Here is a 138,663-nt window from a genome sequence, read left to right on the forward strand (position 1 = left end):
TGAACCATACTCGTCCGTCGAACCGTGTAAACAATCCGTGAAACTCATGTACGAGGAAGGGTATTGATCAGCCGGTGAAACCCTGAACATGTCGGTTGCTTCGACATGGTAATAAAAGTCTCTGAATTCAGGATCCGACATGGAGAGAGAGATCAAACAAAAGGGTTCAAGTTCTTGTAGTTTCAGGGTTTCATGGTATCCCTTATCATGTTGTTTGCGAGGTATATATAAATGATGATGAAGACATGGAAAGAGCTTTGAATGGGACATTGGGTTTCGGTTGCCACTTTATAAAGAAGGGTTGACAAAAACATCAAGTGGCTTCTACCATGGAAACTTTTACAATCCAATTTCATTAATATTTTTTTTCATTTTGTCTCTATATAAATTTCTAATATGATTTAGTCATGGTACAGTGATGTACGGATAGAATTTGACACTATATAGAGAATTTATTATAAAGGGATGTGTATGGGATTGAGTGATTCTTTGATCATCTTAATTTTATTTGAAAATTAAAGTTTTTATTCTGTTATTTGTTTTGGGGTTTGGTGTTGTTTCATTTGCTTTGAATCCATCTAGATTTTTAGATAAAATTATATCTCTAATTGAACTTAAATAAAAAAATATTTTTTATTGGGATGATTTTTAAAAAATATATAAAAAGTGGGGTAATTTTTTTTTATTTTTGAGTTTCTTTTAAAAAGAATAGTTCTGGTTGATACGATAGAAGCAATATAAAATCGGACAAAATTATGAATCTCTTAAAAAAAATCTCCCTAAATCTATTTGAAAGAGCATGCTCGTAAAAAAAATACATCCATAACACAAAACACAAACATAAACAAACATGTGTATCAAACAACCAACACGACAAAGGATCAATAACCTGGACGTCCCTGAACAATCCAAATCTAGCAACTAATAACACCATTACACTAAAGAACCGAATCCACTAACCCATTAGGAAATGGCTCAGACACTACCCAAAGAAAACCATTGAAGTCAACAACAAGCATTTTACCATACTTAACAACAAGCCATCAGACAACATTTGAAAAGAAACAAGCAACCCACAACCAGCAACCGAGCAACGCTCGACACGAACGAGAGCAGGAACATTAATGATACGACACCCTCCCAAACACCATCACTCGAGCACTGCCTTGATAGACCTACATCAGCAACCGAGCAACGCTCACCACGAACGAGAGCAGGAACATTAATGATACGACACCCTCCCAAACACCATCACTCAAGCACTGCCTTGATAGACCTACATCAGCAACCAGACAAACCAAAAACGCTGGATCGAGCCAATAGGACGCCCCTGCTCAGGATCCTGAAGCATCAACTGTGAAGATTATAGAGACCTCCACGACAAAGACGTCACTCTTAAACCAGAGCGATTGAAGAAGAAGTAGCGCTGACCAACAGACTCATAGACCACACAAGGATACAAGAGCAAAACACCCACATGAAGTGAAACACCCCCACATAGCAACCGTGGAACCCATAAGTACACAAACAAATGTTAGAAAGTTAACATCGAGCCCAACCTCTGCCGCCTTTAAGATAAAAACCAACAAGGAACTAGAATACTTAAAAATAAACATCACGTTACAAAATAGTATTAATATAGGACAAGTATCATGAATACTTTCAATTTTTTTTTAAAATCATATGTAAAGTTTAATTTTTATTTTATTTTAGTACCTCGTTTAAAATTTAACGTTAAGTTTTAAAAAAAATTAAAAATTTAGGTACTAAAATCGACCAAAACTAATAGTTTAGATACTAATCAATTTAAGTTTTTAACGGTGGAGTACTAAAATGAAACAAAAATAAACATTAGGTATGCTTTTGAAAAAATTGAAAGTTTAGGTACTAAAACGGAATAAAATTGATAATTTAAGTACTAAATGTATATTTTACCTTTTAAAAATAATAATCCTATAAAATTAATTCAAAAATTTATTAAATACAAATATTTTAATTATTCCTATATATATGATAAAGAAAATAACAATAGTTATTAAAAACCCTACAATAATTATAGAACTAGTGGCAGATATGTCTGTTCAAAAAATCAAATGTTTGAATATTTTCAAACAAAAAATTAATTATAATAAAAAATTTAACATCAGCATCAAGTATAATATTTTTAAACATTTATTTTTAATTATAAGATTGTCTTCCATCCCTCGAGAAGAGTCGAAGAATTTCTTTATAAAGATGATTTACATAATTATATTAAAAGTTATAAATGATTCATATAAACGTATTAAGAATCAACAAATATTCAAAATAAAATATGCATAAAAAATAAAAGATTTTATGTTTAACAAGAAAACAAATCATTACCTATAGCATATGAATAATAAATGCGGAGGTGATACACTTAAGCTCTGCGGCATAAATTTTTGAGTTTTGTCTGATTATATTTATATTTTTGGCTACATGTATTATTATGATATTTATGTAAAATTGTTTAGAAAAAAATAAGGTGAGGGATAAACGCGCTACAAGGGAGCGTGTGGGAGATGAAGAAGCAAATTGGAGCGGCCGAGAGATGAGACCAAACAAAAAAAGGCAGTCAAACATTCAAACTTGAGGAAATATTAATGATGATCGGAATAATAGGCGTACACGCGCCGTTGTTGGTACCGGCATTTGACCGTCGCCGACAACTCCGCTTGGCACGTGGGAGAGGATCCTTTCGCTGCTTCTGCTGATTCCTGACTTGCATCACCTATTCCTTTTCCCTTTTTGCCCCCTCTTCGAACACATTTTCTAGGGGGGAAAATGTAAAAAGATATATGAGATCCTTGTACTTTACAAAGAAAAATTAATGTGACCCTTATATTATTTTTCTCTTAATGTAATCCTCTAACTAAAAAAATAAACTCAATGTGATCATTTGACCAACTTTTTTATCGCTGACTGTTACGATACTGACGTAACATTTCACAGTGTTAACGTGATAGTTCACAGTGGTTGATAACATTGTAGATAACATAGAAGAAGGGTTAAATTGGTAACTAAAAAATAGTATATTGAGTTTGTTTTCTAAGTTTGAGGACCACATTGAGATAATATAATACGAGGGTCATATTAATTTTTTTCCAAAAGTACATGGACTTTTGATGCTTTTGTCCGAAAATATTATCACCTCTTCGGTAATTCTTTGGAATAATTTTGATTTGTCCCTATATAATACTGAAATTTGAATTTAATTTGGATCCTCCAATCAAATTTAAATGTAATTTAATCACTGAGATATGTAATAAAATATGTTGGGAACATTATAGCATGATTGGGCATGACATGTCGTAATGTGTGGTTATTTGTCTTCTAATTTACTAATGAGTTGTTTTGGTTTTAATTGAACTGAAATTGAGTCTGATTTTTATAAGGATCAATTATAGAGACAATAATCCAACTTTGGTCTACAAGGATTAGGTATGTTTTCAACAACATTGGCCCCGAAAACCAATATATTCAGCATTTAACTACCTAACCCAAACCAATCACCTCCTTTTGTCTTTGTTTTCAAGACCTTTCTGGAAAATATACCAATAAAATGTAGTTCGTCATAGACTTGATCGAAACCCTAGAATGATCAATACCCTCAACAATAGTTATTAAAACTGATCATTGAGATTATCGAGAGTCGAGACTTCAACAGACTGTCAACAAATCATACAAGACTTCTGCAAGAATAGTTGGAAGATCCATCAACAAGATATACATATGTGCGAGGAAGGAAACAAAAATCCAAGACATGAAGCACCACTTGGCAAACCTCTCGACCTCGATAATATTTCAACTTGCAAAGCATTTTCACATCACTCATTAAAACTCTAAGCCAGCTACCACCATCTTTAGTTCTCATGATAGCATAATACAACATTGCAAAGTAAATACAGTCTCAAAATATATATAAGAAAGCCCATTAAATTGGGGTTTATGCATCCATGAATATGAAAGCATACCCCACAAATGAGGCAGAGGTTCGCACTTGATGTTCAAACTAATCATCGTCGTCAAGAACACTCCGACGCCTCTGGATCTGTAGAACCAGACAAACAATGGAACCAAATCAATATCGTTGTAACACTGGACTGTGTATATTAAACAGTCGGCAATGTGCAACATAACTTACCGTGACTTTAGTTTGCTTAGTTGTTTGAGTGTTTATCTGTTCCAGTATTGATATAAGCCTCTCCTCAGAAACCTTCACATGGATTCAAACGTAAGTGTTTCAGTTCTTCATCAAAGCTTATTTAGAAATGCAGTATTGAATAATTGCAAAACCTTAATATTAGGCATACAACAATAACTAGTTGAGCCACAAAAATTTTCAGCATACCTTCTCAACTATCTGACCAGTCTGAGCAGCTCTGAGTAGAACATCCTCCACACCCCTAGCCTTCTCAGGTTTCACCAAGGCAATTCGAGCAACTGGACATGATATATATAAGGAAAGGACATAAATATGAAAAGAATAATATGTAGGTAAAAAGACAGTGCAAATCCTTAACCCATCATTTATGCCTGTCATCCAGTTGTACACTTTTTGCCTCCATGATGTTGCATCTTCTTCTCGGTTTTAATTCATAATGACATTACAAATATAGCACCGAAGTTTTTATGTATTTTTTAATGTGTGAGAGTTTTCCATAAACTGAAAGCTGCATCACACTATGATTCATGCTTTCCATTTTATAACTCAGTTAAGCCTTATACCCAAACCATCCATATTAGGCCCCTAAATGGCTAAACCCTTATCCAATTCGGATTTCAGCGCCTTTATATTCACAAGTTTCAAACTACATAATTCAAATCTAAGCTTAGTCTTCCAATTATGTGTCCCCCCACAAATTTTTTAACTCCGTAGTTAAATTAGGTCTTCCTAATATAAACAAATACTTATATAAACACACTTCTCCATGCTTATCGAAGCACAAGTTCACTATTCCAAACCATGATGACAAACACATACATTTTCAGACCATGCAAGTAAATTAAATTCAAAGATTTATGGTAACAGTCCATTGATATATCATGAATATAGAACGCAAAATAAAAACTAAATAGTCAGATAAAACAATTTAGAGTCAGTCCATTGAAATATCCTGAATACAGAAAGCAAGATTAAAATTGAATAGTCAAATAAAACAACTTAAAATGGTGAATTGAATGCACATTCTAACAATTAAAAGTAGGTTTCCTGAACCAACTAAAATGGTGAATTGAGGTACAAGCTTACGTCTTTCACGAGCTTCACTGGACAAAATCTGACTGAGCATCATTTGCCTCTGTTCATCTGCCTCCCTAAATTAATAGCTTTCATTCGTCAAATTGATTAACTAATTTGATCCCAAAATAAATATTAAAACATGAATGATTAAAAAAAACACGCATATACAAAAGTAAACTGACCTCTTGGCCTCTTCCTGAGCTTTCTGCTGGTCAGGGTTCTGCTGACTCCCCTGTTTATCAATAAATTACAATTAGCAACATTATATTAAAAGCTTAAACAAGCCAATTCAGAATTCTTCAACAAGAAGAATTGGAAGAAATTAAAATTAAAAGACGTAGATTACTCTCCCTTGTCGAGCCATCAGCTCTTGCATCCTCCTTTGTCTAATTGCTTCTAGTTCAGGATCAGCCTGCAAAATTATAAAAAAATTATAATCCATTGGATTCCAAAGGCATCAATGTAAAAGGACTTTACAATCCCATGGAATCTAAATTTGTCCCTCTTCTTTATTATTAAACTAAAAATCATCGACTACTATAACCAAAAACAGTCAGAAAATGCTGAAAACTTCAATAATCATATTAAAACAAAGAAAATAAAACGGGAATCATAGGAATGAAACCCTAAAGAGATGTTTGGTTGCCGAGAAATTTAGTACGTATCCAAAGAAAAGTTGAAAAGAATACCATTGGTTGAAGACCTATTAGATCTCCCTCCACCTACACCACCGCCAAAGAGAGCAGGTTAAAAGGCTTCTTCACCGGAGAGAGATTCCTCCAGCCTTTTTAACTTCAGCAGTACGCGATTTATGTCCTATTCCCCCCCCCCCTTCAAATGAATTCCTTCTTCCATTTAAATTATCAACCAAAAAGGAAGTTTCCTGGGCTTGGGCTTGAATGGGCTCAACTTGAACCTTACGAGTTCATTTCTAAGACAAATAATGATCCAATTAAGGGTGAGGTTGATTCAGTTTGAGCTTTTAAGATTATTTTAATTTAGTTTAATATAATTCTCAATTTTTGTATTAATTTTAAATTTGATATATTTCCAAATCTTCGTACGATAAATTTGACGAGAACCTATTCTGACCATCATCCGATCCTAACCAACACAAACATAGACTACTCCTTGGAGGAAGCGAAAGGAAGTTTTAGACTCCAAGCTTTCTAACTTACCCATCATTATTTTTCGACAGTCTAGTGTAGGAAAAAGGATTCTCTTGTGGATGCGGAGGCTGAAACGAGTAAAGAGTCAAACCGACGATTTGCGGGGAGGAGAGATTCGACCTTATAAGGCCGGTAACTATTGAAAAAATCTTGTCCATGAAAGGACTGAAAGCTCTCGGACCAGACAGTATATAACCGGTTTTTTTATAAAAAAAATAAATTATTAAAGAAAACTCAAATTTATGGATGAACATAAAAAAATTCAAGGTAAACATTATAAATAAAATAAATAATTAATTAAAAAAAATTTAGGTGAATACATGTCTACCTTCATCAATATGTAACTTGATCACTGATACACTATTTGTTATGTCAACTCAACTCTTATGTCTGAATCCGTTGATATAAAGATGATGAAAGTCTACATAGTGCCCATCTCAAAAGTTAACGCAACAAACAAAATTACTTTGTTTCGCCTTAATACCCTCTTTAATACATCTTACAATATCCTATCAAAGACTTTGGTTCATCGAATGAGACTCGTACTACAAAGATTGGTAGGTCCTTCTCAGAATAGCTTCTTGGTTGACAGAAACGCAACAGATAACATTTTAGTAGTGCAAGAAGTTATACATATGCTAACAAACCTACAAGGAAGAAAGTGATCGACTATAATGAAAATCGACATTAAAAAATCTTATGATAAGACGAGTAAGGGAGTGCCTAAAAATGTTTGGGGAAACATCAAACATTATAAGCAATCACATCATAATGTTTTATTTAGTTTTGCATGCTAAACAAGTTGAATACAAATCAGATTAGATTTATAAATAATATGACTCGAGAAGTAACTGTTGTTGTTTGAGATGATTAGAAGAGAAATCGAAGAATAGATAAGAGAAATAGAGAGAAATTTAGAGAGAATTCAGAGAAGAAAATACTTGTCATTCATAACATAGAAAGCAGAGTGATTCTACAGCAGTATTATTTAGTTACAGGGCTACAAACGTCATTATAAAATAGGCCAGCTGTCTGTACTAATAACAACCTATAACATATTATATCTTCTCTCCTTGCAGGTTTGTTGGGCCACCTAACTGGACTGCTTCACTTCTCCCGTCTGAAGACTTGGGCTGGTCCAATATGCCTGAACCAATATCAGATAACTCCTTTCCCTCAGGTAAACGCCTCATATCCCTCTCTCTTCCTTCAATCCCTAAATTCCCTTCTTCAATTCCCTCTCGAGCCTCAATCCCTAACCCTAACTCTCAGTTTTCCCCAATTGTTTCCCCAATTTCTTCTTCTCTTCCCCGCTCATCTCCTCGCACATCTCCTCCGACTGTAACAATACCCGCCGCTGGAAAGGATCCTTGTCCCCAAGGATCAAAATCAGGGAATTGGCCTCGAAGAACAGTAAAATCTTCCCATGTATCGCTGGTTTCATCGAGGTTCTTCCAACGCACAAGCAACTGAGTTACAGGTTTGTTCTGTCTGTTTATGATTCTTCGACCCATAATCCTGTATGGCTCGATTCTAATCTGTCCATCATCATCCATGGCAAGAGGGTCTCTTGAAGAGACACTTGAATCCCCGATGTGCTTCTTCAGAAGGCTCACGTGAAAAACAGGATGTAATCTAGAAGAATTTGGTAAGTCTAACTTATACGCGACTTCACCAATCTTTTCAATAACTGTATAGGGGCCGTAGTACTTTGCTGCTAACTTCAAATTCTTGCGCAGGGCCAACGAAGTCTGACGGTAGGGTTGCAATTTCAGGTAAACAGTATCTCCAACTGCAAATACTCTTTCTTTCGTTCTTGTCTGTGTTTTGTTTCATTCTGTTACTTGCATGCTCCAATTGTAGCTTCACTAACTGTCTAATATCCTCCCTACTCCTCATTAAGGCACTAACAGACTGCACAATAGTCTCTGTCTGCCAAACCATAGTAGGAGGCTTGTAGCCATACAATGCCTCAAATGGTGTAAGTTTAAGGGATGTGTGATAGGTAGTATTATACCACCACTCTGCATGTGGCAGCCATTTAGCCCACTGCTTTGGCTGAAAGAAACATAAGCCCCTCAAATATTGTTCCACACACTGATTCACCCTTTCTGTCTGACCATCAGTCTCTGGGTGGTATGCAGTACTAAATAGAGTTTTAGTACCTAGTTGCTTCATCAGTTCTCTCCAAAAGAGACTGGTGAATGTCTTGTCTCTGTCAGAAATGGCCATTTTAGGCTGGCCATGAAGTTTATAAACAGTATTCAAATATAATTTGGCTACATCCGCAGCTGTATAAGGATGTGATAGGGCTAGAAAATGGCTGTACTTAGTAAATTTGTCAACTACCACCAAAATGCAATTTTTCTTTTGAGATGTAGGTAAGCCTTCTATGAAGTCCATAGTAATAATCTCCCAAGCCTGTTGGGGAATATGTAATGGTTGTAGGAGTCCTGGTTTAGGAACATGTTCAACTTTAGTCTGTTGACAAACTTGACATCCTCTAACATAATTTGCCACCATAGCCTTCAACTTAGGCCAATAAAAATTTGCCCTAATCCTTTGATAAGTAGCTTGTATTCCAGAATGTCCCCCATAAGGTGAATCATGTAAGAGTTGAAGAATTTGTAATCTTAGAGGTCCAATACCCCCAATATAAACCCTGCCCTTGAATCTAAGGATACCCTTAGAATATGTCCACCTAGGGTCAGCATTAGGATTGACTGGTAATATAGATAACCACTCAGTTGCCATTTTATCCCCTTTATAGCTGTCTTCCACTTCCAGTACCCAACTAGGAATTATTAAAGTAGTACCCATAGCCATATACTGACCTTGATCTTCCCACTGTCTAGAAAGAGCATCAGCAACCACATTGGACTTTCCCTTCCTATACTGAATAGAATAGTCCAGCCCCAATAATTTAGTCAGTCCTTTCTTCTGAATGGAAGTAGTTAACTTCTGCTCCAACAAATATTTGAGAGGTTCATGGTCAGTCTTTATGATAAAAGGACTGCTTTCTAAATAATGTCTCCATTTAGATACTGCCATTAGAATAGCAAGGTATTCTCTCTCATATATAGATAGGGCAGCATGTCTAGGGCTAAGAGCCTTACTAAGGTACGTAATAGGTCTACCCTCCTGAGATAATACAGCCCCAATTCCTCCTGAACTAGCATCTGTTTCTAAGTAAAAACTCTTCCCAAAATCTGGTAGTGCTAACACAGGGGCAATACACATAGCATGCTTCAGATTGTCAAAAGCTGTTAGGGCCTCAGTACTCCACTTAAAACTGTCCTTCTTAAGCATCTGAGTCAAAGGTTTGCTGATGGTACCATAATTCTTTATAAACCTTCTGTAATATCCTGTCAATCCCAAAAAACCTCTCAAAGATTTTAAAGATTTTGACATAGGCCAATTCTTCATAGCTGCCACTTTAGTAGGATCTGTAGAAACCCCAGAAGCTGAAATAATATGCCCCAAGTACTCAACTTGAGTCTGCCCAAATAAGCATTTAGACATCTTGGCAAATAATTGATTAGTTCTTAAAACTTCCAGAACTAATTGTAAATGAATGATGTGATCAGCCATAGAAGTACTATAGACTAGGATATCATCAAAAAATACTAAGACAAATTTTCTCAAGAATGAACTAAATAATTCATTCATTAAGGCTTGAAATGTGGCAGGGGCATTAGTAAGCCCAAAGGGCATTACCTTGAACTCATAATGGCCCTGATGAGTTCTGAAAGTTGTCTTGTAGATATCCTCAGGCTTAATTCTGATCTGCCAATAACCAGACCTTAAGTCAATCTTAGAAAAATAGACTGCTCCATGTAATTCATCCAGTAGATCCTCTACAACAGGAATAGGAAATTTATCCTTCACTGTCATACTGTTTAGTTTCCTGTAATCCACACAAAACCTCCAAGTGCCATCTTTCTTCTTTATTAAAAGACATGGAGAAGCAAAAGGACTTTTGCTTGGTTGAATAACAGAGGAGGAAAGCATATTAGCAATCTGCTTCTCTATCTCAGCTTTTTGATTATAGGGAAATCTGTAGGGTCTTAAATTGATAGGGGTAGCTTCAGGTTTAAGAGGAATAGCATGGTCATGGTTCCTTGTAGGAGGCAGTCCTTTAGGTTCAACAAAAATAGAGTGATACTGATCCAAAAGAGGCTGAATAGCTGTAGGAGTAATCTTGGAATCTTCACACATATTGAAAAACACTACATGTCCCAAAATAGGATAATCAGAAGCTGTCATCTTCAATAAGGTAGCTCCTGAAATTTGCTGCAAAAAATTTGACTGCTGTTGACCTTGTATAGTAATTTGCTTCCCCTTATGCACAAAGCTCATTGTCATGTTATTAAAGTCCATCAAGATTGGACTAAACAATTTCATCCAATCCACCCCTAACACCATATCACTGCCCCCCAACTGAAGTAGTCTGAAATCATGTATAAAAGAGTGCCCTTGCATCTTCCACTCCACTTCATTACACCTTGCTGAGCTATAGAGTTGCTGCCCATTAGCTACTGTAATAGCCAGAGGATGAAGAGTGTTTATCTGTATACCAGCCTCAGCCCATTGAGGGGTTAAAAAACTGTGGGTACTCCCGCTGTCAATTAGTATATTCAGTGGTCTCCCTTGAATTGTTCATTGAATCCTCAGTGTATTATGACCAATGCATCCAGTAATGGCATTCATAGATATTTCTAGGCTCTCTTCCTCTTGTAAATTTTGCTGTTCTGGATCATTAGCTAAAATTTCTGAAGGTAGGACATTTTCATCCTCAATCATCATATTCAACTGTTTTGCTTTGCACTGATGGCCTGGAACAAACTTTTCACCACACTTAAAACATAAACTGTTCTGTCTCCTGTAGTCTATCAGGTTCTGTTTTTGTGTTGGAGTGGTTGTATTCTTCTGTGGTAATGTTATCTGGCTAGGCTTAGAACCAGATAGAGGAACTGAATAAGCTGGATTTCTAACAAAAGGTTTGAACCTCTTGCTCTCAAATTCCACAGATAGCTCATATAATTTAGCTTGCATGCTTGCCTCAGACAATGTTTTAGGGTCTAAAGCTTTAACTCTGTGTTTAATGTCATCCCTTAGTCCACTAATGAACAAAGAGACAAAAAATTCCTCACCTAAAGTAGGATTCTGCAAGAGCATGTGAGGCTGTAGTTCTTCAAATCTGTCATGATACTCCTCTACAGACCCTTTTTGCACTAGTTTTATAAACTCCTCCACTATATCAACAAAAGCTTTATCACAGAACCTATGACATAAATCTGCCTCAAACTCATGCCAAGTCACATGATGTTTTTGCATAATATACCCATCAAACCAAATCTCTGCTTTACCCGTCAAGTACATTGTAGCTACTTCCACTTTCTGTTCATCAGCAATACTACATAATGAAAAATATTTTAGACATTTCTGTAACCAACCTCTTGGATTACTTCCATCAAAAAAAGGTAGTTCAATTTTTGGTCTATGCAACATAATCCCTGACATGCTAGAGGATCCCCCTATACCTCTTTTATCCACTTCAACAGCCATTAACTGAGTTCTAGCAGCACTGTTCTCCCCCATTTGGTTATCATTTTTGAAACTAGCTATGTGAGCAGGCAAGACGTTTGGTTTAGACTTAAGAATACCAGGTTCATCCGGTTTATAAGTAAACCTATTCTTATCATTGATTACTGTCACCTTAACAGGTTGTTTGTTACTCATATTAGATGAATCAGGGGTCTGTACCTGGTCTTCAGACTGATTTTGGTCCTCCTTTCTACCAGTTAGAATCTTCAAGATTTCCTCCACATATCCATGATTTGTAGCCAATCTAGACTCCAGTGTAGAAATCCTCTCTTCCTGATTCTCCCACCATTTAGGTGGATTAGACTCATCTTGCCCTTGTTTCACCAGTGCTGTCAATTCCTCCATCTGTTTCTGCAACCCAGCTAAATCTTCTGCCATATTCTGATTTTTCTTGGGCATTCCACCAATCTTGCCAGAAACCGAGGCTCTCGATACCAATTTGTTGTGGTTTGAGATGATTAGAAGAGAAATCGAAGAATAGATAAGAGAAATAGAGAGAAATTTAGAGAGAATTCAGAGAAGAAAATACTTGTCATTCATAACATAGAAAGCAGAGTGATTCTACAGCAGTATTATTTAGTTACAGGGCTACAAACGTCATTATAAAATAGGCCAGTTGTCTGTACTAATAACAACCTATAACAGATTATATCTTCTCTCCTTGCAGGTTTGTTGGGCCACCTAACTGGACTGCTTCACTTCTCCCGTCTGAAGACTTGGGCTGGTCCAATATGCCTGAACCAATATCAGATAACTCCTTTCCCTCAGGTAAACGCCTCATATCCCTCTCTCTTCCTTCAATCCCTAAATTCCCTTCTTCAATTCCCTCTCGAGCCTCAATCCCTAACCCTAACTCTCTATTTTCCCCAATTGTTTCCCCAATTTCTTCTTCTCTTCCCCGCTCATCTCCTCGTACATCTCCTCCGACTGTAACAGTAACTTGTAAGGAATGCCAAAATGTCTCGGAATCGATAGAACATATCTTAAGAAATTACAGTAAAGGACAACAAACATGGGATAAGATAGAAGCAAAACATTAAGATGGCAAATTCGATCAAAGAGACGTCAAAAGATTGGATAGGGTTTTATCGGAAGAAAAAATGGCACTTGCGTTGAAATCTAGAGAATCGACCAGGGGCTCTTGTCAGCAAAGAATCTTAATGCTAGAAGCTTGATTGTCGAGCTACACGCGAAATGGGTCGTCGAGGTTCTGAATGGCGACTTTGTAGAAGATTACTCAAGCCACACGATCTTGAAATATTGTGAAGAGCTACGAAAACAAGGTTGGATTAAGGAAGTCAAACACATTTGATTCGAAAATAGTAGATGTGCAGATCGATTTACAAGCATGATGTTTGAACAGCAAATAAACTCAGACTTTATGCGGGAACTCCCAAAGAAAATTCGTCCATTAATTATCCTGGTACCAACATGGAAGGAAGGTTGAGAGTGTTGTAAACAGCTAGGAACAGTTCCCATTTGCACCAACAAAAAATATTTTTAAAAAAATATAAATATTTCTAAAATAATTTTAAATGAAATAAAACAATTAATAATTCTTATAGTCCATTAATAACCGGCTGCAATTTTTCGTTTAAGTTAAAAGATTAAGCTGTCTATAACCATCATAATCAAAAAACTATCATCATTAATCGAACTATCCATAATCGTTATAACTAAAATATTATTATCAATAAATTTGATTACCTTCTCAACTTTTTGTGATAGAGTAATATGGTAATATATGTGTTGCAACCGTCTTTCGGTTGGGCCCCGTAATTGGGCTTCGACTTGAATAATTGGGTTAGAGTCGCCACCGACCATTTTAAAACGAATTTAGGTGGGTCGGACAGCATCTTACCTGATATGTGTTGTACCAGAAACGTGTCGGGTTCGGGAGTCGGTTACGGTCAAGGAAGGATTAGCACCCTTGAACCGCCCTTTCGGTACCAATTAATTTATCGGTTGTCTTTAATTGCGAATATTAAAGATTTAAATTGAAATTTAAAAATCCGATTCTAGTTACTTACATTTGATTGATTGAATTACTACTGGAAAATAAAAAAATGTTAGATGGTAAATAAAAATATCGAGTAAAAATTAGTTAAATAATAATAATAAATAATAATAATAATAAAATAGAAAATATAAATTAAATGAAATGAAAAAAAATAAATAAAGAAGTGGGAAAATAAAACAAATAACAAAAAATGTTAGACTTTAAAGAAAATACAAATAAAGAGAAATAATGTAAAGGACCAAATTGAAATAAATCAAAATTGATGCTAAAAGTTAGTTGCAAGGAAAAAAAATAAAAGATTAGTAGGACTTAGTTGCATAAATATGAAAGCATGAACATGGATTAAATTGTATGTGGATCAATTTACCAAGATTTAACACTCGATTTCAAGCAAAAAGGACCAAAATCAACTACATCAAAACCTGGGTACTGAAGCATGAATTCCTCATTGAAAGGCAAGGCTCACATGGATATAAAAACAAAAAAAACAATGATTTTTAATTCATTTTTTAGTCCCCAACTACAAGAAGACATGGGGTCAAAGTAACCAATTGCTCCCTGTTTTGAACACTTCTCATGGTGGTAACCTATGATAAATATCTACATCCACTACCACCAAAGTTTCTAGATAGTAGTCATTTCCTCTTTTAACCTCCACATCACAGAACAACTTCAAAAATTCAAAATATTAAACCGGAAATCTATACAAATTGATGACAAAAAGCTATACCTCTGTGCAACTTCTTTTCGTACTGTATACCTAATTTTCTTGTCAAAACATATCTCTTTCCTTTTCTTACGAAACCTAACCAAGGATGCTATTCGTTTCTTCTCAAAAAGATTAGAGAGGCTCTTAGCCCTCTCTAACAAAACTGGTCACGGTGTACCCCACGTCGCCGATGTTGACGAAAGGCCGAAACGATTATGCTTTCTTGCCTTCGATCTTCCTTCTGGTCACCGGGGCAGCTGTTGATGGAAGCACGAAGGTAAATTTTTCTTTTTTCGATGTTCCTCTGTCTTGTATTTTCTTTTCGAATTTTTGCAGAAATAAGAAAGTTTCGAATGCTCTAAATATTCGTAAAAGAAAATGCTTGTATTTCATATGTATTTTCATCGTATTTTCGTGTACCATCCCCCAATACAATGGGAATTACATGGCTTTATAGCCTTAGATTTGGCTATTTTTTAGAGTCCGATTTGGACTCAACTACTTTTATTTTTAGCGTTTTATTCCTATTGAATTACTGCTTGCTAACGGGTTTGTTGTTCCATGCTTCCTCGTTTGTTGGTGACCGAGAATGGTGGGGTTTGTTGCGTGATAAACGGTCGTGCAAAGTGCGACGCTGGTGGAGAAACTGCTAAGGTTTCTGCTGGTTTGTTGCTGCTGGGTTGCACACGTGGGGTGTGGGCCTGTACAATTCAAATGATAGAATTAATAATATTATATATATATATATATATAATTATATAATATAATAATATTACTAATAAAAGGACGAAAATTAGGTGTCTACAGTTGTCCCTCTTTGTCCTTTTTCGTGTAACGAAAAATAGGGCAAAGATAAAATGACACAAATTTTCGTTCGGTGGAGTTGAAAAATTGACTCTGATAAATTAAGAATAACTCCCTGTCAAATTGTGTTGAAGATGGCTTCTTTGTCGCGAAGTCGAGTTCATCTTGAAATGACATGGAATTGAAGTCGTAGTTCAAAATTTGAATTGGAATGTGGCTTCTCGTTGCCAAATTGTAGTCAACTTCGGTCTTCTTCTTGATTTAAAGAACTTGATCAAAAATTCGACTGGAAAATAATTCTTTGGCTCCACCATATAGTTGATAGGCCCTCGAGCTAAATGAAATCGAACTCGAAAGGTCTACGTTGACAGATACTCCTTCTTTGAGTTGGATATCCTTCGTCATGAAGTTAAAACCACTGGTGGCCCCTTCGTTGTGAAGTTGAGATGGTAATTGGATATCCTTCGTCATGAAGTTAAAATCCAAGTAAGTAGCATTGTTCCGAGTCCAATATCCTCCGTCGTGAAGTTGAAATTGGCTCTGGAACCGGGAAATTATTTGTTGACAACCAGCCGTCCCTTCGTTGTGAAGTTGAACCTGTGTTGTCTCGAGTCCAGTATTCTTCGCTGTGAAGTTGAAATTGGCTCTGAAATTGGGAAATTGTTTGTTGACAACCAGTGGTCCCTTCGTCGTGAAGTTGAACTTGCGTTGTCTGGAGTCCAATATCCTTCGCTGTGAAGTTGAAATTGGGAAATTGTTTATTGACAACCAGCGGTCCCTTCGTCGTGAAGTTGAACTTGCGTTGTTTGGAGTTCAATATCTTTCGTTGTGAAGTTGAAATTGGTTCTGAAATTGGGAAATTGTTTATTGACAACCAGCAGTCCCTTCGTCGTGAAGTTGAACTTGCGTTGTCTGGAGTTCAATATCTTTCGTTGTGAAGTTGAAATTGGCTCTGAAATTGGGAAGTTGTTTATTGACAACCAGCGGTCCCTTCATCGTGAAGTTGAACTTGCGTTGTCTGGAGTCCAATATCCTTCGTTGTGAAGTTGAAATTGGCTCTGAAATTGAGAAGTTGTTTATTGACAACCAGCGGTCCCTTCGTCGTGAAGTTGAACATGCGTTGTCTGGAGTCCAATATCCTTCGCTGTGAAGTTGAAATTGGCTCTGAAATTGGGAAGTTGTTTATTAACAACCAGCGGTCCCTTCTTCGTGAAGTTGAACTTGCGTTGTCTGGAGTCTAATTTCCTTCGTTGTGAAGTTGAAATTGGCTCTGAAATTGAGAAGTTATTTATTGACAACCAGCGGTCCCTTCGACGTGAAGTTGAACTTGCGTTGTCTGGAGTCCAATATCCTTCGTTGTGAAGTTGAAATTGGCTCTGAAATTGAGAAGTTGTTTGTTGACAACCAGTGGTCCCTTCGTCGTGAAGTTGAACTTGTGTTGTCTGGAGTCCACTATCCTTCGCTGTGAAGTTGAAATTGACTCTAGAATTGGAAAATTGTTTATTGACAACCAGCGGTCCCTTCGTTGTGAAGTTGAAATTGCGTTGTCTGGAGTCCAATATCCTTCGTTGTGAAGTTGAAATTGGCTCTGAAATTGAGAAGTTGTTTGTTGACAACCAGCGGTCCCTTCGTCGTGAAGTTGAACATGCGTTGTCTGGAGTCCAATATCCTTCGCTGTGAAGTTGAAATTGGCTCTGAAATTGGGAAGTTGTTTATTGACAACCAGCGGTCCCTTCGTCGTGAAGTTGAACTTGCGTTGTCTGGAGTCCAATATCCTTCGTTGTGAAGTTGAAATTGGCTCTGAAATTGAGAAGTTGTTTATTGACAACCAGCGGTCCCTTCGTCGTGAAGTTGAACTTGTGTTGTCTGGAGTCCATTATCCTTCGTTGTGAAGTTGAAATTGACTCTAGAATTGGAAAATTGTTTATTGACAACCAGTAGTCCCTTCGTCGTGAAGTTGAACTTGCGTTGTCTGGAGTCCAATATCCTTCGTTGTGATGTTGAAATTGGGAAATTGTTTATTGACAACCAGCGGTCCCCTCGTCGTGAAGTTGAAATTGTGTTGTATGGAGTCCAATATCCTTCGCTGTGAAGTTGAAATTGGCTCTAGAATTGGGAAGCCCCTTCGTCATGAAGTTGAGCCTCAAATGGCACGATATCCTCCGTTGTAGAGTTGAAATCGTGGGTACGATATCCTCCGTCATGGAGTTGAAATCGTGGATGACCTATTCGTTGTGAAGTTGAGCCCCGACTTGAATATCCTTCCAAGTATTGCATGTTGCGGGTGAACACGATTCCCTTCGTCATAAAGTTGAAACCATGGATGACCCATTCGTTGTAAAGTTTGGCCTTGAGCTAGATATCCTTCGTCGTGAAGTTGAAATCTACTCTCGAGCTAATTGTGTCGTTTCGAGTCCAATTTTCTTCGTGCTCATAGTTGAGTTTGTGTCGAACTGGATTTGTTTTGAACTGGTTCTCGAACTTATCTGAAATTGGTTCTAAGATATCAAGTCGGTTAAGGTGTAGCTTCTTACTGCCGAGTTAATCAACCACCATCCTTTTTTGAAGGCGCTTGAGAATCGAGTATCCTTCATCCTGAAGTCAAAACTTGACTCTAAAAGCTGCAAAAACTGTATGCTAAAATGATGAATGTGATGCACCTAAGTATGTTTAAGATGCATGCAATATGAATGAATTATATTTTATCTTCTGGATGGAGTCTCGTGCTTTGTCTGTCAATCAGGTCCTTGGAATGGATCGTGCCCCATTTGCTTCTCGAGCTTTGGCTTTACAGACCTTTCATATCTGAGACTGTTCTGCTTGAAAACGTTTTTCTCATTTTTCTTGTTTTAGGAGAGAGAATTGATAAAAATATTGTAAAATATTGTTCGCAATTGAATCAAATTGTAAATGTGAGTTCAAAAAATATCAAAGGAATCAAGAGCTCTTTTAATGCTTTCAGAGTTACAAATCTTTGACAAATGTTCAAATGGATGAGTTGGCTTTAGGTTGGCCTCCTTTCTAAGGTTTTGGTAACCCAAAATGTCATTTTTTTTTAAATATCAAAATATGCTTTGGCATTTCATTTGGGTGTGAACAAAATGACGCAACTAGAATGACCAATTACTAGAGATTTTATTTCGGTCATCTGAAATCTTCCATTTGTTCAAGTTTTGTAGGCTCCTCCAACAAAGGCAGTGCGAAAAATATCGGTCTAAAAATGAAATTCTTGAGTGCTCGTGTGTAGTCGACTATAACAGATGTTCCTTAACTCCCTTAGTCCAACATTACCGAAAATTTCTTGCTCAGATAAATTTGATTTAATTTGTCGTTATCTGGCAAGCTGGATCCATAAAGCCGGGGCGTTTAACCAATTGCTTTAGAGGGACCACTTAACATTATAATCAGTTTTATCAAGTTCACTGAAGGGTTCATCTCATCACAGAGTCTTCAGCCTGACAAGAGTAGTGGAGCAAACACCGAATTGCCAAGTGTCCGAGCAATGTCATGGTTTGAACGTAATCTACTCATAAGACCAGGGCTTTCAAGTTTCCTCTATAACCAATTGCCTTAGTGGAATAGCTCAGCTTTACGGATTTAATTTCTTAAGATTGTCAAGAAGAACCTGTTATAGCCTAGGTGTTTGTTGAAAGTCAAAAATTTCATCTTTAGAGTTCAATTTTCAAGCAACTAACTTAAACTAGATTCACATACTTGACTCTTTCATTTGTAAAGATCATCATCGTCATTGAACATCTTAAATAAAAAACATAGTAATTATCATATGCAAATGATGCCTCATGTTATCCGTACCTTATGAAAGGAAAATGTTGTATTAGTTAATTGTAAGAGCAGGGTACGGTGTTTGAGGGTATATTCTGGGTAAGGTCAAGGTCCTTGTTTTAAAACATGTTACTTTGTCAAAGATCCGTAACTTTGAGCCATTCACAGAGTTTCTTAATTCAAATGATATTCAAAGAATTGCAAGTTTGCAAATGTGATCCATTGCTCGTCATCATTAAAATAACATAAATGTTCTTACAAAACTTGAAAAAGTGAGAAAAGAAAAAATAAAGTTCAAACAGAATGCCTCAAATGATGAAATGATCTTACTCACTTGGATGCCCCCAAGTTGTTGAAGTTGATCCAGTTATGGGTACACATATTCTGTACGACTCTCTTGAATGTGGAGTAGTTCTTGATAGTGCGCCCTGGGACACCGCTATGATATTCACAATGAACGTTCACATCATACTACCTGGGGTACAGGGGCTTCATGGATTTCTCTGGATATGGTGACATCACATGTGCGTCAAAAAATTGTTGGTAAAGCTCCTTATATGTTATAGGATCGAAATATTCTAATTTTTTATGAGACATGTGAATGTAATAAAAAAAAGAGAAAAATAATACGAAATATGCAGGAATGCATGATGCATGCAATGTTCGAGGTATTGATCCAAAAATGTGTATGTTATTAAAAATAATCCTTATTGGGGACAAAAGTGTTTTATCTTTTAAGAGACAAAAATATCCTGACAGCTTCTGACATGTTGACTAGTCTTCTGCCTTCGTCTATCATCGGTTGAATAACTTGTCAAACCGCTGTGGCTTCTCTGGATAAACCATGAAAATGTTGAGTTGCTTTTTGTACTGGCCCAAGAAGTCTCGAATGACTGCATCTCTGGCATTTATCTTTTGTTGAAACTGTTCCTAACGAATACATCATTAAAGCTCTCAATTGATATGAACTATATGAAGTTCATTTGTATATTTCTTGAATTTGTCAGCAATGGTCTCCAATTTCAGCTATCATTTTGCCATTGTTGTCTTTGAAGGGACTCCCAAGATCAATAACTTTCATCTTGCCCCTGCAACCTCTGTCAGTCAGTTCTTCAAAGATAGACTTTCATTGTGCTTGATGTAGACCCGGTTCATTATGAGTCCTTTATAATGAAGCAGAGTGATATACCCTTCAATTGTAGGCACCACATCTTCTGGATTGAATGTGACATATAATCGCCTTGTAGATCGTCCTCTGTATTTTCATCTCTTGTATTACAACCCCTTTGTCCATTAATGAAGATTATTCATGTTTAGCCAACACGTTTTTTGGTGGATCAACACCTCTTTGAAATGATGCAAGTGATGAAAATAAAATAAAATGAAAATGAAAAGAGTTAGCGAGGTGAAGATAAAAAATAATCATGAAAAATAAAAGTCCTACCCCACATGATGTTTACCCCACATGCTTTAATTCATACCCGGACATGATCTCTACCCCGCATGCTAATTTCAAACAAATCCTAACCGTATATTTGTCTAGTTCGCATGCTTTGAACAGAAAATAAAGTCGGAAACAAAGTAGCCTAGGGTTTGAAATGAGGTTTTGGGGTGGGCTCTAATTATCTACACTCTCCCGGTTTAGGTTCTAAAAAGGTACTCGAGTTCTCCTTGCCGGTGCCCCATTGGGCTTGCCAGACCCTTAGTCCTAAGCCCATTACAAGCTTGCGTGGACTAAGTTAAACTCGAGAGGACACATTCCCTTATGTCTGTGCGGTGAATAAATTCACACGAAGACGTAAGGTATATGAATCCCAAAGGCTACTTGCTAGGCATATGCGGTGAATAAATTCACACGAATGCGTCACTTTCACCCCCACTTAAAACGGGTTCGGAGCTCGGGTATAGAGCCAAAGATGAAAATTTTAAAATATCTGAAATCATTGAACAAACGTTAGTACAACTATTTACTTGAAAGATAATCAAAAGGTAAATATATGGAATTGAATAAATAAATTAAAATTAAAATTTACAATTTTCGCATAAAAAGATAACCGAAAATTAATTCTGGCCTGACTCACTTACCTGTCCCCAGCAGAGTCGCCAAGTTGTCGCAACCGTCTTTCGGTTGGGCCCCGTAATTGGGCTTCGACTTGAATAATTGGGTTAGAGTCGCCACCGACCATTTTAAAACGAATTTAGGTGGGTCGGACACCATCTTACTTGATCTGTGTTGTACCAGAAACATGTCGGGTTCGGGAGTCGGTTACGGTCAAGGAAGGATTAGCACCCTTGAACCGTCCTTTCGGTACCAATTAATTTATCGGTTGTCTTTAATTACGAATATTAAAAATTTAAATTGAAATTTAAAAATCCGATTCTAGTTACTTACATTTGATTGATTGAAATTACTACTGGAAAATAAAAAAATGTTAGATGGTAAATAAAAATATCGAGTAAAAATTAGTTAAATAATAATAATAATAAATAATAATAATAAAATAGAAAATAGAAATTAAATGAAATGAAATGAAAAAAATAAATAAAGAAGTGGGAAAATAAAACAAATAACAAAAAATGTTAGACTTTAAAGAAAATACAAATAAAGAGAAATAATGTAAAGGACCAAATTGAAATAAATCAAAATTGATGCTAAAAGTTAGTTGCAAGGAAAAAAATAAAAGATTAGTAGGACTTAGTTGCATAAATATGAAAGCATGAACATGGATTAAATTGTATGTGGATCAATTTACCAAGATTTAACACTCGATTTCAAGCAAAAAGGACCAAAATCAACTACATCAAAACCTGGGTACTGAAGCATGAATTCCTCATTGAAAGGCAATGGTCACATGGATATAAAAACAAAAAAAAAACAATGATTTTTAATTCATTTTTTAGTCCCCAACTACAAGAAGACATGGGGTCAAAGTAACCAATTGCTCCCTGTTTTGAACACTTCTCATAGTGGTAACTTATGATAAATATCTACATCCACTACCACCAAAGTTTCTAGATAGTAGTCATTTCCTCTTTTAACCTCCACATCACAGAACAACTTCAAAAATTCAAAATATTAAATCGGAAATCTATACAAATTGATGACAAAAAGCTATACCTCTGTGCAACTTCTTTTCGTATTGTATACCTAATTTTCTTGTCAAAACATATCTCTTTCCTTTTCTTACGAAACCTAACCAAGGATGCTATTCGTTTCTTCTCAAAAAGATTAGAGAGGCTCTTAGCCCTCTCTAACAAAACTGGTCACAGTGTGCCCCACGTCACCGATGTTGACGAAAGGCCGAAACGATTATGCTTTCTTGCCTTCGATCTTCCTTCTGGTCACCGGGGCAGCTGTTGATGGAAGCACGAAGGTAAATTTTTCTTTTTTCGATGTTCCTCTGTCTTGTATTTTCTTTTCGAATTTTTGCAGAAATAAGAAAGTTTCGAATGCTCTAAATATTCGTAAAAGAAAATGCTTGTATTTCATATGTATTTTCACCGTATTTTCGTGTACCATCCCCCAATACAATGGGAATTACATGGTTTTATAGCCTTAGATTTGGCTATTTTTTAGAGTCCGATTTGGACTCAACTACTTTTATTTTTAGCGTTTTATTCCTATTGAATTACTGCTTGCTAACGGGTTTGTTGTTCCATGCTTCCTCGTTTGTTGGTGACCGAGAATGGTGGGGTTTGTTGCGTGATAAACGGTCGTGCAAAGTGCGGCGCTGGTGGAGAAACTGCTAAGGTTTCTGCTGGTTTGTTGCTGCTGGGTTGCACACGTGGGGTGTGGGCCTGTACAATTCAAATGATAGAATTAATAATATTATATATATATATATAATTATATAATATAATAATATTACTAATAAAAGGACGAAAATTAGGTGTCTACAGTTATCCCTCTTTGTCCTTTTTCGTGTAACGAAAAATAGGGCAAAGATAAAATGACACAAATTTTCGTTCGGTGTAGTTGAAAAATTGACTCTGATAAATTAAGAATAACTCCCTGTCAAATTGTGTTGAAGATGGCTTCTTTGTCGCGAAGTCGAGTTCATCTTGAAATGACATGGAATTGAAGTCGTAGTTCAAAATTTGAATTGGAATGTGGCTTCTCGTTGCCAAATTGTAGTCAACTTCGGTCTTCTTCTTGATTTAAAGACCTTGATCGAAAATTCGACTGGAAAATAATTCTTTGGCTCCACCATATAGTTGATAGGCCCTCGAGCTAAATGAAATCGAACTCGAAAGGTCTACGTTGACAGATACTCCTTCTTTGAGTTGGATATCCTTCGTCATGAAGTTAAAACCGCTGGTGGCCCCTTCGTTGTGAAGTTGAGATGGTAATTGGATATCCTTCGTCATGAAGTTAAAATCCAAGTAAGTAGCATTGTTCCGAGTCCAATATCCTCCATCGTGAAGTTGAAATTGGCTCTGGAACCGGGAAATTGTTTGTTGACAACCAGCCGTCCCTTCATTGTGAAGTTGAACCTGTGTTGTCTCGAGTCCAATATTCTTCGCTGTGAAGTTGAAATTGGCTCTGAAATTGGGAAATTGTTTGTTGACAACAAGCGGTCCCTTCGTCGTGAAGTTGAACTTGCGTTGTCTGGAGTCCAATATCCTTCGCTGTGAAGTTGAAATTGGGAAATTGTTTATTGACAACCAGCGGTCCCTTCGTCGTGAAGTTGAACTTGCGTTGTTTGGAGTTCAATATCTTTCGTTGTGAAGTTGAAATTGGTTCTGAAATTGGGAAATTGTTTATTGACAACCAGCAGTCCCTTCGTCGTGAAGTTGAACTTGCGTTGTCTGGAGTTCAATATCTTTCGTTGTGAAGTTGAAATTGGCTCTGAAATTGGGAAGTTGTTTATTGACAACCAGCGGTCCCTTCATCGTGAAGTTGAACTTGCGTTGTCTGGAGTCCAATATCCTTCGTTGTGAAGTTGAAATTGGCTCTGAAATTGAGAAGTTGTTTATTGACAACAAGCGGTCCCTTCGTCGTGAAGTTGAACATGCGTTGTCTGGAGTCCAATATCCTTCGATGTGAAGTTGAAATTGGCTCTGAAATTGGGAAGTTGTTTATTGACAACCAGCGGTCCCTTCGTCGTGAAGTTGAACTTGCGTTGTCTGGAGTCCAATTTCCTTCGTTGTGAAGTTGAAATTGGCTCTGAAATTGAGAAGTTATTTATTGACAACCAGCGGTCCCTTCGTCGTGAAGTTGAACTTGCGTTGTCTGGAGTCCAATATCCTTCGTTGTGAAGTTGAAATTGGCTCTGAAATTGAGAAGTTGTTTGTTGACAACCAGTGGTCCCTTCGTCGTGAAGTTAAACTTGTGTTGTCTGGAGTCCACTATCATTCGCTGTGAAGTTGAAATTGACTCTAGAATTGGAAAATTGTTCATTGACAACCAGCGGTCCCTTCGTTGTGAAGTTGAACTTGCGTTGTCTGGAGTCCAATATCCTTCGTTGTGAAGTTGAAATTGGCTCTGAAATTGAGAAGTTGTTTGTTGACAACCAGCGGTCCCTTCGTCGTGAAGTTGAACATGCGTTGTCTGGAGTCCAATATCCTTCGCTGTGAAGTTGAAATTGGCTCTGAAATTGGGAAGTTGTTTATTGACAACCAGCGGTCCCTTCGTCGTGAAGTTGAACTTGCGTTGTCTGGAGTCCAATATCCTTCGTTGTGAAGTTGAAATTGGCTCTGAAATTGAGAAGTTGTTTATTGACAACCAGCGGTCCCTTCGTCGTGAAGTTGAACTTGTGTTGTCTGGAGTCCATTATCCTTCGTTGTGAAGTTGAAATTGACTCTAGAATTGGAAAATTGTTTATTGACAACCAGTAGTCCCTTCGTCGTGAAGTTGAACTTGCGTTGTCTGGAATCCAATATCCTTCGTTGTGATGTTGAAATTGGGAAATTGTTTATTGACAACCAGCGGTCCCCTCGTCGTGAAGTTGAACTTGTGTTGTATGGAGTCCAATATCCTTCGCTGTGAAGTTGAAATTGGCTCTAGAATTGGGAAGCCCCTTCGTCATGAAGTTGAGCCTCAAATGGCACGATATCCTCCGTTGTAGAGTTGAAATCGTGGGTACGATATCCTCCGTCATGGAGTTGAAATCGTGGATGACCTATTCGTTGTGAAGTTGAGCCCCGACTTGAATATCCTTCCAAGTATTGCATGTTGCGGGTGAACACGATTCCCTTCGTCATAAAGTTGAAACCATGGATGACCCATTCGTTGTAAAGTTTGGCCTTGAGCTAGATATCCTTCGTCGTGAAGTTGAAATCTACTCTCGAGCTAATTGTGTCGTTTCGAGTCCAATTTTCTTCGTGCTCATAGTTGAGTTTGTGTCGAACTGGGTTTGTTTTGAACTGGTTCTCGAACCTATCTGAAATTGGTTCTAAGATGTCAAGTCGGTTAAGGTGTAGCTTCTTACTGCCGAGTTAATCAACCACCATCCTTTTTTGAAGGCGCTTGAGAATCGAGTATCCTTCATCCTGAAGTCAAAACTTGACTCTAAAAGCTGCAAAAACGTGTATGCTAAAATGATGAATGTGATGCACCTAAGTATGTTTAAGATGCATGCAATATGAATGAATTATATGTTATCTTCTGGATGGAGTCTCGTGCTTTGTCTGTCAATCAGGTCCTTGGAATGGATCGTGCCCCATTTGCTTCTCGAGCTTTGGCTTTACAGACCTTTCATATCTGAGACTGTTCTGCTTGAAAACGTTTTTCTCCTTTTTCTTGTTTTAGGAGAGAGAATTGATAAAAATATTGTAAAATATTGTTCGCAATTGAATCAAATTGTAAATGTGAGTTCAAAAAATATCAAAGGAATCAATAGCTCTTTTAATGCTTTCAGAGTTACAAATCTTTGACAAATGTTCAAATTGATGAGTTGGCTTTAGGTTGGCCTCCTTTCTAAGGTTTTGGTAACCCAAAATGTCATTTTTTTTAAATATCAAAATATGCTTTGGCATTTCATTTGGGTGCGGACAAAATGACGCAACTAGAATGACCAATTACTAGAGATTTTATTTCGGTCCTCTGAAATCTTCCATTTGTTCAAGCTTTGTAGGCTCCTCCAACAAAGGCAGTGCGAAAAATATCGGTCTAAAAATGAAATTCTTGAGTGCTCGTGTGTAGTCGACTATAACAGATGTTCCTTAACTCCCTTAGTCCAACATTACCGAAAATTTCTTGCTCAGATAAATTTGATTTAATTTGTCGTTATCTGGCAAGTTAGATCCATAAAGCCGGGGCGTTTAACCAATTGCTTTAGAGGGACCACTTAACATTATAATCAGTTTTATCAAGTTCACTGAAGGGTTCATCTCATCACAAAGTCTTCAGCCTGACAAGAGTAGTGCAGCAAACACCGAATTGCCAAGTATCCGAGCAATGTCATGGTTTGAACGTAATCTACTCATAGGACCAAGGCTTTCAAGTTTCCTCTATAACCAATTTCCTTAGTGGAATAGCTCAGCTTTACGGATTTAATTTCTTAAGATTGTCAAGAAGAACCTGTTATAGCCTAGGTGTTTGTTGAAAGTCAAAAATTTCATCTTTAGAGTTCAATTTTCAAGCAACTAACTTAAACTAGATTCACCTACTTGACTCTTTCATTTGTAAAGATCATCATCGTCATTGAACATCTTAAATAAAAAACATAGTAATTATCATATGCAAATGATGCCTCATGTTATCCGTACCTTATGAAAGGAAAATGTTGTATTAGTTAATTGTAAGAGCAGGGTACGGTGTTTGAGGGTATATTCTGGGTAAGGTCAAGGTCCTTGTTTTAAAACATGTTACTTTGTCAAAGATCCGTAACTTTGAGCCATTCACAGAGTTTCTTAATTCAAATGATATTCAAAGAATTGCAAGTTTGCAAATGTGATCCATTGCTCGTCATCATTAAAATAACATAAATGTTCTTACAAAACTTGAAAAAGTGAGAAAAGAAAAAATAAAGTTCAAACAGAATGCCTCAAATGATGAAATGATCTTACTCACTTGGATGCCCCCAAGTTGTTGAAGTCGATCCAGTTATGGGTACACATATTCTGTACGACTCTCTTGAATGTGGAGTAGTTCTTGATAGTGCGCCCTGGGACACCGCTATGATATTCACAATGAACGTTCACATCATACTACCTGGGGTACAGGGGCTTCATGGATTTCTCTGGATATGGTGACATCACATGTGCGTCAAACAATTGTTGGTAAAGCTCCTTATATGTTATAGGATCGAAATATTCTCATTTTTTTATGAGACATGTGAATGTAATAAAAAAAAGAGAAAAATAAATACGAAATATGCAGGAATGCATGATGCATGCAATGTTCGAGGTATTGATCCAAAAATGTGTATGTTATTAAAAATAATCCTTATTGGGGACAAAAGTGTTTTATCTTTTAAGAGACAAAAATATCCTGACAGCTTCTGACATGTTGACTAGTCTTCTGCCTTCGTCTGTCATCAGTTGAATAACTTGTCAAACCGCTGTGGCTTCTCTGGATGAACCATGCAAATGTTGAGTTGCTTTTTGTACTGGCCCAAGAAGTCTCGAATGACTGCATCTCTAGCATTTATCTTTTGTTGAAACTGTTCCTAACGAATACATCATTGAAGCCCTCAATTGATATGAACTATATGAAGTTCATTTGTATATTTCTTGAATTTGTCAGCAATGGTCTCCAATTTCAGCTATCGTTTTGCCATTGTTGTCTTTGAAGGGACTCCCAAGATCAATAACTTTCATCTTGCCCCTGCAACCTCTGTCAGTCAGTTCTTCAAAGATAGACTTTCATTGTGCTTGATGTAGACCCGGTTCATTATGAGTCCTTTATAATGCAGCAGAGTGATATACCCTTCAATTGTAGGCACCACATCTTCTGGATTGAATGTGACATATAATCGCCTTGTAGATCGTCCTCTGTATTTTCATCTCTTGTATTACAACCCCTTTGTCCATTAATGCAGATTATTCATGTTTAGCCAACACGTTTTTTGGTGGATTAACACCTCTTTGAAATGATGCAAGTGATGAAAATAAAATAAAATAAAAATGAAAAGAGTTAGCGAGGTGAAGATAAAAAATAATCATGAAAAATAAAAGTCCTACCCCACATGATGTTTACCCCACATGCTTTAATTCATACCCGGACATGATCTCTACCCCGCATGCTAATTTCAAACAAATCCTAACCGTATATTTGTCTAGTTCGCATGCTTTGAACAGAAAATAAAGTCGGAAACAAAGTAGCCTAGGGTTTGAAATGAGGTTTTGGGGTGGGCTCTAATTATCTACACTCTCCCGGTTTAGGTTCTAAAAAGGTACTCGAGTTCTCCTTGCCGGTGCCCCATTGGGCTTGCCAGACCCTTAGTCCTAAGCCCATTACAAGCTTGCGTGGACTAAGTTAAACTCGAGATGACACATTCCCTTATGTCTGTGCGGTGAATAAATTCACACGAAGACGTAAGGTATATGAATCCCAAAGGCTACTTGCTAGGCATATGCGGTGAATAAATTCACACGAATGCGTCGCTTTCACCCCCACTTAAAACGGGTTCGGAGCTCGGGTATAGAGCCAAAGATGAAAATTTTAAAAAATCTGAAATCATTGAACAAACGTTAGTACAACTATTTACTTGAAAGATAATCAAAAGGTAAATATATGGAATTGAATAAATAAATTAAAATTAAAATTTACAATTTTCGCATAAAAAGATAACCGAAAATTAATTCTGGCCTGACTCACTTACCTGTCCCCAGCAGAGTCGCCAAGTTGTCGCAACCGTCTTTCGGTTGGGCCCCGTAATTGGGCTTCGACTTGAATAATTGGGTTAGAGTCGCCACCGACCATTTTAAAACGAATTTAGGTGGGTCGGACACCATCTTACTTGATCTGTGTTGTACCAGAAACATGTCGGGTTCGAGAGTCGGTTACGGTCAAGGAAGGATTAGCACCCTTGAACCGTCCTTTCGATACCAATTAATTTATCGGTTGTCTTTAATTACGAATATTAAAAATTTAAATTGAAATATAAAAATCCGATTCTAGTTACTTACATTTGATTAATTGAAATTACTACTGGAAAATAAAAAAATGTTAGATGGTAAATAAAAATATCGAGTAAAAATTAGTTAAATAATAATAATAATAAATAATAATAATAAAATAGAAATTAGAAATTAAATGAAATGAAAAAAAATAAATAAAGAAGTGGGAAAATAAAACAAATAACAAAAAATGTTAGACTTTAAAGAAAATACAAATAAAGAGAAATAATGTAAAGGACCAAATTGAAATAAATCAAAATTGATGCTAAAAGTTAGTTGCAAGGAAAAAAATAAAAGATTAGTAGGACTTAGTTGCATAAATATGAAAGCATGAACATGGATTAAATTGTATGTGGATCAATTTACCAAGATTTAACACTCGATTTCAAGCAAAAAGGACCAAAATCAACTACATCAAAACCTGGGTACTGAAGCATGAATTCCTCATTGAAAGGCAAGGCTCACGTGGATATAGAAACAAAAAAAAACAATGATTTTTATTTCATTTTTTAGTCCCCAACTACAAGAAGACATGGGGGTCAAAGTAACCAACTGCTCCCTGTTTTGAACACTTCTCATGGTGGTAACCTATAATAAATATCTACATCCACTACCACCAAAGTTTCTAGATAGTAGTCATTTCCTCTTTTAACCTCCACATCACAGAACAACTTCAAAAATTCAAAATATTAAACCGGAAATCTATACAAATTGAGGACAAAAAGCTATACCTCTGTGCAACTTCTTTTCGTACTGTATACCTAATTTTCTTGTCAAAACATATCTCTTTCCTTTTCTTACGAAACCTAACCAAGGATGCTATTCGTTTCTTCTCAAAAAGATTAGAGAGGCTCTTAGCCCTCTCAAACAAAACTGGTCACAGTGTGCCCCACGTCGCCGATGTTGACGAAAGGCCGAAACGATTATGCTTTCTTGCCTTCGATCTTCCTTCTGGTCACCGGGACAGCTGTTGATGGAAGCACGAAGGTAAATTTTTCTTTTTTCGATGTTCCTCTGTCTTGTATTTTCTTTTCGAATTTTTGCAAAAATAAGAAAGTTTCGAATGCTCTAAATATTCGTAAAAGAAAATGCTTGTATTTCATATGTATTTTCACCGTATTTTCGTGTACCATCCCCCAATACAATGGGAATTACATGGTTTTATAGCCTTAGATTCGGCTATTTTTTAGAGTCCGATTTGGACTCAACTACTTTTATTTTTAGCGTTTTATTCCTATTGAATTACTGCTTGCTAACGGGTTTGTTGTTCCATGCTTCCTCGTTTGTTGGTGAGCGAGAATGGTGGGGTTTGTTGCGTGATAAACGGTTGTGCAAAGTGCGGCGCTGGTGGAGAAACTGCTAAGGTTTCTGCTGGTTTGTTGCTGCTGGGTTGCACATGTGGGGTGTGGGCCTGTACAATTCAAATGATAGAATTAATAATATTATATATATATATAATTATATAATATAATAATATTCCTAATAAAAGGACGAAAATTAGGTGTCTACAATATGTCACCACGAAAGGATTAAAAATCCAAATTATGTGATTAATATAGAATAAAAAATTTATAGATTTCCCCTTGCGAATATAGAACACATTTTACAATAAACATTTTGAACAATGAGATTAATAATAATTATTAACTTACTTATATCATAAATAAATATATAAATTCCATTACTTTTTTATTTAAATATTTAAAATATTTTGATCAAAATAAATATCTAATTTTATCTTTTTTTGCCAAAATAGATGCTGAGTACTTTTTTGATTAAAATAGATACTTGAAATATTCAATTTTTTCATCTAAATACCTAAAATATTCTTTAAATAATATCACATGTTAATTTTTCTAAAACTTAGATGAAAAATTAAATACTTCGGGTGTGTTTGGTTGGGGAATATGAGATTCTCATGGGAATGAAATCCACATTCTCCCGTTTGGTTGGCCGGGAATGTCATTCCCGATAATCTTACATTACCAATAGTGAATTTTTTGGGGTATATTACCAGGAATGTTATTACCTCCCTTTCCTTAGGTATTGTTGATTACCGACGTTTTGGACTAAAATGCCATTAAAAAAAATTCTTTCAAAAATATCTTTATTATGTCATTGAATAATAAAAATTCTACGAAGATTAAATTACAAATTTATCCTTAAACTATTTTAGATTTACAAAAAAAAAATCTATAATTAAAATTTTATATGAAATTCAGGAGATAAAATAAAATTTTACCCAATCATTAAATCTTTTTATATTTTAAATTTTGTAAAAAAAATTATATAAATTTTATGAATTTAAATTTTTTAAAGAAAATATACAAATATTTTCAACTTGTTAAAAAACAAATATATAATAAGAACAATTTGGTCAATATACATTCCAATAATCTTTTATTCCTTTAACCAAATACGGTAATCTTACATTCCTGCAAAACCAACCAAACACAAAATACAACATTCCCAGTAATCCTATTTCCTGGTAATCTTTTATTCCCACTGATAATCTTTAATTTCTATTTATAATCTTACATTCCGTGAAACAAACCCTTCATGTATCTTCTTTGACCAAAAACACTTTAAATATATATTTGGACTAAAAGGACAAATTTACGTACTTATTTTGATAAAAAAATCCTTTAAGTATTTATTTATGATATAAATCTATTTAACTTCTATACTAGAAGGGTGGCCTCAGTTGATTAAAACCAACGGTCCATATTCAATCTCCCAAGCCCCACCCAGAAAGTTTATATCAATCCACATCTAAATTAAACCCAAACAGTACTAAAATGGCCGAAGCTTGTAAGAAAACAAACCCGTGATGAACCACATATAGGCCTGTAAATAAACTCAGCGAATCGTTCGTGAATCGTGCGGTGGGAAATTCGTTTATGCGCGTTTATTTATTAAATGAACGAACATGAACAAGATTTTGAGTTCGTTTAATTAAATGAACGAACATGAACATAGGTCTCGTTCGTTCATTTACGTTCGTGAACGTTCGGTTATGTTCGTTTATGTTCGTTCGGTTATGTTCATTTATGTTCATTCATTTATGTTTAACCCAATCTTCTTAAATCAATTTTGGTGATCAATTTGTAAGTATCTTAAAAATATTAATTAATCTGATATTCTGATGACCAACTCTATAATTAACCCAATTTTATTTGGAGATTAAATTCAATATGTTAACCCGTGAGGCACCTCGCACCTATATTCATTTCTCCCCTTTTTTTCTCAAACTCTAGTGTTCACTAGAGAGTGGAGACGATTGTTGAAAGCTTCAAAACAAGTTATATTATAGTGCAATCTGAAGTTTTACAGGTCTATTTTCATCTTTCTCTGTTTTATTTGGCTTAATAGTTGATATATAAAGTTATTGCGGGTATCTTCACATCTAAAACTCAATAAAACATCATAATTCTTTCTAGAAATAGATAGGAAGATAAATGTTACAATCGGAAATATATGAACATCAGCAAAGAGAAAAATATATAGAATTTGTTAGAAAACAAAACAAAGGTTTCTATGTAATTTCTGAAAAGAGTGTAATAGCGAAAGTAATGGGTTTTCTAGGAAGAACCCGTTAATAAGTAGAAAATACACTTTAACAATGAACTTTTTCTTTTCATAGTTCTTGTGTGATATTTAGTTGTGGAGTAGACTTTAGGTACGTTAAAATTTTGAATGGTGGTTTAGCAATAATATCAGTTACGATATGTAGCATCGAAGGGATTTCGGATCTATGTTATTGCCTTGTAGTTCAATTTGTACCGTTCGAAATCTTAATGCTGTTAAATTTTCTACTTTGCCAACGGAAATGACCATTATTAACAAACCTCACTAAAGTCTGATATTGATGTCACAAAACTTTTAACCGATGAATTTATTAGAATAAAGTAGTGAAAAATGATTGTTCATATATAATCATGGACCACTAAGATAAATGTTATAGCGTTAGATTAAAGTCATGTGAATCATTTAATATCTTTAAAAGATCGATCGAAATATTTGATATCTTCAAACATTTTATTATTGCTAATCAACTCTTACGCTATTTATCACTGTAGATTTGATTGATTTGCATTGTCGACTATCTTTCATGAAAGAACAATGGAAGGTAGGGTCTCCAACGTTTATGTTCGTGTTCATTTATGTTCGTGTTCGTTTATGTTCGTGGTCGTTTATGTTCGTTTATTTATTAAATGAACGAACATGAACAAGTTATATTCCTTAATAAACGAACATGAACAAAAAAAAAATTTGTTCGTTTATGTTCGTGTTCATTTATGTTCGTGTTCGTTTATGTTCGTTTATTTATTAAATGAACGAACATGAACATACCTCATGTGCGTTCAGTTCGATTACAGGCCTAACCACATACGCTGAAAGAAGTGACTGAGAATCGAACTTCAAAACAAGCTTAAACCTCCAAAATCATATCACCAAAAGATCAGAATCAGACAAAATAATCAGAAAACCAGCAAAGTGTTACACGAAGATCGAGAAACGCAAAAAAAAAAACTACAAGAATCGAAGCATCATAGAAACAAAGAAGATAAGCTTAGTAGAGGAAAAACCAGAAGAATTCAATGGGTTTCACTATGGGTTTGAATTTGATTCTCCTCGTAGTCATGGTGGCCACCAATATTCTCTCCCTTTATCATCTCTCTTCCACCGTTCAATCCCCAAGGCCGCCGCTTCCCGCCCCCGTCCCCGACAACCTCATACGACAGCTCAATACGATACGCGCCACCATCAACCACCTCACGCGCCATAGCCCGTCCTCGGCTGCTACCGCTAAGAAACCGGCTTCAGCTGTGCCTCAAGATCTTATCCTCCACTCACAGATTGGTTCCATTGTTTCTTCCTGCCATAACCACCCTGACCTTCTTCATAAGTACATGAATTACACTCCTTTTTCGACTTGCCCTTTCGATCCCGACCTCCAGGAAACGCTTATTCTCAACGGCTGCCACCCGCTCCCACGGCGACGGTGCTTTTCGAAAACCCCGTCGAAACAGCCTTCTTCTCTGCCTTTAACCCCTTTCCCGACATCCCTCCCTGATTCAGGCGTCATTTGGAACAAATACTCGTGTAAATCTTTTACTTGTCTCTTGCAAAATAATCCCACGGGCTTCGATCTCAACGCTCAACGCTCGTCGTTGCTTAAATACACTTGCGAGCTCGATCTTCCCATTTCCCAGTTCATGCAATTAGCTAAATCAGCTAACTCGGCGATCCGTCTCGGCATAGACATAGGCGGTGGCACCGGAACATTCGCCGCTGTAATGAAGAAATCCTACAACGTCACCATGCTGACCACCACCATGAACGTCAATGCTCCTTACAACGAGGCCGTGGCTTTACGAGGGTTGGTGCCTTTACACGTGCCGTTGCAGCAGCGGTTCCCGGTCTTCGATGGGACGATGGATCTGGTCCGGTGTGGGAGGGCGGTGAACCGGTGGATACCGGTTCCGGTGTTGGAGTTCATGTTGTATGATGTGGATAGAGTGTTGCGAGCCGGTGGGTATTTGTGGGTGGACCGGTTCTTTAGTAAAGCGGTGGATCTGGAAAAAGTTTATGGGCCGTTGATAGGGAAACTTGGGTATAAGAAAGTGAAGTGGGCAGTGGCTAACAAGACAGATCCTAGTGGTTTGAAGCATGGGGAAGTTTACTTGACTGGTTTGTTGCAAAAACCGACATCAAAGACATAGTTGGGAATGGAAGATTCATCGATTTTTTAGGTAAGTTTTTACCAGAAATATGAATAAAAACACTTCGATTATTGCTGCATTTTTAGTGTTAGGTGGTTGCATGATGATTTAGGGTTTGTGGATTAATAGTGACTTGATTCTAGTAATCGGAAAACTTAGAAGTGAACTTGTTGTCGATCTACCAACGCTGGTAAGATCTTGAGTTCAAATCCTATGGAGCGAGAAAACAAAGCTTTGGGGTTGAACCCAAATCGGCTTTTGCTCCTTTTTCATGAATTTGATCTGCAATTTTTATCTGATGGTGTTTTTGCATTGGCCTCTTTGGCTCTAAATTTCATTTAGGATAGTTTCGATTTGGCTTTTGCTCTGTTCTGACTATTGAAAAACCGATTCAACCGAAAACACAATCACCATTAAACTAAGATTATGACGATATGATCTTGTTGACATAGTATGAGTATAATATAATTGGGGTTTTGAATATCTTCCTTCTGAGAATGGTGGCATGCATGTTCAATGGAGCATCTCATCCTATCCAATGGTTCCCATCATCAAACTATTGAGAATTAATTGATTTCACTGATGAGTTTCCGGGATAAAGCCTTGCATATCAATATGGGAGGTTAAATTGCTTCTACTTTACCAATGTTTCCTTCTTGCATATCAATTCTATCATCTTCTATTCAGATCAACCAATGTTTCCTTTTTTCTTCAGATATTTGATGTCGGCTCACGATTTGCTTTGATGCAAAAACATGCCCACCGGCCACCGATTGTCGAAAAGGTTAACATCGGTACTCGAAAAGGCCGGAACAAACTCTTTATTAAAAGGACAGGAGGCTACTGTAAAATCACAAGGTTATCTCATGGATTAATACCATGTTTTCTTCGCTTTCTATTTTTGCTGGTCTGTGTAAAATGTTTTGAGAACAGAGTCCTAGGATGCTTGAACATTGAATTGAAGATGCAGTAAATGTCACATAGAGGGTCCTGGTTCATGAAGCACCATTTTTTTCAAGTGGGTGACAACTTTGTTGAAATGCCCCACAACAGGATACGGCTTAAGGACACTATGTATCTGTAGTTATCACATACTATGATGAAGCTAGGGACCAATCCATCAAGGGTCCCAACATGGATAATGGATAGGCGCTGCCAACGGGTGTGGTTCAGGCTATCAAAAAGCCAAATATCCAACGTAAAGATGATGTTCTAGCTCGTTATAACGTGGATTGAATTGTAAGCTCGTGTCTACTAATATGGGCAATTTGAATATGATATATTAAATAATTAGACAACGTGGTATTAAAACTCTATATAACATATTTATATTTGTCACGTTGAGGGTTAAGTGTCTTAAAAAATAAAAGTAAAATCGATTAATCAATTAAATTATATGAATAATTTTTTAACAATTAAGAGATTTTAATAATTAAAATATTTGTTGTTATTTCGAGGTTTTAGGTTTGAACATCACGAATGTGAGGATATAAGCATTTACCATGATGGAGAGTTTTTGAACATTCAGATCTAAATAAATTATTATATCGATATATGTAGAGTTCCAATTGACGCGTAGGAATGCAAATGTTGCCACGGATTATATGACCAAATATGATCTTAATGAAGATGGTTCGTGGTTCGTTAGCTATTTTTGACTGCTTGATTGAAAATTTTCAAGCTATTCATCCAGATATCTATGGTTCGTCTAAAATTTTTACGAGTGAAAGGATGATGTGCTACTAGTTTAGCCCTTCACTTGTCAAGTTATTCAATCGACACTTTTATATGTATTTGTAATGGGCTAGATGCGCGTTTCAAATAGAGTGTAACTTCGAGTCATTAAAGATTTTTGTTGATAATGCTCAATCCACTAGTATTGAATGTTAATAATGCTCATTCAACTAGTATTGAATGTTAATAATGCTCAATCCACTAGTATGGAATGTTGATAATACTCAAATTAGGTTATCCCATTAACCTTGTAAATATGCTCAAATTAGGTTATTCCACTAGTATTAGAAATGACAATTTTGCCATCACTTAAATAATTACTTAAAAATTAGTTTAAGCAAACATTTGCTTTGAAACACTGTTCTCTTTTGAGTGTTGATTGAGTTGAGAGAAGAGTAATACCACAAAGTTCGCTCCAATTTTCGGGTGTACGAATTCTTGGAGAGCCGTGTTAACCTCTGGGGAACGGTCCGCCTACTGCAGCGATTACACACATCGGGGCGAATTCGTTTCTAAGGCAGTGGTTTTACCACGACACGGTTTATCAATATGTTTCTTTTAAATTATTATTTATCTTTCCTGTCAGTGCTAACGGTGTTATTTTGCAGTCTATTTTACCAGTAATTCTTTAAACTCAAATTAGATCAAATGACAAATAAAAATATATCATACTCAAATCGAATTCAATTGAATTAAAAATCTAACTCAACCTACTTATGATCATCCCAGAGATACCTTTACCCCGTACCCAATGTGACTACACGACATTAGGTGGTCCGAAATAAAAATAAATAAATTGTGAGTAAGAATAATTGGGGACAAAAATAGAATTACAGGAACTAAAGAGGGGTTAAACAAATAATCTGAAAATAGCGGTAAGAATAACAAATTTCATTTCACTAATCTCTATATTTTACGCCGACATCCCTTTGTTTTTCGTCCCTTAGCATTATCAACTACAGTCAATAAGTTCCGCCAAACAAGAATCCGATTTTTTCCGAGAAAATCTTGCCAAACGAGAAAAAATGGTCAGCTTTCTCTGTTAACTTAACAATCTTTCAAATTTTCATTGAACGTACCTTGCGACCTTTTCCCTTCCATTATTTGCTTGGAGATCTGATTTGTATATGTTGTTTGGCTATCTCTAATGCAGATCTAAACTTATTCACCTCGCATTTGATTTAAATTTTCTTTTTCTTTTTTCTTTTTTATTTTTCTAAGAATTAGATTCAGATCCAATTCGTTTCTTTTAGACTTGAAAAGAATTGAAGATTTCAGGCTGTAACTCAAATTTGAGAGCTGGATTGGAACTAAATTGGCGTTATCTTAGGTTTTTGGTTAGCTTGATTAGTTGAATCTATATGAGCTTTGTTTCTGAATTGAAAATTTTATGATCTTTGTTTGTAGGAGTTGTGCCCTTTAATCAAAAACATCCTTCTTTTGGATTCCGAAGGAAACCGTGTAGCTGTGAAGTATTACTCGGATGATTGGCCGACGAATTCTGCTAAGGAAGCTTTTGAGAAAACTGTGTTTACCAAAACCCAAAAGACTAGTGCACGTAACGAAGGTCAGTTTGATCTGCTAAGGAAGTTTTATCTGTTGATGCTTCCTTACATTTTGATTGATTGTATAATGCAAATCAGGTAGATTTGTTTGAAAGGTATGTTCAATTGTAAGTTAAACAATTCACTGGATTTGAGAATTTGGAAGGTTGTTTCGCTTGTGGATCGATTATTTAATCTAAGGGAAAAGTTTGAGCCTTGCTTTTATGCTGGTGGATGAGGAAAAATCCTTGCTTGGTGTTGATTAAGTGCTGGTTCATACTAATATTCTAACACGCGCTTCAATTTTTTTTTATTTTACAGCTGAGATAACGATGTTTGACAACTATGTGGTCGTCTACAAGTTTGTTCAAGACCTTCACTTTTTTGTTACGGGAGGCGAAAATGAAAATGAGATAATCTTGGCCTCAGTACTCCAGGGTTTTTTTGATGCAGTTGGACTTATCCTTAGGTTTTTTCATAACGCTTTCTACTTTTACCATTTTTGATACATGTTTGAGTGGTATCATGGTATCATCTTGCCTAATTTTGACTTTTTCCTCCTCCAGAGGCACTGTGGACAAGAGGGAGGTGCTGGAGAACTTAGATCTCATTTTCTTGTGCCTTGATGAGATTGTTGATGGCGGGTATGAATTATCATTCATTTTGAAATTAAATACTTATGTTTCCTGATTTTCTGAGTAGACCATTCTTCTTTCCTTGTAATTGTTATTAGAAGAAGTGTCTCTAGTACAATTCTTGGCTTGAAATTTCCCTTGATTTCCCCCGTTTGGTTGACTACTATTCTTACATTTTCCCCCCTTGACAATGCCATTGCGAATGTCGGCAGAAGAAAAAAGATTAGCATTTAGATTTTTTATTACTTATCATGTTTGGATGCATTGAATTGGAAAAGAAAAAGAAAGAAATTATATTGAATTTGGTCAAACAAGGGTTAAACAGTTTTTGCAAAAGTGTCAGAGTTTCAACTAGATTGAGACTAAAAGAGCTGTTAGCTAAGCCTTGGATCTTCTTTGCTTCTCCTTTTCTGTATAGAATTAGCAAGTCATATTTTTTTCCTACTTTATCTTTTCAGCTGGTTTTCCGAGTATATTTCCAAGGCTCCTTAGTTCTAATTCTTATATAAGAAACTAGAAAGTGGGGTTAGTTAAATAAGAAAAAAAAAGACTAAGCAACCCCTGGGGGAGCATGGTTTTGCCATAGCTGTGGGATTGGGATACTGCTATTTGACGAATCCTGTTCCCTTTCCCGGAACACTTAATAGAATGGTTTTTCTTCTCCAATAAAAAAAGGGAGTTGCTAGAAGCCTAGAAGCAAATGTCTCCTTTGGATGCTTGTCTTATCATCCATTTTGACTATTTTCTATCTATTTGGCAGTATCGTTCTTGAAACCGATGCAAATGTTATAGCTGGGAAGGTTGCTAGTCATAGTATGGATGATGGAGCGTCATTGTCGGAGCAGGTACTATGGCTCTTGTTCCTGAAACCAGCAACATATGTTCCTATTTTTCATTTTCCTATATATTATATCATCCACCAGAATGCATAATTGAATACTTTAACTAGTGAAACATATCAATAACCATTGTCACCATATTAACACATTCAATGTTGTACAGACAATAACTCAAGCATTGGCTACTGCACGCGAACGTCTTACACGATCTCTCCTTGCATAAAACGAGTACACCAAAAGGGGGGAGCCGGAAGATATAATCTTTTATATTGATGCTATGCCTGATGTGCTTAGGATATTCTTTTTGTGCCCTTTTGGGTGCAATAGAAATGTGGATGATTAGGATGGACATTGATGTCGCTTTCTTGATAATAGTGAGTGAGAGTGTTGAGACTTGTTTCATATGCTATTCGGAGCCAATGTCGATTACAGCGTAAACTGCTTGAAGGCGCTTGTCGACATGTTTTTTTTTAATTTATCGGTTGCTCCCCACCCCAGCATGGCAGATACCTAATAAGTTGGTTTAAAGTTAGATGCGTGATTTTGTTTTGGAGACTAGGTTTTGTTCTATTATTCTTGCCTGTTATTCCTTCTGAGTTTTGGAGATCAGGTTATGTGATAGATTTTTCAATTTCCATCTACACATGGTGAGTTTTGTTAAGGTGATGTTCTCTGATGATATCAATTAAATCTGTTAAACATGATTTATCAAGTATTAAAATATTATATAATATTTAAAAATGAATGTAACACAAAAATATAGCAATTGCTAAATCTACAGTGCAACGTATCGTTAATTGATTCGTGTTGCTTAATTGTCCTGCTCAACCCAAATTGAATTGATTCAAAACAATGATTTTAATGATAAGTTCACCTTAACAGATACGCTATTTTGTTGGTGAATTAATTAAACAGATAAACTGCTCCCTATCTATAATTTTTCTCAAAACACACTTTTTATTAATTTATAATCAATCAATCACGTGTCACTTATCATATATATATATATATATATATATATATATATATATATATATATATATATATATATAAACCCTTTTAAATATATCTCAATTAGTAGTCACTCCAATTATATATCAAAACGATTGATTTTAATTGCGAAAATCACATTTTAACAACTTAATAAATATATTTATAATGCAAGAGGGTGAATCAATTGATCTAATGAAATGATCAACTAGATTCTTTAAATAAAATAAAAATAAAAATTTTGATGTTTAAATAAAATAAAAATAAAAATTTTGATGTTTGTAAATAGAACGTGGATCTGAGTCGGTTTCCTTTAACTGTTGCCGATTGTCATGCATAATAGAATGCACACCACATTGCACAGATTTGCATCTGTAACCGCCTTAAATGGACTGGGGATGTTATTATGAATAAATGCATGCATGCTACTTGGCAGCAGACAATTAAGGGGGATGGGGGGTGGGTTGAGCTCGACAGCTACAAATCCACTCACAAAAAATGGGTTTTTTGAGCTCTTTCTTCTGTTAAGAATCATTAGGCTAATAAACCCTTTGATGGAATCTGCAGGATCAGATTTTAAGTAGTGAACCCATCATCCAAATAACAGTGTCTCAACCGGCTGAGAACCACATGGTGAAGTGGTTGAGAATAGCACTTGGAACAGTGACTTTCTTGCTCACAAGGGCTACTTTGAGAAAGATGGAGCAAGATGTAAAATTTATATTGAGAGAATTTATAAAAATTTAAAGAGAGAAATTTTGATTATCAATAAAAAAAATATAAATAAAATATATAATTTGAAATTTTCAAGGACTATCATCCCGTCAATCCCCTCGATTTATCTCACAACACTAAAACATCACTTCCATTGCTGGTTTTGAACTGTGTATCTCGGACTATTTATTGCAGGCAATGTATCACGATTGGGGGAGAAGAAGAGGGTCGCGAAGAGATGAGAATTGGAACCGCAAAGGAAGGGTTAGGGATTTTTCAACTTAATTTGGAGAAAACTCGATTAAAAGAAGATCACGTGAGAGGCACGAGAACAAAAGAGATAAAAGGGAATTCGCTATTTCTGGATCCGAAGTGTGGGCCTGCTGAGTGAAGCCCAACTAGGACGATGACACCTGTAAAGGCTGCTGAGGACGTTAGAAGGGCAGCCAGCTGGAGAAAGAATCTAGTGCATTGTAATCAAATAATTCAATGTATTACGAGATGATTTTTATGAAATGAAATGAATTGATTTTCTCCTTTCTGAAATCTAAGTTTCTTCTCTCGTCTATTCTTTTCTCTTAACCTAAAATCATAACACAATGCTTATCTGTACTCGGTTGGCTTCGAGTACCTGCCGGTTTCCACTGTGTCACTGACATCGCCTTCTCAGTTGGCCTTCAATGCTTTCTTACAGTGTTTCCTAAATTCCCATAAATTCATTCCTTTCATCACAAAGTCGCTGGTTCCCCTTACCATCTCCTCACTTGTACTGGTAGCAAACAATGGCAACGAGAATCCTAGTGGAGTCTCCAAAGGGAAACATATACTCGATTTCATATGCACCAATGTGGGTACTGCAACATACGTTTTATCCCTCGCTTCACAACAGCTGGTTTACCGTAAGGTTTTAAACAGTGACTCGTTGGAAGCTGTTATAGGTCTCGTTATCTACCGATTGATTGTTGGTTCTTCTCGTCCGGTGATTAGAAACTCTTGAAGAACAAAATGGACACATACACACCGGGGAATGTTCCCCATGTGATGTGATGACCCTGGTTTGGACTGCTATCGCTTGGAAGGTTTTGATTTTGAACGGCAGCATTTGTGTTCAAGCTGTCAAGCTTTGTTCGTAAATGGGTTGAGGTCACCGATACGGTCGGCCATGGTTGTTTTCCATGATAAAATGAATGGTGTTAAGGGGTATCAATAGATTCTTCAGATTAAGAAACTTGCCATGGGAGATGAAATGAAGAGGGCAATTTTTACTATAAAAGAGGAAAACAGGGAAACAATTGAGGAAGAAAAAAGTAGAGTCCACTACCACAAATTAGCACACTGTGTTCCTAAGTTAACATACCATAACTGAACAATAAATTAAAATGTAGAATACAACATCGTGGCACAGGGCAGTAGCCAGTCAAGGTCACTTCAGATCCATCATCGATGACGTATTAGTTACTCGTTCGTATAGTTATTCTCAATTGCGAGGAGGGCCTTTCATCAGCAACGTCTAAACACACTACAAGACCCTGAAAAACCAGGAGGGGCATGATTAGTAATTATTTGGCCATAGCTGTTGGGTCTGCTTTGATGGTGGCTGGCCTTGAGATCCACTCAGGGACCCATCCCTAGGGTTTTGCTGCTGGTGGTCCAGCGATAATCCCGTTTGAGAATGGTAGAAATTCAGGTATCCAAGAGACCCAAAATGCTGTGAAGGTGGTTGTTGCCCTTGTCGAAACCCACCAGCCTGCTGGTTCTGCCCCTGAAAGCTGTAATATGTGCTTGCAGGAACAGAAGACATCGTTCGTGAGCCGGGTCCGTGAATCCACATGGCCGAATTCTCATTCTTAACACAAACAAAAGGACACCCCCTTCAGATTCAAAGCAACAGAAAAATAGAAACAACTAAATTCACAAATACAGTAGATGTACAAGAAACCAAGGATCCTTGGGTGTAAAGGGGGAAAAAAGGAAGGACAGACTACATCATACACGAATCATTACATGGTTAATAAATGAAAATTATTCAATTCAAACGAGATCTCTCAATGCTTTGTAGAGAAAATTACCTGCTGCTGAAGTGACATCAGATGATTGATGTCCTTGTACTGAGAACTAAGAACATCATTGTAACCGATGGTTGTGCCCGCAGGTGCAGTAGGTGGATTGAGAGAGAGTCCTCCAGGGATTTTGGGAGAACTCCCAAACCCATAGCCAGGTGGGGCTGCAGAGGATTGAGGCAAACTGCTAACAGAAACACTGTTCTTGTATTGGGGGAGCATTGTTGCCAGGGACTGAGGGTAGTTGCTATTACCAGCAAATGTTTGCTGGAAAGCTGATGGCATATACGTGTAATTCTGAGGTAAGAAGGGATAACCAATCATGTTGGCATAGTGTCCCAATGGAAGTGTAGGTTGGGAAAAAGGGTGCATGGCTAAATGTTGCGGAAGTGCAGGTCCTGTGGCAACATTGGCATCAGGCAAGGACTGTGGAGTGGGCTGCGGTGCAGAAATACTAGCTGCTCTTAGAGCCTGCACATGTACAACAAGTTAATCAGGAAATAACCATCGAATCCAGCCAATTACAGATTTTTTTTAGTTAGGCGTTCAAATTGGACTTTTCCCTTTTTTCCACCCCCACCCCTCTATTTTTCTTTTCTTTTCTTTGTAAAGGTCACTCCTAACTCTTGGTTTTTTTAATGTTTTGGGTGTTTTAGCTCCCTTTCCTGACTAGGACACAAGCACATAACAAAAACAGTGAACTAATCTCTCCAAAGATTGTGAGAAGTGAATCTTGCAATAATAAAACTACAAATCAGGTAGAGACAGATGCATGATTGAGGACAAGAGAAGGCCAAAAGTAGTCAAAGGTCACTGTTATTTTTTTTTGATAGGAAAAAAGGCCTCAATAAAACCCCCTTGGTGATTAACGGAACTTAACAATAGTTCCTTAATCCACACAAGGAGGAAAGGAGTGCCCTAGGATTCATTAAACTCAAATATAACAAAGTAATACAAACCAATCTCCCTCAAGAGATACATAACCAGAAAAAAACAGCCCTTAACAGAGCATAATTCAACCAATACCCGCCTTAGCTAGAACATCCGCCTCTATATTGGCTGTCCTACTAACCCAACTAATCAAACCTTCAAAAACACTAAGCTTTTTTTTTTTGATACGAATAAAAGGCCTCAATAAAACCCCCTTGGTGATTAACGGAACTTAAAAGTAGTTCCTTAATCCACACAAGGAGGAAAGGAGTGCCCTAGGATTCATTAAACTCAAATATAGCAAAGTAATACAAATCAATCTCCCTCAAGAGATACAAAACCAGAAAGAAACAGCCCTTAACAGAGCATAAATCAACCAATACCCGCCTTAGCTAGGACATCCGCCTCTATATTGGCTGTCCTACTAACCCAACTAATAAAACCTTCAAAAACACTAAGCTTTTGAATAATGTCTTTAACTATTTGAACATAAACAACAGGACAAGAAACCACATCCTTAATCCAGCCAACTGCCACCTGACTATCACTCTCAATAATCAATCTATCTTTAACCCTATGACGAATAGATTCAAAAAAATCTAAACCCTTTAGGATAGCCTTCAATTCCATTAAAGTTGGGGGCCCCGGACCAGCAGGCTCTTTAAAGGAGCCAAGGATCGAACCAAACATGTCTTTCAAAATACCACCTAAGCCACTCCTCTTCCAATCACTCGAGGTAGCCGCATCCACATTAAGTTTAATAAAACCTTTTGGAGGAGGGGACCAAGGAAACACGGTTGAAACCCGATTAGAATGGGACGAGTAGGAATCCACTATGGACGGGTCAGCAATAATATCCTCCTTGGAAATAGAAATATGAGTTTCCTTAGCTAGAAACCATGAAGCAAGCCTGCACCTAGCTAGAAAGAAAATCTCTGCTCGATCAAGCTTCCCTCCTTCAAACACTATAAAATTCCTGGTCTTCCAAATTGTCCATAGAACAGCTCCAGGTATAAATGGCCAGATAAGAGAGTTGGTCTTCAAGTCATTCCAAGCCAATAGGAATCTTTTAGCATCTGCATGAAAAACCGACTGAAAATTCCAATAGCCCAAGAATTTCATCCAAATTGGCCAAACAACCATAGAACAAGTGTTTTCACAACCAAAAAGCTAGCTGGTCTAATATAAAAGCACGACTCTACATACACAATGACACTACAAGGTAAAGCTCCAGTAAAAATGACACTAAAAACAGCTCTACTATAAGAAGAATATGAAGTTTCATCTTCCTTCAAAAAATCTTGAAATAAGAATACCATCAGAAAATAATGAAAACTTTAAATTACATGACATTATTTTTATAATTTTATTTTCGTCCTTTCTTGCCCGTCTCTTATTTCTCTCTTTTTACACAATCCAAAACTAAATGAGCAGAATAACTTATACCAAGTTTTGTCTTCCAATTTCTCTCAATTTAAATGATCATTACACACACTAGTGGTAGCAGAGAAATAAGAAAAAAAGAATAATATGTTTCCTTCTTGGCCACTTGAACCCTTAAATACATTCAACAACCAATTAGAACTGAAAAACGTGTAAAGGAATCAGGAAATTACTAAAATAAAGAAAAGCATACCTCTGGCATAGAAATGGTTGGACCACTAATGGAAGAGGTAGCATTGATGTATTTTGATGGCATTGACCGAGTCACAGGGAAGGGTGAATATGGAAGATCTGGCTCCCTTGCAGTCTGAACGGTTGATGTCAACAAAGTGCTTGGCAATGAATTTGTATACTCTTGCTGTAACAAAAATTATCATGTAGAGAAGGGACATTCAAGATGCCGCTATCTAGCAGAAATTTACATATAAAAAAATTCTAGTCTGCAAGGCATATGGAATCATCAGCTTGGAATAATAAATTCAATTTTATTTGTAAAGACACGTTACCATTACACTTGAGAAAGGATTGAGACTTTGCATTTGAGTACTTGTCTGCATATGAGTGAAAGCAGGATTCAACTGTTCCGGGTTTTCATAGTTATAATCAGACACAGATGGAGGAAATGTATATTGGCTCCCTTGGGCAGCTTCAGAAGCATCCTGATTCAAAACCTCTAGTTGAGAATCTTCAGGAACTTCATAATTACCAGTGCTGACATTACTTCTATTTATTATATTTCCCTCTGAGTTACTTCTGAGATGTTTGTCACCATAATACTCAGGATCTCTGGAAGCAAAATTTTTTACACAATTGTAAGGAACAAATAAGTAAAACAAGGCACTAAGAACTAAGAAGGGCATACCTACTATCTGAGTGCCCAATAGATGAGGCATCTGCTACTTCAGGTACCTCGTCTAAACTATTCTTTGATGCCCTTGATGCAAATGGTCCAGAAAAGGCAGAACCAACGGCAGGTCCAAAACTTCCAAAACTCAAATGTGAACAATCTGGGGAGTGGGCTAGCAGATGATTTGGAATTATTAGGGAAGGATTATCTTCTTCAGTTGGCGGCTCCCGATCATCATTATGTAAATTTAGTTGCTGCAAATTCATTGCAACTGACGAAGAACCATCTTCGCAGATAACACTGAGCAAAGGATGCATTAAATGTCGAAAAATAAATCCACATTATGGGATGAACTAAATTCATACAGATATATGATGGACCATAATTTGGAGGGGGATCAAAAAGGGGGAACCAAGAAAGGTGCAACTATTTCATAAACCAACCCTAGCCCCCCCACCCCACCAAATATTTCAATTGTTTCCAACCATTCACCCAATTGTTTTTTGGGTTCAGGCTCGAAAATCCAGTCTATGAAGGGGGGAAATGATAAAATTCAGAGGCCACATAGATAATTCAGCAACCACAAAAGCATACATATCCATACAGCAAGACGATAAGAAATGGATTGCCAAAAAAATTGAACTCAGTGTATGCCTTTGACAGTATACAGCAGTATACTACATCATAAAATGCACAAATTGAATGATTTGAAGCACTAAACTGACCTTCATCATTCTCAAAGCCATGCACAGGAGGCTGATACGAATTCATATCCTTATATAAGTCGTTATCATAAAGTGATGAACTTCTAGAGTTATCCTCTTGTATATTTCTACTTGAAATAGGAGGGGACCTAACATGGTCACCATTGACGATTTCAAGAGGACCATCATCCACTGCCTGAGCTTCCTCCAACTGGGACTTTAGGTGTTGATTACTTCTACCCAAAGGCAAGTTAGATGCATTAGCATAGAGTCCAGACTCCAGAGGTGCCTCTAAGACAGAGGTCACACTAGCAGCAGATGGGATCTCAATGGGGGAACATTCATCCCTTGGAGAATCGTGCTGGTTTTTGGTGACATCAGGCTCATAAGTAACATCCGACTCCTTGGAAACATGGTCCTCGAAGTTGGAATGTAATGCTGCCGAAGGAGGTACCACATGATGCTGATTATTAGTGCTTTGCTGAGAAGGGTTTGGCATGGAAGAAGGCTTGTTTTGTGGCCTGCCCATCTTCACAATATCAGCCATTGATACTTGACCTGGAACCCCCACCCAAGCAGATTGGTGTCCAGTAGGCTGTGATGAAGAAGAAATCCCATCACCTAGACCTAATGTGGACATTTTATGCTCTGAAACCACAACTTCACTGCAAAACCAGCAAAACTCCAGTTAAGATAGGGAAAAGAGTACTAAATTCAGCCAACTAAAATTTCGGAAAGATGTTATTGACAAATATTTGGGTGCCTTGACTCCAGACTCCAGTTAAGATGATTTGAGAATCATTTGGAACTATTAGGGTCCCACATGTCCTTGCTAAACTAGCCAACTCTGATAATGATCATTTCAAATGCCACCCAGAGAGGAGTGAGGATTAGTGGTGGAAGAAAACTAATTTCATTAATAATGATTTGGTATACAACCATTTTAGGTCATTACTCACTAAACTCAAAGCTTATAGCTGCTTTTCAACTCCTTAATGGGCTAGACATGGAGGAACTATAACTTTTGAAACTATAACAGGTAATACCTGTGGGATGGAGGTCGAGGACACGTGCTATTTCCTTGCATACCAGATGCAGAAGGTGAAGAGGCTGCAACTGCATGGGCTCCATTTTCTCTCTTTTGTGCAGGTTTACCATGTGATGGGCCAGACTCTAACCAGAAAAAAAGAGTACTCAATTGGTAAGAATTCATCTAAAAGTGTTCCAAATAAATTCTTTAATGGATTAAAAGTGACGGTTCTCCAAAGTGGCATTAGAGAATGCTCAAAGTTGTACTATTTGAACTGTAATGAGACGAAACGCCACATCCAGTATATCGGTCTGAACCACTCCTACCACCACGACTCCCAGGGTTATTGGCACCATCTAAAAGTGTTCCAAATAAATTCTTTAATGGATTAAAAGTGACGGTTCTCCAAAGTGGCATTAGAGAATGTTCAAAGTTGTACCATTTGAACTGTAATGAGACGAACCGCCACGTCCAGTATATTGGTCTGAACCACTCCTACCGCCACGACTCCCAGGGTTATTGGCACCACGAGACCTCGAATCGACTGTGTCCTTGCTCTGAAACAAAAGGGGATAAAAAAGTCAAACATATATAACAAGAACTGGCAAATCTGTCAGCAATGGTTAGAAAATATTAAAAGCTTTCAAAGGGAAAGTTGGTCCTGTGAAAAATGAATTAGATTATCACTCAGTTTGAAATGTTGAAACCAACTAACAATCAGACATATGCATTACCTATATGATTGGCAGAATGCCCTATATTGCTCAAATGGTGCAACATTCAGAATAAGAGGAAACAAATATCGTATGGTTAATTAGGCAAGCTCGACATTCACAAAAAACAACTATGTAGCATAATTTGAAGCAGCACACACCTCTTTTTTCTTGTCTCGTTTGCTCTTCACCTCGTGAAAAGGATCTACACATTTTGCAAATACCTTATTAGCAATGAAATACAGTACCAGTACAAGAGTCAAAACTTCAGCAGCCCCATTGTTATTAAACAAAGAAACGTATTTTTTTGCATTCATTCGAGAATAACATAAGTGATAGTATCTCCTTGAAATATGTCTTTCTGCTTCTACTTTCAAGTTCCAAAGTAGATAATAAATTATCAGCAAATACTTATATATTATAATAATGTTTACTGCTTGAAATACACTCCAGCTAAAACACTCCGAGAAAACCAAGAACCCTAGCAATTAAGTAGATTTTATCTTTACACCCTAAATTAAACACTGAACCCATAAATTCCAGCAGTTACCCTTTTCGCATAATAAATAACTAAAAAAAGTTTTCATTAACCAAAAACCCAAAAAATAAGCTCATTGAAGTGGACAACATTTCATAACTTTTTTTTAAAAAAAAATTAAAAAAAAAGTGGAGGGAACCTTGAGAGAGGAGACGGTTGACGGCCTCGTTAGGGTCCATGTTACACTCTTTAAGCATAGCATAGATCTCGGGTTCCGGGCAGTTAACAATCTCTTTCAAGCTCTGGACCATCTTCCGAGACCCAGGCGGAATACCTGAAAGTCCAGTATTATTACCCTTTCCTAACCCATTATTTCCGCCACCGCCACCGCCTCCGCCACCTTTCCCGCTCATCCTCTCTCCGGGATACTCCCCCTAAAACCTTTTCCGCCTCCGGTTTTAGGTTTTTTGTGCTCGTGATTCTTCTCTTTTGAGAAACTCAGGGCTGCAGCTAAAGAGGCAAATAACAATAAGGAATTATAATTTTTGAAACAACGAAAGGCTTTCTTTCTCTTATTTCCAGCAAAAAAAAAACCTTCTGCTGATAATGGCCGCGTGTGTGACTTCACGTATCACGTTACTATTCATTGTAGATAAGTGTGAAAATATATTAATTTAGAGTAAAATATAGTATTAGTCCCTGAGATATAGACATTGTCTCATTTTGGTCACAAAATTCTGAAAATTTACTACTATTTTTGTTATTTTTATAATTGAACCATTAATGATCAAATGATGTGACTTTTATTCAATTTTTCTAATTATCGTTATCGAGCAAATGAATTTTTTTTCTGTCATCATTAGAAATGATCATGGGTCAGACCAAGTTTATATTCAATCTGAACCCAACCCAAATATAACACATTTTCAGTCGTCATCCAATTTAAATTAAATTAAAAAAAAAAACCCACTTGATCCAAATTTAAGGTGAAAATCCATAGTTAACCTAACGCGATACAAATATATATAGAGAAAATAATCTCAGTGACAAAAAATGTCTTATAATATACGATTTTAACCAACTTTTTTTGGATTTGCCAAAATGACCAACTAAATCGCAATGCGATCGATAATTCGCAACGCGATCTCCGGTATCGCAAATCAGTTTCCAGATTCGCAACGCGATTCTGACTATCGCATTACGATTTTCCAAATTCGCGTTGCGATTTTCCTAATTCACAATGCGAATACGTAAATCGCAACGCGAATCTGACTATCGCAATGCGATTTACATAGCGCCATTCGTATCCAACGCGTATTTTTTTTCAAATTCCAAACACGAATATATTAATATATCGGAACACTGAACCGTCCACAGTATATCCCGTAATCGCAACTCATAACCTAAAACCCTAAATCACAACTCAGTCTCATTTTCATCTCTCACTCTCTAAGGCGACATCTGTCCCCATCTCCGACGAAATCAGTCCCCATCTCCGACGATATCAGTCTCCATCTCTGGCGAAATCATTCACGGTCAGAAATGAAAAATCAATCAAATCAACCACAAAGGGTTATTTTTTTTAATTATTTTTATTTTGAAATTTTTGCATTATTATTAGGTTTTTCATAATGAAATTGATGATATGTTTACTGGTGTTTTCAATAATAGATTAACCATTTCACTTAGATTGCTTATTATATTCATTCGATTGCTGCCAATACTGCTAAACTGTTTAGTCTTTAACCTTGTGAAGTTAGTATTTGTCTTTGTTTTGTCTTTTGGTTGAAGTAATGCAATCCATTCAAGTTTCTTTCAATTTTAGTATTTGAAACCGAGAATGACTATCGTAATGTGATTCTGTCGTTGCGATTTTCATTTCGCGTTGCGATAGTCATTTTCGTGTTGCGATTTTCATTTTCGTGTTACGATTTTAAATTTCAGAAACTATTCTTCTTCTGCAAATTGAAACTTGAATGAATTGCATTACTCCAACCAAAAAACAAAGACAAATACTAAATTCACAGTGTTGCAAATTTAAGTTTGAAGAATAAACTACTACTCTTTATGTTTATTGTTCTTGTTATATCTTCACAGTGTAGTTTTTGGTATATCTAAATTGGTATGTTTATTGTTTTTGCAGAACTTTTATTCGGCTCAATTGACCTTAAGAAATAAAGTAAGCCTGGCCAAAACAATTGCGTCGAAGCTTTCACCTGCACAAAGAAAAATATTTGAGGATACTTGCTTCGGGTCATGGCTGAAAGTACAACATCCGGGTGGAGATGCTATGTTGACCCATCTGTTTCTTCAAACCATGACTAGCGATCTACCATAGACTATACAACGTCGTGATGAAGAGATATGGTTTGATTTTCCACCTGCGTATACGTGTTTTGGGCGGGAGGAGTTTTGCTTAATCACTGGTCTACGCTTCGGAAACGATGATGTAGATCGGTACACTAGACATATTACCCGCCTATCATGGTTTTCCCGGGTTTTTCCTGAGCTGTCAACGGAGAAGTCGAATTTACACGTGGAAGACTTGACGAGGTTATTGAATAAGAAAGATGGATTTACTCGGATGGATGACGTCGATGTTGTCCGAGTATGCCTTCTAATACTTTTGTAAGCCGGCTTTTTAGGCAGAGAGGCCTGACAACCTATTCCTAATTATCTAATTAAATTGGTAGAGGACCTAAATGCATGGAACATGTTTCTGTGGGGTTCGTATCTATGGAAAGCTACATGGAATAAGTTGTCGTCTGCCTTTGATGATCGGAAAAGTTTGTGTGGCGATGGTTCCAAATACACTTTGTCAGGCTTTATTTGGGCCTTTAAGGTAATAATTTTAATATAATGTTTCTAAAATTATAATTAATTCTTTAACAATTACTAATGTTTGTTATTATATTGTTTGTAGATTTGGATATTTGAGGCCTTTCCCGCCATGCAGACATATGCATTAAAAACTTCTAATGATATTCCTAGGGCTATTTCCTGGAAGAGGAAACAGTCCTTGCAGCAATGGGAAGATTTACTACCGTATACTACAATAAATAATGTAAATTAACACAAATACTACCATATGTTTATAAACAAGTTATTACTAGTACACGTTTAACTTTGTTCGAGCTTTTATATTGTTAGGAGGCCAACACTCCATTACAAAGGCTGACACCCACGGAAGTTGAGCTTGCCACTGATTGGTGGCAAGCTAGTAAGTGTTTTTTTGATGGCACGGATGATGAGTAGCCACCACTTCGAGAGCCATCACCTCGCCCAGAGCCATCACCTGATTGACCCGAATATACACCTCCACAACGAGAGTCATCACCTATTCTGTCAAATCATCGAGCCTCTTCTCCACCATCACCTCATGATAGGCGACCGGCAAAGATGCCACTACGTTTATCTCCCTATTCTCCACATCCACCTCCACGGGATGAGTTAGGGGAGTTACGTAATGAGGTCAATGCTTTGCGTGAGGAGGTCGGTACTTTACGCGATGACAATAGTGTATGGCGTGTTTAGGTGTCTACTTTACGTGGTGAGGTAGTAGCTCTACGTGAGATTGTAGTATCATTGCAGAACGAGGTTCATACTTTACGTAACGAGGTAAGTTTAATATTTTTCATATTTAACTTGATGATAAATATTCTCGTAATTTCACTTAGATTGCTTAGTAAATTCATTAGGTTGCTGCCAATACTGTTTAACTGTTTATTCTTTAACCCTGTGAAGTTAGTATTTGTTTTTGGTTGTCTTTTGGTTGAAGTAATGCAATCCATTCAAGTTTCAATTTGCAGAAGAAGAATAGTTTACTATCGCAATGCAAAAATGACTATCGCAACGCGAAAATGACTATCGCAACGAGAGAATCGCAATGCGAAATGAAATCGCAACAACAAAATCGCAACACGAAAATGACTATCGTAATGCGAAAATGAATATCGCAATGCGAATTTGACTATCGCAATGAAAGAATCGCAATGCGAAATGAAAATCGCATTGTGATTCTCTCGTTACGATAGTCAAATTCGCATTGCGATAGTCAAATTCGCATTGCGATAGTCAAATTCGCATTGCGATAGTCATTTTCGCGTTGCGATAGTCATTTTCGCGTTGCGATAGTCATTTTCGCATTGCGATAGTCATTTTCGCGTTGCGATTTTAAGTTTCTGATTCTATTCTTCTTCTGTAAATTGAAACTTGAATGAATTGCATTACTTCAACCAAAAGACAAATACTAACTTCACAGTGTTGAAAATTTAAGTTTCAAGAATAAACTACTACTCTTTATTTTGTCATTGAACCTGCACTAAAACTATATGTTGTCCTTTTAAATGTTTATATAAGTGCTTACTTCTGGAATGTTATCTGATGTATTTTGTGAACAATGATATAATAATGACTTGGGTGAATACCGTGCAAGTTTGAAATATATTTGTCTTTGTTTTCACTGTTTAATATCATGTCTATTTATTTACTGATTTATGTATTAATTTATTTTTAGCGGCATGCTAAGGTGGATGCTCTACATCGGGTTTTTCTTGCAAAATGGAGTTCACGCATCAGACGGCGTGCACGTGCCATTACGTCTCCGTTCACCTCAATAGTGCGAAGAATCCGTAAGAAAAAACCCGACTCACCTGTCATCGTTCAAGAGGCCTCCCCTATCGTTCAAGAGGCCCCTATCATCCCTCAAGAGTCCCCTCCCACCGTTCAAGAGGCCACTGTCATCATTGAAGAGGTCCCTCCCAACATTCTAGAGCCCGATTCACACGGCGTAATATATCGAATTATTGAGAAGCCCCCTCACGTGCCGGACATGATGGATGATTTTTGGCTTTCGTATAAGTTACCGGCCAGTACCATTTCGGTATATGAAGTGGAGAAGAAACAACTACCGGAAACAATTCTGGATAATACCCTTTGGGCTAATACCGCAGTTGATTTTTATCTACATGAGCGGAGCCAAGGGTGTTACGCTGACATATACAAACTCAACGATGATATGCATTTGTTGATTGAACGGTCTTGGTGGGGTGTATTATTAGGGGTTAAAGACAACGACTATTTCGATGGGGGGTAAGTCTTATATTTCTTCTTATATTTCAGTTTGATTTTTTTTTTAAATTTATGTAATTCACTAATATATTTCTTTTTTTGTAAAACAACATATTGATGCATGGGTGACACGTCTTCTAATTGTAAGGAAATTAAAGAAAAATATAAAAAAAAAGCGCGATATACAATTATGCCGACGTCTTTTCACGTAGTTCACTTGAAGAATCAACGACAGGAATCATATGTGTTGCTAATGGACAAGCTAAACTTTATCCTGCATGGTGGGAGGTCGATAAGGTTAGTATTTATTTGTTTAAATATTTTAAAGATGTTCATAATTAAGTGCGCAATTTGAATTATTACATTTTGATGCAGGTGTTTATCCCTGTTTTGGAACGTACTCATTGGCTTCTCGTCGAGCTTCAGCTCCCATCCCTAAAGACAATTGTATATGACAGCATGATAAATTACATATCATTGTTTGATTTGAGAGATATTATTAAGGGATGGAGCTCTCATTTGGCTAAATTCTTGGATGCAATTAATTATTGGACTAATTCTGGAAACAAGAAGCCAAAGAAGTTCAATGTTACAGTTATCAGAGACGAGACTGTGCCACAACAAACGAAGGAAGCCAGAGGGGATTGTGGTCCTCTCGTATGCATGTGCTTGGAGCGTTTGACGACAGGAAGTGCACAGTTTCTACCTCCCACCGATAGAGATAGAGGGGCAGTAGGCTTGTGGTTTTGGCATTTTATGGCTAGAACGATATATGCGAGACGCTGCCTACCTGCATTCGCGTTATGAAAGTGTCCATAAACAATTTGTAAGTCAAATGCAAGTATTGTTAAACATATATACTCTTTTTGGTTTGAAAATGTTTGGTTAAGTAGCTAGAATTCAATAATTTATTGTCTGTAGGTTTTAGATGTGTAGAAAGTGTTGTTGATTCAATGTTTGGTTTCTGCAGATTAATCCTGAAGTGAGCTGCGTGAAATGGATGTATGGGTGCAAAAGTTGATTCAATAATTGATGAGGAAATAATTCTTATTATTATTTTTTATTGTTTAATTGATTTGTAAAAGATGATTTGTAAATGTTGATTTGTTTAATTGATGTGTACATAATTATTATTTGTGCTTGTTTAATTGATTGAAATGTAATAGTTGATTTGTCGATTTCAATCTGCATTATGTTGAATGCAAAATAGACTATCGCAACGCGGAAATGGCTATCGCAACGAGAGAATTGCATTGCGATTCTCTCGTTGCGATTTTCATTTCACATTGCGATTCTCTCGTTGCGATAGTCATTTTCGCGTTGCGATAGTCAATTCCGCGTTGCGATAGTCATTTCCGTGTTGCGATAGTCATATTCGCGTTGCGATAGTCAAATGAATGTCTAATAAGTGATAACAACTGAACATATCATAGCAATGTTCAAACTCAAGTTACTAATACATGCCTAACTGAAAATGTTAAAAGTTCACACATAATACAACGTTTGCATTTAAAAATCACCTAAGTTAACAGTCCCAAAAGGTGAAGCCGGTTGTGATTGGAATTTTGATGAGGATCCATATTTTGATTGTGATGGCACTGGTGATCCACATGTCAACCTTGTATGACCACTTTCCTTGCACCAACTACATGTCGATCTCTTCTTCTCTTCACCCTTAGACGGTATACGATCCTTTTTGGTCGGCCAGGTAGCCTTCTGTTCATGGCTGGTGGAAAAATTGTTTGTAAGTCATCTGATATGTCCCACTCAGAAGGATGTGGAATAGGGTAGATAATCTCGACATAAGTCTGTCGATATACTTCTGTAGTGTAGCAATCCATAGCGTATGCGCTTGAATCATCTTGGTTTAGATGAATAGCAACTTTTATAACATGGCCACACGGATAACCAGATGTTTGCCATTTCATACAACTACACGTCTTTGCATTTAGATCGACAAGCCCATTTAAATTATTATCCAGTACTTCAAACAAAGTGTTTGAACATGGTTCAACTCTCCATGACGTTGACTTCACAACACGTTTCGTTATCTTTTTTTCAGTCCATGGTGTAACACGATGTTCCAATGTTCCTGTAAAATTAAATAATTAATACTTAGTAAAATATATGATAAGTTACGAATTTAAAGAAATAATACCTGAATGGTTTCTTTTCTTGTAGTACCATTGTTGAATAGAGGCTCGAAAAAACTCCATTAACATAGTAATGGGTAATTTCCGGGAATGACGACTTAGAGCGTTGATTGATTATGCACTATTAGACGTCATGAAACCATATCTTGCTCCAAGTTGATGTACTCTTGACCATCTTTCAAACCCGACATCTTCTAGTGTTTGAGCACACTGAGGTAAAACACGTCTTAAATAGTTTATATACTTATTAAAATCCACTTCCCGATAAGCTTTTACAGCCTTCCAGTAAGTTCATTTGTGATTTTTTATACCAGCAGACCTTGATTTTAGATTTCTATACAAATGAACACCACAAAGTCCATGAAAAGCATCTGGGAAACACCTTCTAACAGCGTTGTCAATTGAGTTTGCCCTATCGGATATGATTGTTAGATTGCTAATAGGACCTATGCAATCCCTAAGATGCCCCATAAACCATGTCCATGAATCAGAGGTTTCAGATTTGCCAACCCCGTAAGCTATTGGCAGTATCCCATTGTTAGCATCCATGGCTACTGCTAATAAGTTTACTCCAAGGTATCGACCTTTTAAATGTGCTCCGTCAACTATAATAATTGGGTGCATGCAAGTAATAAACAAACGAATCTACAAAATCATATACACAAGAAATATAATCATTTAAATGTGAAATGCATGTAACTAACAAAAATGAGCCAACAAAATTATATTGATTTACTAACCGTAGCACCAATGGCGATAAACAGCAACTCAAAGCGTCCATCTCTATCTGTTTTGATATGAGTTACCGACCCAGGATTTTTCAGCTTTAAATTGTGGCAATAAGCCGGCAGTTGGGCAAACGATGCTTCTGGCGACCCCTCAACAATTCCAAGGCATAACATTTGGCTCTCCAGGCTTGAGAATATGAGATACTAATCTTGAACCGAGCATTCATGTCAGTCATAATTTCATGTCCCCGATATACCCTGTTATTCAAAAACATTAACTCAGCCAGAAAACCACCCAACACCTTTTTGTTTGCCTGTCTATGGTGAGGAAAAACTTGGGTTCTTGAACATGTATGTTTATCAATAAAAGTCCTAACTTGAAACATTTCGCAATCTTTTAACCTCTTTGCAATCATACGCCACGTACAGTTTTTGTCAATCATACACCTTGTTTCGAAACGATCTTTGCTTGATTTGTTAACTTTTAGTTGATAGCCATCTTCCACACATTTCGTATACAAAGCTATCTTCAAGTCTTCATTTGTATCAAAACAATCATCTTTCTTGATACGAATAATTTTTGTGTAACAATCAACTGTTATCTTTTCCAACTATTCTTCCAGTATCTGATGTAATTCTGGCATATTCCAGTTATACTCCTGTGGCATTTTCTTCGGGGACTTTTCTTTGGGGATTTCTTCTTCTTCTTTTTCTTCTTCAGGGTTATATGAATTACAGAATGGATGTTCAACATGTTCATTTACAGTCGTAACTTTCTCCTCATTATCATCAACAACATCTTCCTCGGCAACGGCTGTTTCATCATCAAAATTCGAGTATTGACCAATATCAAAATCATTACACGCAGGGTCTGTTTCTTCTTCTGAAAAATCATCAAAATCCGAGTATTGACCAAGATCAAAGTCCGGGTATTGACCAAGATCAAATTTTGAATACTGACTAGTACTCACAATTTTTTCTGTTGGCTCATCATCGTCTAACTGGTCAATACGAAAACCGGAATTTGGTGCTGAAAGTTGATTGGGATTTGGATTAGGGAAAGGTTGTGGGTTTTGAGGTTGTGTTTGGTATTGGAAATGTGTTGAAACAATATTTGCTTGGTGATGAAATTGTGGTGGAACCATTAAATTTTGAGCACCATAAACTGGGGTTGAAAAACTTAGTTGATTACTACCCGCTACTGACTCAACTTCACTACTTCTAGGTTCAACAACATACAATGTAACATCATCACTTGAAACACTAATGTAAGCAATGAATCGTTCAACATCTTCATTGTCGGTTAACAAATAAACTTTACCATTTCTCTGATAAGATAGCCTAAATCCACTTAGGGGCTCTAAATTCAATTTATTTGCAACACGTAACATTAGAGTTTCATAAGTTAACTTTTTTAATGACAGTTTTAGTTGAAGATTCATGGGTAAAGGCATATATTGTAAAACACCATGAACATTCTCCCATGACCCTCCAAAACACAAATCTATCCAAACATGATCAACATTAGATGATTTCATTATTGTAAATTAATTTACTAAACAAACGAGCTGCGAAACTAAAATCTGTTGCCGGATGGGGAATGATGTCATTGGATATAGGAACGGATGTTGCCGGAGAGAGTGATAGATGGAGATGGAATGAGTTGCGATTTAGGGATTTAGGTTATGAGTTGTTGTTGCTGCGTAGTTATATACCCAAAACATTTGTGTTGCGAAACTAAAACCTGTTGCGAATTCAGAAATCGAGTTGTGAATTTGAAATTCAGTATTGCGATAGTCAGAATCTCGTTGCGATAGTCAGAATCTCGTTGCGATAGTCAGATTCGCGTTGCGATTTACATATTCGCATTGCGATTTACGTATTCGCATTGCGATTTACGTATTCGCATTGCGATTTACGTATTCGCATTGCGATTTACGTATTCGCATTGTGATTTAGGAAAATCGCAACGCGAATTTGGAAAATCGCAATGCGATAGTCAGAATCGCGTTGCGAATCTGGAAACTGATTTGCGATACCGGAGATCGCGTTGCGAATTATCGATCGCATTGCGATTTAGTTGGTCATTTTGGCAAATTCAAAAAAAATTGGTTAAAATCGTATATTATAAGGCATTTTTGATCACTAAGGTTATTTTCTCATATATATATAAAGTTTTTATATTTGTTCAATAAAATATCATTTAATTTTAAAATATAAAGGGAAGCTTATTATGATAAATGTCTTAAAAATATATTATTATTTATAAATTAGGTTAGATTGAGTTTTTTATCCTAAATATGAATCTGATCTAATTTTATTCTTAAAAAAATTGATCTAATTTTTCAAAAATAAGTCAGTTTGGGAATACTTTTGACAACATAAAACGGATTTTCCATATCATAAACAATGCTAAACACCCAAAAGTTAGTTTCAAATCGTGATTAAAAAAATGTAATTTTCAATCTAATCTCTAAAACTCAAATTTTTAACTTTTACAGTGAAAAAGTCACTTTTAGAGTAAACTTATATTTTAATACTCAATTATTTAATTTTAACTGATTTTAGAATTAATACAATATGTATAATTATTTTATTTTTCATTAATATTTATATTAATTGTTAAATATAAACTGATAGAACCTAAAAGATTTTTTTCTTTAAATCTTATCAAATCAAATTGAGTTAAAATTTATAAATTATATTATTCAAATTCAAATTATTAAAGAAGAATAAAATATTCTTTAATAAATGAAATAAATTCAAAATTTCTCTAATTTTGTTTGAATAATTTAAAATAATTATAATATAATATTTATTTAAAAAAAAATCTAAATCATTGACAATCCAGAAACACTCATAATCGTAATCGCTTGAATTTAAATTTTTTAAAAGGATAATATGTCTCTAACCAATATTAACAATAAACAATGGGATAAATACAAATGATATAAATAATAATAAATAAAACAGAGTTAGGGGATAGAACGCGCCACGAAAGCGAGTCCAGAAATATTCCCTTGGTAAATAGAAAATGATTAAACCGTTTGTGCTTAATATGATATGTTAAATACCGAATTTACTGGCACACTACTGTACAAGCGTCGTTGCGTGGGCAGTGCCTCTATTGTATGACCTAACCGACCCCACCTTCCTACATACTAACATTATGGGCTGAACCAATCATTTCTACGGACCAACTCTATTCATTGCTCTTTGTTTCTTGGCCCGCCTATGTGGGTCGGCTGGCTTTGTCTTAACCGGCTCAAATTTTAGTAGCCAACTTTCTATTTATTTTCAGCTTATATAATAAAAATACTTTTTAATTTAAATTTAATTTTAGAATATATTTATATAATAAATACAAAATGCTACAGTTTCTCAATAAAATGTAATTAGCTTTACAGGGTTCGAAGTAACCGTGCTAGCACCTAAAAGTATAAATGAGAAATCATCTCAAATTACATTCATTACTCTATTTGTTGTTTATTTTCACTTTAGAGGAGGAGAAGAAGAAAAAGAAAAAGATGTCTGGATCATATATTGCTGTGTTGATAAAATTCAGAAGAACAGTTAAAAGCACCAATGGAATTCCGCATACAAACTAAGTTTAGTCCTGCAGGTCAGGCATGCAAATTATAACACTTCAAAGATGATCAAAGGATTCAACAGATGTTATGGCAAGCAGTGTAGCTAACTAACTCCCATCATCATATCTTTTTTTCCTCTTGAATTCTCCAACTCTGTACCAAGAAAGATCACCATCATCCTAAAATCTACGTATAGCTGAAGGAGCCATAACAAGGAGGCAGCTCTGATTGAGAAAAATCTAGCACCATAAAACCCCGGATTATCTCTTTGCAGCCGACTCCGGATCTATTCCTACCTTACATCATTGTATCTAGATTCTTGAACAAAATTTGTTTGGACCTCTCATCTATGGCATTGCAAATCAGTAAATCACCTGACCGGATACCATATATCCACTAATCCTACCAAATCTCATGTATCACAAAATCTAAAATCTCCAAGGCTCTAAGGGCTATACGTCCATATTACCAAAGATCGCTCAATCAGTTGAATATATACAGTTAATCCAAGGCTCTAAGGGCTATACGTCCATATGTCACCAGCATAAGCATGAAATCAATGTATTAGAATTGTGTTAGACATCGTTATCAGAAATGCATGTATATGAATCAGTTGCAAAACATCTGTGCAGAAAATGCTTCTATATTTACTATAATGATCCATCTCTTCTGCTATAAAATTATGCTGGTCAGTCAAAACTCAAGTGAGTTTATTATGACTACTAAACTCTTGGGTCCCTTCCAGAAGTGGTTATTAATTGTGATTCATTTTCCGCTTCCCTACCACCATATGAGCAGAAGCAAATCTAAGCATCCATTTGAATCAATTCTGAGGCTTGGAAGACGATACTTAGAAATAGCCAAGGTTTGGAATACTTGATCTAAGACTGCCCATGAGTTAGAGAAGAGAATCTGATAGGGAAAAACAAATCCTAATTGAAATTCACCAGCACTCTCGGTGCACGGAAACATTATCACCAGCTTATAAAAGATGCTTTATCCCTCATGTCGCAATCCAACAGGAAGGAGTCAATACAACTGTCGTCTTTTCTCTACTTTATTTCAAGCATAGCAGTCTAGCAGTTTCAAGTTCCTAATGTCTTCTTAAGTTCTCGATCGGACTACATAAAGGTGCCCAAGCAGTCGACAAGTGTGATTGATAGAACTTGAGCAAAAGATGACGTACCATACAAGTTAACTCATATGAAAAGACGGCTCTTCTGTCCAATAGAACAGGAATCACTTATTTCCATGCACTAGTGTGTGCTAAATGGCTATTCAAAGCAGACTATTCAACTTTCTGTTCAAAATTCAAGATGTCGGCCTCAAATATTTTTCCCCTTGCTAAAATACTTGATTTTCTCAGGGTCTTGTGTTAATAAGCTAAACCAGAAGTTTTTCTTTTATTTAGTACAATCAAAGCCACAATCAAATGTAATTAAAATACTGTACCTTTCTTCACCTCTTAACCTTTAGCCCTATTGTTTGGTCTTCTGTTTGCATGGAATTTCTCTATCGAGTATCGACTTCACCACTTAGAATAACACCAACTAACAACTAACAACTAATTTCAACTTGCAATCCATCCTGTAGAGGTTCCATAGTGGAAAGTATTAATGCATATAGACAGTAATAATACAAGAAACTTCTATTGCAAACAAACTCGATCATGATTGCCTCAAATTCCTCTAGGCTTATAGTGTCTCTCACCATAACCCTTCACATGAGGATTGCCTTAAATACATCTATGTTCACAGGGATTAATTCACAGGGATTAATTCCACAATATAGTCCGCATATGGAAACTAATAAATAACTAGGAAAACTTGAGGCTACGGCAATTGGAGAAATAATTATCCGAAGTTCAAGCTATGATCTTACGGGTTTCAGCATCAGCTATTATAGAGAAAACCAAAGAGGCTACTAAGAAGGAAGGATTAAGGTTTCTAGAAGATTTCATTCTACAAATTTATATGAAATGATGATACAGAGAAAAATATAAACATGAGACAATTAACTAAGCAGCAGAAGAAAGATAGCAATCAGGAATCAACAAGAATATATTTGACAAATAATTCATATACAATGCTTATATGATTGGAAATTTAACTGTACAATAGAACAGAGACATATTTAGCATTAACTTTGATAAACAAAAATTAGATAGCGGACTCCACGGGGTAGTCAAATAAGGAGAGAAGGAAACAAGATACAAAAGGCAGACACAACAAGAAGACAAATGATAGCTTATTTTGTGGTTAATTTTGAAGAGAAAAGGAGAATCGAGAACTAAATTAGAGGCCAAATTTTAAAAGAAAATAGAAAGACAAGGAACTATATTGGAAGCTAGTTAGAGAAAGAAAGGTGCTCTTATTCCTTGTTAACAAATTTCTTGGCAATGATAGGGCGGACATCATCAACGTCAGCCAGAGACTCTAAGAAGGGAAGTAATGAAATTAGAGCACAATCGGACGGATCATCAAACCAACTCTTAATAGGAATCCCATTATTCACTTGCAACCTGAAAACCTGAAACAAGCGAAGAAGAAGAATTCTTAAGAGATGATGCATTTTGATCCCTTTCCTAGGTGATAATAAGAAGCACATCCACATAACCTATAAATGCTCTATATTTTAGTGGAATAGATTCTCAAATATTTCATACGTCATTTCTAATCATAAGAAATGCCTCAAAATCTGAATCAGTTTAATGACAGAGATGTGCACTCACCAGCTCACATCCACGTAACCTTTGCCTCAGTAAATTATATCTTGCAAACACATTAAGTTTAAGCTAAAAGAAATAAATGCTTAAAAAAACCATTAACTGCCAGGATGACACAAGAAAGCTGAAGCTCATGAAAGTAAATGTTTAGTCCAAGTGTGGCATGTAATATACCTGTGGAGAATTATCAATTATAGCAACTTTTGCAAGATCAACACCTAAAACTGTCAAATCTTTAGTGTAACTTCCATCTGAAAAAATGCAAGATTCACGATAAACCCGCCGTGATATGAGCTTTTGATCTGGGTCCAATATGTTCAGTAGTTGTTCTGCGTATATGCTTTGGCTGGCAGTAAAGATGATAACTTCAAACATCTCTGCAACTTTCTCCAAAAATGCATGGAGGTCAGGCCTCTGCTTTACATACACAGTATGCTCTTTCATGTTGAAAAAAACTGTAAAGGTGAAGTCGGCATCATCACAAGGTTCAAGTGTAGAGTGGACAAGAGTTTCTGCATGAATCAAAGCAATGGTGATCACATTTGTTTTACATTATTTAAGGCACAGAGTGATAAAGAATCAAATCTCGAAATTCTATACAGATCCTGGAAAGAGAAAGAAGATTCTAGATCACAAATAAACCGTATAGCTGCAAAACATGCATGTCTTACCATCCAAATCAAGCACAAGAGTTATGTGCTTCCTTCTCCGTGCTTCTGTTGCAACTGAAGTAGGCCGGAAGCTTGATACAACATCAGATAGTTCTGGTAAATTTTTTATAAATGATTGCGGGTCAAAGTCATCTGCTTGATCAGAGTCGGAGTTAACATCAGATTCCTCTATGCAAGTTCTCATCTGATCAATTGCTAGATGCAAGCCGGTATTATCTTGAGCCATCACAGCTTCCTCATGCAAGTTAACATCATTTATATCATTGGCTTTGACAGTGTCCTCGAGGAAAGGCAACATCATGTATTGCTCAGCCACGTCAAACAACGTGCTTGGCTCAGAACACTTGAAATCAGGAAATGAATTGGTTCCAGAGATGTTATCATTAGCAGCATTTTCGTCAAAGGGTATGCTCGCGATTATCATGTCAGATATAAAGAAATCTGAAACATTACATGTTTGACTACCAAATGAACTTTTGTTATCATCGCTATCATCGATGCCAGGGCCATAACTATGCCCTACCACAATTGAAAAATAGGTAATCATATCAAATAACGATCATAATAGAACATTGCAACTTTCACAAAATGAAAACGTAACAGCACCTCGACTATTTGAATTCCACAAAAGTTCTTCATCCAACTAGTGAAAGATTTAAGTAGAGGTAAAATGACAATCATTATAAGTTAACATATGCAGAATAATAAGATGCCAAGCTTGGTTAAGAATACAGATTACTATGTTATACTTTATGCAAATAAAATGTAAATTTTTATCACTTAACATGAATGATAACATGAAATATCAAATGCACAAAACTCCAAAATACCGGAAGTTCATATAAGAACATAGCCCCATAAACTGGAGAATCGGAAACAAATTCATGCAATATATAGCATTTTATCAGCTGAAACAAAAAATAACCTGCATTATTGTCAATATTTGGTTGATTGTATATTTGGATCGACTCCAAGAAAGGAGAAAATATAGTCTCTAAGTTTGAGGCACAGCTGTAGGCAGTTTCCTGCAAATTAATAAACCGCCGTTAATAAGATAACGCAAACTAAGGAGCAATCTACTACATCATATCTTCAAAATGGAGGCCAAAAACGAAATTAACAACTAAAATCACAAAGTGATGTCCTAAACAAAATAAAAACTTACCATTCTTCCTCCTGTAGCAGAATCAACGATAACTGAAAGCTGTTTTTGAAGCTCAGAATTGTGTTCATCCAAAATTAGTTGTTCGACACAGGCTCCATCAGTTACAAAAACTTGAGAGGTCACATCTACATTTGATGAATCTATAAACAGTCGGCAAGCAAATTAAAAAGTCAAAATAGCAACATATTATCTTCCCTTTAAAACTTTTTCAAGAAAAGAACAAGTTAAATCTCTAAAACAAGAAGACTATCATGCACACATGTAAGTAAACAAATGAATATATGCGAATAACCAATAGGCTCTTATGCTTGGAAGCACCACATAGAGGATGCTTGGAAGCACCACATAGAGGATGAACCAACATGTTTCGAGGCAGGGAATACATGCAAATCCATATGTACAAGAAATGAGATCCTAATTTCCTATTATCTCCAATGATTGACGTGTGAACTTACTAAACTACATAATTATATAATAGGGCACTCGAATGATATCAGTAACTGTAGCAATTAACATTAGAGTATTAGACAAGTATCAGTCTTGGTCAATTACCATCGTGAGAGTTCTGAATGCATGAACTGAATTCAGCTTCTAGTTGAGAAACTCTGACATGGCAGCAGGGTCTTTTACAAATCATGCTAGACTTCTGGCACACGCGGAGACCATTTTTTTCTCTTAAAGAACCCGTGCTTGAGTTGGTCCTCATTCTTAGTGATGGCATCTGATCTGCAAATGTTATGTATTCCACAATCTCGACTATGGAACATCAGTGGAGACACCTCTAAACAATCAAATCAAACCAAAAGTGTTACATGAGTCATCAAGGTAAGAAGCAAAGATATTAAAATAAATCGGTATAAAGAACTAACACAAGACATACACTGACTTATAAAAGAAAGGATTTTCAAGCAAAATAATGAAGTACTAAGCTGTGAGATACGTTAAGATAATCAAAGTCCATGACTTTTTTATAGAGCTACAAAAGAATTTTAAGATAATCAACTCAAAATAACACTGAATACCACAATTCTGAACCTAGATCTTAATCTCAGACAAATATAGGGTTGATCATGCTATGGATTAAGAGAGAAGTTTTCATACAAGCAAACTTAAAATAGAAAGAGCAAGGTAGCAAAACTACTACATGAAGATATAAGAAAGTAAGTAGCCATATCAAACAAAAACAAAATCTTCAAGTAAAACCCACCAAGATTAAAGTCAACCCCAGTCCTCAAATTCTCATAAAACACGGTAACATCCCATCAACTACCTTAATTACAACAGAAAAACATCAAAAGATAAATAAAAACCCCAAAAGATCAAAAAACATTTTGCATATTAAACCCTAAAAAGACCCCAAGCTGAAATGACAGTTATACAGTTCCAACTATCATTTGAACAGTCATGAAAATAAAACCCACAAAAACCAAGAGCTAAAGATCAAAGAAACAGTAGAAGAAAACAACAAAAAGTTCAGCTGAAAGAAAATTAAGTCTAAAATATGGGATTGTTCAAGAGCTGAAAGAAGTACCTGTTTGAAACCAAAAAAGAAGAAAAAATGCTTTTCTCTCTCTCTCTCTCTCCCTTTGAAAGACTAGTGTTTTTTGTTCTCTCTCTCTTTAACTTCCACGAACGGTCAAGACAAAGGATGGAGGGGCCAATGTTGGCCTCTACCTGATGATACGGACGGCTGTGATCTAATCTCAAAGCAACTTGGATCAGTGGGATTTTGGCACGCAGGATTTGAACCAGCTCATTCTGACGCGTTGACACGTGGAGTTTCATGGAAAGAGAGGGAACCTTTTGACGGGAAAATTAGTGGAGGGAAGGGAGTCTGATGTTTTCCCTTTCGCAATTTGTAACGCGTGTTGTGCACTTCACATTCACCGCTGTTAATTTTACCTCAATTAGTTAAAAATGAAAAATATCACCGATTAAGTGATCTCATTATTTAAGAAATTTATTATATTTTAAAGTTTAATATTACATAGTTAGGAATGTAAATATCTATTGTTAAATAATTAAGTATTTTTCAATAAATATTATTTTATATTTATTTTAAATTTATCTAAAGTTATTATAAATATAAGTTTAATTCTAAATTTCATCCTTTTTAACTTATAAAAATTGAGATACTAATTTCTGTAATTTAGTTTATCATAATTTAATCCTCATTCTTCATTGATAATTGAACCGTTAATCACACGAATCAAGTGACCTCCGTGTTAAAATAATTTGTTGTCATTCTTTGAAAAACCAAGTTCGAGCACCATGAATGATAAATGTATGAACCTTCAATATCAAAAGATTAAGAGTTATATTTAAACAAATAATGTATTATACTTGTCTCATATTAATAAAAAAACTAAACCGTTAATATTGTTTTTTTAAAACAAACTTGAATTTTAATTATTTTTTTCATTTCCCGCATAGAATTTAATGAACTATTGCTTTTTATTCCTTACTTATAAATAATTAAACTATTAATTTCTCAATTATCGAATTAATAATAAGGTTTAACAATAAAAATAGCTTCTTAATTTTCATAAAGTATAAGAACCAAACGAATTAAAAATCGATGAGATAATCCGTTGAACCCATAAAATAAAACTAAAAATCATACACTATAGCATTTTTTATTTTATCTGGATTTTTCTGATTAATTATTATTAACTTTGCAATTTAATTGATTAAATTAATAATTAATAATTTCGTTCATTAAACTATTTGTTTTATTTTTACTTTTTATTCTTTAGATTAAACATTAATATTCGATTTATTGATTAATTAATCTGAATCGAATAATATAAAAGCTCGTTATGAGAATAATTTTCTCAATATAATTTACTCGTTCACAACTTAAAGTTTAAATTCTTTAACTTATAAAATTTAATATTTCATTTCACTAAATTAACTAATGAGTCCGAAACAAATTTTATAAAAATTCATTATAAAATTTCTTTCACTGTATTAAAAATAAACTTTTTATTATTATTATGAAACTCCATTCATAATGTCAAAAAAATTTAATTCATGATGTTCCATTAAAAAAACGACAATTTTGTATTCTGTACCATAAGAAAAACTCGTGGCTCATATTTAATCTACACTATTCAATATTCTTTATTTATGATATTGTCACCAAACCATTTTTGGTGTCTTATCTTATCTGATCGTGTTTCATTTTCATAGTCAGTATCCTCTTCTTTCTCGTATCTACTTAAAGTGGTGCTTACATAATTCCATATCCATTTCCTAAACCTCTACCTTTCACTTGTATCAAACAACAAACAGTTGTTTGGATTAAGATTACGATTAGTTCAAATTAAATTTATTTTCAAAACTTTAAATTCTAATTATTATGTAAAAAATATGTTTTTAAGGTGCTGTAATTCATTTTGAATGAAAAAAAGAGATGAGGGAATCAGAGAAGGTGAAAGAAAGAACCTTTACTCGTAAACAAGGACAGAGAGAAACATAATGGGTCTTAATTGACAGAAGTTGACGTGAGATGTGTGTGATGGTGTACTTGTACGACAATAGTAGCCCAAGATGTGTTTTAAGACATGTTTAAACAAGACATATCTTGATTAAGGAAACTGAAAACAGATAATTAATCATGTTTTTAAGATATAAAATGAACCCGAAAATGGAGAAGATCGTGTGGTGAGTTTTATTAAAGCATGACAGTGATGATAAAGTTGCTTCTTACAAAACAACCATGCTTTTGCTTATACTAAATTTTCTTACTACTTTTTCCCAGAAAAAATGGAGGCCTGGAGTGGAGAAAGAGCAAGACAGGCCAACCAACAAAAACCCAACACTGCTTTGTCTTCATCAGCTGCGAGTAACATGAAACCCATGGATAAAGGTAAGGTCATTGCTCAGTACAATGCTGATGCTGGTCTCATGGCCGAGTTTGAGCAATCTGGTGATTCTGGTAAGTCCTTTAACTACTCAAAATCAGTTATTTGTCCTCCTCAAAGTGTGCTCGATGAAAAAATGACGGCTTATCCTTCGAGAATCCAAAGGGGTGGTCTGGTTCAGCCCTTTGGTTGTATGATTTCTATTGAAGAACCCAGTTTTGGGATCATTGGGTTTAGTGAGAATTGCTTTGAGTTGTTGGGTTTGCGTTTGGATAGTAAGGATGAGTCTAAAGGGTTGAAGGGTTTGATTGGGATCGATGCGAAAAGCCTCTTCACGCCTGCATCGGGTGCTTCCTTGGCTAAAGCGGCAGCGTCGAGAGAGATTTCATTGTTGAATCCGATTTCGGTTTATTCTAGGAGCAACCAGAAGCCTTTTTATGCTATATTGCATAGGATTGATGTGGGGATTGTGATCAATTTTGAGCCTGCGCGGTTAGGTGATCATGCATTGTCGCTTGCCGGTGCCGTGCACTCGCAGAAACTCGCCGTTCGGGCCATTGCTAGGTTGCAGTCGCTTCCTGGTGGTGATATCGGTGTGTTGTGTGATACGGTTGTGGAGGATGTTCAGAAACTTACCGGCTGTGACAGGGTTATGGTGTACAAGTTCCATGATGATGACCACGGTGAAGCCGTGTCGGAAATCAGGAGGTCGAATTTGGAGCCGTACTGGGGTTTGCTTTATCCCGCAACAGATATCCCTCAAGCTTCTCGCTTCTTGTTCAAGCAGAATCGTGTGAGGATGATCTGCGATTTCCATGCGAGTCCAGTTAAGGTCATTCAAAGTGATGAGTTGAAGCAGCATCTCTGCTTGGCGAATTCCACCCTTAGGTCTCCCCATGGATGTCACATACAGTACATGGCAAACATGCGCTCGATTGCCTCGTTAGTAATGGCAGTTGTTATAAATGGTAACGATTCAACGAAGCTTTGGGGACTGGTTGTCTGTCACCATAGTTCTCCACGTTATGTGCCTTTCCCGCTTCGTTATATGCCTGTGAATTTCTTATGCAGGCAATTGGAATGCAGCTATACATGGAACTCCAATTAGCATCACAACTAACCGTGAAGAAGATTCTAAGGACTCAAACCTTACTCTGCGATATGCTGCTCCGTGATGCCCTGTTTGGTATCGTTACACAATCGCCTAATATCATGGACCTTGTGAAGTGTGATGGGGCTGCACTGTACTACGGAGGAAAATGCTGGTTGCTAGGTGTGACTCCAACCGAGTCACAGGTAAAAGATATTGTAACACCCTTAACTCATATCCAACCCGAATACAAGTCTGATGTGTCACATTGACTTTTCAAACTTTGACTCTTATAGAAAATCCCGGGAATTTTTAAAACTTTCATTAAAACGAAATACATTAATTTACATAAGACCATAAAATACAAAATCAATCAGAGTATTCATAATTAACACTTATTACATGCCAACATTCTATACATAACCAAGTACATACTTTGTCAATTACTTCTGATCTGATCTTCTAGTAATGATATTGTCTTTGCCACTTCTATTCTTGTTCTTCTCGTTTCTTGGTACCTACGTGTAAATCACTTACACGCTAAGTCATAGACTTAGTAAGGCATATAAAACATATAATATTTCATATAACATAAAGCATACATAAACATATATCATCATTATCATTAAGAAACACACACATAACATCATATGGTTCATGTAACACATTTCAAACCACTTACCTTTGATAACCATTTATAAACCCATCGTATACATATCACATTCAGTATGTTTGTTTGATCTCTTTATTAGCCCATGTACACTATTGAGAACTTAATGTATGTGAGTACATTGAGGTTGTGCACCAATGATGTCACCACAGCTCGTATTGATTCCCTCATGGGGCACCGAACCTTAGTTCAGTATTCGTCCCGAAGGACCAGTCCATAGATCCCGAAGAACCTAGGTAAACAGTCCATATGTCCCGAAGAACATAGGTAAACAGTCCATATGTCCCGAAGAACATAGGTAAACCCTCGACCCTTGGCATGCCAACTATACCTCTAGCTCTCTTATCACATAACATGGGCATTAACATTCATAACAGTTCAATTTACTTATTCATATCCTTTCTCTTATGAACATATATATTTTCTTTTCAGTCACGTACCAAATGTACGTGTAATCATTGATCTTATAATCACATGTTCATTCTCTTCGGTCACATACCATATGTATGTGTAAAAACATATATCTAATATCATATAACACGCATCACAAATGCATGTATTCACATAAATCATTTCTTATAGCTTTATTCATATCACATATTCATATAAGCTCATATCTTATTTCACATATACTTTCCATATAACATATATATCTCATAATCACACAAATCATAACATTGAACACCAATCAAATAACATTTTAGGAGTTACTTCTTACCATAGTAACTTCATCATTGGCTCATAGTAAGCCAAATGTTTATTCAATAATATAATACAAATTAAATTGCACTCACCTTAGCTTTGCTTTGATTCGATTATAATCCTTCAGTTAATTCAGAACGGGATCACGTTCTATATCTACATAATCATACATAGATCTATATCAGTATCATAACTAATATACTCTAATGGTTCACTCTTTAGACCAAGAGAAAAGTCAATTTCATCTTTTAATGAAGGTATGCATCGATGCACTACTGATGCATCGGTGCATAAAATGCATTCGATGTTGTATTATTACTGGTATGTATCGATGCACTACTTATGCATCGATGCATGAATTGCATTCGATGTTTTTTATTTTAAAAGAGTGCATCGATGCACTTCCTATGCATCGATACACCTTCAAACGATTTCTGGGTTTTAACCTTGATGCATCGATGCATTATGAATGTGCATCGATGCACTCTGCCCAGAACCTCTTTTTTGAACCCGAAAATTCATTCATTTTGGATTAAATCCTTCATGTTTCATCCCCTTTTTCAGTCTTAACTCTAGTACACATACTTAAACCAATCTATATTCATTTATTTCATCTTAAACCTCAAAATCCTATCTTCCATATGTAATTCAATAATTACATCAATTTTGCAACATGTTTCAAATCCAATTCTATTACTTCATATCTCTTACTTAGATTGATAACAAGTCATATCCAACTTTCAATTCTTGTTATGAACTCTATTCCAATATTTCATTCAAGAACCTCTAATCTTTAATCTTCTCTATCTCCTTTATCTTTTGATCTTAAGATAACTTAAGCTTTCCTTAAGCTTAGTTATCATCTAATGAACAAAACCCAATCTTAAACTTAACAAATAATTAACTAAGTAGAAGACTCACCTTTGAGCTTGGAGATACGGGAGGAGAGGAAGAAGAAGGAGAAGAAGTTCTGGAGAAATATCTCCCTACATGCTTATCTCTTAATAAAGAGATAAGACTTGTATCTTTTAGATAAAAAGACCATTTTGCCCTTTAATTCCTTTAATAATTACTAACAACTTTTAGGATTTATTTCCAGATAAATCATTGAACTAATCCATTCTTCTACTTTAATCACCAAATTCTGAAACTTTACAATTAAGTCACTAACCCATAGTTTGGGATATTACAACTCTCCCCTCTTTATAAGAAAATTCGTCCTCGAATTTTCATTGCACAAGGAGCTAAAATACTTTATATAATTCTACTATTCATTTTCACCTATTACTTCTTCAATAAATCTTTCGTGATATCATAAACTTCACTTCATTGCTTAATTCTTCCATTAACTTTTTCCTTTAATTCTAATGGGACACCTTCAACATATCCTACTTACTCGAGCACTCTGCCCTAATAAAGTTGTCATTACTACATCACTATAAAAAAATTCTAATTACATTCTCAATTATTTCACAAAATTACTTCTAATCAATGAATATGCAAACCCATATCAAACAATAGTATAATGTATCTATTATATCGTAGAAAAGTACATGCTATTATCTCTGGATCATTAAAATCTTCATTAGTATTAATATTATACACTCGAGCAGTGGAGCGTATTTCCTATTGAGTAGAGGATTCAAGTTGGCTTCTGCCTCTACCTCTTCCTCTCTGAGACATCGAAGCATATCGCTCCGATTGTACTGACTCTTTTGTTCCTAATGGACAATCTCTTACGAAATGTCCCGTTTCACCACATCGAAAACAAGCTCCAGAAACGATTCTACATATTCCACCATGGTATTTTCCACAAGTCTGACAACGTCTCTTTTGTGTTCTGTCCTCATCAGATCGTACTGACTGAGTCTGTCTCACTTTCATTTGATTTGATTCTCTAACGGAGGATACTACCGATCCAGATCTTGCCTGAGACTGAAAACCAAAATCTCTACCTCTCTTGAATGGTGCAGAACTCGATGAAGCCCCAATTCTTTTAGATGATTGGGTTCTTTGATCCTTAAACCTTTCATTCTGAGCTCTCTCTAGAGCTTTAGCACGATTTACGATTTCTTGAAACGAAGACAAGTTCAACACTATTAACATTTCTTTCAATCTCGGGCGCAAGCCCTCTACAAATCATTCACACGCATCCTTCTCTGTTGGAATTAACTCGGCCGTAAAACGACTTAACTTGTTAAATTCACACTCATATTCATATACAGTGAAATCTAATTGCTTTAGATTTAAGAATTCTTGCTTCATTTGTCTGATAAACTGGTCTCCTATATACTTGTGCTTAAATTCTTCTAAGAACAAGGACCAGATCACTTGGTCATTTGTCATTCTCAGAGTGACATTTGTCCACCAGATTCTCGCTTGCCCACAAAGCAAGGAGACCACTCCATCTAACTTTTCCACATCAGAACAGTGGAGTCCATCTAACATTATTTTCACATCATTGAGCCAAAGGTCCGCAACAACAGGACCTTCCTCAACTTCACCTTTGAATTCAGGAGCTTCTAATCTCTTTAATTCCTTTGAGACATTCATCTTCTGAGTAGAGAAAGTAGGAGGTTGAAAACGTGTCAGAATAACGTCCAACGTCCTGAAGAAAACATCTTGATCTTGTACAGGCACTCCAGTAGGTGACTGTTCTTCACCTTGCCTGGCAAGGGCAGGTGAATTACTATTTTCAGCGAGTTTATCATCTCCCGCTTCATTCCTAGAACTACCTTGTTCGGACATCTATAAAAATACGACCATATAGTTCTATTAGCAAAACAGCATACTTACTATTCCATCAGATCAGAAGTTTTCACTATTTTGTTGGCATGTATACCTTATAAGACACTCTAGACTTCAGTTTATGCCGAGAATCGACTAAACCGTAGCTCTGATACCATTAAATGTAACACCCTTAACTCATATCCAACCCGAATACAAGCCTGAGGTGTCACATTGACTTTTCAAACTTTGACTCTTATAGAAAATCCCGTGAATTTTTAAAACTTTCATTAAAACGAAATACATTAATTTACATAAGACCATAAAATACAAAATCAATCAGAGTATTCATAATTAACACTTATTACATGCCAACATTCTATACATAACCAAGTACATACTTTGTCAATTACTTCTGATCTGATCTTCTAGTAATGATACTGTCTTTGCCACTTCTATTCTTGTTCTTCTCGTTTCTAGGTACCTACGTGTAAATCACTTACACGCTAAGTCATAGACTTAGTAAGGCATATAAAACATATAATATTTCATATAACATAAAGCATACATAAACATATACCATCATTATCATTAAGAAACACACATAACATCATATGGTTCATGTAACACATTTCAAACCACTTACCTTTGATAACCATTTATAAACCCATCGTATACATATCACATTCAGTATGTTTGTTTGATCTCTTTATTAGCCCATGTACACTATTGAGAACTTAAGGTATGTGAGTACATTGAGGTTGTGCACCAATGCTGTCACCACAGCTTGTATCGATTCCCTCATGGGGCACCGAACCTTAGTTCAGTATTCGTCCCGAAGGACCAGTCCATAGATCCCGAAGAACCTAGGTAAACAGTCCATATGTCCCGAAGAACATAGGTAAACAGTCCATATGTCCCGAAGAACATAGGTAAACCCTCGACCCTTGGCATGCCAACTATACCACTAGCTCTCTTATCACATAACATGGGCATTAACATTCATAACAGTTCAATTTACTTATTCATATCATTTCTCTTATGAACATATATATTTTCTTTTCAGTCACGTACCAAATGTACGTGTAATCATTGATCTTATAATCACATGTTCATTCTCTTCGGTCACATACCATATGTATGTGTAAACATATATCTAATATCATATAACACGCATCACAAATGCATGTATTCACATAAATCATTTCTTATAGCTTTATTCATATCACATATTCATATAAGCTCATATCTTATTTCACATATACTTTCCATATAACATATATATCTCATAATCACAAAAATCATAACATTGATCACCAATCAAATAACATTTTAGGAGTTACTTCTTACCATAGTAACTTCATCACTGGCTCATAGTAAGCCAAATGTTTATTCAATAATATAATACAAATTAAATTGCACTCACCTTAGCTTTGCTTTGATTCGATTCTAATCCTTAAGTTGATTCAGAACGGGATCACGTTCTATATCTACATAATCATACATAGATCTATATCAGTATCATAACTAATATACTCTAATGGTTCACTCTTTAGACCAAGAGAAAAGTCAATTTCATCTTTTAATGAAGGTATGCATCGATGCACTACTGATGCATCGGTGCATAAAATGCATTCGATGTTGTATTATTACTGGTATGTATCGATGCACTACTTATGCATCGATGCATGAATTGCATTCGATGTTTTTTATTTTAAAAGAGTGCATCGATGCACTTCCTGTGCATTGATACACCTTCAAACGATTTCTGGGTTTTAACCTTGATGCATCGATGCATTATGAATGTGCATCGATGCACTCTACCCAGAACCTCTTTTTTGAACCCGAAAATGTAACACCCCCAACCCGTATCCGACCCGGATACGAGTCCGAAGTGTCACATTAACTTTTCAAACATTTATTCGTATAAAATAGTGAGTAATTTAAAACTTTTATAACATATAAATGACTCGTTTACATAAAAGACATTTTCATTATTACAAAACTAATCAGAGCATGTATCTTTCACTTATTATTATTTCCATATAACTATTCGAAACATTTATAAAACGGTTCATAGCTTAAACGATAGATTCTTTTGGAAAACATGCCAACTAGAACTTTATATACTAAAATACATATTATTCACATCTTTTCTGATCTGACCTTTAGTAAGGAGAACTGACCTTTCTTGCTCCAAATTGCTCTTTCCTCTTCTCGAAACCTACGTGTAAATCACTTACACGCTAAGTCAAAGACTTAGTGAGGCATATAAACATATAAGGTAAACGGTAACTAATAATCATACCTAAACAATTCTTACTATCATTTCATACCACTCATACTTTTACATGTAACGAATATATGCATACATATATGTCCTTATCATTCATATATCTTATCTCATGTTCCTATGATCTTTTATGTCCATATCATATAACATATACCATAACCAATTGCACATATACATATCATGTCGTGTACACTATATATATGCTATCATAAAACACGTACACCCAAGCAATTATATTATCATCTTCATTTCTTTCTTATTTTATCACTATCATTGATTCCTTTCATCACATGGTCTTATAAGTTACCATTTGTACAATCAATATCACCCATGAAATTCCACAAGGAAACAAACATATTATCATATTATTTTATTAATATTATTTATTTAATAGCCCATGATACTCATGTGAGAACTAAAGATATGCGAGTACATAGAGGTTGTGCACTAACGCTGTCACCACAACTCATATAATTGCACCGAAGTGCCGCGTAGAATTGCACCGTAGTGCCATATAATAATGTCCATAAGGACCACATATCATTCCTTAAGAATCATATACATATGCTAGGGATCAAGTATGAGTCTCACCAGACTTCACACATGTTCCAAAGAATACATATATGTCCCGAAGGACCACATATCATTCCTTAAGAATCATATACATATGCCAAGGATCAAGTATGTGTCTCACCAGACTTCACACATGTTCCAAAGAATACATATATGTCCCGAAGGACCACATAGACCCTCGACTCTTGGCATGCCAACTATACCCCTAGCTCTCATGACACATAACATGGGCATTATCTTTTATATCCTTTTTCATATTCATGTAACCATATCATATATTCATATAAGCTCATGGTTTCATTCACATATACATGTAATCACGTAGTTTCTTTCATGTAATTCATGTCACTTTTCATATGAATTCATATTCATATGTCATATAGGATTCACCCTCATGTATCACATATACTTTCTCTTTCATATGTCTCATAACATTTCTCATGTGCTCATATGACATGTAACTCATTGTCATCTTATCATGTTATCACATAAACATGTCATCTTACAATACATACAAAACATATCAATTCCTATATTCACATATACCTATCACTTCATTATCCTTATTATTATTCTTATCATCATCATTAATCCCTTTTACTTACCATATTCATATCAATAACACATATACCCATGCACACATATAAATCATAACAAATACATACTTCTATGAATTCATGTTTTTCACTATTGGAAATAGACTTATCACAAGTCTTATTTTCCCTTGAACCTCATATACTAGAGAATGTGCACTCACCTTAGCTTTGCTTTGATTCGATTATAATCCTTCAATTGATCCGGAACGGGATCACGTTCTATATCTAAATCATCATACATAGATCTATATTAGTATTATAACTAATATACTCTAATGGTTCACTCTTTAGATCAAGAGAAAAGTCAATTTCATCTTTTAATGAAGGTATGCATCGATGCACTACTGATGCATCGGTGCATAAAATGTATTCGATGTTGTATTATTACTGGGATGCATCGATGCATGCCTTATGCATCGATGCACTAATTGCATTCGATGTTTCCTTATTAATGGGATGCATCGATGCACTACTTATGCATCGATGCACAAATTGCATTCGATGTATTTATTTTAAAAGAGTGCATCGATGCACTACCAATGCATCGATACACCTTCAAACAATTTCTGGGTTTTTAACATTGATGCATCGGTGCACTATGAATATGCATCGATGCACTCTGCCCAGAACCTCTTTTTGAACCCGAAAAATCCTTCTTTTTGGATTAAATCCTTCATATTTCAACCCCTTTCATATTCCTAACTTTCATATACATAATTAAACTCATTAATATTCATTTATCTCATCTTTAACCTTAATATTCTCTCCTCTTTAGGAATTTCAAGAATCATACCCTATTTTCCACATGTTTCAAATCCAATTCTAACACTTAATACTTCTTAATTAAGCTGATGGCAAGTCAAATCCAACTTTAGAACTTCAAAAACCTTTCTATAACAAAAGTTCATTTATAAACCGTTAATAGAAATTCCTTTCTAATTCTATCTCTTTGGTGTTTTAAACTTATATAAGCTTTCCTTAAGCTTATATAACCCTCAAATACTCAAATCCAACTTAAAACTTTTAAGAAATCAAAAGCTAAATCAAACTTACCTTTGCTCTTAGCTTCCACGTGAAGAAGAAAAAGAAAGGAGAAGAGAACTCTGTAGAATTCTCTCCCTTTCCACGTGTATATAATTCTATTTTTTTCCTTAAATGATCAAATGACCATTTTACCCTTTATTTCCTTTAATAATTACTAAATAACCTTCATCATATATATCCAATAATCATTAAACTACTTCATTCTTCTACTTTAGTCATCAAATTCTGAAACTTTACAATTTGGTCACTAACCCATAATTTGGGATGTTACAAATCTCCCCTCCTTTTAAAAAAATTCGTCCTCGAATTTTCACTGCACATCCTGAAAAGGACATATCTTCTAACGTTCTCATGATGCTTTCTGAACTTAATCTTTTGTATCATCTTTAATAACTTGGTTCTTATTTTTTTAATTATTCGACTACCTTTTTACTTTATATCTCCTATCATGTCACTTATCAGATAGACAATAACATTAATTCTTATTACTCAAACTCATAAATCAATCAAATTCCTTGTCAATCTTCAATTGTCTTTCAAGAATCACCAAACTTTTATTTCATCCTTACTTGACTGATTCCAAAACTTCCTTAATACATATAAATCTTTATTCATTTCTCTGACTACATCCAATTGACCAAGAAATATAATCTTAAATCTTCATCATAACTGATTAAACATACACTTTGTATAACTAAACAATTTCTCATATTACCTGACATACCTTTCTTACTTCTGGTTAAACTTATAACCTATATCTCAACATAATCTTTATCACATCTAATTCTTTAAACTTCATCCTTTCATTTTCTTCATAACTCAAAATATTCTTATACGCCAATCATATATTTCTTTCATGTTCACATACTCTTTTCCTATCACTTAAACTTATCTATGATTACCAGTCTTTATTATATCTTTATAATTTTACTAATCAACTTCACTTATACAAAACCTCATTCTTATCGTATCTTTCTTGTATTTTCTTCCTTCAAAATTTTCTTTAAAACTCATAAATATTTATCTCCTTGCCTATATCATATCTATATGATCAAAATATACAACCACATCCAGATTCGTATCTCATTTGATTAACTTACTTTATGTTTCCTTCAAATCTGATAATTCTAACAGCCATGCCATTACAGCTAATTAATAACAACTTTTCAATCTAGGGCGTAAGCCCTGATCAAATTAATCTTACACATCATTTCAGTTAAAATCAACCCATTGTAATTCACTTATTGAACCCATACTCTCATTCATATACAGTATTATGCCTTGTCTCCTTTATTACCTTCATCGAACCATTCATATACATTCTTTGCAGTCGGAATTATTTCAACAATAGTTTACTCAACTAATCAAATAAACATTCAATCTCATACACCATTTCACTTCCATTATTCAAGCTTAACATTCTAACTTCCTTTATTTATAAACTGATCATTGATGTACCCATACTTAAACTCTTCTTATCAATCCTTAGTTTTACTCAAACATTTGAATCCTCAATTCCTTCACTCTATCACTTTACTATAATCACAGTATACAACTGTATCCAGATTCACTTCATATTTGGTTATCATAACCTACCATATCTTGAAATCTTATAATTTCAATACATTCCGTCCCATAATCTTGTTAGCCCACGCTAACTCTTTCCATCTTAAATACAAAAACAATATCTACCTCACTTGATACATTTAAAATACTTCTTATCCTTCACATTATTTAATTTCTAGCAAAACACTTAATCCATTCCTTGATCTTTATCCATTTATCCTTTTATAATCCGCATTGTCTTATACATAACTAAACCATATCATGTTCTTCATAATCCCATGCTCTTTTATATCACATATATTTATCCATAACTATCACTTCTTATCACATTTTCATTACTTTGATAGTCAACTTTACTCGCACAAAACCTTATTCTTTACCATTCTTATACTTATGTTTTCTCCACTTGTTTAAAAAAAATCACCAGATTTCAATACTTTTTCTGCTTCGATTTACATAACTTCTAAAAGAGCTTTTAACCCAATTCACAAGGGTTGTCTTTAACCCTGACTTATCCTCAATTAACTCTTTGTTTAATCTTTCAAGATCAACCCTACTGTTGGAGTCTGTCGAACTCTCATCTGATTTGATTCTCTGACGGAGAATACAAATAATTCATGTCTGGTTTAAAGTTGAACCAGAATCTCTACATTTCTTTGATGATGCTAAAATTCTATGAAGCACTAATTCTCTTAATCATCTAAGATTTTATTTCTCCAAACTTTTCATTCTGAGCTTTTTCTCTTTAAAGCTTTAACACAATTAAACATTTCTTGAAACGATAACAAATTCAAAACCAGTAACACTATTTTAATTTAAGGCGCAAGTCCTAACAAAATATCACATGTATCATTTTCAGTCGGAATTAACTCAGCAGTAATTCTGCTTAGCCTAATAAACTTATAATCATACTCATACAAGGTGTAATTCCCTTGTTTCAAGATCGTGTATTCCAGTTTCATCTGTTTTATAAACTGGTCATCAATGCACTTATTCTTGAACTCTTATACAATTCTAATCACATCATTTAATCTTTTAACGTTCTTATGGTGACAATTGTCCACCATACTCTAACTTACCAAAGTAGTAACAAAACTACTCAATTCAACATCTCCACTTTGAAGAAATGAAAACCTTCTATCATATCATTCAACCAAATGTCTATAACAATAGAACCTTCCTCAAATCCACCCTTGAACTTGGGTGCTCGCAACTTTATCAACTAATTTGATACATTCATTCTATGAGTTAAAGAAGTATAAATTGAAAACACATAAGAACATTCTTCAATCATGAAGAATAATTTTCCAAATTTTATACAGGTATTTCCTGAGGTGTTCGCTCTTCTCCCTGCCTGGCCAGGGTAGGTGAATGTTATTACCTTCAGGTTTATTACCTTTCACTTCTTTCGAAGCTCTTATTATCATACTTCTATTATCACATAATAATCTATTTTTTATTAGCAAGACAACATACTCCTTACACTATCAGATCAGAATTTTTCACTTTGAGTTGGCATGTACACTTTTTAAAACACTTATGACTTCGATTTAAGCCTAGAATCGGCTAAACCGTAGCTCTGATACCATTAAATGTAACACCCCCAACCCGTATCCGACCCGGATACGAGTCCGAAGTGTCACATTGACTTTTCAAACATTTATTCGTATAAAATAGTGAGTAATTTAAAACTTTTATAACATATAAATGACTCGTTTACATAAAAGACATTTTCATTATTACAAAACCAATCAGAGCATGTATCTTTCACTTATTATTATTTCCATATAACTATTCGAAACATTTATAAAAGGGTTCATAGCTTAAACAATAGATTCTTTTGGAAAACATGCCAACTAGAACTTTATATACTAAAATATATATTATTCACATCTTTTCTGATCTGACCTTTAGTAAGGAGAACTGACATTTCTTGCTCCAAATTGCTCTTTCCTCTTCTCGAAACCTACGTGTAAATCACTTACACGCTAAGTCAAAGACTTAGTGAGGCATATAAACATATAAGGTAAACAGTAACTAATAATCATACCTAAACAATTCTTACTATCATTTCATACCACTCATACTTTTACATGTAACGAATATATGCATACATATATGTCCTTATCATTCATATATCTTATCTCATGTTCCTATGATCTCTTATGTCCATATCATATAACATATACCATAACCAATTGCACATATACATATCATGTCGTGTACACTATATATATACTATCATAAAACACGTACACCCAAGCAATTATATTATCATCTTCATTTCTTTCTTATTTTATCACTATCATTGATTCCTTTCATCACATGGTCTTATAAGTTACCATTTGTACAATCAATATCACCCATGAAATTCCACAAGGAAACAAACATATTATCATATTATTTTATTAATATTATTTATTTAATAGCCCATGATACTCATGTGAGAACTAAAGATATGCGAGTACATAGAGGTTGTGCACTAACGCTGTCACCACAGCTCATATAATTGCACCAAAGTGCCACATATAATTGCACTGAAGTGCCGCGTAGAATTGCACCGTAGTGCCATATAATAATGTCCATAAGGACCACATATCATTCCTTAAGAATCATATAATATGCTAGGGATCAAGTATATGTCTCACCAGACTTCACACATGTTCCAAAGAATACATATATGTCCCGAAGGACCACATATCATTCTTTAAGAATCATATACATATGCCAAGGATCAAGAATGTGTCTCACCAGACTTCACACATGTTCCAAAGAATACATATATGTCCTGAAGGACCACATAAACCCTCGACTCTTGGCATGCCAACTATACCCCTAGCTCTCATGACACATAACATGGGCATTATCTTTTATATCCTTTTTCATATTCATGTAACCATATCATATATTCATATAAGCTCATGGTTTCATTAACATATACATGTAATCACGTAGTTTCTTTCATGTAATTCATGTCACTTTTCATATGAATTCATATTCATATGTCACATAGGATTCACCCTCATGTATCACATATACTTTCTCTTTCATATGTCTCATAACATTTCTCATGTGTTCATATGACATGTAACTCATTGTCATCTTATCATGTTATCACATAAACATATCATCTTACAATACATACAAAACATATCAATACATATATTCACATATACCTATCATTTCATTATCCTTATTATTATTCTTATCATCACCATTAATCCCTTTTACTTACCATATTCATATCAATAACACATATACCCATGCACACATATAAATCATAACAAATACATACTTCTATGAATTCATGTTTTTCACTATTGGAAATAGACTTATCACAAGTCTTATTTTCCCTTGAACCTCATATACTAGAGAATGTGCACTCACCTTAGCTTTGCTTTGATTCGATTATAATCCTTCAATTGATCCGGAACGGGATCACGTTCTATATCTACATCATCATACATAGATCTATATTAGTATTATAACTAATATACTCTAATGGTTCACTCTTTAGACCAAGAGAAAAGTCAATTTCATCTTTTAATGAAGGTATGCATCGATGCACTACTGATGCATCGGTGCATAAAATGTATTCGATGTTGTATTATTACTGGGATGCATCGATGCATGCCTTATGCATCGATGCACTAATTGCATTCGATGTTTCCTTATTAATGGGATGCATCGATGCACTACTTATGCATCGATGCACAAATTGCATTCGATGTATTTATTTTAAAAGAGTGCATCGATGCACTACCAATGCATCGATACACCTTCAAACAATTTCTGGGTTTTTAACATTGATGCATCGGTGCACTCTGAATATGCATCGATGCACTCTGCCCAGAACCTCTTTTTGAACCCGAAAAATCCTTCTTTTTGGATTAAATCCTTCATATTTCAACCCCTTTCATATTCCTAACTTTCATATACATAATTAAACTCATTAATATTCATTTATCTCATCTTTAACCTTAATATCCTCTCCTCTTTAGGAATTTCAAGAATCATACCCTATTTTCCACATGTTTCAAATCCAATTCTAACACTTAATACTTCTTAATTAAGCTGATGGCAAGTCAAATCCAACTTTAGAACTTCAAAAACCTTTCTATAACAAAAGTTTATTTATAAACCCTTAATAGAAATTCCTTTCTAATTCTATCTCTTTGGTGTTTTAAACTTATATAAGTTTTCCTTAAGCTTATATAACCCTCAAATACTCAAATCCAACTTAAAACTTTTAAGAAATCAAAAGCTAAATTAAACTTACCTTTGCTCTTGGCTTCACGTGAAGAAGAAGAAGAAAGGAGAAGAGAACTCTAGAGAATTCTCTCCCTTTCCACGTGTATATAATTCCATTTTTTTCCTTAAATGATCAAATGACCATTTTACCCTTTATTTCCTTTAATAATTACTAAATAACCTTCATCATATATATCCAATAATCATTAAACTACTTAATTCTTCTACTTTAGTCATCAAATTCTGAAACTTTACAATTTGGTCACTAACCCATAATTTGGGATGTTACAGAAAATTCATTCATTTTGGATTAAATCCTTCATGTTTCATCCCCTTTTTCAGTCTTAACTCTAGTACACATACTTAAACCAATCTATATTCATTTATTTCATGTTAAACCTCAAAATCCTATCTTCCATATGTAATTCAATAATTACATCAATTTTGCAACATGTTTCAAATCCAATTCTACTACTTCATATCTCTTACTTAGATTGATAACAAGTCAAATCCAACTTTCAATTCTTGTTATGAACTCTATTCCAATATTTCATTCAAGAACCTCTAATCTTTAATCTTCTCTATCTCCTTTATCTTTTGATCTTAAGATAACTTAAGCTTTCCTTAAGCTTAGTTATCATCTAATGATCAAAACCCAATCTTAAACTTAACAAATAATTAACTAAGTAGAAGACTCACCTTTGAGCTTGGAGATACGGGAGGAGAGGAAGAAGAAGGAGAAGAAGTTCTGGAGAAATATCTCCCTACATGCTTATCTCTTAATAAAGAGATAAGATTTTTATCTTTTAGATAAAAATACCATTTTGCCCTTTAATTCCTTTAATAATTACTAACAACTTTTAGGATTTATTTCCAGATAAATCATTGAACTAATCCATTCTTCTACTTTAATCACCAAATTCTGAAACTTTATAATTAAGTCACTAACCCATAGTTTGGGATGTTACAGATATAGCTGACTGGCTGCTCACCACTCATGAGGATTCTACTGGATTGAGTACCGATAGTTTGGCTGACGCTGGCTACCCCGGTGTTGTTTTTCTAGGTGATGCGGTTTGCGGCATGGCTACTGCCCGAATCATTTCCAAGGATTTCTTGTTCTGGTTCAGGTCTCACACTGCCAAGGAAGTGAAATGGGGAGGAGCCAAGCATCACCTGGAGGACAAGGATGATGGTGGAAGAATGCATCCGAGATCCTCGTTTAATGCTTTTCTTGAAGTGGTGAAAAGTAAAGTTTGCCTTGGGAGATTCCTGAAATTAATGCTATTCACTCTTTACAGCTTATAATGCTCCAAGGTGTTAGGTTATGGCCAGCAGAACGAAACCGAGATGCAGGGAATCAAAGAACTTAGCTCAGTGGCATACGAAATGGCTAGATTGATCGAGACTGGAACAGCTCCAGTATTTGGAGTTGATGCAGTTGGTCTCATAAACAGCTGAAATGCGAAAATTGCAGAGTTGACAGGTTTACAAGCCGATGATGCAATCGGGAAACTCCTGGTCGATGTTCATGAAGATTCACGAGAGGTGTTTAACAATCTCCTAGGAAGAGCTTTGTAAGGTAATCTCAAACACAGTTCTGCACTTGTTTTTTCTTTCATATTTGATTCGATGTACAGTTTGTGCATTTGATGTCCTTGCTGTTTCATAATATCTTCCAACATGGTTATTTACATGTTTCAAATGACACGGTATCTCATTTTTGCCTAATAAAATCCAGGTTAGGAAGACAAGAATATCGAGATAAAACTCAAAAATTTTGGGCTTCATCCGAAGAACTCAGTTGTTTATATTGTGGTGAATGCCTGCACAAGCAGGGATTACACAAATGATGTTGTTGGTGTGTGTTTTGTGGGTCAAGATATTACTTCTGAGAGAGTTGTGATGGATAAATTCATCCGTTTGCAAGGAGATTATAGAGCTATCATACAAAGTCTTAGCCCTTTGATACCTCCGATATTTGCTTTCGATGAGAACTCCTGTTGTTCTGAGTGAAATGTAGCCATGGAAAAACTGACCGGCTGCAGCAGAAGTAAGGTCATAGGAAAAATGCTGGCAGGAGAAATCTTTGGTGGTTTATGTCAGCTCAAAAGTCACGACTCAATGACTAGATTCATGATCCTGTTGTATCAAGGAATAAGCGGATTGGATTCCAAGAAGCTCCCGTTAGGACTTTTTGATAGAAAAGGAAATTTTGTGGAGGATTGAAAAACTTGAAACTTTGGAACAAAGCTTGCATAATCAAACTTATCAAGAACATCCTAGCAGGTGAGGGATCGTTATGGGTTGCCTGGATCAAAAGTAATGTATTAAAGGAGAAAGATTTCTGGCACATCGAAGGAAGTCCCAATTTCAGCTGGAGCTTCAATAGGATTCTAAAGCTTCGGCCCGAAGCTTACCCTGCTATCACGAATCATACTATCACCGCCAAACATATTTGGCTGGAAATTAGATTGAATGGAGACAAAGTAAAATGGCATCCTTTGATTTGGTACCCTTATCATATTCCGAAACATAGTATTATAGCATGGATGGCTATTCTTGATCGACTCCCGACCCGGGATCGACTTTAGCGAATGGGAATTACCACTTTGGGGAATTGTGTGCTTTGCAACGGAATGATGGAAACTCGGTCTCACTTATTCTTTGATTGTCCACTGGCTGCTAATTTATGGGACTCAATATTGCTTCATAATGGGTTAAAGAAACCACTTTCAACCGGGGAAGACATGATCACATGGGCAAGCAATAACTGGAAAGGCAAATCTCTTCTCTCAACCATTTTAAAGATTGCTTGGTGTGCCAAAATCTATGTGCTATGGGAGGAATGCAATAGACGAATTTTCCGAGGATGTACAAGGACTGCTAACGACCTTTTTGCTTGTATCAAAGATTCTGTTTCTACCAAACTGAGGGGGGCTAATATTAATATGTCTGATAGTATCAATATTTCTCTATGTAATTCTTAGGGTATTGATTAACCGATATTTTGTCTTGTAAGTATGGTGTACATATGATTTTTGTGATCGGTTATTTTTGTAGTAGTTCTTGATTCGTTGGGTAATAAAATAAAATTATCCAACAAAAAAAAACAAGCGGACCATTGCCGATGGGAACATAATTGGCTGTTTCTACTTTTTACAGATCATTGAGCCTGGCATGCACAGGGCTAGTGAACACAAGCAAGAGAACAAGTTGTTTTAGAAACCCAGGCACTTAGTTTACACGCGACAGGAGATGAGAAATCCTCTGAACGGTATTAGATTTACACATAAACTTCTAGAAACTACACCTATTTCCGAAAATCAGAAGCAATTCCTTGAGACCAGCGATGCTTGCGAAAGACAGATCTTGGCAATAATTCAGGATATGGACTTGGGAAGCATTGATGAAGGGTAAGTCTCAATTCAGTTCCATGATCTTAATGATTCAACCCTTGAAGTCTCGACATTACTCCGGTTTGTTCGTTTTGCTAAAATCTATGAGAAACTATCAACGAGTGATTATGTTTTCCCCCTGGTTTGAAGAGTACCGTAATACTACTGATGTGTAAATTGTTTGAAGGAGCAGAGAGCTAAGCATGGAAGAATTCGTTCTAGGGAATGTTCTTGACACCGTCGTCAGTCAAGTCATGATTTTGCTAAAAGAAAGGAACTTACAACTTCTCCATGAAACTCTGAAGGAAATCAAAACACTATCCCTATACGGTGATCGGATTAGGCTCCAGCTAGTCCTATCAGATTTCTTGCTTAATGTGGTGCAGCATGCTCCATCTCCGGGTGAATGGGTAGAACTCAAGATATCACCCGGTCTAAAGCTAATACGAGATGGCAACGAGTTTGTTCGATTGCAGTTCAGGTAAACACACAGTTTGTCTCAGTTTTTGCTATTGCTTTGTTCCTTGGTCTATCAGAAGGTTCTCTTTGAGTAATGGTGTCATTTTCCTTGTTCCTGTAGGATGACTCACCCAGGGAAAGGCCTTCCTTCCACTCTTATTCAAAAAATGAACGAAGGCGGAAATGGTTGGACGACACAAGAAGGACTCGGGCTGAACATGTCACGGAAGCTTCTAAACAAGATGAATGGACGTGTTCAGTATGTCCGGGAACATAACAGATGTTACTTCCTCGTTGATCTCGAAATCAGAACGAGGAAAGGAAGGCTAAAAGCATCACAAGGAGAATAATAATTTCCTATGCATGCATGCATATGCATATACTTCTTTGTTCTGAGTATAAAGGGAAATTGAGAGAAGCTTCTGAGATTTGCTAGCAGTTGAGATGTAAGAGACCCCAAGAGATTTGTGAAATAATGACTGTAAAAGTTAACCTGCTTATATCAAAATAATTTCTTCCGATGATCGCAATAACATTCATTATATCCAGAATCCAAGAAACATGACATAACTGGAAACAAATCACAATTTAGATGTATTTCCCCTGAGATAAAAAGAGCATGCTCAGTGTCACCTGGCATAGACCATAATCAAACATTGTCAATTACATTCATTTCACAAGAGAACCAAATTATGTGATAAACAAAAACAAAGTCTGTATTCCGAACTATACAATTTTCTGTTAATGGCACTAATGTTACAGCCCTAGCCATCAAAACCTCAACTCCCACTACGCATGTTCCGTTTTGAAAAACCAAAAAAGACCCCCCAAAATAGAGAGGAGAAAGATGCATAACCCTACATCCTCTCAAATGCGTTTCCAAGTTCAAAATGCTCAGCTAGCTTCCAAGAGTCTTTAAGACTACACAAAATCTGCATCCTGTAAATAGCGGATTCACCTCTTCCCATACTTTTAGGGTCGATTATGTACGGATAAGTTAGACTTCATCGCCCCCCTATGAATTTGGTACAAGGGCAACCACCTGATCTTAGGCTGTTAAAACATTTCAAGCTCCTCGCCAGCATCTTTCCTTTTGGGGCTACCAGAAGAATCACCCAAGGGCAGCCCGTTTGGCTGGCGTATGATATTCAAACTAGAGTGCAAGTGCTCTGGAATACCCTACAAAAAAGGAAAAAAGAAAAATAAAGGTCATTGTAACTATAAAAATTAAGTCTTTAATAAAAAGATGGCATCTTATACTCGGATTAAAAAATGGTCAAAATAAATAAGTTATGGAAGCACTTAGGAACTTATAGTAATCCACCTGATCATCACCATCTGGCCCCTCAGAGTGAAAGAGAATGGGGCGGCAGCGCTTATCTTCATTCATCAAGCTTGAATTCTGGAAGTGGGCAACAAGAGCAGCTTTTCCCTGGATTCGAGCATATGCCAAAGAAGCAACTTTCTCACTATTAAACTTCTCCCACTTCTTTCCATTAAATGCCTGCATAAGGTAGTTAACATAAAAATCAATGCAAAGAAAAACATTCCAAGGCATCAATTACAAGCTTGCCCTTCGCTTTAATAATAAGCACAGGTTCTCTTAAAAAGGGTTAAACCCAACCATCCTGAATGCACCTAAGTATCTAACGCATAAAAGTTGAAAATATGTTACCTCATAAAACGGTATAATGTGCGAAGGAGATAGCATATTGATAAAGGCATAGCCCACATTGCACTTATTCTGCATCATAAAAGAGAATATCCATCAGTTGCAATTGAACTTAAAAAACTAAATGGTCTAAACTGCAAATTAGGGTGCCAAAGAAATTACCTTAAAATCTATGGGCAAATAGAGAAAATCATAAGTACCCTGGTGGCTTTCATCAATGGCAGCTAGCAACATCATTGAGGTATACCTGAGGATCATAATGAAAAAGAAATTGTCAGGTAAAGGCATCAATACTTCAAACACATCGATACATATTCAATATTCATAAACCAGAAGATTATAGATGATGGACTGACTTATTTGGAATATTTTTTATCATCAGAGTTGTTCGAGTATCTTCTCCACTAATAATTTTATCCAGGTCCAGCTGAAACTGCATTTTGTTATCCAACTGGGTGCGGTTATTTTCAACCCGTCTTCTCCGGCCAAACTCAGCCATCCCCTCCATACTGTTGGGCAGCATTCCTGGGTATACAGGACTCAACCTAGGTGAAGACATCATTCTCATACTTGACGAACCATTCTCAGATGCATTCCGAGGAATGCCAATACCTGAATTCATTGCAGCATGAGTACCCATATTAACCATAAAACCTCCATCATTGTGGCCTACACCCAAGCCTCCAAATGTAGCAGGGCTCATGAATGAAGTATCTGATGATTCTGGGAAGAAACCAAAGTGCCTTTCCAGCGGAACACCAGAGGGTGCAGAACCAATGTGATGATGGTGGAGGTGTTGGGATGAGAAAGATCCTTGCCGACCTGAGTATGGAAAGCCATGGCCATTTCCATTAGATGAAAATGGACGTTCCAAAGATGAGGTTGGCCAGACTGAAGAATTTGTGCGATCTGTAAATGAATTTGTATTTCCCCAAAGAAACTGTGGCCCAGACATTCTTTCCATCCTAGAACCATTTGACGGACTAAAAGTAGGTATTGTTCCATGGTATTGGCTCAACTTTGACTCTGGCAAAGAGTGGGAAAGTTGAAACCCAGATCCATGGGTTGAATTTGTACCAGCTAATGCATGCTCTACAAGACTACCCCTTGCTTGGTCCTTTCCAATTGGTGCAACTTTCATTGAGCTTGACAATTGAGGATGCAGGATAGAAGCCAAGCCAGATAATTGGTTGCTGGTTGTTGGGCTCATGGTCCCCAAAACAGGGGACTTGCTAATAGAATGCATTGGACTACGCTCTATAGGACTGTTAAACTGTGCCCAGCTGCCTGTCAGGAAAATTGCAACATCCTCGGTTTACAAAATATATACACAATCAAGCCATATGCACTCAAATAATATAATGTAGCTCAAACAGCCCTACCTGGAGGAGAATTGGTTATTGGGGAACCAACTTGCTGTCTGAAACTCCAAGATTCATCTTGTTCAAGCTCTTGATTCATATGCAACATCAAGCTATAAGTTGAAAAAGATGACCAGTGAAATTTCCATTATTGCTATACTTCCGAAAACAACAAAGCAAGAAATCAAACAAACAAATTCTACCAGATGGTAAACACAGAATGAAGAAAGATTTTAAAAAAATTAAAAAGAATAAATAGTAAAAGTTTGACAAAGTCAAGCATGCGGCAGCCAAGATAAAGGATCCATCTAACTGCACTTTAACAAGGACACAACTGAAGTAGTTCTCATCGTTTGTGCACATGATCTAACACTAATTTACCATTTCCAGTTAATATCGAAGCATAGCATACTAAATAAAAGTGAGAGCTAGAGAAAAACTGCATGCACAGGCAGAAATTGATTAGCTTCCATGCCCTAGTACCAGTAAAAGAGCAAGTAGCAAAACATTATCAGGTCACATTAAAAAAAAGGCACAATTCCAATGCTATCATAGTGCCAAAACCAATGAGGAAAAAACTTCTTTTCTGAAGTAAATCAAGATTTATGGTGTCGCTTAATACGTACTTACGACGAGCTCCTCCAGGGCGACTAGGCTCAAGCTTAATACGTTTACCAGCTATATCACTTCTATTTAGTGACTTCAGAGCTTGTTCTGCAGCTCTAACATCATAGAATTCAATGAACTTATGGTGTCGCTTGTACGGCGTTTCCCTTATCTGCTTTTAAGTAATGAATACTTCAGAAATGCTGAACACACAATCTCATGCTTTAAGCAAGGAAACATTTTGAAAAAAGAAAAAAATATCACCTCTTTAACCTCGCCATAAACTCCAAATATTTGACAAAGATCTTCATTTGAAACTGAGGGATCCAAATTAAAAACTACTAAGGTTCCTTGATTAACATCCTTCTCTGATGGATTATCCTAGTGTAGTATAAGTTGGGGGAAAAAATATAAGGGAAACACGTTAATAAAAACAAAACCGTGGCAAAACAAATTATTTGGGGGAATAAAAATGCTCTAAACCTTAGGAATCGAGAAGTGGATGTCAAGTTTTCTCCGCCTTAGTGGCTTGTTCTGTAATGCACGCATAGCTGTTCGAGCAGCACGAATGTCATAATAGGATATCATCACAAAGCCACGATGTTTGCATGCTGTATACAGAGTTCTAATATCACCATATTGCTGCAAAGGAGGGGAAATGAAGCAGCTGGATCAGAAAAGATAGGAAATGACCTGTAGTTGTCAAAACCCAAGCAATACAGGTTTGCATCCATAACCATAGCCTAACAATTCAAAGTTCCATTCTAAAATTGAGGGACAATATAATTCCAACTTCAAATTGCTCCATGCAATACTTTTAACTTGAAAAACAGGAAAGTTTCAAATCAGATTGACTAGGCGAATCCAGCATCTAAAACCTACAATACTACTTCTGGTAGCAATGTATTACAATTTCAAACAATGCATATATGTAAGAGACAAAATAATGAAAGTATTTCCAAAAGCAGAATGCCCTTAACACAGCAGCCCTAAGAAGGTGACAAGAAATGCCATCAGAAAGAATATTTAGAACTAATTACCTCAAAAAGGGCTCCAAGTTCTGAATCCTCAACATTGCTATTTATATTCCGAACAAATAATGTCCTTGAAGGATGTTCTCCATATGGATGTTCCCCAGCTATAGTTCCACCACCATTTGGAAGGCCGTGATGGGGCATGCCGTTTCCAACAACAGCATCAGAAAAACTCAATTTCGACATATCCATGGCCAGGCTCTCTTGTGGATCAGTTTCCAATTCCATACCTCCACCGCTACCAAATAGATCGTATTCCTCTAAATCTTCCACCGAATATGGCAACCCACTTAAGTCAAAATCATCCATTATGCCTGCTAAAAGCTCATTCTCATCATCAGGCAAGTTTCCATGTGCATGAGCTTCAATGTTCCCAAGTGGATCATTGCTTTCCTCATCTTGATGTAAGTTATTTAGATCAGAAGTTACACAATCAACAGAGTGATTATTATTATCTGTGTCATTTAAGTTCACTGCATGTGGTAAAAATCAGGTCAGCCTTTCCTTAATACAGTAGATAAACTTTAAACAACTGCTGACACTTACACTTTTCATGCGGAAGAACAGACAACGAGCTAGAAAAAAGGGTGGCATCACTTGAGGCATGATAGACATCAGAACCAGGTAAAATTCCCCAAGCCCTTTCCACTTTCTTAGATTCCTTTTCCGTTGGAAACTTAGTAGGATCTAGACCACACATGATTAACGAGACCAATTAAATGAGAAAACACACATCCTATATTGGCAGCATAAAGTGAACAAATTGTAAAACTACCTGAAGCCGAATTTCCAGCGGACTGCATCATTGCATCACCTTCTCTGCCAATAACAAGGGAACAAAACATATCAACCTTGACACTGAGCATTGCATGCTTGACGACTAATATTACTACTAAGAACAGCAAGAAACATAATCTCAAAGTTGTTCTGAAGGGAGCAACGAAAAGTTCAATATAAAGTCAAAATCAACGGCCTGCAAAATTAACTCTCAAAGAACCTCAAACCATGACACGTGGTATAATAATATCACAAAATATCCAGATCCTTAAAGCCTAAAAAGGTTGAATACTTCCAAATTCCAATTGGAATTCAAGTATAAGTAAAATTCAAAGGACTCATCTTTTTTTATCTATTCAATCAAACCAATAACTTAAATTCTAATTCCAAAGTGAGACCAATTCCAAAACCCAGAGTCGAAGAAAAAAAGATTAAAATTCAGTGTTTTGAGCAAAATAAAGATTATAAAAAGGGTCCAAACGGCAATCAATAAAATAATAAATTGTTAGTATAAAAGCTAAAAATTCAGTGTTTTTGAGCAACAGTCCTAAGATAGCAATCAAATTACTCTTTAATATCCAAAAACAAATATCATCCAAGGACAAACTCAAAAGACAAACAAAACCCAGAAAACTTAATAAAAAAAGATTCTAACTTTAATACCAAGAATCAAATTTACTTGCTCAAAAGCAAAAACCTAATTCACATTAAACCCAAGAAAACAAACTAGCTTCAAATTATTCAAAATAATCTTAAAAACCCCACCAAAACAACAAATTGAATATAAAACAACAATAAGATTGAAAAATAGATTACCTGAATGAGGTTCAAGAATGTGAAAATTAAAAAGAAGAAATAATTAACTGATTTTTCCTCAATACAAAGCTCCCTGCCACGATCACACGCAAACAAACAAAACAAAGAGAGAGAGGGGGGGGGGAGAGCCGTAAAGAGAGAGAGAATTTGAAGTAAAAAGTTCTTTGCTTTCTCAATCCCTCTTTATAAGACTTTAATGGGGTTTTATAAGTAATTTTTAATTCATTTATTGAAATAAAAATACTCTTTTTGTGAAATAATGTTGATTGGACGAATGGAGTTAAAAGCGCAGATAGAATGATTGAATGGGAGACGAGGAGGAAGAAATTGAGGGAATTGTTTGTTGTGAATGTGGGGAATTTAACTGTATTTAAATGTGTTTTTGGGGTCCGGAAACACGTTCGATAAAAATTAATAAAAAAATAAATCATGATAGAGTTGAATCCAATCTTTGACCTCGGCGTTGAGGTGGAATTACAAATTTGCCATTTAACTTGAGGTTGGTGGGAATGATAAAACTGTGATAGTGGATAATATAGATTATAATATCCCTAGGTATTTTATTTATTTTTCTAATAATTAAAATATTTAAATTTAGATATTAAAATTATTATTTAGATACAAAGTGAATGCTAATATCAATTTTTGGATATGCACAATTTAAATTAACTTTAATTTTGTAGTTAATTATTTGGATTTGAATATTATAATGTAAATATTCAATATCAGAATTTATTTTACTTTAATTTATTTTTAAATCTTTAGAGATTATTACGTATGAATTTAATATCCGGAAGATAATTTAATAAGTCGTATTTTAATTATTATAATTGATGCCTTGATTTATTATCTCTAACTAAGACGATGACGTGGATATGACAATGTTTGCACTTTAGGAGGGCAAGAGATCAAAGTTTTCAGGTAATTTCAAAAACTAATAGTATTTGATAATAAATTTGAAAAGTAAGTGATAATTATCAGTATCAAAATTAAATCATTCAGAACTTTTATTTACTTTGATTCGTAAATTAAAAAGTTGATAATATTAGGCGACTCTATTCTCATATGTAATGGGGTAAGAGGAGGTAGGATAGTAAGTTGCCCCTAACATAAGGTTGAGAGCAGTTTCCGTGAGATACCTCCAACGATCAGAATTATGAATTACTCACCGTGGGACTCGATCCCACAACCACCGTGAATAATGTGTTGATTAAAAACACGAGAATGACGTGGCATAACCAAATCCGTAGATAAGCACGTGTGTGTTCACACTTTGGGCAAGTTTACAAGTTAATAATGTTTATCTTATTATTTTTCTGGGTAACAAATTACGCCAATCTAATTGAACAGAAGAGCTCCTATGGTAAAAAAAAAATTATAAATTTTATCACTCAAATTTAGCTTTATTTGGTTCTTAGTCATTAAATTTTTTAAAATGATCTAATAACTATACTCATATTTTGATTATTCTAACCTTAAGTCATAAATACAATGATGACATGATTATTTACTGATGTGAATTATATTCGTGAACGTAAAAATCATGTGTTATCCACCTCATTTTTCATCTATTTATTTATTCCATCATCTCCACCAATTACTCCTCATCAATTGTTTGTGTTAAAAATTTATAAGCTCAAAAATAACAAAACGAGATTAAGACATGAAAGATCACACACAAGATGTGGTTTGATCTTATCCTTAATAGATGAGAAAAATAATAATTAACTATAAAATCTGATCTATATCTAATTACTCTCTCAATATTTTTATAAAATTTATATCTACAACGTAAACTCAAAAGTTATAAATACGGAAAAAGATTACATTTTCCTAAGATACTTATTATCTCATAATTCTAAAAATCAACACATACTCTATCTCTATAGAATAAAATATTTAATCACAAATAATACTTATTCAATAATAATTCTTACTAAATAAACTGAATCACTAAGTAATCTTCAGTAAAATTATAATAAAAGTCAACTTAGTTCTCTCTTTGCTTTCTCTTCTATCCTCGTCATTGAATCGTCTCCACGGTCAGGGCCATGGCCTTTCTCCTTTACACAGCACTGGTAAACCTTGCTTTTTTATTTTCATTTTCAGCATTTTTGGCTCAATTAGAGGGTTCTTTCTATGGGTTTTGCTTTTTTTTTTTTGTTCCTCACTTGGGTTGTTTGTATTTCATTTCTTTTGAACCGTTCTGTATATTGACATTAACTTGGCTACTTCAGCTACTGAAAAAGCTATTGAAGCTAGCAACAACGTGTCTGGTTTTGTTGAAATTGGGTACACATCCAGTGCTCATTGGTTACGGGGAGAGCTTTTTGCAAGGTATGACATGTTCTTAAGGTTATTATTGGCCTCTGCCTCAGCTTAATGTCTTTTAATTTTTTTTTCTTCTTTCATCATGAAATCGATTCACTTCCAGTCTGGGAGAAGATGGTTAAGGCAACAAGTTTCAGGTAAAGAAGCAATTAAAGAAGTAGAGCTTGTTGAAGGAAGGGAACATCCTGGGAAGAGTTGGATACTTAGCTTCAGGGGAATTGAAACAGTGGATCAGGTGAGATGATAAGACAAGTTTTTTTTTTCTTTATATTTGGTTACATCTTAATGAAAGCTTGGCTCTTTATTTTGGATATCTCCTTTGATTTTTCTTTGCCTGCTTTCATCTTGATAAGTTATTGTTGTTCAGGTTAGGAAACTTGTAGGTTCAACTTAATTGGCTGAGGAAGAAGACAGGCCACACCTCGAAGAAGGTGAATTTTATACTCGTGATCTTGTTGGAATGAGAGTCATTCTCAAGGTAATGTACTTATTGGCTCATTAGCCCTTAATATTCCATGTACATATCTGGCAACTCCCATAAAAGCATCATTTTTCTTTTCACATCTCAACAACCTTAACGTTTGAATTTGCCTTCTAAAGCCTCTTATTATAGTAATTATTTTACAGTGATAAGTATATTGATGTTTTTGTTCTTTTCAATTCTTTCTCATAGTATTAGATGATTGTTTATTTTATTTGTTAATTTTGGTTATGATCGGTGAGGCTTAATTTTAAGATTTCTATATACCAACTTCTTTCAGGAAACTGGTCAAGGTGTGGGTACGGTTGTTAATGTTTTCAATAGTGGAGCTAATGATCTGTTACATGTCATGCTCAAATCAGCTGTACCTATTCCTAATGGAAGTGAGGAGTCAACTAATTTGGCTGAAGCTAGTGATTCTGGTCCCCTTGTTTGGGTACCGTTTGTCGAGGAAATTGTTCCTAATGTTGATTTGGATAGAAGAGAAATGTTGATTACTCCTCCAAGGGGACTCCTCGAGCTAAATGTACGAACCGATGAGAGGTCCAAGAAAGAAAGGCGCCAACTCGTAAGCTAATATTATTTTGTGATCTACTTGATTCATTGTTTCATTTCTTGCATGATTCTCCAAAATAGTATTCTGCTTACTTATTTTATTGTCAGCTGGACTTCCCTTTATTGCATTTTTCCTTCTGCTTCTGTTCTCCAGTATATTTTTAAGTAAATAATTTTTTTTGTATAGAGTAAATTGAAATTTTGATATTTATTTCATATGCTCATCTTCTCAAGCTCTTCCGTTGATTCATGAGCCGCTGTACTTTTTCACAGTTTATGTATTTACATGTTTGTGTCAATCAGGTTCATGTCTTGATTCTTCTGTCGACATGTTTCAGGAATGGAAAGAAAGAAAAAAATTTCAAAAGCGGTTAATAGCTGCAAAAAAGAAATTGATTGAAATGGAACAGCAACATGTATTTCATGGGTTTGGATTTGGAGAGAAGTCACAAGTGAGCCTCCTTGCAGATCAGATTGTCCATGTCAATTCCACATTGCTTCAGCAGGCATTGGAGAATGTTGAGATATCTTCAAAGAGGTGAAGCCTTTATATATGTATATATAGTGTATAAACACATTTTTTCTCACTTTGCACTTATCAAACTTCCATTTAATCGTTGAATAAATTTGTCATCTGTTTCAAATATGGTGGCAAAAACTCAGTTTTTTTTTTCATCTTAGACTTCATTCTGTTAGAAGGCATTCTCTGTACTGTATAAACAGTGATGGTGATCTACAATTGTGCTTAAATTATGAAATTTTTATTTCTATGTTGCTTCTTGAATTAGATGGGGTATAATTGAATCGCTCGCTGGGACTAAGCTGGTAAGAAATAGGTTAAAGATATCAGAAAAATGTTTTACTCCATCTAAAGTGAAGAGAAGCTGGGAACAAATTTCACTTTGCACGAAAAGGCTCTTCATCTTGTTTCTAAAGGCAAAGTTGCGGTTGTTTTAGATATGAGTTACCATAGGAACCAGGGAAAAGAACATGACCCTGATCTTGGTTTCTCAACGAGCACAGAAAATTCTGAAACATCCTCCCTTCAGACATTGCTTTCTGATGATGAGAAGTTTGTGAAGTTGGTGTCAAGATAAGAACTTACGTTTGGGAAAATTTTCTTAGTTTGTCAGTTGTTAGTTGTTACTGGTTCATGCAACTGAAATTTTCATTTATAAGCTACTGCAATTCATACTGAAGTTCCAATTTATGAATATAAAATCTTATCGCTCGATGTTTGCAGGTAGAACATCGTTCATCTACACCACTGGTTTTGATTAGTCCAGCAGGTGAAATCAATTCCATGAATAAGCTGTTCTCAAGTAACAGTTATTTTGGATTCGACCCTGAAAAGGTCAGTGTCATTGCCATGGAATATGTTATGATTTTCTTTTCCGCTTTGGGTTGTAGCCTTTGAATGCTAAAACACAAGGTGCCGAGTAAAGTTATTTGTAATGTTCATTAAGTCTGTAAGTTTTGCTATCATATTTCAGTGTGGACGGCTATAGTTTTCAAAATGCTCATTTTCATTGTTTTCCACATCCAAGTGTAAATTTGAATTAAATGAGAAAGTTTTGCTAGTTATGCGTCTACTTCTGGAATTGGGGTGTGATTCTCAACTGTTGAAATCTCCTTAGGCACTTACAGTTTGCCATTGAATTCTTGAGGATTCGGAGATCCCTCTTTGATAAAATCCATAATGTTGGGATGTCACAGGCTATAGGGCTATAGGCCCCAGCAGTCATGCTTGTAACTTTGACGTAAATAGGAATTGGAAATGATAGATGTGAACTGCTTTTATCCTACGTGTTTGATGAATATATGTATACTAACACCTTTATTTACCCAACCAAATTACAGGTTTGGTTCTTGGAAGAAGAGAGGCTGCGGGTTGTTAGCAGTTTGCTGGAACAAAACAGGAATAAGATTTTGATGAAATCACCTTGGGAGATGCTGCAGGCACCAGTTGGCTCTGGAGGAGTCATTAGCTTGCTTTCATCAGACAACATTGTAGAGAATCTTTCCCAGAATGGCGTCGAGTATATTCAGGTTATAATTTAAACCAGTTCAGTCTGTTTTCCATGAAAAAGAACAGACTAGGGCTTTTAAACTGTTCTATTGATGCTTTCTCTAAACCTTTTAGTCAATAATATTTGCTACCAATTCTACGAAAATATCATAAGAGACTCTTGTTTTTTTTGGACAATTCATTTTTATTACCCAAAGAGCAGAGAACTGCTACAAAAAACAATCAGTGTTCAGATTTACAAAGATTGCCCTTAAACAAAAAATCGGCAATCAAGCAAAATCAAACTACACCCCATTGGTTACAAAGATTAATATTAACATTATCTAATCTATTGATAAGCCTACCCCTTAGATGAAGACCAACAATTTCCTTGATAGCACAGAACATTTCTTCAACAGTTGAGGAACGACCTTGGAAGATTCTCTTGTTCCTTTCTTGCTAAAGGGTGTAGATTAATGCATTCGAAGCAATTTTCAAAATAGAAGTGAGTAAAGATTTACCCTTCCAAGAACCAGCAGCCCAAACAAAAAAAACCATCCCATGATGAGTGTCTAAACCGTAAACCATTGAGGGAGAAGATTGCTTTCCATAATGATGCAGCAACTTGACAATCGAAGAACAAGTGATTTCTGGTTTCCATAACAACACCACAGAAAATGCAGTGGCAATCAATGGTAAACCGTGATTGACGACATTGATGAGCAATGACTAATAATGGGAACTTTGACTAGATTTAGATATCAAATTGATATTTTATTTAAAATTTATAGATTATATTAGTATTGGTCTAAAATTCATAGGTTTAGATAAAATTTAACCACTTTTACTAATGTGTCGGAATTAACGATTCAGTAACCAGAATATAATAAACCGATAGGGTAGAGCATTTGACAGCATAAGAGACTCTTGAATCAAGTCCAAAAAGCAGGTTTTGTTTCCACGAGTTCAAAGGTGCACTTGCCAGTTTTTTTTTTTTTTTTGGCTGTAATCTATTGCCGTTTACTGATGTAGTGAAGTTGATAACTAAGTGAACTGTAACATGCCAGAACGAAAGGCGTTATGCTTCTTTTGTGTGCATGTTTATGTCTTTATAATAGACCCAAAAAGCAAATCGAATGTCTTTCTACAGCATCACTTAAACTCGTGACGTCTGCCCATGCAAACGGGTTCTTAGACATGCATTATATAATTCAATGCTTGTCTACTTAGCAGCCTCAGTCTTTAACATGTTCCCTTGATTCTTGTTTCTAAGACTCGTATCTTGCAGGTATGCCATGCGGACAGAGCTTGCTGCTGCTCCTTGGGTTAGTCAATGAAAAGGAAGCGGATATTGGCATTCAAATTTTCGAGCATACGGAGGATGTTGAGGTAGGTTTCGGCATGGTATTCTCGATGGATATAATGAAGAAGTTAACAAGGAAGATAAATAAACTTCAATTCTATGCCATATCAAAGCCGAATCCGCATGTGGAGCTAGCCAATAAAAAATGGGTAGATGTTGAACCTTCCTCTCCCAACTCCTACGAGTTTCATTCTACGATTTTCAGTTGCTTAAATGCATGTTCTTTGGATAAGCTTTGCGTTATGGAAATAACAGAATAGAACGAAAATCTTTGCTTTGACTTCATTAAAATTCTCATTGTTTTACTTTTGTGGTCATGGGAAAAGCAAAATTCAATCCTACCATCACCATGTGTGTATATATAAAATCTTTAAAAAACCCAATAGAAAAAATATACAATTTGAGTCAATATAAACTAGGCCTACAATAGACATCCCAATATTTTAAGCACCAGGTTTTGCCAGACGCTTTATTGTCGACTAATGGCATTCCAAAGATACTCAGCCGCTCGAAATCTGCATTATAAGAAACCCGAACCTCGGCTTCTCAGAGTTTCCATTAAACGAAGAATTTAATTATGACAGTTCCTATCAGTGCTGATGGATTGGCCTCGAGAAAGAAGAAGCAATGGGTGGCTGAGATCAAAGACTCTTTGCAAAAGGTCGGGCTTTGGCTTGGAACTTTCGACACTGCCGGAGATGCAGCTCGAGCTTATGACGATGCTGCCTGAGCATTGCATGGAGATAACGCCCGCACCAACTTCGAACTACCTTCAAACTCGTTTATCAAGGGTTGTTAACACAGCAAGACCGTGGTAATTATCCTTGGGTTGTTGCAACTATATAATAAAATATTTACTTTATTAGCCTATAGCTGTTGTATTCTGAATATATAAAGATTAAGGGGATGTTTGTTTACTTCAGAATAATTAAGAGCTAAATGATTCAAATGCTGAATGATTCAGAGGTTTTGTATGAATTAGCTCTGAATGTGACATGATGTTTGATAATAGCTCTAAATTATTCAGAATGTACTTCTGTGCTGAATCATTCAGCATTAAATCATTCAGAGGTGCGAAACAAACGCGCTGAATACTGAACGGTTCAACATTCAGCGCTGAATACTGAACGGTTCAACATTCAGCGCTGAATGGTTCCATTAAGAGGCAAACAAACAGCCCCTAAAATTTGTATTTTATCAAGGGATGTAGGAACTTACAATTAAGAATTACACTTCTACTCTCTCTCTCATGCCGCTTATCTTCTTCCCTTCCATGTTCTCTATGACTACTATACTTTGTTTATCATTTTGATAGTTATATTTTTAAGCAGTCTTATTTTTATTTTGGTCCATTGATTTTGAAAAAAGTAATATTTTGGTCATCTACATAATCGGTTTATTATATTCTGGTTACTGAATTGTTAATTCCGACACATTAGTAAAATTAGTTAAATTTTATCTAAACCTATGAATTTTAGACCAATACTAATTTAATCCATAAACTTTAGATAAAATATCAATTTGATATCTAAATCTAGTCAAAGTTCCCATTATTAGTCATTGCTCATCAATGTCGTCAATCACGGTTTACCATTGATGGTTGTCGTTGCCAACCCTTAAATCAAAATAAAATGTTAAAATGGAGAGCTAAATTATTATTATGCTATTTTTTTGGTAGAAAGAAGAAAACAAAGGGTCTAAACTAAAGGCTCATCTCTGTTTACTGCTGTATCTAACTCGGCGTGAAAGATTGGCAAAATCTCCATAGGAGAGTCGTTGAAAGTGTGATGTCCAAACGGAAGGTTACAAGTTAACTTCTCCATGGCGTTCGCTGTCCGAATTCCTTCTTGAGTCACGTGGGTAAAAACCAACTGTCAATCTCGACAAATAATATCCACTATATGAGGGATCAAGTGATAGACCGACTCCATATTATCACCTTGCTGGAGGAGTAACCAAGTATCTTTGCCATCCGTCTCAAGCACTACGTGTTTCAGACCCAACTTCCAAGCTATAGTAAGTCCTTGTAGAGCACCCCAAAGTTCAGCATCTAACACCGTACGTACTTCTATAGTTTTCGAAAAACCACAGATCCAATTTCCCGAAGCATCTTGAATAACTCCATCGCATGTTGTGAGGCCAGTTATGGGTCTATGATCCCCATCCGTAAACTTTGTGTAGCATATAAACTCTAAGAATGAAAATAATATTATTAGTAAAAGTTTTAATAATTTAATAGATATGACCTCCATATATTTTAATAAGATATATAATAGAATAAATAAAATAGAATAAAAAATTAGTAATCTAGGGGAGGTAACTTAAATAGATCTAAACGGTGAATCTAAAAATTTATTATCTGATATTAATAATAAATTAGATTAAGTTGTAATACCTTCTAAACAAGAAGATAATATCGATTTAGGTCATTTATATTATGAAAATGGAAACATCATATTAGTATTATCAGATGAAGAAGAAATTTTATCTAAAAGTTCATATAAAAAGAATGAAAGTAAGAAAAAAATAAAAGAGGTTTACACCTCAACAAAAATATGATTTTCAATCTTATAAAGAATTAATGAAAAATTAAAAAATTTCACTACTAAGGATAATAATGAAAAAGTAGAATATTTAAAAGTAATAGAAAAACTTTATGAAAAACATAAAGATTTATTTGTTTATTTAACTACCATTGTATGTTAAATTATGATACTACAGACAATAGTACCGGTTATGAGAATAATTCAGAAGATATAAAAACTATAAATATTTCATAAACAATTGAAATAGATATATCTGATGAAGAGAACAACTCTTCAACAGAAGAAAATATTAATAATCCAAATCCTATAAAAACATATCTAAATCTAAAAGGAAAAAGAAAATTATATTTTGATCTTTTTGAAGACGATTATTTAAGATATTTTAATCGAGACAACGATAGAGATCAAAATACTACTAAGTTAATAGGAGAGTAAGTAAAAAATATTTACAGTAATGAAGTCAAAACTGAATATACAAAAGAAACTTCACAGCCAGTTCCTTATAGTGTAGAAAATCTTAATAAAAGAAATGTTGCAAACTGGTTTGACAATTGTTGTTACAACTTCCATCCTCAGCCTTGATCTTGAAAATTTAATTATATTTCCAATAGAATCTATTCCATTAATTTCTACACCAGATAATCTACTATTTTTTTCAAGATAAGATTCGTATTTGTTTATACAAAGATCATCCCATGATGTTGGTAATTTATGGAAATATTGGTTTTTCCAAAATTATATTTTTTTAATTTTCGATATTCATGAGGAATGTTTTTAGAGAATTCTTCTAAATATCTTATATCACATAATTTTGTTTTTGATAAAATATAACTAGCTTGACCGTCTTAATCTTGCTTATCAAAATAACCACAAAATTCTGCTTTTAGAATTTGTGTTAATCCTTTTAAAATATCTTTAGGCGTTTGAATTGATTAATTAATCGCCCTTTTTGCTCCATATCTATTGTTGATTCTTCATATCTATTGTTGATTTTTCATATCTACGAAAAAATTGTAAAATATCTCTTTGAAAAGTTCCAATAAAATAATTTAAAAATCTTTCATTTGGTCAATTATTGTTGTTTACAACAATTGTCATAGAATGTGCTCAATCATCAATGGTTTTTTCATAGCCTGATATAAGAATATTAGTTAAGTCCGTTCGTTCCAAACTGAACAATAAATCTCCATCCGGTGTGGTTTGATCAGTTCGTTCCAAACTGTTCGCGCCGTAAAGCATTCTCTAGAGATTATGGTACAGCCCCCACAAAAGTTACAACTTCCTTCCTCAGTCACATGTCGTCGCACTTTTTTCATTAGTCGTCAATTTCCCGTTTCAGATCAACCAAAGAAGGAGGTGAACTCTTGGTAAACCCTGAAAGTTCGATATAGTTTCCCAGATCCATTTGTTCCATTCATCCCCATTCGGTGTTTGTATGCTCTTGAAATTGAAAAATGTTGACGTTTTCCCCATATCCAGCCGAGTTTATCATCTCTTCTATTTGCTAATGGTGGTTTAACAGCAGCAAGATGGAGCATCGTCGGATATGGTAAGCATGTATGAATTTTATCCCACTTCCACTCCCCATGTTGCTTGATCACAGAAGCAAGCGTTCCAGCATTCATGTTTCCGTCAGGTTTATCCAATCTTAATTTTTCCAAAGGCCCAAGATTCCCTAGCCAAGGGTCCTTCCAAAATTGAATTTGATTGCCATTACCCATGTTCTAAATCAAACTCTGATAGATGTCATTCCAAGTAGCTATAAGTCCCATAAGAAACTCGACGATGGAGGAGTGGAATGCCAAGGTACTGACCCAAATCACTAACTGAAGTAAATTGAAACCCATTGCTAATTGTATCACGATTAACCATCACCATATTCTTAGAGAAGAAAATGTTTGTTTTTGCGAGACTCACCTTTTGTAAAACTCCAAAAGAATTCGTTGGATAACCTCCAATTGAGTTGTAAAGGCCTCAGCAAACATAATAAGATCATCTGTAAAAAAGAAATGTGATATCATAGGACCATCTCGATTTAATCAAATTGGTTTCCAATCGCCTACAGTTACTGCTTTTTGGATTGCATGAACCAACCTTTTCATACAAATAACAAAGAGATACGGTGAGAGTGGATCTCCTTGTCGGATCCCTCTAAAAGGTTTGAATCTTTCAGTTGTAGAGCCATTCCATAACACTTTGAGTGGACACCGTTGTGACACAACTCGTTATTAGACTGCGAAGACTTCCGGGGCATCCGATATCAACCAAGGTGCCTTTTATAAAATCCCATTCGAAGCGATCACAGGCTTTTTCGAGATCAATTTTGATCGACATCCACCCAAGTTTTCATGTTTTTTTGCACATCGAGTGTACCACTTCTTGAGCTATTATAATGTTATCAGTAATGCTTCTTACCGAAAAAAAACTTGTTTGGTTCTCCGACACCCATTTCGACACGAGTGGTTTATGTCTATTAACTATCACCTTTGTTATGATTTTACATGTCTCAAATTTATGGCCCTAAAGTGAGTGAAACTCTCTGGGTTTGCCATCTTTGGAATTAACACAAGCAAAGTTCTATTGAGTTCTTGGAAAATCACTCCAGTATCGAAAGCTTCTTGCACTAACCGGTAAAACCCATCACTAATCACTTCCCAATTTTTTTGATAGAAGAAAACATGAAAATCATCAACACTCGGAGCTTTTGACGGATTCATAACGAAAACTGCTTGACGATTTTTTTATGCTAATTTATTTAACTAACACATCACATGCGTTAAGTTTTTTTTTAATAAAATGATTAATTTGTTATTTTTTCAAATAATTATTTTATAATTTCTCATAGTCTAAAGACTCAATAAAATATGATCGAACTCGAATCCTTAAGGAATAACAACAATTTCTTTATCAAGGGGACCACTTAGTTCGTCCTCTAAAAATAGTATAAATTTAAAAATCTTACATTATTCTAAAAAAAGTAATAATGAGATTAATATTTAAAATTCAAAATCTTGACACAGTTGAGAACAAAAGATTATCAGTTTAAGATAATTTTTATGAACCAAACGTGGTAATATCATGCCTAAATATCCTATAAATCTTAAATAAAGACTAAATTTATGGAATTAAAGTGAAGGGACCAAATTTAAAATTATGAAGAATTAGACCTTTAAAACGAACAAAAGAATCACCTATTTTCCACCGTCGATCTTTCCCCCCGAGCATCCGTATCTCTCGACAAACCCTAAAAAAAAAGATAAAACCTTATATATAACCAGCTGCAACTCCACAGCAGCAAAATCGGCGGCCAACGTAATACCTAATTTCCCAGTAAGCATACATACAGACCTCCCTCTTTCTTTTCTTATTTAGATTTCTTAATGAAGTATTATTCCATCGGCTTTAGTAACTTTTTTTTTGTTTGTTTGTTAATGGCGAAGGAGGTAAGAAGAAGAAAAAGAAGAAATGGCGGTGCCACTATTAAGTAAGAAGATCGTGAAGAAGAGGGTCAAGAAGTTCAAGAGACCCCAAAGCGATCGCAAAATCTCCGTCAAGGTATAATCAAAAGTTCCTCGTTATCATTCAAGTTTTGGTTTTTACTTTTCAGCCTTTTTATTTATTTTTTATCTTAGGTTTTTTAGGAAAAAAAATGAAAAATGATGATAGTTATTGTCGCCCCAGTCTTACTTTGCATATATTCAATGTCTTCGTATGTAAGTTGGTGATTGACATTGTTATCTGATTTCCATTTCTTTAATTACTAGCTGCAGCTTCACTTGCTCATAAATTATTATCTGATTTCCATTTCCTTAATTAATTTGAGTGTGGGTATGAAGATAGATCTTTGACACCCAGTCTGACTTTCTATATGCCGATTCAGTATCGATCGACTATCGGATCCATTTACCATTGCTCCAATAGGGGTATTCAGCCTTATAAAGTATACTTTTTTTTTTTTAATTCTTTGTTTTACAAAATGAAGTTGCAATGAATTCTTGTAGCTCTCGACTGTGGTATCTAATGTCCAGTTTTTATGTATTTGTAACTGGGCATTTCATTTGTAAGGACGAACGAAAATCGTTTACCAGGTCTTGTGACACAGTTGGCTTTTTTCAATCACAAGCTTTCTGTTACTAAATCCCTGGCCACATTGATTTTCCTCATTTCCATGTTAATTCTACTTTGTTCGTGTTACTTATCATGTTTATCCTGTTGATTGATGACAGACAAACTGGCGTAGACCAAAGGGTATTGATTCTCGTGTAAGAAGAAAGTTCAAAGGATGTACTTTGATGCCCAACATTGGTTATGGTTCAGACAAGAAGACTCGTCACTATCTTCCGAATGGCTTTAAGAAATTTGTTGTGCACAATGTTGGAGAGCTTGAACTCTTAATGATGCACAACAGGTATCCATTGATAGCGTACCAAAAATTAGTATCATTACCGATGTTATATCAATTATGTTTGTGTTCTCAATGTGATTTGTTGCTTATCAGGACGTACTGTGCTGAGATTGCCCATGATGTTTCCACGAAGAAGAGAAAAGAGATTGTGGAACGAGCGGCTCAGCTTGATGTTGTTGTTACTAACAAGCTTGCCAGGTTGCGCAGCCAGGAGGATGAATGAAAGCACAAGCTTGTATTAGTTATATTTATTGATGAGCTCTGTTTGTTCAGGTTGGTTTTTAAGTTTTTGGACAATTTTGTTGTTTTAGATGTCGAATCACGTTCTTCACCGTGATTTTTGTTAGACATCGTTGAGCAGAACATAATTATTAGTACAATTCTAAAACATTCTCGTGTTCTTAAAAACACTTTTAAGTTTTACTTTACGTTCACTTCATGGTATCTGGATTTTTATTTCTTGACGGTTGACTATGTGAATACGTTTGATATCTGAATGTAAATTGTAACCGATGGTGACTAAGTTCTGAGACTGAGCGTCAAAGCATTGGTGATGCAGCTGGGGAGTTTGCCACTGAGTTTATTCTGATCTAGTTTTCTATTTTTCACCATTCAATTCATTATCACCTAAGAATTACATCTCGAGACCGGTTAAGTTTCCGATGCTACACTATTCGTCCCGTGGATCTGTGTACGGAAAAATCTAGATTCTGAAACTTGTGGCATCAAGTTGGAAGGAACTTCACCATTTAACTGACGTTGGGCCAAGTAAAGAACTTCAAAGCTCGACTGATTACCACATATGTTATACGGGAGGGTACCATAATGGATATTGTTTCCTATGAGATTCTATTCCGATGAAGATATGTCGAAGATGTCTTCAGGAACTGGACCTGTAAGGTTTGAATTTCGACCATCAAATATCTGCAAATTACAAAGATAACCTATTTCCCTCTGTATTTCACCTGCAAAGAAGGCGTTCCCAATATCCGTTGCTGCAATATGTTGCCTTAGCTAAGTTCTCAATGTTGCTTGGTAAACTTCCGGAGAAATTATTTGACAAGAAATCTGCAACTTAAAAGGAGGAAATATTATAGATGGAAGGTGGAATGGGATTCAAAAGCCCGGTTGTATGCAGGGATGGGCATGGGTCGGGTTGGGTCGGGTTTTTGGTCCACCCGACCCGACTCAAGAAGAAGGGGACCTCCACCCGTGACCCGACCCGACGAAATTATTTTTTCACCCGACCCGATAGATAGTTTTAAAAACCCGACCCGACCCGAAATAAAAAAAAAAAAATATTCAATAAAAACAGTGACTAAATTGAAAAAAAAAATATGGAGGGGTATTATTGTAATTATTCCTAAATATATAGGGTAAAAGTATATATTTTTCCGGGTCGGGTCGGATCGGATTTTTTTCACCTTAAACCCGAACCCGACCCAACCCCGAATTTTTTTTTAAAAAATCCGACCCGATCGGGTCGGGGTCGGGTTCGGGTTAGATGCCCATCCCTAGTTGTATGGCCAACTCAGACGGAAAATGGCCGTGAAAACTGTTCCCACTCATGACAACAACGAGAGTTTCCCCAAGGGTGGCGGGATAGTGCCTTGCAGGTTCATGTCGGGGAGATTCAAGGCATTGACTCAGCCATTAACGCCGCAAGAAATGCAGGTCCAGCTGCATACAGTGATGGCCGAGGACCAATTGTATGGCCAGACATTTTGAGGGTTGGAAGTGATAAGGGCTGCGAACTGGAGAACAGATTGTTCGTCGTTAAATATGCATTTTGAACATTCAAATTCACTATATAACAGTACTTTTTAACTCCATGGGCGTCGTTAAAACTCCTAAACCTAGTAAGGAAAAAAGAGTGTTCACATATCATAAATCAATAATTAAGTACATTGTTCTAAATATCATGAGAAATAATGTCGGAACAAACTGAATCAAAAAATAAAGATCTACCAGATCTAAGAGTTCAACTAGCTGACTTGTGAGCAATATGATCACAAGAACAATTAGCATACGTAATATAAAACCGAGGATTTGATTGAAAAATTGCACGAACCTCCTGAACGAAGATACTAAAGGTGAAATATCATCGGTATGTCTAGAGATCTTATAAACAAACATCACCGAGTCAGTTTTAAATTGAACGTCCTCTTTAGAGATGGACATAGGTTGTGTCGGATCCACTTAACCCGTCCTAAAAATTATACATATCCATCTGATCCGAACCCGACCCGACCCAAAATAATATATTTATTAAAAAAAATAGAGACTTAATTGAAAAAATATGGAGGGATATTATTGCAATTATCCCTAAATATAAGGTAAAATTACAATTTTTTGGGCCGGGTCGGATAATTTCCACATTAAACCCGAACTCGAACATAACCTCTAAAAAACCCGACCCGACCCAAACCCGTTTTTTTTAAATCTTACCTGATCGAGTCGGAACCCTCAGGTTCAGATCCCATGTCCATCCCTAATCCTCCTAACCCTTGTTACATTAAATTACATCTTAAGAACCGTTAGTCTAACTCATGGGTTACGCGCTTTTTGTTTCTGGTAATCTAAATTAGATCTGAAAATTCTAATAATGATGGAATGATATATCTAAAGTTTGTGTTAGATGAAACTTCGGCATAAACAGATCAACTTTAGGTGCGGTAAATTTATTAATGATATTAGTTTCAATAATGAAGCCATCCCATCCTTTCTCTACCCTCAGTTTTAACCCTGCCGTAAACGCATATGCCTCCACAATATTATCATCGTGCATGACCTGCTCCCCCTTGACCTGTAGCAGCTCCAAAAGGAAATGCGTTTTGAAAGGATAACTTATATGACAAATCATTATGTTACGGATAAACTTATGATTAAGTTAATTGTATGATTCTAATGTCTGATTATCATATGAAATAAAATAATTTTTAATGTTATATATACTTTAAAAATTTTATATATGATTATTATATGAATCTTAATTATGTATGGAATTAAATTAAAAAAGATGTCTATTTTTTTAATTTCTTTTAAACATTAATTTTTCTAGAACTTAAATGCAAAATAATTAAGACTTGAAAGAATTTAAAATTCCCACCATCTACAAGCAACGGATAAATTTTATATATTATAAAACCCTAATTTCACTCCTACATGTCACCTATTGAAAGGAAGCTTTAACATTATTCATTTTGGCGCCTGTTCTTCTTCTCCGATTTTATCTCCACCCTTGAGCTTGACCGTCCCATAAAAAACACGGCAGCAGCGGCGATGGCAACAGCTCCGACCGATGCAATTATCGAATCCCAATTGATCTTACTCCCATCCTCCTCCTCCTCTTCTGCGTACTCTTGTGGTGATGGTGGTTGTTCTCGTTCCTCGTATTTCATTTCATTTTCTTCCTCCTTTTTCGCCCGACCCATTAATTCCTTCCTTTTCCTGCTTTTTAACTCAACAATGGCGTTCTTCAGCTCCCATAACTCGGACTTCAACTCAGTCATCCTCTCCTTTATCTCACTCACCATCTTCTCCGATCCTTTCATGGCCTTGACTTCCTCCATCATCATCTGCAAATCGAGCAACCCGTAACTTCCCCTCCCCAACATCGATTCCAGAATTTCAACTTCTTTACTCAATTTCTCCTCATCTTTATCGCCATTATCATCGCTCACCTTTATGGCTTCGTCGATCATTTTCCCGGTTTTCTCAATTTTCTGGGCAACTTTTTTCTTATTGGGATACACTTTACTTCTAGAAACATCAAGTTTTGAAATCTTACCCTTTCCAGATTTCTTCTCCCGTTCTTCAACTCCGATACCTAATCCTTTCAATTCATCATTCAATTTCATCGCTTTCAGAATATCTTCATCGTCTCCAACTTTCCCCAAATTTTCATCTCCTTTCAAACCTTTCGCGATCATCAACATCAGAACTTCCCGTTCCAAATCTTCGATTTCGAGGTTCAATTGGTTTTCCCCTTGGTCCAATTCTTCAATCCCGCGGTTTAACGACGATAACATTCTCTCGCTCTCTAAATTATCAACGACCAATCGAGGCACCTCGCGTCCTAATCTCATACTAAAACGTTTCCGATCCGAAAGCTTACCTTCCAGCTCCATCCCCAAGCGATCCTCACCTTCGTTCTCAACCATCTGATGAACCCGCGAGGACGACGAAGATGAAGACGATGAAGACGGCGAAGATGGGACGTTGACGATCATGGAGCTTCCCATTAGATTAACTGAAGAGATTCCCATCGAAGATGGAACTTCTTGTGGATTGAATTAACAATTTCTTATACTTAAATTTGAAAAATTCAAAGAAATCTGCTTTAATTTAACGAAGCTAACGGAAGATTTATAAAAATTGTACGGTTGTGAGAAACATAGCATTTTGGGATTTTCCGTTACTATGAGTTGGAAAGAGGGAAAACATTTTCGCGCCTTAATTACGGAGTCAACTAGCATACGTGTTGACACCTGATTGGGTTAAAATTGTTTTATCTTTATTTTTCAGTGTTTTAACAACAATTATAGTAGTGATTATCTTAAATAGATAAATTAATAAGCTTAACTTAGCTGAGACAGGTAGTTTTAGATCAAAGTATGATTATGTGATTAAGAAAATGACGTGGATGATAATACCAATATGATATAAATATATAAATTTGGAATCTACTTCGATCGACCTGAAGCAAGGACCATATACTTTTAATAAAAGAAAAACGCACATCAATTCAAGAATGATATAAAAATTAAAAATGAATAATTATCATTATAAAATATCAAAAAGTACAAAATGATAAAGAGAATGAACGAGTTTACTCTTATCTTGAAATTGTTATCCGAAATAATAATTTGAGACAATATTAATATGAGAAAATAAATCAAAAAAGTGAAACTTCTTAGAAGACGAGATAAAAATAAATGGAAACAAATACTCTTTTTATTTTGATATATCGATCAGAATCAGTTAAGGCCTGTCGCTACATAGTTTCCTTAAGACATATTTTCAGCCACTCTTTTAATGATCGAGTTCGTTGGTCATCTGTCTCCACGGATACAACAACTAATGATCAGCTACATTAACACATATGCACAAATCACAAACAATTCTTGCCTTTGCCTATCACTAGAAAAAACTAAGGAAGAAAACTTTTTCAAAACTGAGTTCAGAGATATCTTGAGATGTGAAAAACCTAATAAGTTTGCTCACTATTTATAGGAGATTTTTAAGAGAGATTTAATTCAACCAAATATCTTTTTAATATTCAACATTAAACGGATAATAATATCTTTTAATTTAAAATATTCAAAAGATAAAACTCCTTTTACTATTCAAACTTAAATATGTATTATTTTAATTTGAAATATACAAAAGTATATAATTATTTTTAATATTCAAAGTAAAAAAAAAGTTAACAAATATCTTTTTAAGTTAATATATTTAAAAAATAATTATCTTACTAATATTTAAATTAAATAATATATTTAATTTGCAAGGGTCAAAACAGGTCTTGCAATTCTATCTTTTGCTAGATTATCGGCCATACCATTTAGATATCTCGGGGTATAGGAGAAATGAATATGAGAGATTACTCGGGATTAGGGGTGTAAACGAGTTGAGTCGAGTTTGAGTATTGTTGAGCTTGACTCGACTCGAAAACTCTGAAATAGAGCTCGACTCGACTCGAAAACTCGCGAGCTTAAAATTTTCAAGCTCGACTCGAACTCGAAATCTTGAACTGAAGCTCGTGAGCAACTCGAAAAGGCTCGAAATGAAAAAAAAATCTTAAACTTAACTCGATTGAAGCCTCAAACTCAAACTCGAATATGAACCTTAAATACATGAAATCTTACTGTATTTTTAAAAAAAAATCAATACATAAATATTAATATTATTATTAATTTATTTTTTTAAATAAAATCTTAATATATTATATTTTCGAGCTGCTCATGAGCTTTTCGAGTCGAATATCGAATAGCTCATTTCAACTCGTTAAAAACTCGAGCTCGAGCTCAAGTCCATTCGATCCGAGTATTTATCGAGCCTTGATCGAGTCGATCTCGAATAACTCACGATTTGTCTCGTCTCATTTACAGCCCTACCCGGGATTACTGGTCCACCGAGTCTAGAACGCTCCACCACTTCCAAGGATGCATTAACGGGAAAGCAATCCAATTTAGAACAACTTCACGGTCCGATTCTATCACTAAGGAAGTTTTTCCTACCCATCCCGCTTCGATAAAAACTGCAAGAGCAGTTTCGATTGCTTTAAGTTCAACAAACTCTAAATCAATTCCCTCTGTTGGGCCAATACTTATTTTTACACAAATTAAAATCCTATTAGATCAGAATCTATTGAACATATAACTTTTTTACACGGGCCGGGACCTCTTTGAGTCCCAAGAGAACTCCGTCTCTGGGTGTCATGTTTAGAGGCGATAATGATCGTAAGAGAATAATTACAGAATAGTTTAAGAAACTTAGAATTTTAAGAAAAAAAATATAACTTTAATGTATCACATCAATATATTTTAGTGATAATGATCGCAAAGAAAATAAATTAAAATTTTAATAATTTTATTATAAATCTTTTTAAAAATTTGATAATCAAAATATACGTCATTTTATAAATCATCTTAATTTTTATTTCATTATTAATATGACATATCTTTGGATGTTGACACATTTTTTAACGAAAAATAATATAATCAGTTCACAGACAAAATCCATTTTAAATTATCAACACTCATTAATAAAATAAGATAAATAAAATGTAACGGCCCCTTACAGTGTACACTAGTTTCTAACCAAGCTCTCCCACTCCGAACCTCTCAATTCCATGACCGTTACACCGAACCAAAAAAATTGAAAGCATAACGGAACCCTTACTAATTCTAGTTACGATCCGAACCGAAGAAAAAACCTCCACTTCTGCTTCCATTTTTAAAATCTCAACGAAGAAATGTTAATTCTCCATCACCCTTTCATAATTCACAGCCCCGAAATGGTTTCCAAGATCATCAAGAAGCGATCTCCGCCGCGTTTCATCAAGCGCCACCACCAGAGAAAGACTTCTCCGACAAAGAAGAATGCTTCTTCTTTCTCCGTCATCGCATCCCTCAACAAGTCCATCAAGACTTTGCCGCCGCCGGATCTTCAGGCTTTTCTCGAAGTTATCCCACCTAGCGATAACACCTTCCGCCGCTGGCAAGCGCTCCCGGAAAGGCTACAAGATCCTTCACCAAGAAGAAGAGTCGGATGAATTCGAAAGCAATTTCTCCGTTCCCAAGGTTCTCGTATTCGACCGGTGCTTGCTTCCGCCGTTGATTTCCACGACGAAAAAGACTATCTTTCTTGACCTGGACCAGACCTTAGTGCATTCCAGCACCGACCCACCACCCAAAACGTACGATTTCATAGTGAAGCCGAGCATGGACGACCAAATCATGAACTTTTACGTGTTGAAACGGCCCGGGGTCGATTTTTTCTTGGAAGAAATTAGCAAGGAATACGCTTCCCAGGTTCTCGATAAGCTCGACCCCGAAGGCCGGTTTATATCGCACCGGCTTTATCGGTATTCGTGCAAGGAAGTGAACGGGAAATTCGTCAAGGACTTGTCGGAAATGGGGAGAAATTTGGGGAGACTCGTCATCGTCGATGATAACCCGAATGCTTACTCTCTGCAACCGGAAAATGCTGTTCCTATACGACCGTTTGTAGATGATAGTGAAGATAGGGAGCTAGAGAAATTGTTGCAGTTCTTTGAGTGGAGTAAACGGTTTGAGGACATGAGAGTAGCGGTCATGCAGTACTACAACGGTGGAGGCACCGTCAGCGGTGGCGATGCTGATGATTGCGAGTTTGTGCAGTTGGAACTATGACGCGTCGCTCTTTTCTTTCAGGAGTTGTAATTTTATCTCTTCGGATTGAACAATAGATTTTGTTCATGTTAGAAAGAACCAAGGTTTACAGTGTATTTTAAAGATCAAATTCCACTTCTTCTTCATTGCTATGTTGTTCAAGTTTTTTGTTTTCAGATAATTTAGTGAATGAAGTAATGATCCATAACCACTTTCAATCTTTGAAAGCACACAAATATCTGGATTCAAGTTAAACGAATTTTGAAAAATAAGATATAAATAGGTAGTACTGTAGCGGCAACTTAACATAAAGCTCATATTATAATGGTTTTCAAGTATATCTTTATACCGCAAATTATGATGTAACGTGTATGAAAGTTGGTGGAGCAGGGTTGGCAAGAGGCTCAGACACTAACCCAATCAAATTTGGTGTGGTTGGCAGACAGTGTTGCTTCTGCTATGTGGTGTGAGGTTTCACCCGGTCTATGTTGTAGACACCATTGCAGGTTTTGTGCTGGCTGTTCTAAAGGAAGGAGTTAATTCCGGGAAAGATACGTTTTGCTGATCTCTGCGATGTATGCCGAGTGCGACCTGAGTCTGTCCAGCCATACATGATGGACCAAGCTAGCAATGCTGCTAAGCTGCTGGCTCATGTCATGACAGACTCGACTACTTTGAGATCCTGGGTTAATTTTCCCTGGGAGAGTCCATGTAGTGATTGCTAAATTTAGTTTTTTCGACTTTTTTGCTTCACTATTAAGGGTTATGTCTGCCAGGAACAAATGATGCTGTCAAGAATTTTACTACAAATGCACATCTTTCTTTCTAAGATGGTCTGAGTGTGGTTGTTGCCATTGTAGAACGGATTGCAGAAGTTGATTTACAAGCCGGTGATGATGGTTATACATATAGCTGCAGCAAAGGTATCCGTAAGCGGCAGCTGCAGCTCCCGATTACAACAGGGATCATTTGTTTATGCCCTCTTTGTATTCTTATCTTGTACAACCAGGGTCAATGCCGCAGCCTGAACGCCCAAATCCAACTGAACATGAATCATATGTACCTGGATGATTTACCATCTTCCATACCATCATTCTTTTCAATGCTGCACCCACGGAGACCTGACCGCCATTGCTTTTGTTCCGAAACCGTCGGTCCAACCTAAAGGGCAAAAGTAGCTTATAACCGTAAGGGATCCAAGTGCTTCTCATCTATCCTTGGCCTTAGCAAAAAGTTAAAATGGAAAAGTTGATTATTCTGTGCTGCTGCAGAGCAATAATTCACAAGGCAGCACCATAATTTCATTACCACAACCAAACCTTTTCTCCCTCTCTCTCACCATTACACCCGACATAAAACGAGGGCTTTCCGTCCGTGGACCATGTCAACGCACCATTTCTTTTGTTGTTTTCTCGAACATCATCATATGATCGGTTTGATTGACCCCATAGGATTAAATCATCATGCTTAGTGTGTAAACATGCAAGTATCTGAGTCTGTAATCATTAAAATCAAAAACCCATTATTTTTACTGTTCTTTTCACTCTTTTTCTTCTGAAATAACCGGCTCCTCCCCTGTCAAAGGGATAAAGAAAAATGATTGCTTTGCCTTGCTATATCATCATTGATTTGGCTCTTTTGAAAGGCGTTTTTACCGAAATATAACCCTTATACCCAATAATTATATGCCAGACACTCTTTCTCTTAATATTATTGATCTAGCATCTTTTCTGACACGGTGACAATAAAACGCGGATCATCAACCACGCTTTCAAGGGTTATGTCCGAGCTAACGCCATGTAAGGAAAGGCGTGGATGGTGATCCGTGCCTTCGCTGAACTCTGATACGTACGGAAGGCGAGGATCATGATTTCATATATGAGATGATGTACCCATATTGTAATTGTATAACTGAAATCAGCACCGTAATAGCAATATTGATCTTGCTTTGACCATGGGCATGATAGCTTGGCAGATAATATTGTAGTCCAAGTTGGGATGATCCTAATTTATCCCTCTCACACAGCATGTGTGAGGATCATTGTATACTGTTAGTTCTCATATATTGTTTTTCCTCTTCTTATTCGATACACGAATCATCCAGTTGTATCCGTTGTCACGTTGGACACAATGGATTTTCGGTGGTAGAATGGTCGTCTCTGGACTAAACAGAATTACGAATGTTGTAATTCTTAATTGTCATCATCGCTTCTTCTTTGGATGAAAATCCATTCCTTTATATAACTCACCATCATTGACTGATAAGTTAAATTCGTAGTCACCAACATTAGGCATATCCGCAAACTCTGGCCTGTATATTGCACCATAGTCAACTTCATACATGTGTGTTGGAGGTTCAATGTGTATCGCATTTGTGGGAACTTCATCTACATCATCATCATCGGAGTCTATGTTGAATTGCGGTGATTCTGACTGAACGAATAGTCCAATCTCAACACCATCCGCACCTGACTCACGAAGAGGTTATTCTGGTAGAGATAAAGGTTTCTCTACGATGTCGACATTTAGGTCGAACAAGCTGGCAGTTGAATGTCTTCCCCTTGAACTTGAAGGCATCTCGACATTGAGGTCGAAGAAGCTCGCAGTTGAATGTCTCTCCCTAGAACTTGAAGGCATCGTTTTACATGGGTACTACACAGATTGCTTCGTTGAGGACATCTCCATATTCATGTCAAAGAAATTAGCAGATGAATGCATTCCCTTTGAACTGAAAGCGATGTTGTCATACGGATTGTTTGTGGAGCCACCTCGGTACAGATCGTAACAAGTTGCTGATGAATGTCTCCCCATTGGACTTGATGGGATGTCACCATGATGTGTATTTCCCATTAACGAGTTAAAATCATTACACATTACTTGAGTTGGGTTGTCAACTTGATCAGCTTGTTGAGCTAGCCCATAGTGGAAGCATAATGACATACCACGAATCGCAACAAATGCCGCATACTGTTGAATAATCGGGTAAAGAAAACGGAAAGATTTCAAGAATTTTAAAAAGGTTCAGCAATGTGCTTACGTCCTCGGTGCCCTAGGCGGCGCTAGAATTTTTATTCAATATCTCATAGGCTTTGGTTACATCTCCTTTTAAAATAAATAAACCCTAATACATATTTACAAAAATAACTATCATATTTATGAGTCATACCTAACACATATATGTGTATCGGCATTTAAATATTGATTATGAGAATCAACTATCATAACAACATTGTCATCGTTGGAGAGTTCTAACAATGTATAAGTTAACGTATACAAAACTGTACTGAGGTGATAACATAATGACAGTCTTCTAATACTTACAACATGAACATTCCTTGAAATTTTAGTGATCAGCTCCTCAAGAGTGATGTTTCTCTTGAAGGATATTCTGACAGAATGATTTGATGCGAAGACAACGTCGGTTTCATCTTCTCGAATTTCTCTATCATAGTAAACAATAGCTGAAATACACGTCATTTTGAGAGTTTGAAAGATTGAGAGTCTTATATCTGCAAAAACAATAACTGAAATACGCCTAATTAAATAAATAGTATATAAATTAAAATATAAACTAATCCAATTTTTTTTAAAATTTCACAATAATATAAATAACACAATTTCATATTGTTACCGTATCGACAAAATACTCAAGGTATGATCTCGCTTTTCAATTTTACAACCGCAAAAATTAATAAATTAGTACAATAAAATTTGTTCAAATAATTAAATATAAAATAAATATAATACAAAATAGTTTTAACTTATAAAAACAATAACAAAATCTACTTAATATGATAGAAGAAATAGATAGAAGTGAGAAAAAACTTGTAATTTTGATGTTGTGATGTTTACATTCAGATGAGTTGTTATTTATAAAGGAGGTGAGCGTTTAAAAGCCGAGTTTTTAGATTCGGGTAATAATAGAGTACCAATAATTCAACGTGCATAATGGAAGGCGTGGTTCATGATCCGCGCCTTTCGTACGTGACATGTTCAGCGAAGGTGCGGATGACGATCCGCACCTTTCCTTATATGGTGCCAGTTCGGACATAACCTCGCAAAGGCACAGCTGATGATTCGTGCTTTATTGCCACCGTGTCAAAAATAGTGTTAGATCGGTAATATTAGGGGAGAGGGTACCTGACAGGTAATTATTGGGTCTAAGGTAATATTTCGGTAAAAATCTTATAAGCATTGATTTGTATCATTTTAAGAACATGTGAAGCAACTACGAATATATCAGCATTCAAAGCCATTTCTTCAATCAGAAAACCACAATCATACAAAACAGCCAGTGCCATTGTCGAATGCTGCTGCTAAAGTTTCTGCTTAGAAAGAAAAGAAACAAAAAATAGACTAATGAACTTCAACTTAAAAAGGCAAATTCATAGGAATGAGCTATTTATAAATTAATAATGGGGTAGAGATTGGATGTAGAGGCTTCTAGTCACTGTACTAACTCGATCGTCAACTGGAATTCAACTCCGGTTGACGGAGGAGAATGTTTTCGCTCACTTTCCGCAGTTGCTGCTTGGTGCTCATTCTCTTCCATGAAGCTCTATCTGCATCAAGGAAACATGTTACAAGATAACAGGAGCGAAATTTGAAGGATTATGCGAAATGGTTTTGTGTTTTACCTGGTTTTCGAATTTCCGAGTGTAAGTTCGAGATCATCGGCTACACATTCCTCGTGGATCTTTTCTCCTTCCCAAGGCTTCACTAACCCTGTTATGTTACTGCCAAAGGCAAACTCAGCAGCAATGGCATCAGACATTGGAATATCTGATGATTGATCAACACCTGCACGGATCGCCGGTGAGCACGTGCCACTCTGCCCGGGAGTCCACATTCGTGAACCTCTGCCTGATAGGGCCTCTTCTTTAAATCCAAACGGATTTCTGGAGACAAGGCTAAACGTAGGTGATGTTGGCCCACTTTCAAGTCCAGAAAGCCATCCTGAATCAGGAAAAACCTGACGGCTAGGACTTGGGGGAGTAGAAGCAGGGAGGTAAGAAAAGTGCTGCCCCGCCCAACCCGAGCCAGCATTCGTTTCATCCCAGTCATTTCTAGTTCGAGGGGTTCGGGAAGTCGGAGAGCTCAATGGTGGAGTGACGGGAGCACTTATGGAACCACCCGCAAAAAAGAGATGATGAGCAAGCTTGGACGAAGCTGAAGATGAGCCAGAAGAAAGGTTCTTGAGCCAGGGGATTAAGGAATTGGCATCAGCATTGCCATTGGCATTGGCCGTGTAATGGGACGAGGCCGGACTTGGGAATGAAGATGAACCAGGGCTCGGGTGATATGACGAGCATGGACTAGCTGATGCTGAACCTCCCATTATGTCCATTCGATCCACCGGTTTACATCCCTGCAGAAACCCAAAATTACTGAAACAGATCAACATTCAACATGTTAAAGCAACAATGAGAAAACACCCATTTTTCCATACTTTCCCATCCCTAATGAACATGGATAGTAAAGTAATTATCAGCTAATTCAGTAGCAAAGAGCTCGTGTCGTCATCGAATCGTCTATGGACATCTAGTTCGGGATTCAAAACTTGGGCAACCCAATACCTCCTATAAAAAACATTGCATGCAACATCCATGTCTCTAGACCAAAACAAAAAGCAAACATGATAGGGCACCATAGTCACTACAACCAGACAAAAAGCTTTGATTTAAAGAGGAAACTAATGTCAAAGAGACAAAGACATTGGCGCTGCATAAACATATCCATAAGCATGATGCACCATGTAAACACGCCAACTCTACTAACATGTTTTCTTCTAAGCTTTGATTAATCAAAACCCTACCGCCACAAGCTTTTACTTCCTTCAGAGCTTTTTTTTTCAATCTCATCATAAAAAAAAAATTCATCATAAAAAGGAATCCAAAGATATCTCCTTTTTCTCCATTTTCCCCATTAAAATCGATTAAAAAAGCAAATTGGAAAGCCAATAATTCCGGGGAATGTTCGAAATAATGATAAGAAGCTTGAACTGAAATGACCAAAGTGACCTTATCTTGGAGAAGAAAAAGGCGAGCGAAACCTGAAAATAGGCTTCTTTTTTCCTTATCATTATTAGCTTTACGTTAAAGCAAAACTGCACTGCAAAGCTTCAACTAGGAGATGAATAGTAACGGGATTGCCCTTGCCTGAAAAGCTACAGCACGCAGCACTGAGCAAACCGATACTTTTTTTGGGTGACCGAGGAAGGGCATTATCGTCTTACTAACAAACAAGTTCTGGTTAAAAAGCTGCCCAAACAAATCTTCTTCGTCCTTTTGCCACTCTCACCGAAGCCGAACTCAGTAAAAACATAAAACAGAAAAATCGAATCTTTGACAACCTTCGTGCTTTGTGCTTTGCTTTCCCTTTTTCTTAAACGACACCATCACTGTTCTAAAACACCACTAGCTTAAGCAGGACGTAATTTATCGCTATTCTCTACCTTTCTACTAACATGCGCATATTCAGGGGGTTCGCCCGTACCGGCAGGAAAACCACCCTTGATTAAATGATAATTTTTCATTTTTGGTTCCTAAAAAAACTGAATAGAGCTTTACCTTTCTGTAAGTGGTGCCGTCTTCTTCGACGGTCCAACCAGCTTCGTTGCATAGAGCTTTCAAGACCTCGTTGTTGTCGCAGTGCTTGGGGAGCTTGTAGTTGCCGTACATTCGTAGACCGGTGAAGATCTTGGCGGCGATTGCTCGCCGCCTCCTTTCTCTCCGCTTGTTGTTCTCCCGTTCCTTCCACGTAGGCATTCTCGTCCCTGACGTCATGCTTTTCTCTCTCGATATTTCCTTCCTCTAAACAACGTTGATGATCACGAAATTGTGGGACTGTGTTTTCTCGAGAAAACGAAAAACGAAGAGATGGAAGAGAGATATTAAATGGAGGAAAAACTAGTGTGAACTAAAATTAAATACTACGGGAGGAGGGTAGTTTGGGCATGAACTCTACTTAAAATTACGAGGGAGCCACTTATAATATGCAATGCAGACTAAATCAGAATCACGTGGGAAACACATGGTTTGGCTTTTTTAAATATATATATATATATATAATTGCAATTCTAAATTATACATTTAGTAATCACTGAATACGAAAATGGAATTACAATTATTACACCTACAACAAAAATAGGTTGTTATATTATACAATCAAATAAATTGATAATTAAAATAATATTATGTTCAAAAAATTACAAATATTATAATTAAATCAAAACTAAAAATTATTTCATAATTTTTATATATAATATAACTCAAATTATAAGTGTTTAATAATATAAAAGGCTTCAACCTTTGTCCACTTCTGCTATATTTAAAATTTTGATTTTCCATATTTATAATTATTATTTATAATCTATAATATTTTTAAAATGAGTAAACTACTCCCAATGGTCACTAATGTTTGAGTAATTTTTTTTTATTTTTCCAATGAAGTTTTAAAATAAATAAATTAGTCACAAATATTATCGATTTGTAATAAAATGGTCACCAACGTTATCAATTTATAACAAAATGACCACGCAACCCTTATCTATGTTAAATTGATGACGTGACAACGTTAATAAAAAAAATTAATATTTAGTTTTACCCCTAAACTATTACTAAAACATCAAATAATTCCTTAAACAATGATTTTATATCTAATTTTTCCCAAAAGCTTTTTAATTTATAGTTTTTTTTTCCAAACATCCCACCACCACAACTATTTTCAACTACCTTCCTTATAAAATGGAAACCACAATGTATATGTAAATGGAAGTTTTCATTAAAGACAAACACATGAGTATTTAAAGTCATATATTCAATTAATTTTAATATAAAAAATAATACACCAAACAACCTGCATATCACATAAATTGTAAACTAACTAATGATAATTCCTCCACTAAAGGTATGCTAAGCATTAAGCAAACTAAGTTACAACTGCAGCGCAACGATTAAGGATCAAAGAAACAAACTGTCTATAGTTTTCTAGTAAAATTAATACTTAGGTCAATAACAGTAACAAATGAATCAAACTAATAATTAACAAATATGCAAAAGTTGTGTTCAAGTTCATATGGGATACTAAATTTGAAAACCTATTTAAAGGGTCAAGTTCATTTGTTGGGTTCAAAGATGTGCATAATCAGTGATTCCCTGATCGGTAACAACTTAGGGAACTATTTCTTCAATTTGGATGCATTCATATCATTATTACTTTCAGAGGCAACAATCACCTTGGCCTGTTATTCCAATGTGAAGTTCACCCCACTAAAACTTTGGGTCAATGTACTTATTGTACATCTTCATAATCTTATTGTGGCTCACAACCCTGAAGTTTGTGAAGTTCTATATGCCCCTCAAGTTCCTCTCTTCCATCTCAATCAAAATTGGTAGAAGTTGATCCAAGATTGTCATGCTGTTGAGAATATTCATCACCTTACTATATCGCGAAATCTTGGTAATTAAGTTGCAAGGGTTGTTTATGTCAGATGAGATTGGCATCCAACTCTGAGGGTGTAGACATTGTCATATTATTTCGATAACTCTTCAACCTAAAAAATATTATGAAAACATTTTATGTGCATTTAAAGACAAACTCGCAAGCGAGAGTTTGTTTGAGTGTGGTTTTTCGTTTTGTAAGGAAAGTTGTCAGAATATAATTAAGACGGTGGGGTGTTTAAAAAATGAAAATTATAAAGCTTTTGGGATAAATTAGATATAAAATCATTGTTTAAGGACCTATTTGATGTTTTAGCAATAGTTTAGGGGTGAAACTAAATACTAACCTTCTTATTAACGGTGTCATATCATCAATTTAACAGAGAAAACAGTGAAGTGACCATTTTGTTACCATCAATAACGTTAGTGACTAATTTGTTACTTTTGAAACTTCAATGTGATAACGAAAATTTATTCAAATAGTAGTGATCGTTAGTGTAGTTTCCCGTTTCAAAATTTATATTCTATTAAACTTTTATATTTGTTCGAAATATATAATTGGTAAATTATATAAATGGTTCCCGACTATAAAATGTTACTTTGTTAAGGTCAACTGTTAAAAGTTATGAAATTGTCCCTTGAGTATATGATATTTCTTTGTCTAGTCATTGACTATTAAAAGTTATAGAATGATTAATTGATTATTCATATGTTCCAAACTCATCATTTATTGTTAAAAAATAATGACAGTATGAGATGGATGTTAATCTATTGGCTGTGACATGATAAAATATGATCTCAAAATTTCAAACGACTATCATAACACAATTAACATATTAATGTCATCTCATATAGTTATCAATTTTTTAACGAAAAAAGATAGGTTAGAAACATATGAATAATTAAATGATCATTTTATGACTTTTAATAGTTGAAGTACTCAACAAAGTAGCATCTTATAATCGAAGATCATTTTGTAACTTTTATAGTCGGGAGACTAAAAAATATAACACCTTATAATCAGAAAATCATTTGTATACTTTAACCATATATAATTTATAGATGAATCAATTTAAATTAAATATTATAAATATTTATTACAAATATTAGGATTTTGTCGTTTGTTTAATTCGTAATTTATTATTAGTGTTTGATCGGAAGTAAAAGAAACAAAGGTTAAACTATTTATGTGGTCCTTATCTATTATTTAGTTTTTATTTCAGTTATTTAATTATAATTGTTTTAAAAATTATATTAACTGTAATGTTTTAGTCTTATTTTAATCATTTATTTTTAAAAAGTTAATAGTGGTATTGACGTGGTATTTTTATTATTTTCTTATATCGATATATTATTTTCTATAATAACATATTTTATTTTATTTCTTAAATTAATATATTTTATTGATAAAAGTATTAATTATATTAAAGAATTTGAGTTTAAACAATCATATCTAAAAGATATGTGTATATATTAGTAATGGTTAATAAAAATTTTAAAATGTAGTTTGTTATAATTAACCTAAACTATTAAAAAATAAGAAAAAATGTTGGGCTTGTAATAGGCGGATTCGAAGAGGGGCTATTAAATTGGAATGGAAGTAGTAGGGTTGAGTCCGCCATGCTTTTGGTGAATGATTTTCCGTTTAGGAATGCACCCATCACGGGAGGAACAACGAGATAAGAGAAGTTGTACTTTGATAAAAGAAAACGGTGGTGGTTGAAATGTGGGTGTGGGGTCTTAATCATTGTATCTGTCACAGTGGTGGGGTCTGGTGATGCCCGATATGCCGCCACCCACGTGGCAATCCTATTTTCACCCTAGCAATTGGATAGAAGACCAAGGAGGGTCAAATTATTTAAATTTTGACTTAATTTTGTTTTACAAGGCTAGGTTATATTTAGGATTAATATAAATAAATGTTTAAAATATATTTAAAATTATTTTCGTGTCTAATTTTTTTTAAAATAAGTATTTAATATTTTTTTTGTTACATTTTTAGGTACATACTATTAAAAAATGTTAAGTGACACATGTCACGTTTATATTTTTTACTTTTTTAAATAAAATATTTAAAAAAATATTGAATATGACATGTGTCACTTAACGGGTTTCTTTAACGATAGACACCTAAAGTGTAACTGAGAAAACACTATGCACATATTTCTAACGAAAATTTTGGTTAGTGACTAAAATATAAGTTTTGAAAGTTTGGTGGTTAAAATATAAACTTTGTAAAAGTTTAGGGACCAATAATATAATTTTAAAAAGTTATAAATTTTATCCCATAAATAAATAGTTTTGCTTAAAACAATAATTTTTGTGTAATCAAATTTTTGGTACAAGGTTAATGTTAAAAGCTATAAAGCGATAAATTCGGTATAGAAATCGGATAGTTGGATCGAACTTAAATTTCATGAAAATTTGAAGGATGCTAGATAAATATTGTAAATATTATTTTCATAATTTAGAACAGTAAAATTTAACATAGATCAGTGGAATTAAAGTATATTTTCCATCGTAATCCAAAATTGTGAATTTTAGTAACTAAATTGTAATTTTCAAAAAAATTGCAAGGGCAAAGGTAGAAAGTGGATTTTTATTTGTTCATCTTTGAATTTGGAATATTAAAATGGAAGATATTCCAATGGCAAATTGAAATTATCATGTTTCATTAAGGGCAAAATGATAATTTCACATTAATCGAATTTTAAATTCATTTATACTAGATAAAGCCAAGTGTAATGTGATATTAATTGAAGAAAAATCAGAAATTTGCAGCATCTTCCGGTCCCAAAACGTAAATCACCGTAGCTAGGTAAGAATTTTTTTATTTCATTTTTAAGCTTATTCGATTGATTTTTGGATTAAGCTATTAGATAGAGAATTAATCTACTTGAAATTCTTTACCATTTGATATAAATAGTTCATGGAAAACATGTCTGGATGATGATGTTCATGATTAAGGTTCACGAAGAACATGTTTGATTTTGAAAAATTAAAGGATGATTTTTATGTTATTAGTGTTTTAGATTAATTTCCAAGCATTTGTGATGATTAAAATCAAGTAGAAATGCTTATAATCAATTTGGTCAAGTTAGGGTTTATGGAAATTGCTTGAAAATAGATTTAATTTGATGTTACGATGATTGAAATTGCATGAATTTGATCATAGGATATTGAAGTCATGCTTGAAATTGAATGAAAATGAAGTCATGGTATACTAATTATATTTGGCCATAGGGGAATAGATTGAGGGGAAATATTGAAAATTTTCCTATGATATAGAATTGATATTAGATGCGTTCTATATGTTTTGGAGATCAATTTGGAACCTTGAGATAGTAAAAGGGCTAATTTATAATTTTTTAGAATTGTAGGATATTATTGCATAAATATGATAATTGGAGTGTTCAATGTTGAATTTTAGTATTTGAATTTATAAAATTTTAAGTTAAATAAGTAATTTTGGATCAAAGTGAAAATTTGGATAAATTTGGTGATGAAATTCAAATAGTCTTAAAAGTTGGGACTTAATTGTGAATTTTCAAATGTGATGGTATTATTTTAATTTGAAATTTCAATGCTAGAAATTTATATCAGCTTGTTGATTTTTAAGTTTAAATATTGGATTTGGGATCGAATTGCAAGATTATTAAAGTGGGTGGTTGAATTCGAAAGGTCTAAGGAAATAGAGGATGAAATTGCAAGTTTTTGAAGGTTAAAGTATTGAATTTAATATATATTTAAGGTGTTGAAAATTTTAGTAATTAATGTGCAATGATTATAACAATGAAGGATCATTATGAATTATCGGAAAAATTAAGGTGAATTCTAGAAAGAATTCATAATTAGTGGTTTGATTGTGCAATTGACAAAAGTTGAAGAGTTCATGAAGGAAATAAATATTTATGGAATCGAATAAGTATTTTTGAGAATTTTGAAATTTTGATGGAAAATATAATTTAGTTTTATATCGATTTTATTTCTATCGAATTTTATATTTAAGCTTAGATTACGTTAGTTCGATAATAACATATAGTGAATATTTTATGTTATTTTATGGCGACGTCATACCATGATAAATCTAGTGATTCACGTTATTCGAAAGGGAAGAAAAAATGTGACATTGAGAATATTATCGTAGAGAATATTCGATAGCGAAGTAAAGATGAATACATATTTAATTGGCATAATACAACGAAATGACCTTAATGTTTGACAGTAATGCTAAATTTACCTATATTTTTTTTAAAATATTTAAGTACCGAACGTTTACTTTTAAGTCAAAAATCAATTAACGATCAACGTCATATGCTTATGTAGCGCTGGAGAAAAAAGTTGATGGGGAAGTCCATATCATCCAGATTACTGATGTGATAATTCTACGTTGTTTTTTTACAAATTATGATTTATATTTTTTATGTTAAAAAGTATAACTAATCAGAGAGTGAAATGTGCCACTCTCTTATTAGTGCATTTTAAAAATTAAAAGGGTGAACTGCAAGAAGGGGATTCGAACATGGATTCGAACTTGCAAGAAGGGGGATTCAAACCTTTCCATTCTCTCAGGGTTGCCGGCCGTCGTGTTTCCACGATGTCTTCTTCCTCGAAATGCGAGAATGGAGACTCGTTGATTTCCTCATCTTCTTCGAAAGCTTGGTCGGTACTACGCCGGACACTGGTTCGACGTCAGATTTGGTCCTCGCGACTTCGGTTTTGAAAATGGGTATTTCTTCAAATCCTAGCTCTTCACCTTGGGTTCCTTCTCCTTCCACTTCTTTAAGTTCTTGTGTTTCTTCAATGGCTTCCTCCGGTTGCGAAGGCGGCTTCCTTGGGGTGGTTTGTTGTTGGAAAGGTCTAACCTTGTGAGCCTCCAAGCTGTTGAAGTGCCTCAACAAATTCTGCTGCTGGTGTTGTTGGTCCTCGTGTCGGTTATGTGACTTTGTCTGAAACTTGATTTGATTCTGTTGTGCATATAAAGAAGAGCCTGAACCAATTCGACCACCGCCATTATTCTTCAAGATACAAGAAGGTAATTCAGAGATTGGGTTCATAAGGGAAGCCCTGAAATTTTCTTATCAACATGTTCCTTAAATGGAACAAAACCCCGTCCCTTGTTTTTTTGTTACAAAATTTCATTGGGTTCTTAGACAGATCTTCTCCTTGTTATTCACTTCTCTGCCAAAATTTTAAATCAGAAATATTATAACTTTGTTCCCCATAAAATAAGATTAAGGAAAAAAGTTAGTTGGGGAATTACCGGTTTGAGTTCAGGAACTGTGTTTGATTTCTTGTCAGGATCAACGTTGTTGGAATCAGAGTTCCATAGTTGAACGGAACTCATCCAGTTCTTCATATCACCGCCATCGTTTTCCGTAGTTTCTTTTCCATTTTCCTCAGTATTTCCATTCAATGGCAACAGAGATCCATCATTCATTTCCTTACATTGGATTTCTTCCTCCTTTAATCTCTCAATCACTGTAACACGTCTTTGAGAATGAGCATGCAAAGGGGAAGTTAAAAAACTGGTTTATGAATAACAATAGTGTTTTATTTTTTTAATGAAATTCAGACAAAAAGAATGAATGTTAAATATTTTACAAGTTACTCGAGCAAATAGCTTAGTAAAATGAGAGACAATACCTCTTATTGGTTCGAAGTTAAAATGTAAAAAAATAAAAAAATTAACTGACTCTTATTCCCATATGTAATGAAGTAAGGGGGAAGTAGAATAGTAGGCTGCCTCCAACACAGGTTAAGAGCAGCTTCTGTGGGAGACCTCCGAATTATGAAATACCCTCCGTGGGACTTAATCCCACGACCTCAAGGTTAAGAACCTTGCGCTCTACTAACTGAGCTGGATGGTCATCTCAACGATCTGGATGACATAGTCGTTCACGTCAACTTTTTTCTTTATGTGTGTGCGTTACGTCAGTATCTGGCGTTGATTGACAGTTTTCATCTAGCGTAGGTTATTTTTGATCCAAAAATAAACGTTTGACACCCAAATGTTTAAAAAAATAATACGGGTAAATTTGACACTACTGTCAAACGTTAGTGTCATTTTGTTGTATTATGCCTATTTAATTTATATTTATGTTATCGAACGAACATTGACTTGCGATGAGCCAGTGACATAGTTACTATGGTAAGAGGTGACTCCTAAATAATATGTGATTTGTGATTCATGCATATATGTTCATTTGGTAAGCTAATAGAATTATGGAATAAGCTAAGGATGCTAATTAAGAAAAGTTGCCTAGAAATTATTATTCGAACAATAAGTTTAGAAAATCACCATAAAATATAAAGAAGTTATTAGAGGATTATATCTATATCGTTGGATTTATATATCAGTCTAGTTTTGTTTAAAACAAACGGATACTGATTTCGAAGAGTATACAAAAAGATGTGAAATTTTAATTGAGAATAAGTCAGAAAACATGGTAACGGATTCTGCTCAAAACAAATTATGTAAGTCAGCTTTGAAAATTCACTATAAATTATACAAGTTGAAATAGAAGAAGTGCTTTATATGTTTACATTCGTATTTGAGTCTAGTTTTCAGTGGTACGAGCGGAATAATTTTTAAATATGTATATGAATACATAATAATATTTTTAAAGGTAGTGCAAATTGCCAGAGTATAGAATTTCAATAAATTATGTAGTTAAAGCAATTGAAAGCAAATGATTAAATCTAAAGCTTAGTGAGACTTATATTTTGACTTATAAATAAAATGTCAACTTGAGTGCAATTTATTTATTAAGTTATTCTGATTGATGACGACTTGTGATAAGTCAACATCATACTATTTAAAATATGTTTATATTTTAAATATGAATTATTTCCATAATATTTATATAAACTTTTATGAATGATTTAGGGTATTAATTGTCCAAGTTTATATTTTATAATGATGAATTAAAAATGATTTTAATTTTTAAATGTTGATTATTAAATTATTATGATATGACTTTTGTATGTTTTATTGAGATTCGTAAGTACATTTGACATGCTATTAAGCTGAGTTGAGTCAAGTTAAGTTAAGTTATAGTACATTCGTGTACATTATGATCCACATCGTTGATGCATATGTTATGATTTGTACTTGGAGTGTATCTTATGATGATTATTATGATTGACACCGTGAAGTGCCCGGTGCATATATTATGTTCAACTCACGTACCTTGTATTCTCTTACATATACATTGAGCTATAAAAGTAAATATGAAAGTTATGACAAGTATATGAAAGAAAAAAAATATGAAAATGAAATGCAAGTTCTGAAGAATGTTCGAATAAAAAATATGAATTGTTTATGATATTTGATGTTGATTTACTTGATTTTTTGATAAAATCATGAGATGATGATTTTCAGATTTTCAAGAGGAAAACAGTTTGAATAGTTTGGTTTGAAAGTTTTAATATTTTATTTAAATTACAATTTTATGTTATAATACTATATAAAATTTATTTATTTTTATCACTTTAATTATGATATTGCCTCACTAAGTTTTTCTTGAAGCCTCTTTTCAGAAAATCATTCCTAATATAAGTATCAGTAAAACATCTTATCTTTAACTTATTAGTGACATGTATATTATATTTGTACGTTGCTTTATCAAATTTGTTTTTCAAAGGTCTGTAATAGTAAATTATAACTATTTTATTTTAGTTAGTCTAGTTATGTACGTATTTATGAATGAATAGTTTATGTATGGTTATGTGAGAAATGTTTTCCTAATTAAGCAAGTGTTTAGGAAATTTTATATAACTTATGAAACAACGTTAAACTGCCTAATTGTTGCTTAAAATTTTATTCGTTTTGAACGTTCAAATATTGTTATTTTATGATTATACACAATTAATGAAATGATTTTAAAGTTGATAACAAGAAGTTTTAAAATGAAACAAATTTTAAGTGTTTATGATCAGTGAATGTCTGTAATTTTGATGTAACATCTTTAATTCGCATTTCGAGACGTATACATATTATGGGTGTTATAAGCAATGCCTCGATCCAGATCAAAAGAGACATCTAAATTAACTTTCACAACCATTAACAAGTGGTTGCCAATGAATACCCGATGCAGTAGGAACTAAATCAACAAGACTATTAACGTCAACAGAACTCAAGTCGTGACAATGGTGTCGATAACCTGCAACAAAATCATAATGTAAAAGCTGGGCATTAGTAACAAGAAGTCAAGTCGTTTGTAAATTACCCTCATGAATAAAAGAATTATGTGCATTCCACAAGTTCCAAAGAAGCGTAACTAAGCTAGCAAATTGATTAACATCCAAAACCAGTAAGAACTTTTCGAACCAAAGAAGGGGATCATCGCTGGTACTATGGAAAAAATCCAAGCAAGGAAGCCAGCCAAACGAAGAGCTTCTTGGGACCGTGGACATGAGCGAATAGCGCGAATAACCGACTCCTCATCGCTCTCACACATAGGACATATACCATTAGATAAACCTACAGCCTTCAAGCATTTATGAACATGTATAGCATCACTAGCCATACGCCAAGCGAAAATCTTAATCTTTGGAAGAACCAGTAATTTAACAATTATTTTCCATGCCTTGGAAGGAGGATCCTGCAAATCAAACACACGATTAAACCACATATACCCAGGCCTAACAGAATAAATGCTCGAGTCATGTTTCACCCACACAATAGAGTCCTCAATACATTGAGCTATAACGACAGTTAGTAAGGATACGATCATCATCAGCGCAAGAAAACACTCCTCTCACCAATCCTTCATCCCATCTCAGGATACCAAGAATCATGAATTCATGGTGTGATGAATTCCCCTCCACGCAAAGGAACAATTGCTCCTTAATTTGGCATGCAAAATATCACATCCGAAAAATATTTGGCTTGGAAAACCTTTGCAAATAGACTATAAGGTTCTTCAATCAGCCTCCACACTTACTTTCCAAGCAACGCCAAATTAAAACTTCTCATGTCACGAAATCCCATACCTCCAACGTTCTTTGGCATACACATCGTCTTCCAATCCACAAGAGGCCAACCTCGCTCTAAAATTCGAATAGACCACCAACACCGACGCATTATACTAACCATCTCCTAAATCAAATAATCTCACAATAAATAGCAAGACATCACATATTGAGGAAGAGCTTGGGCCACCGCTTTAATAAAAACCTCTCGTCTGTTGAATGAGATTATATTTTTATTCCAACACATAACCCTCGTGGCCACTTTATCTCGAAGGAAGCCAAAGGCATTCGATTTAATTTTCCCAATAACCAAAGGCAAACCCAGATAGTGACCAAGGTCCTCAACCTCATACGCACCCAAGATGGACGAAATACCTTCCCAATGATCGATGTATGTCATAGGGCTAAAAAACAGAGTTGACTTGTCCAAATTAACTTTTTGTCCTGAATATCGCTCATAAATTAAAAAGATCTCCCTGATACAATTAGCTTCAGCAGGTGAGTTCTCAAGAAATATAATACTATCATTCGCAAAAAGAAGATGAGTAACCCGTGAACCAATTTGACTCGCTCGGATGCCTGTCGGGCTACCTCGACATTGTGCATCTAACAGAATTGCTCAGAGACCCTGAGTACAAAAAAAAAAAGGAACGGTGACAGAGGGTCACCCTGACAAAAACCTCGACTTGGAAACAATTCCTGAGTTTAAACCCATTAACCCGAACAGTGAAGGTTACATATTCCACACACCTCATGATTAAGTCCACCCAATGAGGCGCAAAGCCAAGCTTAAGCACACCGCCAGTAAAAAAAGCTATTCAACCCTATCATAAAAAAAAATCAAGTTTAAGGGTGGACCTTTTATTGGATCATTCTCGGATGAATTCAGGTAATGAAGCAACTCGTGAGCTACTAGAACATTTTCAGAGATTTGGCGGCCTAGAATAAAAGCAGATTGATTTTCGCTAATACAATGTTGCATATGTTGTTTCAGACATCAAACCAAGACTTTAGACACAATCTTGTACACCACAGTGCAGAGACTAATGTTTCGAAGTTGCTTGATAAGTTGTGGATCTTCCACTTTAGGAATAAGAACCATAACTGTTTTAATAACCATGCTCATACCCAATGAACCATTGAGAAGTTGCATACACAAGTTAATAATGTCCCTACCAATAAGATCATAATGAAGGAGAAAGAAGCTCGCGGAGAGGCCATCAATCCCCGGAGCTTTCCTTGGATAAATATGCTGAAAGACAGACACAATCTCCTTAGTAGTAAATGATATACATAACATATTATTAACATCATTAGAGATAATAGGCTCAATAGTCTCCAATATACGATCATCAATAACAGGAACAGACGTTGTAAACAAATTATGAAAATTTGAAACAATAATGCGTCAGACCCCCTGTTTATCAGTATGCCACACACAATTATTATCATAATGACCCCAGATCCAATTCTTTTTCTGACGATCATTAGCCCAAGCGTGGAAGTAGGACATATTTTTATCTTCATGGGCAAGCCACTGCACTCGCTATCGTTGCGTCCAATATTATTCTTCTCGGTCAAGCAATGTTTTTAACTTTGCCTTCGCTTGGCTAAAACTTTCCCTAACAGCAGGAGAAGGATTTTGTTGTAAACCTGCATTGACGAGTCCTTTTAATTCCTTAATAAGTGTTCTCGATAGTGATGTTTTGTCTCGTTGCCAATCCTCTAAAGCGACCCTTACAGTAGCAATTTTATCAAGCACGGTACCCCTTGTCGTTTTCCATTCATCTTGGACCTTACCACAACAAACTGGTTAATTTTCTCAACAAGAGTCAAAATGAAAATAATATCCACCACTTCGATCATAAGTACTAGCAAAGGTACCATTTGTGTTGAGAAAAAGGTAGCAATAATCAGTGTTCAGAAAATTCAATGAACACACGAAAGTTCTCATATAACGACAAACACACCTTAGCAGCTACAAAACGATCCAAATGATCTCGAATTGTAAGATTATCTGTTCTTCCACAATGCCATGTATACCAGCCACGAGCTGGTTTGCAATCAAACAAACCATTGGTACAAGACCTCGTTGAAATCACCCCCTAAAAGCCAAAGGAGCGACGAGGCCCTATTAATAGTAGACAAAGTATTCCATGTATGTCACTTGTGTTGAGCAGAATAAAGACCATGTATTCCAGTAAAATGAAACGCTTCTTATCCATTTTTAATAATAGCATCTATATGAATTCGAGAGTAAGATAGAATATCAACACTTATATCATTATTCCAAAGAACCATCAAACTAGTACATGAGTTTCCGCTATCAACCGTAAAACAATTATCCAAACCTAACTTGCACCTAATATAGACACTTCGAGCTTGCCTTAGTCGCTTTTCACAAAGAAAAATAAGAGAGGATAGACTCGGGCGACAAATCACCCTAAACCATGAACCGTCGCAGCATTGGCTAAGCCACGACAGTTCCAACATAACAGTTTCATGACGTTCGACTAGGCTGTCCCGCAACCTCCGCCGATATCATGTTTGTTTTGTCATATTTCCCAACCCCATTATCTGAAGTAAAAGACAAACTGAAATGCTTTGAGGTAACTAGAATGGTAACCATAAGTTTCCTAAGAAATTTTTTTATCAAGATGCCAAGAATCCGAAACGAAGTAAAACACAAAAAATCCTTGTCCAAATATGGCTACACTCATGTCTTATTACATATTGAATCCCATTTGAGATCATAGAGTAAAATTGAACATGTATTTGACAGTATACTACATAACAGTAGACCAAGGGAGACTCGAAATCGAATATCCTATTTATGCAGAAACCCATAAGGCAGTTATTAGGATTACAATAATGACTTTTCCCAGTAGTGGCAGAGAGCGAAACAATATGTAGTCACCATTCTACTTGAGTTAAGGCGATCAGATCGTGTGCATGCTATGCATGCCTATACCACAAGAAGAACCAGACTTCGAATCCAAATAGAACGAGCATTGGCAGACAGTGAAATACAACCACGTCTAGTATTATATTCATTATTTGGTAGTATAATACGAGAAGACTGTTGCCATGATGCACCTTTATCAAGCGACCATACATAAAATACTATGAATCCATTCAGAATTTTAGTCCAATTAGTCTTTATATAAAACATTAAAAAATCCCAGGGACGTACAGAGCGGAAGCCAGCACAAAGAGGACTCTGTTTCACAAAAATAAGATTTAATAACCGACGCCTTGTCGTGAAATTTAAATCTTTTAGAAGACCAATGCCTTTGTTTCCGTGATAACCGTGATCCAGTAACTCTCGAATCCAATAGCAGATTGAATTGCATAACGATTAGGACTCATGGAAAACACAAAATATCCATTTATTTTAATATTAAGCAATTGCGTATCCCGTTTGAACCATAATTCAAAAACCCTTAACCATACACAAACGCAACATTCCCTGTCATTGTAAATACAAGTCGGTTTATGAACTTTTAAACGAAGTTGCAGTCTCCCACATGGAATATTAGTTTATAAATCCATTATAATATGATCACCTTTCTTGAATAATTGCAATATTTAATCAAATAAGTATTACATTGCATATTTGATTAAACCACAGTTCACGTGATCTGCATATACGCAAATTCCTAAGATTTCCTTAACGACACACGTGGTTCCATTCTCAATGCTCCTGTATTGAGCTGCATTCTCAGTGGGGTCCCACATATTTAAAATTTAAAATTATTATATATTTCAATTTTTTTTATTAAAAATGTATTCTTATCCCTAATATAAACTCATACATCCGTTCATAATTTTTGTAATAAATTTCTATAATACCTAATATGATTTAGTCCTATTTAATTTGATACGATTATTATAAAAGAAACACTATTTTTTTTTCTAATAGCTAATATAATTCGAGTAATCAAAATTAAAAATATATCCTTACAACTTATAATAGGTAATAATTTATATATGATAATAATTTAACCAATATAAATAAAAATATTTTATATATCTGATCCAGATCAATTAATAAGTGAATCAAATATTGATGACTGATAATATTAAAAATATCATTTACCCCTATAAAATTAAGTTTAATATCATTTTAAATTGGTCCATAAACTTTATAATGTTTTAATTTTATCCCTAAACTGTAACTATCATTTTAAATTAGTCTTCAAATTTTTCAACATTTCATATTCATCCTCAAACTATGATCCTCTTTCTAAATTGATCCCAAACTTTTTGG

At 35.3% G+C, this 138,663-nt stretch overlaps 8 protein-coding genes, 1 non-coding gene and 4 pseudogenes across 16 annotated transcripts; 7 read left to right on the top strand and 6 right to left on the bottom strand.

Moving 5' to 3' along the window:
* The window catches only part of LOC120169498, a 1,372-nt pseudogene extending 1,282 nt beyond the window's left edge, over positions 1 to 90 (bottom strand).
* Positions 91 to 3,785: 3,695 nt separating this feature from the next.
* LOC120169662 (DNA-binding protein DDB_G0278111-like) lies at positions 3,786 to 6,101 on the bottom strand. 2 transcript variants are annotated; one of them, XM_039177771.1, is made up of 7 exons: positions 5,953 to 6,101; positions 5,613 to 5,675; positions 5,446 to 5,498; positions 5,273 to 5,337; positions 4,373 to 4,464; positions 4,166 to 4,237; positions 3,786 to 4,072 (listed from the first exon to the last, which is right to left on the bottom strand). In XM_039177771.1, exons 1-7 carry the CDS (start codon positions 5,953 to 5,955, stop codon positions 4,034 to 4,036), a joined length of 387 nt encoding a protein of 128 aa, XP_039033702.1. In that variant the 5' UTR covers positions 5,956 to 6,101; the 3' UTR covers positions 3,786 to 4,033. The 2 variants fall into 2 exon arrangements, with proteins under 2 accessions (XP_039033702.1, XP_039033701.1); XM_039177770.1 differs by having other exon boundaries at positions 5,446 to 5,495; positions 5,610 to 5,675; positions 5,953 to 6,099.
* Positions 6,102 to 33,903: 27,802 nt separating this feature from the next.
* LOC120169961 lies at positions 33,904 to 36,061 on the top strand. The gene is made up of 2 exons (XM_039178032.1): positions 33,904 to 35,176; positions 35,862 to 36,061. The coding sequence occupies exon 1, from the start codon at positions 34,022 to 34,024 to the stop codon at positions 35,144 to 35,146; it is 1,125 nt and encodes a 374-aa protein (XP_039033963.1). The 5' UTR covers positions 33,904 to 34,021; the 3' UTR covers positions 35,147 to 35,176; positions 35,862 to 36,061.
* Positions 36,062 to 37,808: 1,747 nt separating this feature from the next.
* Positions 37,809 to 40,454, top strand: LOC120169962 (coatomer subunit zeta-1-like). The gene is made up of 6 exons (XM_039178033.1): positions 37,809 to 37,908; positions 38,288 to 38,447; positions 38,746 to 38,893; positions 38,991 to 39,068; positions 39,820 to 39,904; positions 40,062 to 40,454. The coding sequence occupies exons 1-6, from the start codon at positions 37,906 to 37,908 to the stop codon at positions 40,119 to 40,121; spliced, it is 534 nt and encodes a 177-aa protein (XP_039033964.1). The 5' UTR covers positions 37,809 to 37,905; the 3' UTR covers positions 40,122 to 40,454.
* Positions 40,455 to 42,902: 2,448 nt separating this feature from the next.
* Positions 42,903 to 50,253, bottom strand: LOC120169959. Of its 4 annotated transcripts, none has more exons than XM_039178028.1 (11): positions 50,007 to 50,253; positions 49,491 to 49,534; positions 49,056 to 49,173; positions 48,883 to 48,972; positions 48,633 to 48,759; positions 47,608 to 48,251; positions 46,898 to 47,168; positions 46,542 to 46,821; positions 46,229 to 46,393; positions 43,672 to 44,133; positions 42,903 to 43,448 (listed from the first exon to the last, which is right to left on the bottom strand). In XM_039178028.1, exons 1-11 carry the CDS (start codon positions 50,218 to 50,220, stop codon positions 43,155 to 43,157), a joined length of 2,709 nt encoding a protein of 902 aa, XP_039033959.1. In that variant the 5' UTR covers positions 50,221 to 50,253; the 3' UTR covers positions 42,903 to 43,154. The 4 variants fall into 4 exon arrangements, with proteins under 4 accessions (XP_039033959.1, XP_039033961.1, XP_039033960.1 ...); XM_039178030.1 differs by having other exon boundaries at positions 46,898 to 47,153; positions 50,007 to 50,220; XM_039178029.1 differs by having other exon boundaries at positions 43,675 to 44,133; positions 50,007 to 50,220.
* Positions 50,254 to 63,571: 13,318 nt separating this feature from the next.
* Positions 63,572 to 67,498, bottom strand: LOC120169930 (CTD small phosphatase-like protein 2). Of its 2 annotated transcripts, none has more exons than XM_039177989.1 (7): positions 67,441 to 67,498; positions 66,462 to 66,690; positions 65,910 to 66,034; positions 65,670 to 65,769; positions 64,745 to 65,263; positions 64,248 to 64,585; positions 63,572 to 63,877 (listed from the first exon to the last, which is right to left on the bottom strand). In XM_039177989.1, the coding sequence occupies exons 2-7, from the start codon at positions 66,628 to 66,630 to the stop codon at positions 63,719 to 63,721; spliced, it is 1,410 nt and encodes a 469-aa protein (XP_039033920.1). In that variant the 5' UTR covers positions 66,631 to 66,690; positions 67,441 to 67,498; the 3' UTR covers positions 63,572 to 63,718. The 2 variants fall into 2 exon arrangements, with proteins under 2 accessions (XP_039033920.1, XP_039033919.1); XM_039177988.1 differs by having other exon boundaries at positions 65,910 to 66,049.
* Positions 67,499 to 69,609: 2,111 nt separating this feature from the next.
* LOC120169699 lies at positions 69,610 to 89,617 on the top strand (annotated as a pseudogene).
* A 168-nt stretch (positions 89,618 to 89,785) lies between these two features.
* On the bottom strand, positions 89,786 to 95,612 carry LOC120169700 (protein MEI2-like 5). The gene is made up of 13 exons (XM_039177819.1): positions 95,411 to 95,612; positions 94,593 to 94,636; positions 94,364 to 94,504; positions 93,824 to 94,290; positions 93,267 to 93,425; positions 93,048 to 93,164; positions 92,804 to 92,955; positions 92,199 to 92,290; positions 91,173 to 92,103; positions 90,979 to 91,063; positions 90,820 to 90,888; positions 90,469 to 90,648; positions 89,786 to 90,323 (listed from the first exon to the last, which is right to left on the bottom strand). Exons 2-13 carry the CDS (start codon positions 94,621 to 94,623, stop codon positions 90,201 to 90,203), a joined length of 2,547 nt encoding a protein of 848 aa, XP_039033750.1. The 5' UTR covers positions 94,624 to 94,636; positions 95,411 to 95,612; the 3' UTR covers positions 89,786 to 90,200.
* A 2,211-nt stretch (positions 95,613 to 97,823) lies between these two features.
* On the top strand, positions 97,824 to 102,453 carry LOC120169915 (annotated as a pseudogene).
* Positions 102,454 to 107,907: 5,454 nt separating this feature from the next.
* On the top strand, positions 107,908 to 109,403 carry LOC120169665 (60S ribosomal protein L32-1-like). 2 transcript variants are annotated; one of them, XM_039177775.1, is made up of 4 exons: positions 107,908 to 108,024; positions 108,135 to 108,249; positions 108,921 to 109,102; positions 109,193 to 109,403. In XM_039177775.1, exons 2-4 carry the CDS (start codon positions 108,160 to 108,162, stop codon positions 109,320 to 109,322), a joined length of 402 nt encoding a protein of 133 aa, XP_039033706.1. In that variant the 5' UTR covers positions 107,908 to 108,024; positions 108,135 to 108,159; the 3' UTR covers positions 109,323 to 109,403. The 2 variants fall into 2 exon arrangements, with proteins under 2 accessions (XP_039033706.1, XP_039033707.1); XM_039177776.1 differs by having other exon boundaries at positions 108,009 to 108,024; positions 108,155 to 108,249.
* On the top strand, positions 108,347 to 108,439 carry LOC120170039. Its single transcript, XR_005520718.1, has one exon. It is a non-coding gene; the product is annotated as a small nucleolar RNA U31b (small nucleolar RNA).
* A 6,691-nt stretch (positions 109,404 to 116,094) lies between the features above and the next one.
* On the top strand, positions 116,095 to 117,133 carry LOC120169749 (annotated as a pseudogene).
* Positions 117,134 to 121,219: 4,086 nt separating this feature from the next.
* Positions 121,220 to 123,857, bottom strand: LOC120169748 (BES1/BZR1 homolog protein 4-like). 2 transcript variants are annotated; one of them, XM_039177871.1, is made up of 3 exons: positions 123,546 to 123,857; positions 121,614 to 122,344; positions 121,220 to 121,538 (listed from the first exon to the last, which is right to left on the bottom strand). In XM_039177871.1, exons 1-3 carry the CDS (start codon positions 123,759 to 123,761, stop codon positions 121,535 to 121,537), a joined length of 951 nt encoding a protein of 316 aa, XP_039033802.1. In that variant the 5' UTR covers positions 123,762 to 123,857; the 3' UTR covers positions 121,220 to 121,534. The 2 variants fall into 2 exon arrangements, with proteins under 2 accessions (XP_039033802.1, XP_039033804.1); XM_039177873.1 differs by lacking the exon at positions 121,220 to 121,538 and having other exon boundaries at positions 121,610 to 122,344.
* Between the last annotated feature and the right edge of the window lie 14,806 nt (positions 123,858 to 138,663).

This window comes from Hibiscus syriacus, unplaced genomic scaffold (genome assembly GCF_006381635.1).
Source record: "Hibiscus syriacus cultivar Baekdansim isolate YM2019G1 unplaced genomic scaffold, ASM638163v2 tig00111769_pilon, whole genome shotgun sequence".
NCBI classification, from domain to species: Eukaryota; Viridiplantae; Streptophyta; class Magnoliopsida; order Malvales; family Malvaceae; genus Hibiscus; species Hibiscus syriacus.

Coding starts and splice junctions, on each gene's coding strand:
- LOC120169700 (XM_039177819.1), bottom strand. CDS start 94,623: ATGATGCAGTCCGCTGGAAATTCGGCTTCAG. Junction 94,505..94,592: donor CGCTGGAAATTCGGCTTCAG/GTAGTTTTACAA, acceptor TGTGTGGTCTAG/ATCCTACTAAGTTTCCAACG. Junction 90,889..90,978: donor ATTTGCCCATAGATTTTAAG/GTAATTTCTTTG, acceptor TTTATGATGCAG/AATAAGTGCAATGTGGGCTA.
- LOC120169930 (XM_039177988.1), bottom strand. CDS start 66,630: ATGCCATCACTAAGAATGAGGACCAACTCAAGCACGGGTTCTTTAAGA. Junction 66,050..66,461: donor CATTCAGAACTCTCACGATG/GTAATTGACCAA, acceptor GACTGTTTATAG/ATTCATCAAATGTAGATGTG. Junction 65,770..65,909: donor CTGCTACAGGAGGAAGAATG/GTAAGTTTTTAT, acceptor ATTAATTTGCAG/GAAACTGCCTACAGCTGTGC.
- LOC120169962 (XM_039178033.1), top strand. Junction 38,448..38,745: donor GACTAGTGCACGTAACGAAG/GTCAGTTTGATC, acceptor TTTATTTTACAG/CTGAGATAACGATGTTTGAC. Junction 39,905..40,061: donor GAGCGTCATTGTCGGAGCAG/GTACTATGGCTC, acceptor AATGTTGTACAG/ACAATAACTCAAGCATTGGC.
- LOC120169961 (XM_039178032.1), top strand. CDS start 34,022: ATGGGTTTCACTATGGGTTTGAATTTGATTCTCCTCGTAGTCATGGTG.
- LOC120169665 (XM_039177775.1), top strand. CDS start 108,160: ATGGCGGTGCCACTATTAAGTAAGAAGATCGTGAAGAAGAGGGTCAAG. Junction 108,250..108,920: donor ATCGCAAAATCTCCGTCAAG/GTATAATCAAAA, acceptor GATTGATGACAG/ACAAACTGGCGTAGACCAAA. Junction 109,103..109,192: donor CTCTTAATGATGCACAACAG/GTATCCATTGAT, acceptor GTTGCTTATCAG/GACGTACTGTGCTGAGATTG.
- LOC120169959 (XM_039178028.1), bottom strand. CDS start 50,220: ATGAGCGGGAAAGGTGGCGGAGGCGGTGGCGGTGGCGGAAATAATGGG. Junction 49,535..50,006: donor CAACCGTCTCCTCTCTCAAG/GTTCCCTCCACT, acceptor CAAAATGTGTAG/ATCCTTTTCACGAGGTGAAG. Junction 43,449..43,671: donor TGATGTCACTTCAGCAGCAG/GTAATTTTCTCT, acceptor GTTTGTGTTAAG/AATGAGAATTCGGCCATGTG.
- LOC120169748 (XM_039177871.1), bottom strand. CDS start 123,761: ATGACGTCAGGGACGAGAATGCCTACGTGGAAGGAACGGGAGAACAAC. Junction 122,345..123,545: donor ACGGCACCACTTACAGAAAG/GTAAAGCTCTAT, acceptor GGGTTTCTGCAG/GGATGTAAACCGGTGGATCG.
- LOC120169662 (XM_039177771.1), bottom strand. Junction 5,338..5,445: donor GCTCAGGAAGAGGCCAAGAG/GTCAGTTTACTT, acceptor CTATTAATTTAG/GGAGGCAGATGAACAGAGGC. Junction 4,073..4,165: donor CTAAGCAAACTAAAGTCACG/GTAAGTTATGTT, acceptor CTGGTTCTACAG/ATCCAGAGGCGTCGGAGTGT.